This window comes from Schistocerca nitens, chromosome 4 (assembly GCF_023898315.1).
Source record: "Schistocerca nitens isolate TAMUIC-IGC-003100 chromosome 4, iqSchNite1.1, whole genome shotgun sequence".
In the NCBI taxonomy this organism is placed as follows: Eukaryota; Metazoa; Arthropoda; class Insecta; order Orthoptera; family Acrididae; genus Schistocerca; species Schistocerca nitens.
In genome coordinates, this window is record NC_064617.1 from 43,881,196 (window position 1) to 44,025,374 (window position 144,179).

At 44.0% G+C, this 144,179-nt stretch overlaps 1 protein-coding gene across 1 annotated transcript; it reads right to left on the minus strand.

The window, feature by feature from the left end:
- Positions 1 to 4,094: 4,094 nt before the first annotated feature.
- On the minus strand, positions 4,095 to 67,090 carry LOC126251459 (uncharacterized). The gene is made up of 3 exons (XM_049951890.1): positions 66,852 to 67,090; positions 4,547 to 5,020; positions 4,095 to 4,503 (listed from the first exon to the last, which is right to left on the minus strand). The coding sequence occupies exons 1-3, from the start codon at positions 67,088 to 67,090 to the stop codon at positions 4,095 to 4,097; spliced, it is 1,122 nt and encodes a 373-aa protein (XP_049807847.1).
- Between the last annotated feature and the right edge of the window lie 77,089 nt (positions 67,091 to 144,179).

The following is a 144,179-nucleotide window of genomic DNA, read 5'->3' on the forward strand; positions in this document are numbered from 1 at the left end:
TAAGGGTTTTTTATAGAGGTATGTACCATCCTCGCGATCCAGGCAATCAAGCCACCATCCCCGATCCCTGCGACAGACAACGTTCCACCGTTGTACCACACGGTGGTCGCTGAAGCATGCCCAGAGCTTACGGTGTCAGAGGACTGGCGGCGCACACCAGTCCACAGCTCGGGGACCCCGGGTTCGCCGAGCCCGTACCCAGCAAATAAATGCTGAGTCCCCCGAGGGGGACTGGCTGGTAGGCTGGCTCGCTCGCAGTAAAACACTGGCGACATATGCCACGCGTAGAGGCAGTGTAGGCAGCGGAGTTGCTGTTCCTGCGCTGACCTGTGGTGTTGTCAGTGGGGCCTGTTTTGACGAGCTGTCCTCAGTGAGCGTCCCTGGCTGTAGAGTCGCTCTTTGTATCTTCGTCGGGACTGCGGGAGGGAAATACTCCGGCAGTAGGTCGGGCCAGCGTGTTGTCGGCCTGTGGTGGACCTGTTGGCCCAATCCACGAATTAGAAGTCTGCCAGAGTGTTATGCGTTGTTGTAGAACACCCTGACGATTTGCCGGAAGCGATCCCGCAGGAAAGGGATGCCTGCTTCCTCGTGGAGCAACCTCGTGGGGTAGCGAGGTGGCTTGTGGAGCACCAGTCGCAGCGCCCTATTCTGGAGGCGTCGTAGCGTCGCAATGTGCGTCGCTACTGCGTTACCCCACACCAGGGTCGCATATTCCGGAACCGGCCGTACCGAGGCCAGGTGCATGGAGAGGCCGTGGAGTGGAGGTAGTGCAGACGAGGAGTTGAGCAGCGCGTACAGCGCACGTAGTCTCCGCACAGCTTTGCCTCTGATGTCGCGGACGTGGGGCAGCCACGTCGGGTTCCTGTCCAGTGTGACACCGAGGTTTTTCCGTTCCGCAACCGTGGGATGGGACCCCCCACGATCGTGACCGGCCGCAGTCTTCCTGCTGAAAACGACAGCCTGGCTCTTCGCAACGTTGTACTTCAGGAGCCACTTCGTGGACCAGACACCCAGGACGTCACATCCGAGCTGGAGGAGGCGGCGCATCTCGCCCGCGTTAGTGCTGCGGGTGAACATCGCAGTGTCGTCAGCATAAAGCGCTAACTCCACGCGTGCCATCCACGGTGCGTCGGCGGTGTACAGGGAATACAGCAGGGGGCCGAGAACCGACCCCTGCGGCACTCCCGCTCGAATCTGCCGCTCGGTGGAGGTGCCTCCATCTGCGCGGACGTGCAATGTGCGGCCCGATAGATACGAGCGCAGTAGGACCACGTACGACGTTGGTACCCTGTGTACAAAACGTTTGTACACGAGGCCGTCGTGCCACGCGCAGTCGAAGGCCTCGGAGACGTCGAGAAGCACCGCCCCTAGGTACTCCCGCGTCTCCAGCGCTCGAATCGCCTGCTCGACGAGGCGCAACAGCTGCTGGCTGTTCGAGCGGCCGCTCCGGAACCCGAACTGTTCCTCGGGGATGAGCTGCTGCTCCGTCACGTGGCGTGGCAGCCGCTCCACCTACAACCTCTCAAAGACTTTTGAGAAGGAAGGGAGCAGGCTGATCGGCCGGTAGTTCCTGCCTGACGTGGGTCCTTGCCTTGGGGAAGGGAAAGTCCCAGAGCGGAGGATGCTCTTGAAGATGTACGCTAGAGCCTGGTGTACCTCTGGCGGTAGCAACCTCAACATGCAGTCGGTGACACCATCCGTGCCAGCCGCCTTCTTGGGGTTGAGGCGACGGAGCTGCAGATCGACTTCTGCAGCTGTTATTTCCTCTATCGTGTCGTCCTCCTCACTCTCAGTGAGGAAAACCGGGAGGCGGTCTTCCACTGGGCGGACGAGGTCGGCATCGAACACGCCATCGGCGGGCTGCAAATTTTCCGCGAAGTGTCCGCGAGCATGTTGGCTTTCGCATCCGGCTCGCACACAACGTTCGCACCCACGTGGAGGGGCGGGACTCGCTGGTGACGGCGAAGGAAGCGCCTGGCCGTCCGCCAAGCACTGCCATCTGTCGTCGTTAGGGTGGCCACATGGCCCGCCCATTCACGATTCCGGTGATCATCTGTGGCGGCCCGAATCTCGCGCTGCGCCCTGTTGAGGCGACGCTTCGTCTCGGTCAGCCGCGTCAGCTGCCACTCTCGAAAGAGGCGATTCTTGTGCTTGATCGCCTCCAAGATGTGCGGCGGGAGTTGGCGCGACATTTCTCACGGCCGTCCCGGCCGCCTGGGAGTGGCGGCCTCTGGTGCACCGAGAGCGCGCAGAGTGAAGAAGGCCAACCCTGCGTCGGCTCCCTGTACATCCGGGTCGGGCGCGTCTTCGAGGCGATCCAAGATCTCGACATCTGGCCCCATCTATGCCGCGGAAGTTGCGGCGGTCGGTCGGCATAGAGGCACCGATCATGTCCATGTCGAAGACCACCGGAAGGTGGTTGGACGACATGGCGCATCTAACAGTGGCAGACGTGATGTGCCCGACACCTTTCAGTACGGCGACGTGGAGCACGTCAGGCTGGCCGCGATGGGAGAGGACGGTGAGGTCGTAGGGCCCCAGTACTATCGCGTCATGCCGTTGTATGGCGCAAAGGAGGTGGTGGCCGCTAACGTTGGTGATCGGGAGTTCCATTGCGTGTGGTTGGCGTTCAAGTCGCCCACAATGAAGATCTTCCCGCGCAACGCCAGCAGGGTGTCGAAGTGAGCCTCCTGAAGCAGTCCCCTCGGCGACCTGTAGGCCGCAGCGCAGGTGATGACCCCGCCGTAGTGGTGACAGCCACCCTAGTGGCTCCCACCGCGGTGAGGGGCGGCAGCTGGACTTCGTGATGTTTGAGGGACGCCTTGACTTAGATGGCCGTCCGGCCACCGTGGGTCAGCCTGTCGGTGTGGTAGCACCGATAGTTGGCCGTCTTGACATGAATTCCTGGCTTCAGGAATGTCTCGAACACGAGGCAAAAGTCAGTTGCCTCGTCGCGCAAGAACGTCCTGAATTCCCCTTGCTGGGGGACCGAGCTGTTCGCGTTGAAGGCGCAGACGGTGAGGCCACGGATGTCGCGGTTATCCGTGGCGGCGAGAAGCAGCAACGCCGGCCTGGAGGGCCGTCGTGACCGCGGTGACGAGCTCCGGGAGTTGCTCGAGCAGCTGGCTCAACGACCGCAAAAGCGATCGGAGCCGAGTCGGCGGTGGGGGCGCTGGGGCGGCCTCCGCTACGGGCCGGCTCGTTGCGACCGCTCCGTAGAAGACGACTGCCGTGGAACATCGGCAGCTAGTTGCAGTGGCGGCGCAGCACGAGTTGCCGGGGGCTGCCTCGGCAGAGTGACGGCGGCAGTCCGTCGCGCAGTGGCAGGGTTGCCCCGGCTCGCGCGCCGGCTACGCCTGCGTGTGGCGGCATCCCGCGCGTCAGGCGTGGGTGCCGCGGTTGCCAACAGCCCGGGCGAAGCCGCAGAAGGCGCAGTCGGCTGCTGCCGCTCGCCAGCGACCTGCTCCGTTCTTGAGTGGAGGAGGCAGTCGGTCCGCCCTCGGTGGCGGCAGCAAAGCTGGTGGACGGGTGCACTTTACGAGAAGGAGCAGCCACGCCCAGTTGCTGGGTTCGGCCCCGTTTGAAGGCCGAACAGCGTCTGTAACTGGCAACGCGCGGCCCGCCGCAGCACGTCGGGTTTTGTTCTCGGTTGAGCCCGCAGGATTTGCTCTCGTGCTGTCCCGCGCACTTAACGCAGTGGGGCAGCATGGAGCAGTAGCGGGAGACGTGGTCCAGCCTCTGGCACGAGAAGCACTGGGTCCTCTTGCCTTTGGCCCGAATCGGTTCCACCGCGACCTTGACATTGCGACCCGCTGCAGCTGGAAAATCTTCCGGCTTTCCAGGTTGTCAACGAGGACAACCTGGTACAGCGGTATGTCTCGGTGAGTTGAGTTCGAGGGGACTTCATCAGGTCGGTGGACCGGATGCTAAAGCCGATGTCCTCGAGCTCCTCTCGGAGGTAGTCCGCGCCATAATTGAGGGGAAGGTGGCGGAAAACCACCTTCAGAAGTTTCGCGGCTCGGAAGGGTGCGTGTAACACGGGAGACCATCCTTGCAGGTGGTGTCCATCACCGTGCGGTGCTCTTCATTGGACGTCACTGTGACCTTGAAGAGGACGTAACCACCCTGTCAAATTTTTGCTGGAAATCCTTGTAGACGCCGTCCCATTGGACGACGATAAGCGGAGGGGGCGGCGGCTCGTTCTGGGGCGGCGGCAGAGGCGCGTCGCCGTCCAATGGGACGACGTCTACACTGGCGCCTGTAAATGCGTTGGCGGTCGGCAGCGGCTGCGTTTGCTGCAGCGCATCAGCCCTGGCGGTGCCCCGCCTGGGTGGGGCAACAGAGCCGTCCGCATCAGGCTGCCGGGAGGCAGCAGGCGAGCGAGGGGGTGGCTGCGTCTTCGTTGTCGGTCTCGGCTCGGCGGTGCTCCGGGAGGAGCCCGCGACCGTCTTCACAGCCTCTGTGGTGGAGGCGCGGGAGGCCCTAGACGCCTTCTTCCGCGGCCTCGCGGTGTCAGGGAGGAATTGTCATAATGGAAGTGCGTCACAGCCCGGCGCTTTCTGGGCGAGCGGGCATCGTCAGGGTCGATGCCCCGGAAAAAGCCTCAGCAAGATTTCCGTCCGGCAGTTCGATGGCGTCCACCTCGGTGGTATCTGCAGCAGACTGTGCCCCCGTCCAGACCGCCGGGTTTCTCCTAGCGCAGGACGGGGCATCAACTAGCGCAGCCGCCGGCTCTTCCTGTGTCTCTGGGGCCAGAGGGGCAACCTGGGCCACATCGACCTCTCGAGTGGTCGAGTCCAGCGGCGCAACACCCGCCGAGGCCGCCACCGCCGGGGCAGCAATCTCTTGCAGTGCGGCCGGCGAGGCTCTCGGTGGCACACGCGACTCTTGCTGTCTCTTGTGCGGTAGTGCAGCAGCCTTCAAAATGGTACAGAAGGCGAGTATGGCCGCTTCATTATCTTCTCGGCCAAGGTAGGAGCTCTCGTGAGCGAGCTTGTTCGTAAGAATGAACGCTCGGCCACTATAGTGCCAGTTAGATGTAAAAGAGTCATCCTTAGCATAGTCAGGAGTCGGTAGCCGGTTCGTCACAGGTGGGGGGGCCGGACGGGGCCTCCACCGGGATCAGCTCAGTCGCCTGAGCTGCCCCGACGGACGACGATCCGCCACACCCTTCGCATGGAAACACTCCTCTCTCGTCGACATCTCGAGCAGCACTCGAGTGCGTGCGTAGGCGCGTGCGTCGTGCGTGTGTCGTGTGGCTGCTAGGCGCTGGAGGTCCCGCTTATACAGAGCGATTGGATAGCGCGACCACTCATCACGTGCTTTCGACTTTAAAACTATCTCTGGCTAGTGCCATCTCTCTCGATTACAGGTAATCGATTGTCACTTCGTTGGTGCAAAGTCGACCGCCATATCCTGTCTAGTTTTAATCCTTCTTTTTTACTAACATTATTTTCGTGCTTGTAGATCTCTATAGCTTTTCTATACATGCGGGGATAATAATGTGAGGTCCTAGCTGTCACGTTTGTCTCAACACATTTTATTTCGTGATCACCGTCTTTGAAAACGTGTTCCGCTAAAGCTCATTTGTCAATTTGTCCCAATCTACAGTTCCTTTTGTGTTCTGTTAGGCGGATATTAACACTCCTTTCAGTTGTTCCAACATAAACCACAGCAATATAAGCCACACCAGCACGGAATTTTATACACACCTGCAGTAGCTGGGTTGTGTCGTGAGTCTTTCACAGATCTCAAACATTCACAAATTTTCTTGGTAGGTCGAAAGATTGTCTCCGCTTGAAACTTGGCCAAAACTTTGCAATACGGTCCGTGATGTTATGAATAAATGGCAGAAAAACTTTTCCAGCCAACAGTTGTTGTTGTCATGTATTTTCCGACACTTTTCTTCTACAGTGCGGTGCTCGATCTATCTCGTTGTCAGTGTACCCATTTCTCTGGAAAGCCGTTCGCAAATGGCTTAATTCATCTTGCAATTAACTTGGCTCACAGATGTTATTAGCCCTGTTCAAAAAAGTTTTTATGACTCCTCTCTTGTGCCTAGGATGATAATTCCGTGTAGCTGTGGCATGGTTTATATTGGAACAACTAAAAGGAGTGTTAATACCCGCCTAACGGAACAAAAAAAGGAACTGTAGATTGGGACAAATTGACGAAGTGACAATCGATTACCTGTACTCGAGAGAGATGGCACTACCCAGAGATAGTATTAAAGTCAAAAGCACGTGATGAGTGGTGGCGCTATCTAAGCGCTCTATATAAGCGGGACCTCCAGCGCCTAGCAGCCAGTCGCCGACTCACCTCGAAAGATGTTGCCCGCAGTAGGCAACAAAACGTCAGGAAAGAGAAGAAGTTTTATATATGGACCACGGAAATTTAGCCCGGAAGTTTTAATTAATGAAGTCGCCGGCCGTGAAAGCTTACATGTTATGATTAATTCCCATTTGAGTTTCCGAAATACTTGCGTGTTTTTCGTACCTATCGATAACAAAGCTAGCAGCGTGCCTTCTAATTGCTTCGATGTATTCCTTTAATCTGACCTGGTACGTATCCAAAATACACTAGCAGTATTCAAAAATACGAAGCGCTAGTGTCCTATATGTGGTTTCCTTTACAAATGAATCACACTTTCCCAAAATTCTCCCAATTAACCGAAGTTCACCATTCACCATCCCTATCACACTCATCACATAACCGTTCCATTTCATGACGCTTTGCGACTTTACTCCTATATATTTAAATAATGTGATTGTGTCAAGCAGTACACTACTAATGCTGTATCGGAACACTACATATTAATTTTTCCATTCATCCGCATTAACTCACATTTTTCGTCATTTAGAGCCAGCTGCCTCCCATCACACAAGCTAGAAATTTTGTCTTAGTCATCTTGTATCCTCTTACAATCAATCAACTTCGACAGCTTCTCAGAATCTGTACCAACCTTTACTGTCGTCATTGCGCATTCCATTTTGAATCCAGAGTGCAACAGCCTCTGCATCATTTTCAGAAGTTTGTTGTTATAAATGGTTAGTCTTTTCCGTCCTTAATCCACCTACTACGTTCATACACTCCTGGAAATGGAAAAAAGAACACATTGACACCGGTGTGTCAGACCCACCATACTTGCTCCAGACACTGCGATAGGGCTGTACAAGCAATGATCACACGCACGGCACAGCGGACACACCAGGAACCGCGGTGGTGGCCGTCGAATGGCGCTAGCTGCGCAGCATTTGTGCACCGCCGCCGTCAGTGTCAGCCAGTTTGCCGTGGCATACGGAGCTCCATCGCAGTCTTTAACACTGGTAGCATGCCGCGACAGCGTGGACGTGAACCGTATGTGCAGTTGACGGACTTTGAGCGAGGGCGTATAGTGGGCATGCGTGAGGCCGGGTGGACGTACCGCCGAATTGCTCAACACGTGGGGCGTGAGGTCTCCACAGTACATCGATGTTGTCGCCAGTGGTCGGCGGAAGGTGCACGTGCCCGTCGACCTGGGACCGGACCGCAGCGACGCACGGATGCACGCCAAGACCGTAGGATCCTACGCAGTGCCGTAGGGGACCGCACCGCCACTTCCCAGCAAATTAGGGACACTGTTGCTCCTGGGGTATCGGCGAGGACCATTCGCAACCGTCTCCATGAAGCTGGGCTACGGTCCCGCACACCGTTAGGCCGTCTTCCGCTCACGCCCCAACATCGTGCAGCCCGCCTCCAGTGGTGTCGCGACAGGCGTGAATGGAGGGACGAATGGAGACGTGTCGTCTTCAGCGATGAGAGTCGCTTCTGCCTTGGTGCCAATGATGGTCGTATGCGTGTTTGGCGCCGTGCAGGTGAGCGCCACAATCAGGACTGCATACGAACGAGGCACACAGGGCCAACACCCGGCATCATGGTGTGGGGAGCGATCTCCTACACTGGCCGTACACCACTGGTGATCGTCGAGGGGACACTGAATAGTGCACGGTACATCCAAACCGTCATCGAACCCATCGTTCTACCATTCCTAGACCGGCAAGGGAACTTGCTGTTCCAACAGGACAATGCACGTCCGCATGTATCCCGTGCCACCCAACGTGCTCTAGAAGGTGTAAGTCAACTACCCTGGCCAGCAAGATCTCCGGATCTGTCCCCCATTGAGCATGTTTGGGACTGGATGAAGCGTCGTCTTACGCGGTCTGCACGTCCAGCACGAACGCTGGTCCAACTGAGGCGCCAGGTGGAAATGGCATGGCAAGCCGTTCCACAGGACTACATCCAGCATCTCTACGATCGTCTCCATGGGAGAATAGCAGCCTGCATTGCTGCGAAAGGTGGATATACACTGTACTAGTGCCGACATTGTGCATGCTCTGTTGCCTGTGTCTATGTGCCTGTGGTTCTGTCAGTGTGATCATGTGATGTATCTGACCCCAGGAATGTGTCAATAAAGTTTCTCCTTCCTGGGACAATGAATTCACGGTGTTCTTATTTCAATTTCCAGGAGTGTATGTCTCCAGACCACGATTTACAGTCGGCTTACACTTTGTCCATAGAAACTTCACATCCATCTTACTGGAACTACGTGATGTCAGATCACTGACTAAGTGAGATGCTAACGACTGTTTATCTGCTTTTTGTAGCAGAAATACTCTCCTAGCCTTCTTGACTGATTAAATAACTTTCGTAACTATAGTTGTTATGATGTCATCATGATCCCCGTCTCTTTAGTAATGCCATAGACAAGGTCCGGCCTGTTTTTACCTACAGGATCTGAGAGACCTCCATCGCGTGTGGTCTGCCGAAGTAGGTGCTCAAGACAGTTTGCAGAACTCATATTCAATAGCCTGAGATTTGGTAGTCTCGGCACACCCTGGACACTGAGGGTCACGGAATATTAAATTCCATAACGATTTCCGAAATGGAATGTCCCATGTTTCTAGCTCCAACTACAATTCCGCGTTCAAAGTCTGTTAATTCCTGTCGCGCGGCCATAATCACGGCGGAAGCCTTTCCACATGAATCACGTGACTAAAACTGAGAGCTCCGTCAAAGGACTGCCCTTTTATACCCTGTGTGCTTGATATTATGGCCATCTGTATGTGTGTACATCGCTACGCCATCTTTGTCACGTCAGTGTAAACGAGTCTGAGGTGAGAATATTTTTAAATGACTGTAATATGATTTTTATTATTGAACCCAGGACCTGTAGTTGTACAGAAGTAACTGAAACATCGAGAACCAGATGGATCAGCAGAGCACAGTGTTTTGGTAGAAACACCTGAAAACCAGTCCTCCATTTGTTTCATACAGACGTAACATAATTCCAACAGTACACTTTGTCTTGTATTGAAATGGAGAGCTTTTGTCTTAAAGAGAGAGTTGTAATGGTGGGCTATACTAATAATATACATTGATAGCTTAAAATGTTTGTCAAGTTCTGTGTTTTGCTTGCGCTTAGAAAAGTTATCATATACTTCTTACATTTGTTTTCAGTTTGAATTTAATGTTGGATCATGAAAACATAACGTATTTCCATAAATGCAGCGTTTCGTTCTAAATAAAAAAAAAGCTTATAAATAAATAAGCAATCAATATGTTGCGGCGGCTCCGGTACTAGTTGACTTTTCCGATATTATCGAGGTATCGAGAGAATTTCCGATATTTGTACTGATACCAAATATCGCATCGCTTCTGGTTCCGAACACCTATAACTGTAAATCAGGGCTGGCCCGAATCACAGTGCCGAATCAACAATAATTTGACGTTCACATTACATTAACCCTACTCCGTTGACACTACGGGGAAGGTTCTGGGACCTGCAAATAAGTCATGAAATTTCATTTTGTGTAATTGTAATACAATGAAATTACTAAACATTGCGCAACAGTGCATATTCTAGGCTCACAATGGCGAGTTTATTTATGTAGTGGTCTTTTTAGGCCCACATTGTTATGATGTGTAGTGGCAGAGTTGTTAATCACTTTTGGAAGCTATTTCTGTCGTGACGTATTTATGGAAAGTGTAATGCAGCCTTTGGAATCAGTAACATAACGGCTGCACTCGCTCCACTAGCTACACCAATGCTATACATGAACATTATTTCCTCGAGATGTATATATTTCGGCCGCAACTGTATTGACTGTGGTTATCCTTTAGACGCCTACTAAGTGATTCTGATGGTTTCCCCAGTTTTAGTGAGTGCCTCGAAGCATTTTTTAATTTATTTATTGCTACGTTGTCAGGACCTGCCCTCTTGAATCTCTATTTCAAATCGTTTAACACGCAAGTGGCACAATACTGCAGCGCAACTAATAGCATTGAGTGCTGTAGATCGCAAGTTCAAACACAGCCAATAGCATTGATTTGCTATTAAGTGTTTATAAGTTGAGGAAGGTTCTTGAAATGTCTAATGTTCGTGATGTCTGTGTATTGCGGAATATTCGATGTATATGTAAATACCAGCATTCTGAAGTAGTCGCTGTCTGTATCAACACCAGCGTTCTTCAATGCTATAGCTACATTCTCCGTCCAGGAGTTCACTTCTGTTGTAGCTCCACATTCACGTCGGTAATAAAAATAGCGTCAGTTCTAAGTAGTCTATTTCGCTGATGACCCTGCCTTCGGATTTGGCCATCACTACGGTTTCGACGTGACAATATTACAAAACATTAGTGTTCAAATTGCAGTCTTAAAGTAATTTACAGCGAAGCAATATGTTAATAGAACATTGCTCTAGCATTGTTCCGGATTAATAATATTTGGGGTTTTACTAGTCATTCAAGGTGTTGTCATAACCAGTTTGCAAATACTTACGGACTTGCGGAGAAAAAATGTCCTTAAGACAAGGATCTACGAACGGAATCATAAGAAGCACGTAAATTAATATTTTCTTATAATTCATTATGAACAAAGTTTTACACTGATACAGCTACACTTACATGCAAAAGATAGGTTCTTTACAGTATATATATATATATATATATATATATATATATATATATATATATATATATATAAATCAGTCATTACCTTTCACCACAGACAACGCTGTGGCTGATAGCCTTCGCTGAACGACCGACAGCAGCGGCGTTTCCGTACAGTTGTCAATGCTGACAGACACGCAACACTGCGTGAAATAATCGCAGAAATCAATGTGGGACGCACGACGAGCGTACCCGCTAGGACAATACGGCGAAATTTGGCGTTAATGGGCTATGCCAGCAGACGACCGAGGCGAGTGCCTTTGTTAACAACACGACATCGCCTACAGTGCCTCTCCTGGGCTCGTGAGCGTATCAGTTGCACCCTGGATAACTGGAAAACTGTGGCCTGCTCAGATGAATCCCGATTTCAGTTGGTAAGAGCTCATGGTAGAATTCCAGTGTGGTGCAGACCCTACGAATCCGTGGACCCAAGGTGTCAACAAGACACAGTGTTAGCTGTTGGTGGCTCCATTATAGTGTGGTTTGTGTTTATATGGAATCGACTGGCTACTCGGTTATGTTCGGCTACTTGGAAAACATTAGCAGCCTTTCATGAACTTCATGTTCCCAAACAGCTATGTAATTTTTATGGTTGACTGTACCCCATGTCAACGGTTGACAGTTGTTTTCGATTGGTTTGAAGAATATTCTGGACAATTCAAAAAAAGGATTTGGCCAACCAGATAGCCCGACATGAACTCCATCGAACAGTTATGGTACATAATCGAGAGAGCAGTTCGTGCACAACACCCCGCATCGGCAACACTTTCGCAATTGTAGGCGGCTATAGAGTTAGCATGGCTCTTTCTGCTGGGGACCTCCAACGACTTGTTGAGTCGGTGCTACGTTGAGTTGCTGCACTACGCCGAAGAAAAAGAGCTCCGACGCGATATTAGGAGGTACGCCATGACTTTAAGTCGCTTGCTCGCGTCCATCTGTAAAGGCAGGCTAGTCTCAGGAAATTCTGTGGTGCTTTTTACCCGATTTTTACTAACAGATACGCTGAGTCTTGAGGAAAGTTTTTCTGTGTAGCTTATATACATTTCATACAAACTGTCTGAATTAGGACGAATTGAAATTAAGTTGTGAAAACGATACCATTTTCAACTACCAAACAGGGGCCATAACCAGAGACAGCAACAATGTCTTGTGAATGCAGCAACCAGGACCTAATTCGTAATATCTCATGTGGTGGTGTAGTGAGCGGTAGAACGTGTGGCTGGAAGCCGAAAGGTTGTGTGATCAAATCCCGGAAGAGTTCCCTTTTTCCACTCTGTCTCTTAACCTAGTATCACCTCTCAATGATCTGGCGATAACCCTTTTGAAATATGGCTGCAATTTCAATCTGCCAATGGCTGCTTGCCTCAGATTAGCAATCGCAGTTCGCACACTCAGTTCACAGCAAACTCCTAGAACAATGAGCAGTCAGTCACTCAACCCTGAAGTATCATAATAAATATGGGCAATGACGAAAAGATAACCACTTCATCATCAGGCTGTGATGAGACACAGTTTGAAATAATGAAGTACTTTTAACCAAGAATTGTATTGCGAAGAAAACATGCGAATCCAAAATATGTGATGTTATTTTTTTTTTCTACGAGTAAAATTTTTTCCAAAAAGCATCTTTGCTTCGTTGACTGGCTAAAACCGATACGGGTATTTTTCGGTATTTGTTTGGCCGTGGTCATATTAAGTGCTTCTATTATTTTACTAATAACCGGGTACATCAAGAGCTCAGATGGAAACCCAGTTCTAAGCAAAGAAGGGAAAGCAGAAAGGTGGAGGGAGTATATAGAGGGTCTATACAAGGGCTATGTACTTGAGGACAATTTTATGGAAATGGAAGAGGATGTGGATGAAGATGAAATGGGAGATACGATACGGCGTGATGAGTTTGACAGAGCACTGAAAGACCTGAGTCGAAACAAGGCCGCCGGAGTAGACAACATTCCATTGGAACTACTGACGGCCTTGGGAGAGCCAGTCCTGACAATACTCTACCATCTGGTGAGCAAGATGTATGAAACAGGCGAAATACCCTCAGACTTCAAGAAGAATATAATAATTCCAATCCCAAAGAAAGCAGGTGTTGACAGATGTGAGAATTACCGAACAATCAGTTTAATAAGCCACAGCTGCAAAATACTAACACGAATTCTGTACAGACGAATGGAAAAGCTAGTAGAAGCCGACCACGGGGAAGATCAGTTTGGATTCCATAGAAATACTGGTACACGTGAGGCAATACTGACCTTACGACTTACCTTAGAAGAAAGATTAAGGAAAGGCAAACCTACGTTTCTAGCATTTGGAGACTTAGAGAAAGCTTTTGATAATGTTGACTGGAATACTCTCTTTCAAATTCTAAAGGTGGCAGGGGTAAAATACAGGGAGAAAAGGCTATTTACAATTTGTACAGAAACCAGATGGCAGTTATAAGAGTCGAGGGGCATGAAAGGGAAGCATTAGTGGGGAAAGGAGTGAGACAGGGTTGTAGCCTCTCCCCGATGTTATTCAATCTGTATATTGAGCAAGCAGTAAAGGAAATAAAAGAAAAATTCGGAGTAGGTATTAAAATCCATGGAGAACAAATAAAAACTTTGAGGTTCGCCGATGACATTGTAATTCTGTCAGAGACAGCAAAGGACTTGGAAGAGCAGTTGAACGGAATGGATGTTGTCTTGAAGGGAGGATATAAATTGAACATCAACAAAAGCAAAACGAGGATAATGGAATGTAGTCGAATTAAGTCGGGTGATGTTGAGGGTATTAGATTAGGAAATGACACACTTAAAGTAGTAAAGAAGTTTTGGTATTTTGGGAGCAAAATGACTGATGATGGTCGAAGTAGAGAGGATATAAAATGTAGACTGGCAATGGTAAGGAAAGCGTTTATGAAGAAGAGAAATTTGTTAACATCGAGTATAGATTTAAGTGTCAGGAAGTCGTTTCTGAAAGTATTTGTATGGAGTGTAGCCATGTATGGAAGTGAAACATGGACGGTAAATAGTTTGGACAAGAAGAGAATAGAAGCTTTCGAAATGTGCTGCTACAGAAGAATGCTGAAGATTAGATGGGTAGATCACATAACTAATGAGGAGGTACTGAGTAGGATTGGGGAGAAGAGGAGTTTGTGGCACAACTTGACCAGAAGAAGGGATCGGTTGGTAGGGTATGTTCTGAGGCATCAAGGGATCACCAATTTAGTATTGGAGGGCAGTGTGGAGGTTAAAAATCGTAGGGGGAGACCAAGAGATGAATACACTAAGCAGATTCAGAAGGATGTAGGTTGCAGTAGGTACTGGGAGATGAAGAAGCTTGCACAGGATAGAGTAGCATGGAGAGCTGCATCAAACCAGTCTCTGGACTGAAGACCACAACAACAACAACCGGGTAGAAGTAATCGAAATATCAATTAGCCATTGCAGCAATGCTAAAATCGTCTGTTTTTAAATAAAACTTTTTTTAAGGAACGAGTGTTTTTATTACTAAAATTAGCATTGGTTTGAAATATTGTGTTGTAATAGAAAATGGGAAGAAGAATCACTTCTATGTTAGTAACAATACCGACAGATACGGGCAACAAACGAATAGTATAAGAATTGGTATACCTCTGCTGGGTCAAAAATGTACAGTTGCCATGTGGCGTGGCATATTACTTGGTATGCGTGTACATGCAGGGTGTGAGACTTGCGCTGTCTGGTCTATATGGCAGTTTCTCACATCAGTTGTATTACAGAATGGAACCATTCCTCGTCTGAGGTATTTTACGAAGTCCATTTGCTTTAAAAGATTAAAAATGGGAGAAGCTACAACAAACTTGCGACATCATGTAACGAGAAAACTTGGAACTTAACAGTTCACTAATAGTTTAAAATAAAACCACAAATCAAATCATCTACTGCCTGTGTACACAAAACGCCTTTATCTGCTTTTAACAAATGAAAACGGACAAATTAACACGAAGAATAGAGTTCTCCAACCTCAGTTTTCACCCTATAGCACTGACTGATTGCAATGCCTAAGTAGTGGTACGATCTGCTATTACAACACGACTTTTGAGCAGAGTTACAAATACTTCCAGTCAATAGGAGAACACTGGGGATTTTTTGTTGTAGTCAACCATGTTTCACTGTTCGAGAAAAGCGGCGAACCGTACATGGACTGAGCCTTTTTCTGTTTTCCTATTAGTTCAATATTCTGATTCTTTGTGTTTTGAAATTGAGGGAGAAAAAACTTTTTCAATCTTTGTTCGATTTCCATCCTTATTTACAGAACATAATAGGAACAAAAAACCGAAAATCGGTTATCTCTTAAACCAGTTATTTTGAGCGGTTCTCACAGTGCATTTAAACTGACCTTGAAAAAAAAAACGATATAACCGAAAACCAGTCGTTTCAGCAATAATCGCCATCGTTACTGTCAGCTTTCTGCCTTTCTTGAATCAAACCCATATATGGACACAGTCATCTATGCGGTATAGAGAGTCCACGGGAAAGAGCTGCAGCAATGAGCCTCGACAATGCATCACAGTGCGTGCTAAGCTTCACAAGGGAAGTACTGTTAACACAAAATAAACAACTTCATTTCGCCAGTTCCTCATCTCCTTCCTTCCAAACTTCACAGATGTTCTCCTGCGTAACTTGCAGCGAAAGCCTGGAGGATGTTTACAGAATGAATTTTCACTTTGCAGCGGAGTGTGCGCCGATATGTAACTTCGTGGCAGGTTAAAACTGTTTGCCTGAACGAGGCTCGAACCTGGGATCTTCGCCCTTCACGCTCAAGCGCTCTACCAACTGAGCTACCCAAGTACGAGTCAAGACCAATCGTCTCTGTTGGTAGAGCACTTGCCCGTGGAAGGTAAGGGCCTCAGGTTCCAGTCTCGCTCCAGCACACAGTTTTAACCTGCCAGGAAGTTCCATATCAGTGCAGACTCCACCTCAGGGTGAAAATTCATTCTATAAAAGAGCCAAACTTGTATTGTCATTTTGTGTGTGGTTTATTATTATTATTATTTATCTGCGTAACCTCTGCCAGCCTCTGATACAAATTGAATCATTCACACACACATACACACATGATTCACATACAGTTTTTGCATTCGTTGCAAACATATTTCTTATATCACGTTGTGCTACCATTATTGTCATGAGATATCACTCCAACCGCGAATTCAATATCGAACACGTAACATTCATGCCTCCTGTCAACTTTTATGTCGTGTGCCACTTACATCGCGTAAGTTATATGGAAGTGACGATATTCAGTTAAAACGTTGTTCTCTGAAATTTGTTCATAACTCCACGCAGTAGCCCGCTAGGAAAATATGCTACGCCACGCAAGCTGTCTGACTGTACATACTTAATACTACCCGTGCGTAGTGGGCTGGGTCACTCGTGTGCGAAGGCAAATCGGAATGTCTTTGCCCCTGTTTTCTATTAGCAGAAGTAAGGTGCATACAGGTAATGACAAATATACATCCAAATCATTTCACATAGTCCCCACACCGATTCACACATTTTTCCCATTGCAACACTAAATTTGATGTGCCCCAGAAACAGAATTCGATTATGGAACCACCTTCGGACTGCTGTCTTGGTTCATTGTTACTTGTGAATCGCTGTCCTGCCAGTAACTTCTTCAGTGGTGCTAAAACGTGCAAATCAATAGGGGCGGGGTCTGGACTGTATGGTGGGTGGTCCGGAATGGCTGGAGCTTTTAGGCAGTTCTAATTGCCACCCCTCGGCCTTCGCCTGACGGGAGCTCTCGGATGTGACAGTGTGGAACAATAACTGTCGACATTGACGGTTGCACATTGTGGCGTGAAATCCAGCAGGAGCAGTCCACGGCTATCTCGAAAGGTCGTTAACATCACTTTCCCAACAGATGGCGTTGAACGGAATTTATTTTGTCACAGGCGAACCTGGATGTTTCCACAACATGCTCTGCTGCTTGAATTCCGGTGTCAAATGCAGTATCCACGTTTTATCGCCAGTAATATGGGTGTCCAGGGAACTTTCACCCTCCTTGGAGTACCATTGCAGATGATTCAGTGAAGACATCATTCGTTTGCCTTCCATCATGTCGTCCAACTGCTTAGGCTCCCACTGACATGAAACTCTGCGGTACCATAACGACCGTTGAACGATGTCGTAAGCACTCCCACACAATATGCCAAGCTCTCGGTAAATGGTCGTGATTTGCACGCACCGATCTGCTTTCAACATTGCATCTGCGCGAGATTATAGTCATCAGTCAGCAACAAACGCGGCCTCCACGATCGCTCTTTGAGATGCAAGACCTCATGACCTTTGTCGAACTAACAACACCACCACGTCCTCACAGTTCTCAAAGCGAGGCAGTTTTCCACACATGTGGGCTGCACGTCCCTGTAGATCTCGGAGGCTGTTCGTCCCTTGCTCCATAGAAAACAAATCAAGCTTCGTTGCTCCAACGCCACCGACGTATGAACCACAACCGCCAACTTTAAGAACTCATAGCAGTGCCGTGCGGCGGAGCTACCGAAAGATAAGGCCAGAACAAGCCAAGATGAGTCCAACGCCGGAAATGGATATGTTGAAATCGCATTTATAACCGTAATTTGGCTACAAAAATTAGGGGCTAGGACTTGCTGATTTGCTCTCATATATGTAGTGTCCCCCGTCGCATTTTTCAATCTGTATGTGAAGAATAATTTCGACAACCACTGTAGGGATTTTGATACGGTTCTCACTGATAGACAGACTGTTTTATTTACGAGGAAGGCTTCTATCTAAAATTTATTACCGCTCTGACACAGTGGAAACTTCGTAGGTTGAGAGAAGAGTGAAAATAAAGGGACACGTACTTCGACTTAAACTCAATAGTTTTCGAGAAAATGGCATTCCAGCTTTCCACGCGACTTCATCAGTTCAGTAGCGCATCGTACAGTACTGGCCATTAAAATTGCTACGCCACGAAGATGAGGTGCTACAGACATGAAATTTAACCGACAGGAAGAAGATGCTGTGATATGCAAATGATTAGCTTTTCAGAGCATTCACACAAGGTTGGCTCCGGTGGCGACACCTAAAACGTGCTGACATGAGGGAAGTTTCCAACCGATTTCTCACACACATGCAGCAGTTGACCGGCGTTGCCTGGTGAAACGTTGTTGTGATGCCTCGTGTAAGGAGGGGAAACGCGTACCATCACGTTTCCGACTTTGATAAAGGTCGGATTGTAGCCTATCACGATCGCGGTTTATCGTATCGCGACATTGCTGCTCGCGTTGGTCGAGATCCAATTGTTAGCAGAATATGGAATCGGTGGGTTCAGGAGGGTAATACGGAACGCCGTACTGGATCCCAACGGCCTCGTATCACTAGCAGTCGAGATGACAGGCATCTTGTCCGCATTGCTGTAACGGATCTTGCAGCCACGTCTCGATCCCTGAGTCAACAGATGGGGACGTTTGCAAGACAACAACCATCTGCATGAACAGTTCGACGAAGTTTGCAGCAGTATGGATTATCAGCTCGGACACCATGGTTGCGGTTATCCTTGACGCTACATCACAGACAAAAGCGCCTGCGATGGTGTACTCAACGACGAAGCTGGGTGCACGAATGGCAAAAAGTCATTTTTCGGGTGGATCCAGGTTCTGTTTACAGCATCATGATGGGCGCATGCGTGTTTGGCGACATCGCAGTGAACGCACATTGGAAGCGTGTATTCGTCGTCGCCATACTGGCGTATCACCCGGCATGATGGTATGGGGTGCCATTGGTTACACGCCATGGTCACCTATTGTTCGCATTGACGGCACTTTGAACAGTGGACGTTACATTCAGATGTGTTACCACCCGTGGCTCTACCCTTCATTCTATCCCTACGAAACCCTACATTTCAGCATTATAATGCACGACAGCTTGTTGCAGGTCCTGTACGGGCGTTTATGGGTACAGAAAATGTTCGACTGATGCCTGGCCAGAACATTCTCCAGATCTCTCACCGATTGAAAACGTCTGGTCAATGGTGGCCGAGCAACTGGCTCGCCACAATACGCCAGTCACTGCCCTTGATGAACTGTGGTATCGTGTTGAAGCTACATGGGCAGCTGTACCTGTACACGCCATCCAAGCTCTGTTTGACTCAATGCCCAGGCGTATCAAGGCCGTTGTTACGGCCAGAGGTGGTTGTTCTGGGTACTGATTTCTCAGGATCTATGCACCCAAATTGCGTGAAAATGTAATCACATGTCAGATCTAGTATAATATATTTGTCCAATGAATACCCGTTTATCATCTGCATTTCTTCTTGGTGAAGCAATTTTAATGGCCAGTAGTGTACTTAACTTAAATTATCCTAATTACAAACACACACACCCATGCCCGAGGGAGCACTCGAACCTCGCCGGGATCAGCCGCACAGTCCATGACTGCAGCGCCTTAGACCGTTCATCTAATCCCGCGCGGCTGTAGTTAACTGCCAAAGCATTTGCAACAAAGTGCCAGAGTTCAATGTGCATCTGGAAAGTAATGAAGCCTACAGAATCTGAGGTACAGAAAGATGGTTGGCTCCTGACATTGATAGCTATAACGTTTTGGGAAAAATTTAACTTTGATAAAAAAGATAGGGTAGTGGGATTTGTCGTAATAAACAAGGAACACAGACCCGCCGAGACAGAATTTGAAGCTGAATGAGAGATTCTTTGGGCAAGACTCTTTGGGCAAAATGGTAATTGGACCATTCGATCGACCAGCGGATTGTCGTTCTATTGTAAGCGAAAAGTTTAGAGAAAACCTCATTTGTTTGCACGTAAGTTCCCCAATCATAAATTTATCATTGATGGAGATTTTGGTCATGCAGCAACCCAATGGTAAAATTACAATTTTGGTAGAAACGATCATGACAAATCACCCTTGGAAATGTTATCCAATCCCTTCTTCGAAAACTACTTAGAACATAAAGATTGGAAACGGACTCTTGTACACCAACTTTTGTGTACAGTCACAGCTACCGAAGCAAAAGCTAAAACGCTTAACTCCAGTTCATATATGCGTCTACAAAGGAAGAACACAGAAGAATTACCCCACTTTAATTTTCGTACCATGTAGAATATACACTGAGCCAAAATATAAAGAGATATCTCGAGCCGGCCGAAGTGGCCGTGTGGTTCTAGGCGCTGCAGTGTGGAACCGCGAGACCGCTACGGTCGCAGGTTGGAATCCTGCCTCGGTCATGGATGTGTGTGATGTCCTTATGTTAGTTAGATTTAACTAGTTCTAAGTTCTAGGGGACTAATGACCTCAGAAGTTGAGTCCCATACTGCTCAGAGCCATTTGAACGATTTTGAAGATATCTCGAACAAAATGACAAAATGACCTACTTCATGGCAGCCAGCATGGTTTCCGTATACATCGAACATGGGAGACACACATTAATCACGTCATATAGTCCGAGTTTTGACCAAAGCACTCTGGTAGATGCAGATTTCCTGATTTCCGAAAAGCGTTTGACCCAGTACGACATCTGCACTTCCTATCAAAACCAGTTCTAGAATATTTCTCATGTGTCGAACTTTCACCAAATGGGGCAAAGAGAGAATATTTAAAAATTGCGAAGAACTGCAATAATTGTCACAGGTTAGTTTTACATGTGAGAGAGTCACAGGTTAGTTTTACATGTGAGAGAGTGTTACAGAGGTGCTGAGGGAAGTGAACTGGCCGACTGTTGAAGATACACGTAAGGTATCCAACGAAAGCCTACTTAGAAGGTTTCAAAAACGGCTTTATCTGATTACTCTAGGAATCTACCAATACACCCTACATATCAGTCTCATAGGAATTCTGAGGACAATTAATTACCGTACTCTTAGAGGCATTTAAACCATCATTATTCGCACGTTCCATAGGTGAACGGAATGGGAAGAAACCCTAATAATTGGCACAACGGGACAGACTCCCTGCAATGGACTTAAAAGTGGTTCGTAGATATAGATGAAGTCTTGGATTCGATAACATGTGAGAAATCGTATTTTCTTCCGCAAGACAATTGAAAATGGTAATCAAACAACTGAGGCAGGTTTACGTCTACCTTGTACAGTGTAAGATAAGTGACCCAGCACAGGTAACAGTCATGTGTCAGAGGTAACGCAGCTGAATTATCTGTCACAGGGCTGCAGCGAGTGCTGAGAAGCCTCACACTACCATCGCACCGGTGACAAGCCGAGTGCCACTTCAACGTTCATGGTGCTCCCGTTAGTAAATATTCCTACAGAAATTTCTTTTTTAACACCAAGTTTCGTTTTGGAGCAGCAAGGTCCGTCTGCTCAACCTACTTTCCTCTCCCAAACACCATAAAGAAAGAAAGAGAGAACCTGCTTCTGGGAATATCTGAAGAAGGATTCCTCTTTCCATGGGAAATGGTTGCTGTGAGCATGATATGAAAATAACTTGCGCCTGATGCCTCATAATCACATTTTGCCTGCTGATTCAGCAGACAGACGTTAGATAAAAAACTCATTAAGAGGCTTTCAGTTGATTGTGAACCATACTGCTACTAATAAGAATATATACATTTTGCTTATCTACCATTTATCGTAATACATGGTAACCAGTATTGGAGAACTTGAAGAGTCCGAGGTCTGTAGTACACACAGTAACACTGTCAGCAGGGGCGTAAGGGCGGCGGCATCCGATGTTCAGCAAACTCCGAACGTGACATCACCAAGAGCGATGGTGCTGGTTCATCTGAAGGACTGCAAGATATATCTTTCATGAAGAATTTCGACCATCAATCCCTCTGAAATACACTTCCTCAACGGTGTTAGCCGGCCGGAGTGGCCGAACGGTTCTAGGCGCTTCAGTCTGGAACCGCGCGATCGCTACGGTCACAGGCTAGAATCCTGCCTCGGGCATGGATGTGTGTGATGTCCTTAGGTTAGTTAGGTTTAAGTAGCTCTAAGTTCTACGGGATTGATGACCTCAGAAGTTGAGTCCCATAGTGCTCAGAGCTATTTGAACCTCAACGGTGTTAAAGTGTGCATAGCGTATTGCAGAAGAGACAATAACATTGACACAGTCAATTTTGAAAGTACTCTTAATATTTTTTGTGAAAAATTACATTTTCCAATTACAAAGTTTCACATAATGGAAGAATAAGAGGTGTTAATGTCAAATCTCTAAAAAGATTTATGTGACTACTTGCTATATTCGCCACAACTTCTCAGATATAAAATAACTGGTGGGCTAAAACTCTTAGAGAAGTCAGTGAGCACGTAAGACAATTACTTCAGGGACAGTGCTTTACCGATCCCGAACACTACGTTGTTTTAGAAGTATACGGTAATTACGAATGACAGAAGTGTTTCTGTCCCAGTATAAATAACTGCTTGATAGCTGCATTAAGATACGTTATTCGTGATGTGCACAGTTTGCCCGTAAAATGCTGTTCAGCGGAGTTTCAATTTTATTAAGGCAGTTGCAGCCGTGAAATCATGTTTCAAATATCATCTCAAATTGGAAAAGACTACTGCTTACAACAGACATTCCTGGCAAAGATGTGGAAAACGATATTGAATGTTCATGAGATTGGAATGTTTCCACAGTATAAACTGCAGTAATTATCTGGTAACGTTTTTATATTGTAAAGTTGTTAATTTTCCAATTTATTGTTTATTCCTCAGTAATATATTATAAAATAATGAAGTAATTACGATACAGATTGCATGTGTATGTTCTTGTGTGTGTGTGTGTGTGTGTGTGTGTGTGTGTGTGTGTGTGTGTGTGTGTGCGTGTGTGTGTGTGAGAGAGAGAGAGAGAGAGAGAGAGAGAGAGAGAGAGAGAGAGAGACAGACAAGCAGACAGACAGACAGAGAGAGGAAGAGAAGAAATTATTACTTTGGATAAGAGGCAATACAAGGGTGTACAGTATTTTGGAGATTCGAGGTTTAGATACACAAATACGTCTGTACATAAATGATGCGTAATTTTGATCCTAGAATCACTTTTCCACATTATTCCGGAGGTATTCTAATGTATACAGTCAACACTGCGTTTCACAGAAATAATTAAAACACCATTTTTATCTGTCGTAAATTTCTAGAGATCTGTAATTACAACTGCATATAGCAATAGCGCTTAGTGTTCACCATTTAGCTTTCACCATTTAGCGTTTACTATTTGGTGTTTACCGTTAGTTATTCAGCGTTTACTGTCTACCATATAGCACTTACCATTTAGTGTCTACCATTTAGCTTTTAGTGTTACCTGTTCAGTGTTTAAAGTCAAGCATTTAGTGTTTACGATTAACCTTCAGCATTTACTCTTTAGCGTTTACCACTTATGGTAGTATTTACTGTTTAGTGTTTATGGTACCACATTTACCATTTACCATTATATGTTTTATGTTTACCTCTTAGCATTCACTGGATGTTATGTGAGGCATAAATAACAAAACACATCTATTTCCACCATCTGGGAATGTTTTTACTTCTCTGTGACTGGTCCGAAGAAATAGAGGTAAATTACAAAGTATACAATCGCCCTCTACGTAAGTTATGTAACTTTAATGCCATTTTATATTGGAAATAATGCATATATTTGGCTTTCAAATACATATCGAATATATTTGACTTTCAAGTGTAGGCTGCATGTTTTACTGCATTTCTGACACGTCATTTAAATATTACAAAAAATGGGACTGAGCGTATGGCACCGTTGGCCGAGAGGCCCCATCTGGGGAAGTTCGGCCGCCAAGTGCAGTTCTTACTTCAGTAGAAGCCATACTGGGCGACTTGCACCCCGGTGATGAGGATGGAATGATGATGAGGACAACACAACAGCCAGTCCACGAGCGCTGAAAAATCTCTAGCCCGGCGGGGAATCGAACCACGGCCCGCTTGCACCGGGAAGGGGGGGAGGGGGGGCTGCAAGCACGTTACCATCAAGCGAAGCAGGCGGACATTTAAATATTACTCTCTGACTGGTTGGAAAGATGAGAGAATTTTTCTGTTTCCGTCATCTTGGAATTTCAATATTGTGACTGAGGTAAGGATTATTATACTGTGAACGGTAGGAGATGCAGTGGACTGGAGGGGAGAGGGCAGGGGAGAGTGTTTTTAACTTTCTGTTTACATGATGTCTTGTTTTAATACTTTTCCTCGATTTCTTGGTAAATGGCGGAAAAGGGGGTTGGGCTATGAAGCACAGCTGAGCTAGCTACTTCACGCCGGGTCACACTTCGACAAGGGCCATTGCGTAGCATCAAAACGCAAAACGGTAGCAAGGACAGGGTCAGCAGCTGTGGCTGTAGCTACACGACGAAAATCAATCGGAAACGATTCGAACACATCATCGGTTTCCGAATCAATGAACATGCAAGCAAGTTCGGAAGAATCGAATGCTTTATCCTCAGCAACAGGCAAACGGGACAACGCATCAGCGTTTCCGTGCTGAGCAGTGGACCGATACAAGATATCGTAGCGGTACTACTAGAGGAAAATAGACCAGCGAATGAATTTCTGCGCTGTACGTGGAGGTACAGGCTTGTTCGGATGAAAAAGCGATGTCAAAGGTTTGTGGTCTGTGATGATGGTAAAGTGACGACCATACAAGAAATCATGGAACTTAGTAACACCAAATACGAGAGCCAAAGCTTCTTTCTCGATCTGTGAATAATTTCTTTGGGCAGACGAGAGCAATTTGGACGCAAAGGCAATAGGACGATCATGCGATCCATATTTGTGCGCAAGCACAGCACCGATCCCGAAATCCGATGCATCTACCATCAACAAAAGGGGTTTCCGGGGATCGAATGGCGTAAGGCAAGTATTTGAAAGCAACGCCGATTTCAACTGGCGAAAGGCGCGTTCGCATTCCGTCGACCAGACGAACGGAACATCTTTACGGCGTAAGCGATGAAGCGGAGCTGAAATGGAAGAGGCATGCGGGATAAACCTGGCATAGTAGTAAATTTTTCCCAACACACTCTGTAGCTGCTTCAAATTCTGCGGCGAAGGCAAGTCTTGTGTGGCACGGAGGTGCTCTGGACTGGGATGTATGCCTTGGGGATTAATTACATGTCCCAGATACGGTAAGTCACGAGCAAAAAACACACATTTGTCCTTCCGCAAGCGAAGACCATTTTGTCGCAATACCTGAAATAATGTTCGTAGATTTTCTAAATGTTCGGCTGCTGTCCTTCCGGAGATCACAATATCGTCCAGATAGTTCGCAGCAGTAGGGACCGACGCACAAACAGTTTGTAAATATTGCTGAAACAACACCCGAATGGCAGTCTTTTGAATCGGTACAAACCAAGATGCGTGTTAACCACCAAGACGCGCTGGGATTCTGCGTCCACCGGTATTTGCAAGTACGCATCTTCTAGGTCCAATTTCGAAAAGTAATTACCCGGGCACAGTTTATCAAAAAGATCTTCCGGGCGGGGTAAAGGAAAAGTTGCAATAACTAGTTGTGGATTCACTGTAGCTTTGAAGTCCACACAAAGTCTCAGTTTTCCGGAAGGTTTTGGCAAAATTACTAAGGGTGAGGCCCAGAGAGAAGCCTGCACACGTTCAGTTACACCTTGTGATTCTAAATCGTGTAAAGTTCTTGCGACCTCATCACGCAAGGCGTGGGGAACATTGCGCGCTCTGAAAAATTTCGGTTGCGCGTTTACTTTCAGTTCCAAATGTGCTTCATAGTTCTTAGCGCAACCAAGGCCCGGTGCAAAAATGTCTGCAAATTCCTCACATAGACGAGAAACACTGGCGGAAGGCACAGTCTGATTAACTGATAGGACCTGATTTACGATAGACAAGTTAAACAACTGAAATAAAGCTAAAGCAAACAAGTTCACTGCAGAAGAAGAACGAAGGACGTAAAATGACACAAGTTTTGTTTGTCCCTTGTACGTTGCAAGAAGAGTGCACCGTCTGAACACAGGGATCTGCGGTCCTGAATAACTAGTGAGCTGAACATTTGCGGCACGCAATGGCGGTTTGCCCAGTTGTTTGTACGTGTCGTGATTGATCAATGAAACCGCAGCTCCGGTATCGAGCTGGAATGGGATCACTTTGCCTGCAAAGTCCAAGTCGACAAAAAGTTTATTGCCCTGCTGACAAGAGCGACTTTCACGTGCAATTTGAACTGATACAGGTACAGAAGCACTTGCGACTTTACGGGATTTCCGGCGACGTCGATGCACACTTTTTGTGGGACAAACACAGTCACTGTTTGAGATAGTGGCACTGGGCGGGGTGGAATTAACTACATGAAGGTCCATGGGCGAAGGTTCACGATCCTGAGTATTCGTGGTTCGATTCCAGCGCGAAGCAAAGGGCCTGGAATGGTTGTGAGTGTCCGATCTAAGCTTTTTCTGGCAAACACTTTGAACATGTCCTTTCTTACGACAGTAATAGCAAATAGCTTGGCGTGACGGGCAATTGTCACGCGAATGTCTAGTTGCACACCGCGGGCATGATTTCACTGCATTTGCATGCTTACGCGGCACACGTGTTTGAGAGCTAGGCCACAGCTGCGCGGACGTGCGCGAGGGCTGTTTAGCGGTCCGAGCAGCGCGCCCGGAGGGCCGGTTAATGTGACACACGGCTGGCGAAGTTTCAAATGATTCCTGAGCAAAGTCAAGTGTGTCTTGCCTATCTAATATGTCTATCACTTGTTGAAGGGAGGGATTGACTAGTTTCAAAATCTGTACCCTTATACGAACATCTGAAACGTTCTGTGCAATTGCATCACGCACTATTGTATCTGAATAAGGGAGTCCACATTCACACTCAAAAGCACAATCCCTAGTAAGGCCTTGCAATGTTGCAACCCACTCCCTATTAGTCTGACCGGCCGTACGTTTTGTACGAAAGAACGTATACCGTTTTGCAACTACATTAACTGTTTCTTTGAAATAGGCATCTAAAGCAGACAAAATTTCGTCGTAGGACAGAGTTGCGACGTCGCGTCGGGGAAACAATTTCACTATCACACGGTAGGTAGACACACCGACACAAGAAAGCAGAAACGGCTGCCGCTCATTACCTTGAATTCTGTAGGCGGCGAGATGGAATCCAAATTGTCGTGACCACTCCGTCCATGTTTCCAGGTCTGGCTGAAAATTACGGAATGGTGGTGCAACTGCGTGTTGTGGCTGCGGTAGCGGTGAAGCGGCGGCGGCCGCATCGTTTTGCAGTGCACGTTGACCCTGGACGAGCTGTCCAAGGGCATCCAATAAGGCCTGCGTCTGCTGATTCTGCAAGCGATAAAATTCGGACAGTACATCTGGAGAATGTGGCGAAGCCATGACACAAGTAAATTGGGGCAAAGAAAGTAGAAAGAACAAGATCCTGATTGATCCGTGTCGCCAAATATGTTGTGTCTAGACAAGACAGTCGAGACACAAGGCGAGGAAGCCGAACGGGCACGCGTTAGCTCAAGTAGGCTAGAGAGAGGTCTGAAACAGGATACATAATGAATGCTATAAAGAAAAGTACGTAGCTGCTAAAATACTTAACTTTATTCCTTCATTTGTATACAGCATTCTTGATGATACAAGTGAGACTCTATCTTGAAATGGTTAATGGCGCCTTGCTAGGTCGTAGCCATGGACTTAGCTGAAGGCTATTCTAACTGTCTCTTGGCAAATGAGAGAAAGGCTTCGTCAGTGTAGTCGCTAACAACGTCGTCGTACAACTGGGGCGAGTGCTAGTAAGTCTCTCGAGACCTGCCGTGTGGTGGCGCTCGGTCTGTGATCCTGACAATGGCGACACGCGGGTCCAACATGTACTAATGGACCGCGGCCGATTTAAAGCTACCACCTAGCAAGTGTGGTGTCTGGCGGTGACACCACAGTTAGGATGTAAACGATAAGTTTACTTCAACTCCCAAGCTGCTGCACGCACAGATTTTGAGGTGGTTCTATAATGAAGATAATAAACCTCGCCTTATTGGCGTATTGCTTAAAAACAAAATGTGGGGGTGCAGCAACGTGTAGTCGTCAGTTTTTCTGCAGTCATAATATCCTCTGGCGAAAGGGCGGTCGAGTTCTAATCTTGCGGAAGTATTACAGTATCAAGGGACCCTGCAGGATTTGAGGAAGAATATTGTTAGGCATAAATGTGTCCACATACGAAAAATGACCAACATATACTACCTTCGCGTTCAGGGACAGAGTGAATCCTTGCAGGATTTTGTGGAGATGTTTTTAATGTATCAACAGTGTGGCTCGCTCACCCAACACTTTTATAAGTGGTCGTCCGGGTTGGAGCATATTCGAATTTAGCTGTGTACCTTTTGGCTTATGGATTGCGGCTGCTGTTCTCTCCAGACTTCGGACATAATATTGGGGGATGTAAAATTTAAATCAGATTGCTATTACTTAGATGACTTGGCAATTTATAGTACTACCTTCCATCGACATTTGCAATACCTGGAGGAGGTTTTGAGCCGCTTTCTTGACACTTGTCTTTCTGTAGATTCTTCCTGAACTAATTTTGCTAAGCACTAGATTGCTTCCCCTGATCATTTGGTTTCTACTGGCCGGATCCGAGAAGAGCAGAAAAGGAGCACGTACTTACAGATATTTCCCCACCTAAGACCAAGAAGGGTGTCGTCTGGTTCATTATGACAGCGAACTTCTATCGAAAGTTCATCCCTAAGTTTGCCCAGATAGCGGCCCCCATTGAACAAGCTGCGTAAGAAGAATCAGACATTTGAATGCAGGGTTTCACAGCTGTCTCCTTGATTAACCCTCCAGTGCTAGCCATTTCTGACTTCGCACATCTGTTTTGTCGTGCAGACCGACGGTTAAAAATTGGGTATCGCTGCGGTACTCTTCCAGGAAATCATGGAGAAAGTAGACCTATTGCGTAAGCTTTAAGGTCCCTTTCGCCAGTAGGACTTCAATATTACTTTACGAGTGCGAGGCCCTGGTGGTAGTGTTGCCCCTCGAAAAGTTTGTTCGACGTCGATCTGCGGGAACTTTGTCTTGAAACGGACAACCAAGCCTTAAGTTGGGTACTCGCCGGCCCAGGAACACGGGACGAATTGTCCAGTGGGCCGTGGCCATTTCTGCGGTTCGCTTTACCATCAGTCATATTAGGGGAAGTGACAACGCTATGGCAGAAGCACTGAGTCGAATGTTCGAGCAGGGGTGCAGTCACCACAATAAGGAACAGGGAATAAGGGAACCAGCTTGGGTTGCTCAGGTACTAACCATGGTCCATAAGTTATTTTGTAATTTGGAGCACCATCAAGACCAAGACCCCGCTCTGTCTAAGACTGAACAAAATTTATTAAGCGGCAAATCATTGCCGAATATAACGTGCAAAAGGGAATATTCTGTTATTAGAGCAAGCGGGATAAGCAGACCAAGATTTGTGTTACGGAAGACTTGGTTGCCGCAATTTTCCATTGCTTTCATAAGTCTGTGATTGGAGGGCATTTAGCAATCTGTTGGATCCTTGCCAGGGTTAGGGAATTTCTTAGTTGACCTACTTTGTAACAAGATATATAGCATTTGGTGGGTCAGTGCCATGAATGTAAAATTGCTAAACCCAGTTCCAATACTTGTAGGGGATTTTTACAATCTTCAAGTGATCACCTTCTCATGAATACGCTCTTTATTGATTATGTCGGCTCCTTCCACGTAATAGTTACAGCAACCGGTACATTCTGGTCATGTGTTGATGCCTGCTCAGATGAGTCTGGTTGGTATCAAGAAGTAGAGTGGCAACTGTTGGGTGAACTGTTCTTCACTTGTCACCGATATTCTTCATAGTTGTCACTCCCTGTACCATTGCCGTGCAATGCTCCTGTCTTATTTTCTACAACTGGTTACAGATTCTGCTTCGACAACGCACAATCTCATTCGACGACTATACCATACTGACCGAAACCATGATTTGTTGAAGGAGTGAACTACAATCTGCAGGCAGCCATTATTATTTTCCATTCTCATTCACTCCACAAGTGGGTTCCTTATGTACCATGGTTTAATTTGGCGGTTATTTACATTTACCATGAAGTCCTTAAAACCACCCCACTTCCTTGATTTTTGCTCATGGTCTCAACTCCCCTTGGCCAACCTGTGGTCAGTTAATGACCAGCTCCTTGAGAAACGAACACGTGACCTAATTTAAGAGAACTGGAAACAAGTGTGACGAAATATTAGTATCACATGTTACAGGCAGGTGCGCCGTTACAGTCAGGGACAAAGCGAGTTTAAGGTGCCTGTTGGTGATAAGGTTTCATCCAAAATCTTTCTGCCAGGGGTTGGCCCCAATTCCTCATAAATTGGCACCGTGCTTTGTAGCACCTTGTGAGTTTATCCAGATTATTTACCCAGTCACCCTATCGGTACGTAACATTGCTACTGGGAAGTTTTCTAGAGTACATATCTCCAAGGTCAAGGGATGGACCTAAATTCTCTGTTCCTCGTTTGACATAAATTAGCGGACGGGAGTTGTGGAGATTTTGATGGGGAATAATGAGCTGTGGCGCTTGATTCGATATATCACTAGTGAGCTGGCTCCCGATCCTTGCATGGAAAATTGTGTGGCTGGTGGTATGAAGCAAGTCCCACAGATGACGCGAGTGGTATATCGGCATCGAGTGAGTCCACAGAATGAGGAAGGGGAGCTGCGCTATGGAGCGCAGCAGCAGTTGCGAACTTAGAGATGGTGCCGCGAGTGGCGTGTGTGGAGTCAAGGAGAGGGACTGTGCCCTGGTCGGTGAGGCTGCCTGCCTGTGTGGTGTTTGCACGCCGGCCTCACTACTGGGAAGAGCGAAGATCTTCAGCTGCTGATTTTCATCCAGCACCTTTCGGTGACCCATGTGACCAATTCCAGTTTCTGAATGTGGTAAGACACTTCGCCTGATAATGGCATGTTTACACGTAAACGACAACGTCGTGCTCTGCTTGAAAGTTCTAGTGAAACTTATGGACAAGAGTTCCAGCATTTTTTGAGGCGTAATTAGGCTCCACTTAAGACAGCTAATGTTCTGAAGGAGTGTAATATGTGATAGTCAAAATGCTATATAGTTGTGACTGTTAGACAGATCGCTTTGCTCTTATTAGCCCAATATTTTACCTTGAGTTAGGTGGCTATTATTAATGTTCCAGCAATAATATTCATTGCCTGGCTTTTGGTGGAGTCCCCAGTTTGTTGTAGCTTCAATTCAAAGCAATTGCTAATGTGAACAGGCAGTTTTTGTATAGAGTAATGTAGGAACTTTACTCTCACTTCCCTTAGGTGGAATTGGTTTGTTCCCCCTTTGTAATTTTTCATCCTTGTATGCAACAATATGTTCATTTAGAGTTTTAGTGTGCCGTAGTTGAGTCCATCTGGGGGCCTTGTGATCTGGGTAGTTGACAGGCGGCAGTTTAGGGCAGATCTCCGCTGCTATGGCCGGTCACGGGTCTGGTGCTGCTCCCTTAGTGACAGTGAGGTGCTGGTGTTAGAAAAGGCCGAGCCATCTCATGTCGGCCTGATGGCAGTTGGAGGTAAGAAGTGTGAAACAGTAAAAAGTTTACTGTATGTACCTTACTCTCTTATACACATATGGCTTTATTCAGACGACCGCCAACGTTTAAATTCGGACCTTATTTCGCACTGATGTGTTGGTGTTTAATGAATCATTTGTTGAGCGCCTTGCCGCGTTTCGTCTTCAATATCTTAGACTTCGTGAACACAGTGGCGCATGTTTCTTAATTACAATTGTTAATGGGAAGGTTATTAACATAGTCTAGTAAGAGCCAGGCGCGTATTTTTCAAAAATTGCAAATATTGTTCAAATTGTTTTTAAAAGATAAATTGTTATAGTAAACAGGTGGTTTAGTGAGCGCTAGGCTGATATTTTCTTAAGTCTAAAATTCATTTATAATCTTACGAACATCAGCATTTTGGAGTACTGTGAAGAATATTAACTACAAACGGTTTACTGTGTACTAAATACTTCATTTGTGTATTTCATGCAGGAAGAAATTTGCTGCATTGGTCCACACATACACTGGTTAAACTTGTACAAATGAATTATCGTCCAAACTGTGAATGATATTGCCGTTGCTGCGCTAACCATCCCACTCCATAGCCTTGTATTCTGAACTGGCCCTATGACCGCCCCCCCCCCCCCCTCCTCGTCACCACACACAGGGCACACCACTCTTTGGTCAGTTCGTGATTGGCTACCATGGGGCCTCAGCCTTTGCAGAAACTTTTGCCTTCTGTGTTGCATGTCCATGCTCCTGCTATCCTTTTTCCGCATCTTTGGAGAACCTGTCTGCGATATTTTTTGGAACGTGTTCTGAATTTTCAGTAGCCTGACATCGGAACAGGCCCCACAATTTTTTTTCTTTCTTTCCACTTCGTACTCAATCTCCTATTACTCATCAGCTTCAACGCCTGAGTTTCCTCTTTATTTGTTTCTCCTCCCTCCCTGGGTGCTCCTGAAAGCTAGTCCATGCTTCTGCCACGTGACAGGTGACTGGGTAACGCGTAATTCCCAGCCCTGGGTAGACATTTAGGGTCCGCATGTACTCCCTGGTACAGGACAGTCCCAGAGAGAGGTGACTGACTGCCTGAGCTATTACGAGGGTCACTCTATTTTTTTATAAATCCATCTTTTATTCTACATGTGTGAGAGTTTTACAGTGTGTAGATACATCCTTCAGGAACAATATTTTCATTTCTCCACATAATTTCCACCCCTCTCACCTGCCTTACGGCATCTTGGAACCAGCGCCTGTATACCGCCACGGTAAAATTCTGGACCAACCTGTTGGAGCCACTCTTTGGCATGTTGCCCAAGGGAGTCATCATCATCAAACCGTGTTGCACGAAGAGCGTCTTTCAGTTTCCCAAAGAGGTGATAGTCACATGGGGCCAGGTCAGGATTGTAAGGCGGGTGTTTCAATGTTGTCCATCCGGCTTTTGTGATCGCTTCCATGGTTTTTTGACTGACATGTGGCCGTGCATTGTCGTGCAACGGCAAAACATCCTGCTTTTGCCAACGTGGTCGAACACGACTCAGTCGAGCTTAAAGTTTCTTCATTGTTGTCACATATGCATAAGAATTTATGGTGGTTCCACTTGGCATGAAGTCCACCTCTAGCAAGAGTCCTTCGGAATCGAAAAACACCGTAGCCATAACTTTTCCAGCAGACGGTGTGGTTTTGAATTTTCTTTTCTTGGGTGAATTTGCATGGTGCCACTCCACTGATTGCTCCTTCGTCTCTGGTGAAAAATGATGGAGCCATGTTTCATCACCTGTCACAATTCTTCCAAGAAATTCATCTCCACCATTCTCGTACTGTTCCAAAAGTTCGCTGCATACCGTTTTTCTTGTTTCTTTGAGAGCCACTGTCAACATCCTGGGAATCCACCTGGCACAAACCTTTTTTAATGACAACACTTTCAGTATTCTGCAAACACTTCCTTCCTCTATCCCAACGTAGCGTGACAATTAGTTCACTGTGATGCGTCTGTCAGCAGTCACCATTCCGTTAACTCTCTGCACATTGTCTGGAGTGTGTGCAGTACGAGACGTGCCGCTGCAAGGACAATCCTTAATATTGCCGTGCCCTCTTTCATGACATAACCTGTTTGCCCAATGACTAACTGTACTGCGATCGACAGCAGCATCTCTATACACCTTTTTCAACCTCTTGTGGATGTTTCCCACTCTCTCGATTTCACAGCACAAGAATTCTATGACAGCATGTTGCTTCTGACGAACATCAAGTGTAGCAGCCATCTTGAAGACATGCTGTGACGGCACCACTCACGGGAACAGGTTGAACTAAGTTTGAAAACAAGCAGGAAGGATGTATCTACACACTGTAAGACATTCACACATGCAAAATGAAAACTGTATTCTTAGAAAAATAGTGTGCATTTCTTTTGGAGTGACCCTCGTACCTTCACAAATTTCCAACTGGCCCCTCTGTCAGGAGCTTGGGAGGTGTGACATGAGTTGTGAACGATCACCTAAAGTGGGCATGCCACCCCTCTAAGGGGAGGGGAGGGGGGGGGGAGCAGTTGGAAGCAGGACGCCATTGCATTTGAGACGCTGGCAAGCACGGAGGATTTGCTCACAATGAGCCAGTCACCATCTCAGTCTATATCTACTAAACGCAGCCGGCCGCGGTGGTCTAGCGGTTCTGGCGCTGCAGTCCGGAACCGCGGGACTGCTACGGTCGCAGGTTCGAATCCTGCCTCGGGCATGGGTGTGTGTGATGTCCTTAGGTTAGTTAGGTTTAAGTAGTTCTAAGTTCTAGGGGACTAATGACCTAAGATGTTGAGTCCCATAGTGCTCAGAGCCAACTAAACGCAGATGGAATGAAGATAAACGTTCCCAGACTCTCTCAGCTTCACTTCAGGTCCTTGTGGTGTCACATACCGAAGAAGGTCAGTCCTTTTCTACAGTTAATCCATTTAATATTCAGAGAGGTACTGATGCAGTTAGTGCCCCTGTGAAATCCTGCTCTCGTTTATGTAACGGCAATTTGCTTAGGAAGACTAATTGTGTTACTCAAGCCCAACGACTGGTGGCAGCTTCGCTCCTCCATGACTCACTTGTTCATGTTGAGGCCCATCGAAAGCTGAATTTTTCGCGTGTTGTTATTTGCAATCAGTTGCTCGATGATCTGACCATCGTCAATGAAGTCCATTAGGTAATGTAAAATGTTGATGCAACCTTAGTGGCTAAATGCACTCTTTTTCTCACGTTTAACAGGATAGTGCTCCCATCAATGATCAGAGCAGGCTATGAAGTCATCAAAGTCCAACTGCACATTCCAATTCCGGTGCGGTACTACCAGTGTCAACCTTACAACCACACTCGAAGGTCCTGTCGAAACAGAACAAAATGTGTTACTTGTGTTAGAGATGCTCATGAGGGCGATCGCCCACCTCCTTCTTCCCACTATATCAACTGCAGTGGCAACCATGCAGCATTATCCCGAGGATGTCACATGTGTCTCGATGAGGGGACCGCCTGGGAGATCTGGATAAAGAAAAAGTCCTTATGCTGTCCCTCCCAAGCTGTTGGTTACTAGAAAACCCTGCGTTTTACCATCTGGCACTTACACTACTGTTCTTGCTACACCTCGCTCCACGAAAGACACAGCCACGCTGGCTTGAGACCTCAAATTCTGCACCAGAGTTGTAAAATCGCCCAGTGTAACGGCAGCATCCCCATCTCCCTCTTCTCCAGCTGTGCAACAAGCAACTATACCTTCACCTTTTGGGGCGAATTCACTGCTACACAATCGAGAGTCTAGAAAGGACAGAAGGAACTCTCCCATGAACACTTTTTACATCCCTCTGGCCAACAAACATGCGAGTATTCCTCCGCCAACCGCAAAGGCTCCCAGAAATCTTACAAAGGCAAATGGTCTCTTTTGCCGAATCGACTATCCTCTACAACGGTGTCGATGGTGCGCACCGCCAACCGCTTTTCCGCGCTGAAACCCGCAGGCCAACCCAGTTAGGATGCTGATGTCTTTGTAGATCTCATGGAACAGGATCCTCCAGCCCCTGAACCATGTAGCAGTGATTCTTGGAAGGCTGGCACTCGGTGACTGCCGGGGTGACAACCCTTCATTTGTTTCTTTCCTCCGCTTTCCCTGTCGCGACTCTTCCCCAATGGAATGTTCACAGCATTAGATCCAACAGGAAGGAATAACGGCTGCTCTTGAAATCACGGGGTCCACTTCCTTTCTGCCTCCAGAAAACTAAATTGCGTCCTTGCAACTCCTTTGACCTCTCGAATTCTTTTCCAGTCGGCTTACACCTTCCCCCAAGGACGCCATCTGTCTCATAGGGAAGTCATGCTGCTCATCCAGGATTACATTTATAGTCAAACCATCTCAATGAACACCCAGTTGCATGCTGTTGCAGCCCACATTTTCCTTCCTCATTTAAACTTTTCTCTTTGTAATGTCTACATCCCTCCATCGTCAGGTGTTGAGCCATGCCGGTCTTGCAGCTGTCGATATCCGTTCAGAGATGCTGACTTTTCGGCGCTTGTGTCTCGGCCGCGAGGTGGCGCGGCGGTGACTGGATCGGCGGCCGACCGGGAGAGGTTCTTTGGAGGTGGGGAGAAGGCGGTGCGAGTGCCCGTGGAGGGGAGGTAACGCGGTCGGTGAAGAGGTGTTTTGGAAAGTCATTGTACAGGCGACAGTTGTAACGGTTGTGTCTTGCGATGGTCTACACAGCCAAGCAGTTGGTGGCCGTTAAGCGATTACATTTTATTGGAAGACTGTACTGGCGACCTACTTCTCTGACGATTATTTCGCTGGTGTGATAAGGTGACATCATTCTATTTATGTCTTTCACTGGCCACGCACTTTTCACCTTCCGTATTGCAAGTGCTCAGTTATGAAATTCTGTTAGTAATCCATGTTGTGGTCGGACACTACGCAATTTGTTGGACAATTATAATCGAACTGTTGTTGCTTGGTGTCTAGTGACGTCGGCATTCTGCCTTACCACCCGGGCCGTGGGGCTTATTGTGTATAATGTTTTAAAACTGAGTGTTTAGTTTGTTCCAGACACTATTGTAGATCTTGAACTGTAGGATGTACCAAAGTACGCTAACTCCGTGAGATACTTGTGCGGAGGTTTGAATGTCGGCACCAACCAAGGGCTCGATTTACGTAAGGATAGAATATCATTTGGTGTTTATTTGGAAGCATCACGTGTAGAAGTGAGCTCAATCGGTGACTTAAAATATCTCATCCGGAGTCCTCCTTAATTATTACTTGTAAGCTATATTTAGCAGTCGCAATTTGTTTTAATTCTTGCGATACTGCTACCATGCCTTTTTATTTAAAGTTGTTTTAAGTGACTGATTTTGGTGTTATTAACATAGCACTGTTTCAGACATTTGGTTGTAGCATGTAGTTGCTGCATCAGCACACGCGATTGCTTGGACTATAATTGTTGACAATGTGTTCTACATCTGTGAGTAGGTGGTTGGTCTGAGCCACCCCTCCCAGGTGCACACAATGAGATCCGTCTGAGTTAACCGTTTGGGGGGGGGGGGGGGGGGGTCACGCGGAAAGTGAAGTCGGACGCACACGCTGTGCTTCGTGCCCTTCGTCGGTCCGATAAATCAGGCCCGAGCTTCACAACCAGGTGTGGTCCGCGTTAGCCGCTCCGACGGACGTTCATATCCGCACTTGGTCGATGCCGTGAGCTGGGAACTATTTGTAAGAGAGGTGTCTGGTGTATATTATTTCCTGTCTAGTTGGGAGCCCGTATGTAAGGTTACTGTTTGTTTTAAACGAATATATTTCTGGAAGGATTCAAAAATGTCTGTAAATGCATTTACGATAGCCCTTTGGGAGTGCAGTATTTTCTATTTTCTATAAAAAGGGTATTACATTTCTCATTTGAAAAGTTGTTATACATTCATTGGTAACTAAAGCCAAGTGATAGGCTTCATGTATAAATGATCTCTCACTGGGAGTTTATTATTATAAATGTTATTTCTTCACTATTTTTAATACAAAACATAGTTACCCTTTCTTTTATAAACGAATATATCTGGGAAAGCTTTTAAATCTGTCTCTAAGTGAACTTACGGTAGCCCTTTAGGCTTTCAGTGTATCCTATTTTTTGTAAAAGGATATTATCTTTCTGATTTGAAAATTTGTTACACTTTCTTTGGTATTTAAAGCCAACTGAGGAGCTTCATGTACAAATGTTCTCCCACTTGAAGTTTATGACAACTGTTATTTGTGTAGATTGACTTCCATAAATACTGTGAACAATAAAAGGTGAATGCTCCCCTGCCCTAAGGTCCACTCCTTCCACTTAGTCCTTTGGGTGTTTTACGATACGCCGAGGTAATACCGGTATAAGGTGTCACCGGGGAAGACTTCCTCCAGCTTTTTGGTCAGCTGCCTCACCCCTTGTGCCTGTCGTCTCGAGTGGTCTGTTCTCTCTGACATGTACTCGAGCGATCATTTCCCGTGTGTTATCCATTTACTTCTCCTACCCCACCAATGTGTAAACCCAACTGGCAGCTTTCTAAGCCTAAATAGGGGCTTTACTCCTCCCTGCCGATCTTCGCCGAGCAATATTTTCCCAATTCTGATGAACAGGTACAATACCTTACAAACGTTATCCTGACCGCCACAGAATTCTCTATTCCTCGCACTTTATCTTTACCTCTCCGTGTCCCGGTCCCTTGGTGGACTGAGGAGTGTCACGACGCCATTTGCGCGCGAAGACTTGCTCTCTGCTCTTCTAACCCTCATCCTACAATGGAGAAATGCATCCATTATAAGCAGTTGCGTGCGCAGTGTCATTCTATTCTTAGGGACAGCAAATAAGATAGTCGTATTTCATTTACTAGATGTTTTGGCAGTTCCACTTCCTCTTCAGTCGTGTGGGCCAACCTCCGGCGGCTCTCTGGGACCAAGGCCCATTCCCCAATTTCCGGCCTGACCGTAACGGATCTCACTGTGGACCGCATCCCTATCTGTAACACCCTACGCCGCCATACCCTTTTACTCTCAGAATCGTGAACACTACCATGCTGCCTTTACTACGAAGAAGATAAACCACCGCAGTCTTCTGCCTCGGGGCTGGACGATGTTCTCATTCAGATGTTGCAGCACCTTTCTCTTGTGGACAAGCACTTTCTCCTTCATGCATAAAGTCGCATTTGAGCAGATTGCACGTTTCCCAGACACTGTCTTACCAATATCTAATTCCTGTAAGGACAAACACCTTCCTCCTACTTACCGCCCCATTTCTCTCACCTGGTGTGTTAGCAAGGTGACGGAACGTATGTTTCATGCCCAGCTGGTATGGTTTCTCGTATCTCGCAATTTATTAACCACTGCCCAGTGTGGATTCCGAGCGAGTCATTCTGCATTCGACAATCTCGTCACCCTGACAGTCTATTTAATTTACGGTTTTCTGCTGAAACACCAGACTGTGGCTGTGTTTTTTGATGTGGAGAAAGCCTACGAGACCTGCTGGACGACTGGTATCCTCTGTACTCTATACACTTGGGGTTTCCGACGTTGCCTGTCCTGTATCCGTCAGGAATTTTCAAAAGACGGAATTTTCAAGGTCCGGGTGGATTCTGCCTTGTTGGACACCTCCATGCAGGAAAACTGGGTGCTTCAGGGCTCTGTCCTGAGCGTCGTCCCCTTTGCTGTAGCCATTAAAGCTGTTATGAACTGTCTCCCACTAGACATCTCTTTCTCCCTTTCCGTCGACCATTTTGCTGTCTGTTGCATTTCTCCACGAACCTGTCGCCTTGAGCGTCGTCTTTAACGATGTCTTTACTCGTGGAGTATCGACTACGGTTTTCGCTTTTCTACTGACAAAACAGTTCGTATGAATTTCTGGCGGCGAAATGGGTTTCTTCCACCGTCTTTTCATCTTGGGCCCATTGCTCTTACGTTCGATGAAATTACGAAATTCCTGTGACTCATTCGTGATAGAAAACGTTCTTGGTCCTCTAATGTATCTGATCCGGCCGCCCGCTGCACCCGATCTGCAGTGTCCTACATGTCGTAAGCGGTACTTCCTAGGGAGCGTATGGGACCACAAATCTCCATTTGTATCGATCCATGGTCCGTTCGGAACTAGACTATAGGTGTTTCGTCTATGCATCTGCACGTCTTTCCATTTTACACCGTCTGATTACACTCCACAATCGTGGAATCCGTTTGGCCTTTTACACTACCTTGGTTGAGAGTCTCTATGCTGAAGCTGCTAAACTACCTCTCTCCTACCGCCGTGACTTCTCCTCTGCAGATACGCATGCCGTTTGTATGCCGTGCGTGGCCACCCATCCTGTGCCTCCTCCTTCGATGACTCCTTTGACTGCAGTATGCAGCACGTCCCTCCTCTCTGCTACCTCCCGGAGTTCGCTCTCGGCTATTGCTCCAGCAGCTCAACAAGACGCTACTTGCCACTTTCCCGATTGGTGTGAACCCTTCACCACATTGCCTACGTACGGCAGCCCGTGTTCACCTTGGACTTAATTCACTTCGTAAGGAAACTACTCCAGATTCGATCTATCGCTGTAAGTTTCTCAACACTAGCACAGAACTCACAGATAGTACATTTGTATACACTGATGGCTCTCGTGCCGGCCATGGTGTCGGGCGTGCCTCCATCAGTGGCACCGACGACTTTCGGTATCGGCTTCCGAAACACTACTCACTATTTACAGCAGGACTCTTCGCCCTGTATCAGGCCACGCAGTACATCAGGCGACACAGACTTTTCAGGTGTGTCATCTGCTCTGACTCTCTTTACCCTTCAGAGCTTCTAACTGCCGTCCAACGTCCACCCTTCAGTGCAACCGGTCCAAGAAATCTTCCACTTGCTCCCTCTTGAGGGAACCATCGTGACGTTTATGTGGGTTCCTGATACGTCGGTCTGGCGGGAAATGAGGCCGCTGACGCTGCTGCCAAGCCTGCAGTCCCCCTACCCCGCGCGGCTAGCTCTTCCATTCCTTCCCATGATCTCCGTGTTGTCATCTGTCAGCAGTTGGTGTCACTTTGGCACCACTACAAGTCTTCCCTTCATGGCAACAAGCTCCGGGGAATAAAAATATCCTAACGGGCTTGGCCGAGGTCCTCTCGGCCCTCTCGTCGCGAAGAGATTTTAGCCAGATTCCGTATTGAAGACTGTCGTTTTAGCCATCGCGATTGGTTAAGTGGTGATCGCCCACCGCTTTGTGCTCGTTGTCATCAGCCATTGACAGTTCGCCATTTCATGACCGAATGCCCCCTTTTTAACCACTTTCGTTCTAATGTATGTATGCCGCCTGAATTACCGGCCGTTCAACCGAGCGACGCGCGAGCTGCCACATGCGTATTACTTTCTATCCGTCGCAGCAGCATGGCGAAGCACATTTAATCTTTAGTTCGGAACCTCCACTGTCTCTACTGAGCATTTTATGGACCTTTCTCCTTCTTCTTAACGTTCTTTCCTCCAATAGATTGAGCTTAACGTGTAGTCATTTTTAAGTCCTTTTTCGTATATGTGTACTAAGGTTCTGACATGGTCGCGTATGACCTTAGTTGCTTTTTCGCCGTAAAATAAAGCAAAAGAAACCTATGACCGTCCTTTCATTTAGCAATTGTGAAGCATTGCCGGGTTCACTAGGGCATTATATATGTAATCATTTCTGTACGTCATTCTCGTATTCACAGTGCCAGATCAGCACACGGAGACCAAAATTGGAACAAATTTTTTTCAACCAACATTGAATAACTGTTAAATTTGTGGTTGTTTGATTTAATCCTTACACAACTTCTGATGTTACTGACTCTATTGCTCATTAAGTACTGACACATTAATTGATAAACATGCGTATGCACTTCTGTTCTCCGCTCTTAGTCGAGTCTGTTGAGTAAACTGTAAGAGGAATGTTACATTCACATTTGGCGAAGTGCAATTACGCCGCTTATTGCTAAGCTATTGTATTTCTGTTCTTTTGTGGTAACATACGTATATCAGCAGATAAATTACTATCTATCAGGGCTGAAATATTAACACGTTGGGTTAATTTCATGAAACCAGGTTTCTAGATGGTACTGAAGTGATAAGTGTGTACTGGGATATTTTTATCGTTTCTATTTGTGTTTAATTGGGAGAGGCAAATGTTCGTGTGCTTCCCTGCAAAAGGAACTTGTAGTTCTGTTGAGTGGTCAACTGTGAGTTGCTACGTCACTAGTTCCCGTAGAGAAATCCTTCGTCAGGTTCGTGGCATTTAAGATGCTTTTGAATGTTATTAGGAGTGTGATATTTCGACCTTGTGGAATCAGAACTAACTTAGTTATACATTAAAAAAGCATTTCTGAACAATAATTTTTGGAACTGCACACTGCATTTAATGTTGGTGTTTGCTGTGGGGTACCTATATTGAAGTTCTGCGTGAAAAATCTTTTCTTCTGCTAATTATATGAACTATTGAAATGGAAAGGAAGTCCCATGCTTCTTTACAGAGCGTAGGGGACGATGGGGGAGACCCGCACCGCTTTACTAGGCAAGGTCCTAGTGGTGGTGGTTTGCCATTGCCTTCCTCCGACCGTGATGGGGATGAATGATGATGATGAAGACGACACAACAACACGCAGTCATCTCGAGGCAGGAAAAATCCCTGACCGCGCCGGGAATAGAACCCGGGACCCCGTGCTCGGGAAACGAGGACACTACCGCGAGACCACGAGCTGCGGACGATATGAACTCTTACTGTGTATTAAATGTTTATAATTGTACGGAATATTAGTCTAAAACTTTGGACGATTATTGACTGTAGATATGTTTATCCTGGTTGGTGGCCTTAAGTATCTGTAATGAAACTTGTTCTGCGTTTCTGTGGGCTGTTGTAATACGCAGTTTAATTAGAATGGAATACTATGAGTGATTCTGATTGCCAATTTCATCGTTTTACTTTGCAGTAATGACAAGTCGTAGTTAGAATAGTGGACCAATCCCCATCCTTGAAACCTCTCGCCTTCCCACCACCCTCCCCTCACGATTATGTTAACTGTAATTTTGACAGAGTGGAGTGTATAATCATTTTCATATTTCTTAAGAATACTAAATACTTTGCAATCCATGGATTTGATGACTTTACTGGATTAATTTGCTTGGATAAAGTGTATACTGCACCTTGTAAATGTTGCCGCATGAGCAACTTAAAGCCACAAATCTGAATTGTTTGAGATTTCTAATACTAATTGTCTACTGCGTGTGTTTAATGCTAACGCCTTTCTGAATTATTACGCTGCGCTTTAGTGGGCACTTGCAGTGAAACTGATACTATGTTGTTGTGAGACGTTGGGTTGGATTCAGCTCAATGTACCTTATGCTACTTCAGTCCCCAAGTTACCCCTCATTAGAACTTAGATTCCAAAATTTTGCACTCCGTATGTAAGGTTACTGTTATTTTAATCGAATATATTAGGGGGAAGATTTTAAAACTATCTGTAAGTGAATTTACGATAGCCCTTAGAGCGTTCAGTGTTTTCTATTTTCTATAAAAAGGGTATTAAATTTCTCATTTGAAAAGTTGTTATACATTCATTGTTAACTAAAGCCAACTGATACGCTTCACGTATAAATGATCTCTCACTGGGAGTTTATTATAAATGTTATTTCTTCAATATTTTGTTAGTACAAAATATAGTTCCCCTTTCTTTTAAAAACGAATATATTTGGGCAAGGTTTTAAGTCTGTCTGTAAGTGAACTTATGGTAGCCCTTTAGGCGTTCAGTCTTCTATTTTTTATAAAAGGTTATTATCTTTCTGATTTGAAAAGTTGTTACACTTTCTTTGGTTTTTAAAGCCAACTGAGGGGCTTCATGTACAAATGTTCTCCCACTTCAAGTTGATGACAATTGTTATTTCTGTAGATTGACTTCCATATATAGGGTGAACAATAAAAGGTGAATGCTCCCCTGCCCTAAGGTCCAGTTCTTCCACTTAGTCGTTTGGGTGTTTTATGATACGCCGAGGTAATACCGGTATCAGGTGTCACCGGGGAAGACTTCCTCCAGCTTTTTGGTCAGCTGCCTCACCCCTTGTGCCTGTCGTCTCGAGTGGTCTGTTCTCTTTGACATGTACTCGAGCGATCATTTCCCGTGTGTTATCCATTTACTCCTCCTACCCCACCAATGTGTAAACCCAACTGGCAGCTTTCTAAGGCTAAATAGGGGCTTTACTCCTCCCTGCCGATCTTCGCCGAGCAATATTTTCCCAATTCTCGTGAACAGGTACAATACCTTACAAACGTTTGACTGTTAAACGTTAACCAAATGTATAGAGTGAGTCAGAATTATGTGAAGAATCTTAAAAATGGTTCAAATGGCTCTAAGCACTGTGGGTCTTCATATCTGAGGTCATCAGTCCCCTAGAACGTAGAACTACTTAAACCTAACTAACCTAAGGACATCACACACATCCATGCCCGAGGCAGGATTCGAACCTGCGACCGTAGCAGCAGCGCGGTTCCGAAATGAAGTGCCTATAACTACTCGGCCACAGCGGCCGGAGAAGAATCCAAACTTTGTCTCGTTTTTTACTCCAGATTGTTAGAACCCATAGCTGATAGACTCAAATTTGAGCAGAGAGGAATGTTTGCAAGCTTACTGGAAGTTGTGCTGCCGGCGACAAAAGTGTGGCGAAGGATTGCAGAACTATTTCGAAGTAGACGCTCACCAACTCTTTTACCAGAAGGTTGTAGCAACTGGATTAGCAGCAGACAATTATCACTAAACTGTAATGTTGAACGTTGAATGAGTGCATTAATCGTGTTGATAAGGTTTGGACCCCGTTCTCGGAAGAAGTATTCACATAGTTATGACTCACCCTGTATATGCTGAATACCGCCGACATATGCTTAGGTGATAACATGTAAATTATTAACATAGGTTTTTGGCCTATGCTAAAAAGTATACATAACTTGTTTGTTATATGAAAATTAGCTGTTATGGGACAGTACCCCTGAGGTAAATGTATTCTTCAGCGCCAGTGCCACAGTTAATGGGTGTGTGTCCCAATTCGAGTCTGGAAATGAATAAATAAGAATACAATATATTGAACAATTTATGATAGTCTCATTCTCTTACCAGTTCCTGACAAGTTTGTTCTTCTACCCTCGTAATATCTGCACATTCCATTTATCTTTCGTACTCCAACACTTAACAAACTTTTTCCAGTTCAGTTTTAATAATCTGCGCCTTACAGGACAAAAAGGATTCCAGAGGGCAACCAATCATATTAACATTAATACAGCACACTCGTCCCGTCAGGAGCGAAGACTTCAACCACTTCTCCTGCACAGAACTGAAATACCACGTATCTTCTAGTTCTTCCTCTTCACTTTTTCCATTTACTAGTTCCCTACGGGATCGACATTGTTACGTGGGTTGAAGCAATGTTGTTAACTGTTGGTGACTGGATACCCTTCCTGACGCCACCACTCCCTGTGGACAGAGAATGCTCACCAGATCTGTCTGCATCTAGTGTACAGCTCATGTTCAAGTGTGAGAAGTTTCTCCTAAATGTTTATGTAACAGGTAACTGGCGCGGGACAGAAGCTGCTGGCCAGTATTTATCTCGGTGGATGTGGGGAACCGCATAAAAGCCACCTCTAGGCTGGCTGGCTTATGAGCGAGGAGGATTCGATCTGAGACTGGGTCACGTTCCCGACAATCTCAAGCAGTGCATTAACGCGCTCGGATATCCTGGTTTGTACGTTTCTCCTGGTTACTACACACTAGATATCTATTATTGTCAGCATAAGTATCTCACATACTTTTTCAGGCAACATTTATCCCAACACTTTTCTACATCATCATTCCATGCCCATAGCTTCCCACACTGTTTGTAGCACACAAAACAATTTTGCAGTTAGCTCTATTCCCACATTCAATCAAAGTAGCTTCCTTGTATTTTATGGTACCTTATCACATAAACTGACCCTTAATGACTATGCATGGAATTTAATTCGTTTTTTTCTTTATGAAAGATAAATCCTAAAACTATACATCATTGACAATAGTTTCCTCTAATAGCAACAATGGTTCCCAGTTTCCACCATGCATTTCCAAAGATCAATTTTAACATGATGTGCAGGACCCTTCACCTCTGTGGGGCTAAACTCCCTGCTCCCCAAACTTTCCATCGTTCCACTCCTTCCTAAGAACATAACATTGCTGATATATGTGTTTGCACATTACAATCCTCAAACCACACAACGTATAACCTGTAAGGTCGACTCGCCACTGACATATGAACCTTCTGTCTATTGCGCCAGTCAAGAAGCACCCCACTTCTACAGAGGTTCCTTGTAGCATCAAATATTACTGGGAACGCCATTCAGTGGGTTTTAAGTTGCCATTCTCATTTAACAGTTGATTATTTGCACTTCGTCTTCTACCATTGCATGTCTTACTCCTTCAATCTCACTTTCAGTGTTCCACTTTCCCACATTTTATACATTTTGTACTCAGCGATAGAAATTCACATCAGTAGAAGATTCGTTTCTCCTATCGAGGACCTTTATCGCTATAGGTATTTCTTGCAATATATTGGGTACGTTAACAGGTTTAAGTCAGAACCTTCGGAAGTACTTCACTCACCTTCCTTGACACACTACGTGGTAGTCTGCACAAGAACACCACTGTTTCTTTATGTTCTGCTTGTTTTAGAATGATTCCATTTGCCTCAACATTACCTCAACATGGATCCTCCATATTTTATCTACAAGTTTCGACAGACTCATTCTGCTTCTGTGATAAAACATTGAATGTCTCTGGTAGAATCTAGCGCTGTCCTGTTTCTTATACCATTGCACCCACTTTTCTTGAGTTCCTCAAACCTAACTTCTTAAGCCACCGTGGTAACGCAACTTGATGATCTCTAACAACTGCGCATCATCCCACAAACCCGTATTTTCAACCGCTGATAGACTACTTACAAATGCCATTACATCCTCCCCTGTCGGGAGCAGTCCAAAAGACGAGATTATATCCTCCTTTACTGTACTCAACTCTCTATGTACTTCTTTATTCTCTTCTCTCAAATGAGCTAGGTACTGCTACGAGAACTGATCTGCTTCCTCAGTGGTAACTGTCTGTGTTCTTCATTCAACCACTGCGTGGTTCTTATACAACAAACATAACAAAAAACGATCGGAGATAACAGTAAATACCAACATGAAGAGTTAATATATAGGCAATTTTCAAGCACTACTTCAAATGCTTGTGGCGGACCATAAGCCATTCAGACTGATTTCGCAGCCATTGTGACCATGCCTGTGGCATGTACAACACATCACCGGGGCTGATAGTGTACAGGAAGCACTGTAGCCTAACAGTTTACATGGTGCACACCACACAGGACACATACCGTGATGTTCCTCCCCAGTATTCTCCCAAAACTAAGGCACCCTAATGTGTGACTCTGGCATACTATACGCTACCCTTAAATTCCAATGCCAACTAAAGTTTAACCATCACAGTTGCCAGCAACCCGATAAGGCGAAAGAACAGTCTCTGGACTGGCGCTACAGTGGTGATGACGACGTATGTTGCGACTGTAGACATATTCCAAATAATTCTGTCATCATTTGTGGCGGTGGCTCCAGCACTTCTCACAAGAGTTGTAGTGGAACATGAGGATGGGGCTTGGATCAAGTACCCCACTACCAGTTATAGTGATTATTAGCGTTGTTTACCCAGATGGAGGATTTGAAGCCAATTGGATGTGAACTGGTAACTGTTTCCATACGTTAAAGCCTGCTAAGAGTCTTAGTAATGACTGTTTCTCAATAAAAGTATCAGAGAAACATACAAGCCACAATAATACAGTGAGGCGGCGAAGGAAGTATGGTCGTTTCTTATTAGATATTAGGAACTCGTTGTATCATACCTATACTGGTTGAGTTGCTTTGGGGGAAGAGAGAAACCAGTGGGGTCATCGATCTCATCGGATTAGGGGAGGAACCATCATGATGGCACTTGCCTGAAGCGATTTAAGGAAATTACAGAAAACGTAAAACAGGAATGAACCGTCGTCCTCCCGAATGCAAGTCCAGTGTGCTAACCACTGCACTAACTCGGTCGGTTGGCCATATTCCAAGTACTACTAATATGCTGCTGGGCATTAAAAACAGAGGAACAGGAAGCATAAGTCATTTAATTCTGTTTGTAGTGCGAAAGAACGAATACAGTATGGCAGAAGAATATTTGATTAAATTTGTTCATTATCTGAAGACACACAAGGTGCAGAGTGGCAGTAGGATGGGGCTTGTATTCTGGTACCCTGCTACCGATTATGGTGATGGTGAGTATTTTTTAACTGGACAGCAGAATTAGAGGCAAAGGATGCCAGTTGGTAAGTCAGGGAAGTGTGACAGAAACATTCATTTATTTATTCCATTAGTTGTAGCGGATGTGTTGTTGCTCTCAGCAACGAGTGTCAGACGTCAGCCCCAGAGTGTTAGTAAAGTGCTGAACTCGGCAAGCAGCCTTCGCAAACAGGCCAGTTTACAGTGTCGTTAGACCTAGGTGAGGAGTCGTGGCGTCAGTACTTCGGCAGGTGGAGAAGTGCAAAGTGAGGCTCCTGGCCCAGGGTCACTCTCCTAAGGAGGCGAGGAGACGCAGCCGCGATACAGTGAGTGCGCTGAGATACCCCAGCGTGGGCAGCAACACAGCGGCCTGCAGAACAAGCGACCCAGCAAAAGAGAGCAGCCGAGTGTGCACGCAGTAGGGACGCAGTGACTCATCAGCTGGTCAGTCTGCGGTGAGAACGATGATCTCTCGGCTGGGCGTTGTGATGTCGGCAGCAGTCGGCCAGTGGGTGGTCCCCTGGCTGAAGATGCCAGGTCGACGCTGTGCAGCATCGGACCTAGACCCGGCCTGTAGCAGCCAGTGGCGGCCACGTCCAGTAGCGGCAGCCAGATGAACCATATCAGGCTGGTGAGGGGCATGGAGGATTTCTCGAAATCTGCCGGCAGTGGCTAATGCTGCCTGGCTAAAATGGGCAGCATTGATGGGGGTTTTACCTACGAATGGTCTTCTGAGGCAGCATATCTTGTCACTTGGGACAGAGAATAGCTAGGTGTCGCCCCGTGACATTTGGTAACGCGGGTCAGCATTGCTACAGTCTGTCTCCTTTACTGCAGCAGTGTTCGGCCCTGATGGAGGCGGTGAGTCGTCGATGTGTGGTAAATTTGTAAATCACACGGCCTGGATAGTGATTTTTTGCTGTGAGACCAGGCCATCCAAATCTTGTTGACAAAGAACGCCTAGGCGGCCTCCTTTCTCCTGCTATACATTCCTGCCTTCCTGGAAGCAGGCCCATTTCTTGATTCAGGGTAAGTGATGTTACAGTATTATGCTGTAGTGCCACGCAAATCCTCTCGCGCTTTGGTCCCGTGCGACCATCGAGGTCTCGCGTGGTGTTGAGTAAAGGCGTACCAATTTAGTATTTACGTGGCAATCGTGGAATACCAACAATACGTGCAGCAACACTGCGTAGCTGCAGACCCGATAGGTCATGATACTGCTGCAGATGTGTTAGTAGACAGTCCTCCTTGTTATACGACGTACAGCAACAAGCATTCAAATGTGATATTTGAATAAGAAACCCGTTGCGTTATCTTTCCTTGTACACAGAATGCAGCTGGCGTTAGTCCTATTTACATTGTATGTTTGCACTGTAATGAAAATCAACTTCATTTACAAGCAGCAATTCAAAGTGTCAGAGGCGAACATTTGTTCTAACGTATTCAATTAAAAGGTACATGGGTGGTAATTATCGCTGAATATTACTTCGTACGAAAGGAACTGATCTGTTTCCAGAGAGCACGCAGGCCCTTTGCAGTTAAAGGTTCTGTGTTCTTACTCCACTCTCCTGCCGGCCGGGGTGGCCGAGCGGTTCTAGGCGCTACAGTCAGGAACCGCGCGATCGCTACGGTCGCAGGTTCGAATCCTGCCTCGGACATGGATGTGTGTGATGTCCTTAGGTTAGTTAGGTTTAAGTAGTTCTGAGTTCTAGGGGACTGATAACCTCAGAAGTTAAGTCCCATAGTGCTCAGAGCCAGTTGAACTCCACTCTCCTCGGCAGCTGTGATCGCAGAAATAAAGCGTAAAAGCTGGCGGCAGATAGATATCTATGTTTCGATTGGCCAACGACGCTGGTCGTTTGGGCTATCACTCAGCTGTACATTGGTAATGAATGAGAATGATTTATACAAGAAGTGGAAATCGTCAGAAACTGACATGGCGGAGAACGGAGGTAATATTTTTAAGGCGACTGTCACTTTATCAGCCTTCGCAAGATCTATGGAATTATTTCGGAGAGGTCAACGCCTTTCCATGCGTTTTCTCTGCTACACAAGTCCTTTGATCGCTTACTTTACTCCATACGTCATCTTTTCTCAAAGACGTTACTTTCAGTCAGGTATTTAACATTTTTAAATTCTCCACCCATAAACCTTGCTGTAACGTCCGTACTTACATTATGTAAAGGCATTTGGCTGAAGAGCGATATATCGTAGCGCTCAAAGACCACCTCTAGCACATATGGGGCAGGAACGGCGAAATAACAATAAACAAAAAATCAGAAGTTGGGTCGAAAATTCTGAAGTGCATACGAGATGTATGCTGCTCTGCGATGATTCGTCAGCCGTTAGAAAAGCGAGCCTCTACGACAACGGTGCGTTGCTCCTTTAGCGAATGCATTGTTCCTACTGGTAAACAAACTTTCCGAACAACTGCATCGAATGACACCACTTCCATCCTCTACCAACCATTGCTCGCTTTACCCCCACCTCACCCCACCCTGAATAAAAGCAGTAACCTTAGTTGTCACATCCTTTGTGGACGAAGAGACAGGACTGGAAAAAATCTACCTCCCTCACGATAGCGCACCTGGACAAGGAAGTGCTTTGTCAGTGGTAAAACAAACATTTTAACTATGAATTGTTGGAACTTCCATCCTGCCGTTTTAACGATTTATGAATTTTACCCGTTCCTACGTATAAAAAAATCTGTGAATGAAATTGTTTTAGAATGAAATGCGATATTATGCACAGACAGAATCACAATTCGAAGATGAAAGGTAGCCGCGGAAAGGTATTGGACAATGTAAAATGTCTTAAAAAGAGACGTAAATACAGTAGTAGATGTGCTGCACATGTACAGACTAATAAACGTTCACCATTTCAGAAAAACTGTATGATTTATTCAGGACATAGAGCATCACAAATTGAGCATATCAGTAACCCGTTGGTCCACCTGTGGTCCTTACGCAAGCATTTATTCTACTTGGCACTGACTGACAGAGTAGTTGGATGTCATCCTGGTGGATATTGTGCCAGATTCTGTAGAAGTGGCGCACTGGGTAAGAAGAATCACCAGATGGCTAGAGTGTCCTGCCCAGATCGCTCCAGACGTTCTCAATTGGGGAGCGACCCTGAGGCCTTGTTGGCCAAGACAGGATTTGACAAGCACGAAGGCAAGCAGTAGAAACTCTCACCGTATTCAGCGGGCGTTATCTTGCGGAAATGTAAGGCCAGGATGGCTTGCCATGAAGGGCAACAAAACGGGGTGTAGAGTATCGTCGACCAACCGCTATGCTGCAAGGGTGCCGTGAATTAGAAACAAAGTAGTCCCGTTGGTATTCCACTGCAGTCATGGGCGTCTCCAGACCCCTCTTCTGCCTGAAATGGCATTGATTGGTGAAGAATTGTCTTCAGTGAAGAGTCTCGATGACCAGCGAAGACCTGTCTGAAGACGATCCAGGCAGTTGTGGGATACAAAACTGACTGTCCAAATGGATGAGACAATTGCTCACACCTGTCACACAGAATCGTAAAGAAGAAGGGACAATCCACTACACGGTCTTTTAAGACATGTTTCGAAAGGAAGTAGAATTGTCATCATTCATGTTGGCGGGCGAGACGGTTTTGTACTGAATGTGTACATGAAGTTAAAATCAGGCCAGACAACAAGGGCTTATCACAGCGACATAGATTCCGCAACTTATGAAAAGTGGTCCAGGGAGAAACTGATACCTAATCTACTTCCTCATACTGTCCTTGTTAGGTATAACGCCCTTTATCGCAGTAAGCATCTGCCTCGTGCTACAACATCGAACTCCACGAGTAGTGAAATGACGTCTTGGTTAACAGAAAAGGAAATTTCTTTAAAGAAGAATGTATTGGGGCCCTAGTTGCATTGGACGACGGTTCAATCCCGTCTCCGGCCATCCTGATTTAGGTTTTCCGTGATTTCCCTAAATCGCTTCAGGCAAATGCCGGGATGGTTCCTTTGAAAGGGCACGGCCGATTTCCTTCCCCATCCTTCCCTAACCCGAGCTTGCGCTCCGTCTCTAATGACCTCGTTGTCGACGGGACGTTAAACACTAATCTCCTCCTCCTCCTCCCTAGTTGCATTTATTGATAAAATGAACAAACCAGGGTACATCACATATAAAACAGACAATATTTTAACCGAACATGGTCATATTGATGTACGAATTCATATCACCCCTAGTTGTATCCTACAGTGCAGATATGGGCAAGAGTCAAGGACGGTATTTCTGAACGTAATATGGCATTCAGAATGGAGACGTTATTAAGACTTATAGATGAACAAATTGCTCCAATAGCAGAAGGAGACTGGAGGAGACGCTGTGAGCACTCAAATAAAATAGGAGAGCAGTATATCTCACGTGAAGGCTTGCTGGACCGAGCGCTGCTGACGATCGGAAATATGGAAAGTGGAACAGATTCTAACAGTGATAATCATAGTGATGCAAGCAGTACTGATTCCGCAATTGAAGATGAAACTGAATCTGCTGACACTGCCAGTGGAATTGAAACAGACGTGGCTACTGAAAATGAAGAAACGTGGGGTGGAGCGTTTCCTAAATGTGTTCTGTGTGTGGAAATATTGACAGTGAAATATCCATAGCATTATGTCAACTGACGAACTTATTATTTCTAATGTAGAATTGCGTGTGCAATTAGTCTAAGCATCTGTGGACATGTTCTCAACAGTGTAGCTGCTACATATGACCAAATCGTAAGTTCCGCACGGCGATGCTTTTGAAACAAAGCCACTTAACGCCTCCAGTCCTCCCTTGCAATGGAACTCCGGCACAAAGGAATGTCCTCTGTCTGCAGGAAGTGCGCACCGACGTTCATGTGTGGACGCTATGTTGTGTATTCCCCTGTTTATATATTTTGTGGCCAGTAACTAATATGCTCGTCTGGTTGTAACGCAAGACCTGGGTGATTTAATGATGAAAATTCCGTCCGAAACTAATGAATAAATAAATCTTCCCGTGCAGTTTAAAGTGGCCCTCTAAATGTTACTGCAATCAATAATTCTTGAATCGGTGCCTCGTTCATACTCACAGCCTACAACTAGTTGTCTGTGTCCCAAACTTCAGTCTTCTACGCCAGCTGCTGTCATTGTTACGCAGCTCTCGTCCGTTGCTGGGCAACGTTCTTCTGAACTGGTGAACCGACCTGTTCTCGCCGCATTTAGAAGAAGCTTCGCTGCTATACATTGTAGTATTTTTGTCAACTGGTGGACACCGGATGCGTACTGATGAAGGTAAAGGACATACTTCTTCTGTGTTATAAATTATGTAAACTGTGTATCGTTCTTTCTACGCTAAAACGTGCGGATTATGGAAGGCTAATACGTACTTTCTTAGACGTGAAAATAAAAGCTCAGTGCGGTGTATAAACCTGTACAGAAAGCAAAAAATGACAAAATAATTGTTTAGTTACACAAAAGAACGAAGATTCGTTTCTGTGACACATGGTTAACATTCCTGGTCACTTGGTGTGCTTTCCTGTCTTGACAGCTGGAAACAGTTCCCCATCAATTACTGTTTCGTCACTATTGTGTTTCGTTATCAAACGAACTTGACTAAAATTCTGTTAGATTATCTCCGCCTGCCTCTAGTGTGACTTTTTTGTCGTTTGGTGGTTAACGTATCAGCCAGGCGCAAAATGAAATACTCAACGATCCCTCGAATAAAGACATAAGTGAAACAGATCGGTGTCGCGCGGAGTGGCCGCGCGGTTTGAGGCGTCCTGCCATGGGCTGCGCGGCCACTCCTGCCGGAGGTGCGAGCCTTCCCTCGGGCACGCGTGTGTGTGATGTTCTTAGCATAGGTTAGTTTAAGTAGTGTGTAAGATGATCTCACACACATCTGAACATTTGAGACAGATCGGTCAAACACGGCGCATAAGATTGGTCTAGTCTAACTGTATAGTTGTGAGCACTTTTGTGTCTGTTTCTTGTCTGTGCCGTTTCAAACTGATGTCTTATGGCCCTCTTCGTCGTTCATAAACAATTGCATTAGGTCTGCAGCTTTACTTTCGCCGTTTGCAGTAGATGGCAGTGGCGACAATCATTAGTGCAGGTGATAAGTCGTAACTGTCATAAAGTAATCTTAAGCATTTGTAAACATAAGTCCGCCAGAATATTTGTCAATTTATGATTGCATTATAAAATTATTCTCCATTGAATATGTCAAATTACGAGCTCACTTCTCGTCGTTTGCAGAAAGATGGAATTTTCTGAATTAACATAAAGGAATCTGCGGTTGAGATTCATTAAATACTGGGCAAGATATATGTTGAGGTATCTGTTAGTGAGAGAACTTGCACAGAATGATTTCAGCGCTTTAAGATGGTTCAAATGGCTCTGAGCACTATGGGACTCAACGTCTGAGGTCATTAGTCCCCGAGAACTTAGAACTACTTAAACCTAACTAACCTAAGGACATCACAAACATCCATGCCCCAGGCAGGATTCGAACCTGCGACCGTAGCGGTCTTGCGGTTCCAGACTGCAACGCCTTTAACCGCACGGCCACTAGGCCGGCGCGCTTTAAGAATGTTTGACGTCGATCCCGACATGGCGGTGGAAGAGATAATATTTTCGAGGTGACTGAAACCGACGGAAACAGTCACAGGGGACAATTATCGAAAGCACTTGACGCCTTTGAGCCGAACACTGGAAGACAAATGGCTACAATACAGCGACAGAAACGAAACCGTGATTTTTCAGCATAACTTTTCTCGACCTTCTGTCGCAAAACCCGTCGAAACGTACCTGGAAAGGTTGAAGTGGAAAGTCCTGCCCCATTCACCTTCGTCGCCGGACATTGCCCTCTCTGACTAGCATGTTTCTCGATCAGTGGCACAAGGCCTGGCTGACGAGCACTTCTGGCCTTATGAACAAGTGCAAAATTAGATCAATTCATGGATCTCCTCAAAAGACGCCCAGTTCTTCCGCCAAGGGTCTCGTATGTACCTGGAAGATGGGAGAAAGTAGTGATCCGCGGTGGCCAATACTTTGAATAGTAGAGTTTTTGTAAGTTTTTCACAATAAAGTCTCCACCTTCGAGAAAAAACAGCGCAAGCAAAGCTGTAGATCTAAGAAGTAACATTCAGATATCTACTCCTACATCTAACACCCTTTCTCTTTCTTAAAGTCTTAATGTGCAAAATTATTATTATCATTACTGTTATTGTTATTATTATTATTGCCGTGTGTTCAGTTAGTGGCCTACAAGAGGCGGATTTCATATTTTAATGTCATTAAGTGCTCAGTAGTAAAGGCGCAAACGATTTGGAAATGTGACGAGGTTTGAAATATTAAATATCTCCTTGAGATAAATTTTTGGTTACAGCCACATAATTTCTTGAACAACACATAGTTGACAGAGCTTGAAAGCTGTAAATATCTACTAACAGCAGTATACAGACTAGGGAGCGCTGAACTGTGTACATCGGCACCTCGTGCCAAACAATTCGTTTGTCATGGTGCATACAGTTCAGAGACACACTAGTAAAAGGCTTGGCTGTGTGCTGCTGTCCGTCCCAAACCGATTGTCATGGCAACAGCTCTGAAGCCCGACCAGTTACGGACAGTTGATGGAATTATATGGCTGTATCGCAAAATATGTATGTTTAACGCGTCCAACATTATACTGAAAATTGCTACCAGGAGGACACGTCGTGGTGTACAAAGCAAAAATAAAATGGATATAAACAAACAACCAGTGGACGAAATAAATAGCTTTTAAGAAGATTACCACTGGCATGTAACCTGCTGCAGCTAAAAGCTAGTAAATAAGCTTCTAGCATAACTGCATTTTGGACTTTATTTTGATGTAACATAATGTCTATTGCCTTATAGTTTTTCAGCGAGTGTAGAGTACTATCTATCTCGTATCGATCAATATCCAGTTGCTTGGTATATCTTTAGTACTATATTATTTTCCGAAACTATGATGCGACATTGCAGTCCATTTCATTTTATGTTTCAGTCGTGGTGAGCTGCAGTCCTACACGTTACCATTCTCTCATTTTTGTACGTATCTAAGTATTTTGTTTGTTATTGCAAGCCAGCCGCGGTGGTCTTGCGGTTCTAGGCGCTTCAGTCTGGAACCGTGTGACCGCTACGGTCGCAGGTTCGAATCCTGCCTCGGGCATGGATGTGTGTGATGCCCTTAGGTTAGTTAGGTTTAAGTAGTTCTAAGTTCTAGGGGACTGATGACCTAAGATGTTAAGTCCCATAGTGCTCAGAGCCATTTGAACCATTTGTTATTGCAACTGTGAAAGTCAACTGATGCTCTTGTGTACCGTTTGCTTTTCTCGCTGGTGTGGTATTGATTCCATCCCACTGATGTCCTAAGGAATGTCTTGTTGCGCCACCATCTGTTGCTACGTATGGACCTCTGGTGGAATGCAGTTGGTATTTAATTGAGGACACATCTGCTCACTATCTTGGTTCCTATTCAGATGCATAGAGCTATCCATCGACAAAAATATCACTATGGAATCTGCTACGCTACCATGTGTAATGCAGCGAAATGTCTGAAACGTTTTGCGCATATTGTGACAGTTTTCTCCACAAATTTGAAGTAATAAATTCTAATAAAAGGAAAAAATAAATTAAGTGCTAATCTGCAATTTGTCGTCTACAATTGACATATGTAGGAGAGAGGTGCCTTTATTGTACGAGGTCCCAATGCATACCACTACTACAGAATACTACCTCTAGCACTGTCCGACATCTTGCGATGTCGCAGTGAAATACGTGCTTCTTGGTGCCATATTATCGGCTATGTGTGGAGGAACATGTCGTCTGAAGGCAGTGTTCATTTTGTTGAGATTTTCATCGACCGTAACCATTCTCTTGTGCGCGTGCCGAAGAGAATTAACGTTAAAGATAATGGGAACATAATGTTTTATTTTTGGTTAACGTACATGAAACAGCTTTAATTTACAGACATTCATGACTCTGTATTCGTTGTGGTTCGTTTTTAGGAAATTGACAGAAGGAAAATAGCGACGTTGCTTATAATCTACCGCTAGAAGCTTCCTATATTCCACTGGTAGAATTTATGGAACTTTTTCGTATAATGAGCTTTAAAAATGTGTTCAGCATTATTAATGCAACATAATGTTTAGAAATGACGTGGTGAATCTTATCATGCGTTCCTTATGCTAAGTTATTAATCGAACAATCATTGTGTATTATTGTATTACGGAAACAGATAGGCGTTATGGCAAGTGAGGCATAGAAGAATTGCATTTAGTTGTAACAGTATATTTAACTGGCAATCACGGATTGAATGTATGTAAACGAATATAAAATGTTCCTAAGCTAACTATGGAGAGGCATGCTGAAAATGAAAAGAAAAATGCTAACGGGGATACTGTAATGTTTGCCAGCGAAACTGAAAATGAATTGCAATGATACGTTCTTACATTTCAAGAGATAATGTTCGATTCACGCTTTTCGAACGTAAGAAAACTTGCGTTAGGCTTTGCACAAAGAGTTGGTTTGCCCCAGAATTTCTGTGCAGAAGAAGCAATAGCAGACAAAAAGTGGGCTGAAGGTGTCCATCCAAGCAAAGGAGAATAAGCATGGAGCTACAGCTCGACCTGTGAAAAGGAAGTATTTTCGAGACTCTGTGCGGAAACTCCCTCACAAAATCATTCCTAAAATACAGGAATGGTGCAGTGAGTTTTTTTAGAAAGAGCGAATGGAAGAAGTGACCAGACGCATGAAGTAAAAAAATGTTGACTCCTGTGAAGTGGACAGGGATGGAGAAAGGAGGGAAGAAGTTGTGTCTGATGGCAGCAAATGGTGTTGTAAGAATTACAACATGGAACATTTCCTTAAACTTGGACTAATAGGTATCTTTCAGGTCAGGTATATATTTTATAAGGATGTTACAGTTTATGCACACACTTACACATATTACGAAACCACATTCTTAAGTTGTATCATTTGCAGATGTTTAGATAATTATATGTAGTGTGTTTAGTTTTCCAAGATTTTTAGTTCCTTAAATCAGATACCGAGAACAACGTCCCACAGTTGAGTATGGAATTGTTTAAATATCTTTATAACTGGCTGTTTAGACTATAGTAAACAAAATCTCAAAAGTGATTAAATTTAGGCAACTCTTCCCTAGTCGTGTAGGTTATTCTATGCAATAGTAAGGAGAAGATTGTCTTAATAGTTACGAAATAATTTCTCTCTCTCCTTTTATTTAATTTCATTGTTTTCGCCATGAACGATACTATTTGTTACAATTACCACGATTGTAATTTCGACCTTCGGTCGTTTTAAAGTGGTTAAATGTGCGGAAAATACAGCAATAAAACTGATAAAATGGATTTAAGCCTACGTTCATTTCATTAACGTTCATTATTGCTGTGTTGTCAGTACCTTTAACCACTATAAAATGACCGAAGGTGGAAATTACAATCGTGGAAATCATAGTAAATAGTACAGTGGATGGTGAATGTCATACCATTAATCAAATTCTATGGCATTGCCATCCCATAAAAAATACAACTGTGAAATTTGTCGTTTATTTCGGTGGTATTGAAGTCAGGAAGAAATGCGAGACCGCAGAGCAGCTTACGATTTCTCAAAGATTGCGTCTGAAAAACTTATTCCTTTTGTGTGAAACATATTAGCAGGTAACATGAAGCGGACCAAAGAAATGTACACCTACATCTGCATCTGCATAGTATTCCGCAACCCACGGTACGGTCAATAGCGGAGGGTACTCTGTACTTCTACTAATCATTTTTTTTTCCTGTTCTACTCGCAAATGGAGCTAGGCAAAATCGATTATCTACACAATGTCGAGCCAAATCATTGTGACCACCTGCTTAACAGCTTTTCTGTCTGTCTCGGAACGAAATACATAACCGATTCTGCGTATCAGGGACCCAGTAGTTTGTTGACAGGTTTGTGTAAGTATATCGCATTACGTGTCTACACACAGGTCATGTTATTCACGTAAATAACAGGTGGCTGATTTATGTACTCGGTGATGGCGCCCGATAGCGACCCATACGGGTTCTATAGGATTTATATCAGGCGAATCTACTCGCGGAGACATCAACGTGAGTTCACTACAATGCTGCTCTAACCACCGCAGCACGGTTCTGGCTCCGAGTCACGGGCAGTCATACTGTTGAAAGGTGGCATCGTCGTCGGGGAAGGCATCAAGCATGAAGGGCTGCAGATGGTTCGCAGCTGGCAGCGTGTCTTCGGTTACTACCACAGGTCCTACGCAAGACCAGCAGAATGTCTCCCATAGCTTAATACTGCTCCCCTCGGCCTGCGTCCGTGGCGCACTGCACATTTCGAGCCGCCCTTCACCACGGTGACGGCGTTTGTGGAGGTGACCACTGACCTAGTGTAGCAAAAATGTGATTCACCCGAAGAGACGACATGTTTCTGTTGATCGGCCATCGAATCCCGATGGCCCCGTGCTCACTGGAAGCGTAATCGACGACCCCTTTGGGTCAACGTGTGAACACGTAGGGGTGGTCTTCAGCGGATATTCATGTTCATCAGTGTACGATGCACGGTGTGCTCCGAAACACCTGTGCGTGCACCAGCACTGTGCTATTTCGGCGGAGATACCACGGATCACCATCTATCCTACTTTACAGCACTATCCACCGAACCCCACATTCTTTGAAGAGTTGCGGACGTCCAACCATTTAGCACCTAGTGGTTTCGCTGTCTTGCCTCTTTTCCGTAGACGCTCACGACGTTCGCAAGTGAGCAGTCAATCAGCTTCGCCTTTTCCGAGATACACGTTCACAGGCTCTTCGTAATAATAAATTGCCGTTTGTCAAAGTCGCTTACTCAGCGGATTTCCCATTTTCAACCCATATCTTGGCTAGGGTGGTCTCCCGTCCGTGTCTGCTCCGTTTGCATACTTTTGTTATCGCGTCACGTGCCCGCAACGACAACAGGCGTCGTCGTACGTAGCGGTGGGCAGTGGTCGTAACGTTCTGGCTGCTCACTGTACGCATCCGTACGAGCCCTACTCTTTCTGACCTGATCTTCATAGTCCTTACGCGAAATGTAAGTGGAAGGCTGTCAGTTTCAAATGCCGGTTCTCTAAGCTTCCCAAAAGGGTCCCTTGAGAAGGAAGTCGCCTTGCCTCCAGGAATTCGCATTTGATTAATTAAAATTTCTGGGCTGAATTGCCGTGGTCCATATATAAAACCTCTTCTCCTTCCTCACGTTTCGTTGCCTACTGCGGTCAACATCTACCGTGGTGAGTCGGCGACTGGCTGCTAGGCTCGCTCGCTCGCTGTAAAACACTGGCGACATATGTCAAGTGTAGAGGCAGTGTAAGCAGCGGAGCTGGTGTTCCTGCGCTGACCTGTGGTGTTGGCAGTGGGGCCTGTCTTGACGAGCTGTCCTCAGTGAGCGTCGCTGGCTATAGAGACGCTCTTTGTATCTTCATCGGGACTGCGGGAGAGGACTACTCCCGCAGTAGGTCGGGCCAGCGTGTTGTCGGCCTGTAGTTGACCTGTTGGCCCAACCCAGGAATTAGACGGCTGTCACAGTGTTCTGCGTTGTTGTAGAATACCCTAGCGACTTGCCGGAAACGATCCCGCAGGAAAGGGGTGCCTCCTTCCTCACGGAGCAGCCTGTTGTGTATTCTCGTATTTGAGAGTAGTAACATTGCTTATTGATAGCCGTAGAGTATAAATTCGCAGAGTCGTTAGATATTGGCAGTAGGATGGATAGGGTGTGTGCGTGCTATGTGCGAGCGCAGGAGGAACTGGCAGTGGTTAGCGAGCACCTGAGCGTGTTGTTGGCGACGGTCAGCCGCCTTCAGGCTGCTGCCTCGAGGTGCAGCGACGGTGGAGGGTCTGGTGCGTCACTTGAGACACCCCAAGTGTTGCTTGCTGCGTCCGCTGACTCAGCCGCCGAGGGACCTTCTAGTGTACCCGGCGCGTTGGGGCCGCCCACACCTCAGGGTCAGTGGCGGACTGCAACGCGTTCGCGTCGCTCGAGGCGGAAGGCCAATGTGGAGGCTGGCCGGCTGTCAGTGCGCAAGTGGCCGCTCCTTCAGCAGGGCCCGAGCAGCCATACGGGGGCAAAGGCTTGCAGGTTATTGGGAGCTCCAACGTTAGGAGGGTGATGGAGCCCCTTAGGGAAATAGCGTACAGGGCTGGAAAGAATTCCAACGTGCACTCGGTTTGTCTGCCGGGGGGCCTCATCTAAGGTGTGGAGGCGGCCTTGCCTGCGGCTATCGAGCATACGGGGTGCAGTCGTCTGCAAGTAGTTGCTCACGTCGGCACCAATGATGCCTGTCGCTTGGGTTATAAGGCGATCCTCAGTTTTTACAGGTGTCTGGCGGATTTGGTGAAGACCGCTGGCCTCGCACGCCGGATGCAAGCACAAGCAGAGCTCTCTATTTGCAGCATCGTTACCAGCGTGGGTCTGGGTCCTTTAGTTTGGAGCCGAGTGGAGGGTCTCAACCAGAGGATTCGTCGACTCTGTGACGGTCGTGGCAGCAGATTTCTAGACTTGCGCTATTGGGTGGGGAATTGTAGGACGCCCCTAGATAGGTCAGAGGTGTACTACACATAGGAACCGGCTACTCGAGTAGCAGTGCACATGGTTTTTTTTTTAGGTTAGGCAGTAGTGCGAGATGTCCTGATGAACACTCACCAGTCGACGTGCAGGCAGGGAAATCAGGACGCGCTCAGTGTAAAGACACTTCAGCTATCTAGATATTAGCAGTAAATTTTCAGAGTGTTCGGAATAAAGTTTCTGAATTTACTGCCCTCCAGGAAGCGTGTGGCGGGCAAACTATTCTCGGGACTGAGACCTGGCTGAACCCTGAGATAGGAAGTTCTGAAATATTTAGTGAGGGTTGGAACGTGTATCGCAAAGACAGATTAGACACAGTGGGAGGTGGTGTCTTCATTGCAGTTGACAAAAATATTGTGTCTACTGAGGTCGAAGTAGAGTGTGATCGTGAAGTTACCTCTGCACATGTTTAACAGGCCTAGGAGAAATAAAGTTAATTGTTGGGTGTTATTACCGGCCACCAGGTTCCACCGTGACAGTTCTAGAGTCATTCAAAGGTAGTCTACACTCTGTATAATGGAAGTACCCGGATCATGCTATATTAGTCGGAGACGACTTCAACCTACCCAGTATAGACTGGGATTTCTATGGATTCATTACAGGTGGTACAGACAAGCCGTCGTGTGAATTACTTTTGAACACATTATCCGAAAACTTTCTTGAACAGCTAAATCGAAAGCCAACGCGTAATGGAAATATTTTAGATCTGGTAGACACGAACAGACCAGACCTCATCGACGGCTAAGAGAGTATTCTTACTAGAAAGAGCAGATAAACAGTTGATAGGATCCCACTTAGTAAATGAATCGGCTTCATTTACTTGCTGTACAATGGACGTGGAAGAATTATGGGCAAATTTTAAACACCTTGTAAATCACGCATTGGACAACTATGTGCCGAAAAAGTCGATTACGGGCGGAAAAGACCCACCGTGGTTTAACAGCGCAATTCGGAGAATGCTCAGGAAGCAAAGACAGTTGCACTCGCGGTACAAGAAAGATCGGGAGAATGAGGACAGGCAAAAGTTAGTAGAGATTCGTGCTGCTGTAAAAAGAGCGATGCGCGAAGCATTCATCCACTACCACCGTCATACCTTAGCAAAATTTCTTGCTGAAAACCCAAGGAAATTCTGGTCTTACGTAAAATCGGTAAGCGAGTCGAAAGCTTCCATCCAGTCACCCACTGATCAGTCTGGCCTGCAACGGAAGACAGCAAAACGAAAGCTGAAATTTTAAATTTAGCGTTTGAGAAATCTTTCACGCAGGAGGATCGTACAAACATTCTGCCGTTTGAGTCTCGTACAGATTCCCGTATGGAGGACCTAGTGATAGACATCCCTGGGGTTGTGAAGCAGCTGAATGGGTTGAAAATAAGTAAATCGCCAGGTCCTGATGGGATTCCAATTCGGTTTTACACAGAGTACTCTACTGCATTGGCTACTTACTTAGCTTGCATTTATCGCGAATCTCGTGCCCAACGCAAAGTCCGGAGCGACTGTAAAAAAGCGCAGGTGACGCCTGTATATAAGAAGGGTAGAAGGACGGATCCTCAAAATTACAGACCAATATCGTTAACATCGGTTTGTTGCACGATTCTCGAACATATTCTCAGTTCGAATATAATGAATTTCCTTCAGATAGAGAAGTTGCTGTCCATGCATCAGCACGGCTTTAGAAAGCATCGCTCCTGGGAAACGCAACTCGCCCTTTTTTCACATGATAACTTGCGAACCATGGATGAAGGGTAACAGACAGATGCCACATTCCTTGACTTCCGGAAAGCGTTTGACTCGGTGCACCACTGCAGACTCCAAACTAAGGTACGAGCATATGGGATTGGTTCCCAAGTACGTGAGTGGCTCGAAGACTTCTTAAGTAATAGAACCCAGAACGTTGTCCTCGATGGTGAATGTTCATCGGAGGTGAGGGTATCATCTGGAGTGCCCCAGGGAAGTGTTGTTTTCTATCTACATAAATGATCTTTTGGATAGGGTGGATAGCAATGTGCGGCTGTTTGCTGATGATGCTGCGGTGTACGGGAAGGTGTCGTCGTTGAGTGACTGCGGGAGGATATAAGATGATTTGGACAGGATTAGTGATTGGTGTAAAGAATGGCAGCTAACTCTAAATATAGATAAATGTAAATTAATGCAGATGAATAGGAAAAAGAATCCCGTAATGTTTGAATACTCTATTAGTAGTGTAGCGTTTGACACAGTCACGTCGATTAAATACACTCCTGGAAATTGAAATAAGAACACCGTGAATTCATTGTCCCAGGAAGGGGAAACTTTATTGACACATTCCTGGGGTCAGATACATCACATGATAACACTGACAGAACCACAGGCACACAGACACAGGCAACAGAGCATGCACAATGTCGGCACTAGTACAGTGTATATCCACCTTTCGCAGCAATGCAGGCTGCTATTCTCCCATGGAGACGATCGTAGAGATGCTGGATGTAGTCCTGTGGAACGGCTTGCCATGCCATTTCCACCTGGCGCCTCAGTTGGACCAGCGTTCGTGCTGGACGTGCAGACCGCGTGAGACGACGCTTCATCCAGTCCCAAACATGCTCAATGGGGGACAGATCCGGAGATCTTGCTGGCCAGGGTAGCTGACTTACACCTTCTAGAGCACGTTGGGTGGCACGGGATACATGCGGACGTGCATTGTCCTGTTGGAACAGCAAGTTCCCTTGCCGGTCTAGGAATGGTAGAACGATGGGTTCGATGACGGTTTGGATGTACCGTGCACTATTCAGTGTCCCCTCGACGATCACCAGTGGTGTACGGCCAGTGTAGGAGATCGCTCCCCACACCATGATGCCGGGTGTTGGCTCTGTGTGCCTCGGTCGTATGCAGTCCTGATTGTGGCGCTCACCTGCACGGCGCCAAACACGCATACGACCATCATTGGCACCAAGGCAGAAGCGACTCTCATCGCTGAAGACGACACGTCTCCATTCGTCCCTCCATTCACGCCTGTCGCGACACCACTGGAGGCGGGCTGCACGATGTTGGGGCGTGAGCGGAAGACGGCCTAACGGTGTGCGGGACCGTAGCCCAGCTTCATGGAGACGGTTGCGAATGGTCCTCGCCGATACCCCAGGAGCAACAGTGTCCCTAATTTGCTGGGAAGTGGCGGTGCGGTCCCCTACGGCACTGCGTAGGATCCTACGGTCTTGGCGTGCATCCGTGCGTCGCTGCGGTCCGGTCCCAGGTCGACGGGCACCTGCACCTTCCGCCGACCACTGGCGACAACATCGATGTACTGTGGAGACCTCACGCCCCACGTGTTGAGCAATTCGGCGGTACGTACACCCGGCCTCCCGCATGCCCACTATACGCCCTCGCTCAAAGTCCGTCAACTGCACATACGGTTCACGTCCACGCTGTCGCGGCATGCTACCAGTGTTAAAGACTGCGATGGAGCTCCGTATGCCACGGCAAACTGGCTGACACTGACGGCGGCGGTGCACAAATGCTGCGCAGCTAGCTCCATTCGACGGCCAACACCGCGGTTCCTGGTGTGTCCGCTGTGCCGTGCGTGTGATCATTGCTTGTACAGCCCTCTCGCAGTGTCCGGAGCAAGTATGGTGGGTCTGACACACCGGTGTCAATGTGTTCTTTTTTCCATTTCCAGGAGTGTATTTGGGCGTAACATTGCGGAGCGATATGAAGTGGGACAAGCATCTAATGGCAGTTGTGGGGAAGGCGGATAGTCGCCTTCGGCTCGTTGGTAGAATTTTGGGAGGATGTGGTTCATCTGTAAAGGAAATCGCTTATAAAACACTAATCGACCTATTCTTGAGTACTGCTCCAGCGTTTGGGATCCCTATCAGGTCGGATTGAGGGAGAACATAGAAGCAATTCAGAGGCGGGCTGCTAGACTCGTTACTGGTAGGTTTGATCATCACGCGAGTTTTACGGAAATGCTTCAGGAACTCGGGTGCGAGTCTCTGAAGGAAAGGAGGCGTTCTTTTCGTGAATCGCTGCTCAGGAAATTTAGAGATCCAGCATTTGAGGCTGACTGCAGTACAATTTTACTGCCGCCAACTTACATTTCGCGGAAAGACCACAAAAATAGGATAAGAGAGATTAGGGCTCGTACAGAGGCATATAGGCCGTCATTTTTCCCTCGTTCTGTTTGGGAGTGGAGCAGGGAGAGAAGATGCTACTTGTGGTACGCGGTACCCTACGCCACGCACCGTATGGTGGATTGCGGAGTATGTATGTAGATGTAGATGTAGATGTAGGCAGTTGGTGACACCATCCGTGCCACCCGCCTTCTTGGGGTTGAGGCGACGGAGCTGCAGATCGACTTCTGCCACCGTGATTTCCTCTATCGTGTCGTCCTCCTCACACGCAGTGAGGAAAAGCGGGAGGCGGTCCTGCACTGGGTGGACGTGGTCGGCATCGAACACGCCATTGGTGGGCTGAATCTTTTGAGGTTGCGCTTCGTCTCGGGCAGCCGCGTCAGCTGCCACTCCCGAAAGAGGCGGGAGATGGCGCGACATTTCCCACGGCCGTCCCGGCCACCTGGAAATGGCCGCCTCTGCTGCGCCGAGAGTGTGGCGGGTCAAGAAAGCCAACGATGCGAGACGATCCAAGATCTCGACATCTGGCCCCATCTATGCCGCGGAAGTTGCGGCGGTCGGTCGGCATAGAGGCACCGATGACGTCCATGTCGAAGACCACCGGAAGGTGCTCGGACGACATGGCGCATCTAACAGTGGCAGACGTGATGTGCCCGACACCTTTCAGTACGGCGACGTCGAGCACGTCAGGTTGGCCGCCATGGGAGAAGACGGTGAGGTCGTAGGGCCCAATACTATCGCGTCATGCCGTTGTGTGGCGCAAAGGAAGCGGTGGCCGCTGGCGTTGGTGATGCGTCAGCTCCATTGCGTGTGCTTGGCGTTCAAGTCGGCCGCAATGAAGATCTTCCCGCGCAACGCCAGCAGGGCGTCGAAGTCAGCCTCCTGGAGCAGTCCCCTCGGCGACGTATAGGCCGCAACGAAGATGATAACCCCCGCCGCAGTGGTGACAGCCACCCCAGTGGCCTCCACCATGGTAAGGGGCGGCAGCTGGACTTCGTCATGTTTGAGGGACACCTCGACGTTGATGGCCGTCCCACCACGGTGGGTCAGACTGTAGGATTCCGGAATGTCTCGCAGACGAGGCAAATGTCAATTGCTTCGTCGCTCAAGAACGCCCTGAATTCCTCTTGCTGGGGGACCGAGCTGTTCGCGTTGAAGGCGCAAACGGTGAGGTCGTGGATGTGGCGGTTATCCGTGGCCGGGAGAAGCAGCAACGTCGGTCCGGAGGGCCGTCATGACTACGGTGACGAGCATCGGGAGTTGCTCGAGCAGCTGGCTCAACGACTGCAAAAACGATCGGACCTCAGCTGCGTCGGGAGCCGAGGGGGCGGCGGAGACCGCTGGGGCGGTCTCCGCTGCGGGGGCGGCTCGTTGCGACCGCTCCGTAGAAGGCGACTGCCGTGGAACATCGGCATCCAGTTCCAGTGGCGGCGCAGCACGAGTTGCCGGCTGCTGCCGCGGTGGAGTGTCGGCGGCAGTCCGTTGCGCAGCGGCAGGGGTGGCCAGCCCCGCGCTCCGGCGACGCCTGCGAGTGGCGGCATCCCGCGCGTCAGTCGTGGTTGCCGCGGTTGCCACCGACCCAGGCGGAGCCGTGGACGGCGCAGTCGGCTGCCGCCGGTCGCCAGCGGCCTGCTCCGGTCGCTGGTTGGAGGAGGCAGACGGTCCCCCCACGGTGGTGCCAGCAAAGCTGCTGGACGGGTGCACTTTACGAGAACGAGCAGCCACGCCCCGGTGCTGGTTTCGGCCCCGTTTGAAGGCCGAACAGTCTCTGTAACGGTAACGTGCGGTCCGCCGCAGTTGCAGCACGTCGATTTTTCTTCTCGGGAGAGTCCACAGGATTTGCTCTCGTGCCGTCCCGCGCACTTAACGCAGTGGGGCAGCACGGAGCAGTAGCGGGAGACGTGGTCCAGCCTCTGGCACGAGAAGCACTGGGCCCTGTTGCCTTTGGCCCAAGCGATTCCACAGCGACCTCGACAAGGCCGACACGCTGCACCTGGAAAAACTTCCGGTTTTCCAGGTTGTCAACGAGCATAGCCTGGTAGAGCGGCATGTCTCGGTGAGTTCTAGGAGACTTCATCAGGCCTGCACCTGATGCTAAAGCCGTGGTCCTCGAGATCCTCTCGGAGGTAGTCCGCTCCAAACGTGAGAGGAAGGTGGCGGAAAACCACCTTCAGAAGTTTGAGTGGCTCGGAAGGGTGCGTGTAGCGCGGGAGGCCATCCTTCCATGGGGTGTCCATCTCCGCGCGGTACTCTTCATTGGACGTCACTCTCACCTTGTACAGGTCAAGACCGACAGCCTTGACAGTAGTTGACGTTGCCACCCTCTCAAGTTTCTGCTGGAAATGCTGATAGACGCCGTCCCATTGCACGACGATGGGCGGCGGGGGCGGCGGGTTTTTCTGCGGTGGCGCCAGAGGTGCGTCCCCGTCCTCCGGCGCGTCTACGCTGGCGCCCGCAAATGTGTTGGCGGTCGGCAGCGGCTGCGTTTGCTGCTGCACAGATGCCGTGGCGGTGCGCCACCTGGGTGGGACAACAAAGCCGTCCGCATCAGGCTGCCGGGAGGCAGCAGGCGAACGAGGGAGTCGCTGCGTCCTAATACCCGCCTAACGGATCACAAAAGGAACTGTAGATTGGGACAAATTGGCAAATTAGCTGTAGCGGAACACGTTATCAAAGACGGTGTTCAGGAAATAAAATTTCGTGAGACAAACGTGATAGCTAGGACCTTACATTATTATACCCGCATGAATAGAGAAGCTATAGAGATCTACAAGCACGAAAATAATTTTAATAAAAAAGAAGGATTAAAACTAGACAAGATATGGCGGTCGAATTTGCACCAACGAAGTGACAATCGATTACCTGTAATCGAGAGACATGGCACTAGCCAGAGATAGTTTTAAGTCGAAAGCACGTGGTGAGTGGTGGCGCTATCTAAGCGCTCTATATAAGCGGGACCTCCAGCGCCCAGCAGCCAGTTGCCGACTCACCTCGAAAGATGTTGCCCGCAGTAGGCAACGAAACGTCAGGAAGGAGATGAAGTTTTATATATGGACCACGGCAATTAAGCCCGGAAGTTTTAATTAATGAAGACGCCGGCTGTGAAAGCTTACATGTTATGATTAATTCCCATTTGATTTACCGAAGCATCTCCGTAACACTTGGGTGTTTTTCGTACCTATCGATAACAAATCTAGCAGCGTGCCTCCTAATTGCTTCGATGTATTCCTTTAATCTGACCTGGTACGTATCCAAAACACTCTAGCAGTATTGAAAAATACGAAGCACTAGTGCCCTATATGCGGTTTCCTTTACAAATGAATTACACTTTCCCTAAATTCTCCCAATTAACCGAAGTTCACCATTCACCTTCCCTATCACGCTCCACACATAATCATTCCATTTCATGTCGCTTTGTAACTTTACTCCTGTATATTTAAACAATGTGATTGGGTCAAGCAGTACACTACTAATGCTGTATCCGAACACTGCATGTTCATTTTTCCTTTCATCCGCATTAACTCACATTTTTCCTCATTTAGAGCCAGTTGCCTTCCATCACATTAGCTAGAAATTTTGTCTTAGTCATCCGCATTAACTCACATTTTTCCTCATTTAGAGCCAGCTGCCTTCCATCAAATTAGCTAGAAATTTTGTCTTAGTCATCTTGTATCCTCTTACATTCAATCGACTTCGACAGCTTCTCAGAATCTGTACTAACCTTTACTGTCGTCATTGCGCATTCCATTTTGAACCAAGATAGCAACAGCCTCTGCCTCTCCATCATTTTCAGAAGTTTGTTGTTATAAATGGTTAGTCTTTTCCGTCCTTAATCCACCTACTACGTTCATATGTCTCCAGACCACGATTTACAGTCGGCTTACACTTTGTCCATAGAAACTTCACATCCATCTTACTGGAACTACGTGATGTCAGATCACTGACTAAGTGAGATGCTAACGACTGTTTATCTGCTCTTTGTAGCAGAAATACTCTCCTAGCCTTCTTGACTGATTAAATAACTTTCGTAACTATAGTTGTTATGATGTCATCATGATCCCCGTCTCTATAGTAATGCCATAGACAAGGTCCGGCCTGTTTTTACCTACAGGATCTGAGAGACCTCCATCGCGTGTGGTCTGCCGAAGTAGGTGCTCAAGACAGTTTGCAGAACTCATATTCAATAGCCTGAGATTTGGTAGTCTCGGCACACCCTTGACACTGAGGGTCACGGAATATTAAATTCCATAACGATTTCCGAAATGGAATGTCCCATGTTTCGAGCTCCAACTACAATTCCGCGTTCAAAGTCTGTTAATTCCTCTCGCGCGGCCATAATCACGGCGGAAGCCTTTCCACATGAATCACGTGACTAAAACTGACAGCTCCGTCAAAGGATTGCCCTTTTATACCCTGTGTGCTTCATATTACGGTCATCTGTATGTGTGTACATCGCTACGCCATCTTTGTTACGTCAGTGTAAACGAGTCTGAGGTGAGAATATTTTTAAATGACTGTAATATGATTTTTATTATTGAACCCAGGACCTGTAGTTGTACAGAAGTAACTGAAACATCGAGAACCAGATGGACCAGCAGAGCACAGTGTTTTGGTAGAAACACCTGAAAACCAGTCCTCCATTTGTTTCATACAAACGTAACATAATTCCTACACTGCACTTTGCCTTGTATTGAAATGGAGAGCTTTTGTCTTAAAGAGAGAGAGTCGTAATGGTGCGCTATACTAATAATATAGGATGATAGCTTAAAATGTTTGCCAAGTTCCGTGTTTTGCTTGCGCTTAGAAAAGTTGTCATGTACTTCTTACATTTGTTTTCAGGTTGTAGTTAATGTTGGATCATGAAAACATAACGTATTTCCATACATGCAGCGTTTTGTTCTTAATAAGAAAAGCTTAGAAATAAATAAGCAATCAATACGTTGCGGCGGCTCCGGTACTAGTTGACTTTTTCGATATTATAGAGGTATCGAGAGAATTTCCGATATATGTACTGATACCAAATATCGCATCGATTCTTGTTCCGAACACCTATAACTGTTTTGGAATCAGTAAGATAACGGCTGCACTAGCTGCACCAATGTTATACACGAACATTATCTCTGCATTTATTTCCTCGAGATGTATCTACTTCTGCGTGACTGTATTGACTGTGGCTATCCTTTAGACGCCTACTAACTGATTCTGATCGTTTACCCATTTGTTAGTGAGTGCTTCGATGCAGTTTTTGATTTATTTATTGCTACGTTGTCAGGACCTGCCCTCTTGAATCTCTTTATCAAATCATTTAACACGCAAGTGGAACAATACTGCAGCGCAGCTAATAGCTTTGCGTGCTGTAGATCGCAAGTTCAAACCCAGCCACTAGCATTGATTTGCTATTAAGTATTTATAAGTTTAGGAAGGTTCTTGAAATGTCTAATGTTCGCGATGTCTGTGTATTGTGTAATATTTGATGTATATGTAAATACCAGCATTCTGAAGTAGTCGCTGTTTGTATCAACACCAGCATTCTGAAATATTTGATGTCTGTATAAACAGCTACACTTTCCGCCCAGGAGTTCATTTCTGTTGTTGCTCCACGTTGACGTCAGTAATAGAAATTACTTCACTTCTAAGTGGTCTATTTCGCTGATGACCCTGCCTTCGGATTTGGACTTGACTCTGGTTTCGACGTGACAATATTGCAAAAAATTTGTGTTCAAATTGCAGCCTTAAAGTAATTTGCGGCGAAGCGATTTGTTAATGGAACATCGCTCTGTCATTATTCCGGATTACTAATATTTGGGGTTTTACTAATCACGCAAGATGCTGCCACATCCAGTTTGCAAGTATCGGGACTTACGGACTTGTGGGGAAAAATGTCTTTGAGACAAGGATCTAAGAATCGGAACATAAGAACCACGTAAATTAATATTTTCTTATAAGTTATTATGAACAAAGTTTTACACTGATACAGCCACACTTACATGCAAAAGATAGGTTTTTTATATATATATATATATATATATAAATCAGTCATTACCTTTCACCACAGACAACGCTGTGGCCGATATCCTTCACTGAACGACCGACAGCAGCGGCGTTTCCGTACAGTTGTCAATGCTGACAGACACGCAACACTGCGTGAAATAACCGCATAAATCAATGTGGGACCCACGACGAGCGTACCCGCTAGGACAATACGGCGAAATTTGGCGTTAATGGGCTATGCCAGCAGACGACCGAGGCGAGTGCCTTTGTTAACAACACGACATCGCCTACAGTGCCTCTCCTGGGCTCGTGAGCGTATCAGTTGCACCCTGGATAACTGGAAAACTGTGGCCTGCTCAGATGAATCCCGATTTCAGTTGGTAAGAGCTCATGGTAGAATTCCAGTGTGGTGCAGACCCTACGAATCCGTGGACCCAAGGTGTCAACAAGACACAGTGTTAGCTGTTGGTGGCTCCATTATAGTGTGGTTTGTGTTTATATGGAATCGACTGGCTACTCGGTTATGTTCGGCTACTTGGAAAACATTAGCAGCCTTTCATGAACTTCATGTTCCCAAACAGCTATGTAATTTTTATGGTTGACTGTACCCCATGTCAACGGTTGACAGTTGTTTGCGATTGGTTTGAAGAATATTCTGGACAGTTCAAAAAAAGGATTTGGCCAACCAGATAGCCCGACATGAACTCCGTCGAACACTTATGGTACATAATCGAGAGGTCAGTTCGTGCACAAAACCCCGAATCGGCAACGCTTTCGCAATTGTAGGCGGCTATAGGGATAACATGGCTCTTTCTGCTGGGGACCTCCAACGACTTGTTGAGTCGGTGCTACGTTGAGTTACTGCACTACGCTGCGTCGCGATATTAGGAGGTACGCCATGACTTTAAGTCGCTTGCTCGCGTCCGTCTGTATAGGCAGGCTAGTCTCACGAAATTCTGTGGTGCTTTTTACCCGATTTTTGCTAACAGATTCGCTAAGTCTTGAGGAATGTTTTTGTATGTAGTTTACATACATTTCATACATACTGTCTGAATTAGGACGAATTGAAATTAAGATGTGAAAACGATACCATTGTCAACTACCAAACAGGGGCCATAACCAGAGACAGCAGCAATGTCTCGTGAATGCAGCAAGCAGGACTTAATACGTAATATCTCATGTGGTGGTGTAGTGAGCGGTAGAAAGTATGGCTGGAAGCCGAAAGGTTGTGTAATCAAATCCCGGAAGAGTTCCCGTTTTCCACTCTGTCTGTTAACCTATTATCACCTCTCAATGATCTGGCGATACGCCTTTCTAAATATGGCTACAATTTCAATCTGATAATGGCTGCTTTCCTCAGATTAGCAATCGCAGTTCGCACACTCAATTCACAGCAAATTCCTTGGACAATGGGCAGTCAGTTAGTAAACTGTGAAATATCATAATAAATATGGGCAATGATGAAAAGATAACCACTTCATCATCAGGCTATGATGAGACACCTACAGTTTGAAATACTGAAGTACTTTTAACCAATAAATCTCCTCCTATCATTTGAGAATAATTGCATTGCGAAGAAAACATGCGAATCCTAAATATGTGATGTTATATTTTTTTTCGATGAGTAAAATTTTTTCCAAAAAGCAAATTTGCTTCGTTGACTGGCTAAAACCGATACTGGTATTTTTCGGTATTTGTTTGGCCTTGGTCATATTAGGTGCTTTTATTTTTTTTACTAATAATCGGGGAGAAGTAATCGAAATATCAATTAGCCATTGCAGCAATGCTGAAACCGATTGTCTTTAAATAACACCTTTTTTAAGGAACGAGTGTTTTTATTAGTAAAATTAGCATTGGTTTGAAATATTGTGTTATAATAGAAAATGGGAAAAACAATTAGTTCTATATTAATAACAATATCGACAGAAACGGGCAAGAAACGAATAACATAAGAATCGGTATACCCCTGCTGGGTCAATAATGTACCTGTTACTATGTTGCGTGGCCTGTTACTTGGTATGCGTGTACATGCAGGGTGTGAGGCTTGCGCTGCCTGGTCTATATGGCAGTTTCTCACTGTCATCGTCGGACATCAGTTGTATTACAGAATGGAACCATTCCTCGTCTGAGGTATTTTACGAAGTCCATTTGCTTTAAAAGATTAAAAATGGGAGAAGCTACAACAAACTTGCGACATCATGTAACGAGAAAACTTGGAATTTAACAGTTCACTCATAGTTTAAAATAAAACCACAAACCCAATCATTTACTGCCTGTGTACACAAAACGCCTTTATCTGATTTCAACAATTGAAAACGGACAAATTAACACGAAAAATAGACTTCTTCAACCTCAGTTTTCACTCTATAGCACTGACTGTTTGCAGTGCCCAAGTAGTGGTATAATTCGCTATTACAACACGATTTTTGAGCAGAGTTACAAAAATTTCCAATCAATAGGAGAACACTGGGGATTTTTTGTAGTAGTCAACCACGTTTCACTGTTCGAGAAAAGCGGCGAACCCTACATGGTCTGAGTCTTTTTCTGTTTGCCTATTAGTTCAATATTTTGATTCTTTGTGTTTTGAAACTGAGGGAGAAAAAAAATTTTCAATCTTTGTTCGATTTCCATCCTTATTTACAGAACATAATAGGAACAAAAAACCGAAAATCGGTTATTTCTTAAACCAGTCATTTTGAATGGTTTTCACAGTTCAGTTAAACTGAACTTGAAAAAAACCGATATGACCGAAAACCAGTCGTTTCAGCAATAATCGCCATCGTTACTGTCAGCTTTCTGCCTTTCTTGAATCAAACCCATATGTGGACGCAATTTATGCGGTAGAGAGAGTCCTCGCCAAAGAACTGCAGCAATGAGCTTCAACAATTCATCACAGTGGGTGCTAAGCTTCACAAGGGAAGTACTGTTAACACAAAATAAACAACTTCATTTCGCCAGTTCCTCATCTCCTTCCTTCCAAACTTCGCAGATGTTCTCCTGCGTAACTTGCAGGGCTAGGACTCTTGGAAGAAAGTATACTGCGGAGACATTGCTAAGCCACAGCCTGGAGGATGTTTACAGAATGAATTTTCACTCTGCAGCGGAGTGTGCACCGATATGTAACTTCGTGGCAGGTTAAAACTGTGTGCCTGAACGAGGCTCGAACCTGGGATCTTGGCCCTTCGCGCACAAGCGCTCTACGAACTGAGCTACCCAAGTACGAGTCATGACCAATTGTCTTAGATGGTAGAGCACTTGCCCGTGGAAGGTAAAAGGCCTCAGGTTCCAGTCTCACTCCAGCACACAGTCTTAACCTACCAGGAAGTTTCATATCAGCGCACACTCCACCTCAGGGTGAAAATTCATTCCATAAACGAGCTAAAATTGTATTGTCATGCGTGGTTTATTATTATTATTTATTTGCGTCACCTCTGCCAGCCTCTGATACAAATTGAATCATTCACAAACACATACACACATGATTCGCATACAGTTATTGCATTCGTTGTAAACATATTTGTAACATCACGTTGTGCTCCCATTATTGCCATGAGATATCACTCCAACCGCCAGCTCAATACGGAACACGTAGCATTCATGCCTCCAGTCAACTTTCCTGTCGTGTGCCACTTACATCGCATAAGTTACACGGAAGTGACGATATTCAGTTAGTCAACGTTGTTCTCTGAAATTTGTTCATAACTCCACGCAGTAGCCCGCTAGCAAAATACGCTACGCCACACAAGCTGTCTGACTGTACATACCTAATGCTACTTGTGCGTAGTCGGGCTGGGTCACTCGTGAACGAAGGCAAATCAGAAAGTCTTTGCCCCTATTTTCTATTAGCCAAAGTAAGGTACATACAGGTAATGACAAACATACATCTATATCTACAGACCTTACACTCTTTTTCCACATACTCTCCACACCGACATATTTTCCCATTGCAGCTCTAAATTTGATGTGCCTCTGCAACAGAATTCGTCTGGCCGATTATGGGACCACCTTCAGATTGCAGTATTGGTTCATGGTTACTCGTGAATCGCTCTCTTGCCAGAAACTTCTTCAGTGGTGCTAAAACGTGGAAATCAGTAGGGGCGAGGTCTGGATTGTATGGTGGGTGGTGCGCAATGGCTGGAGCTTTTTGGCAGTTCTGAGTGCCACATGTAGTCTCGCATTTTCGTGCAGCAGAATCACGTTCACCACATCGAAGGATCCCTCGGCCTTCGCCTGACGGCAGCCCTCGGATGTGACAGTGTGGAACAATAACTGTCGACATTGACGGTTGCACGTTGTGGCGTGAAATCCAGCAGGAGCAGTCCACGGCTATGTCAAAAGGCCGTTAACATCGCTTACCCAATAGATGGCGCTGAAAGGAATTTTTTGTCACAGGCGAACCCGGGTGTTTCCACAACATGCCCTGCTGCTTGAATTCCGGTATGAAATGCAGTATCCGCGTTTTATCGCCAGTAATATGGGGGTCCAGGAAACTTTGACCCTCCTTGGAGTACCATCGCAGATGATTCAATGAAGACGTCATTCGCTTGCCTTCCATCATGTCGTCCGACTGCTTAGGCTCCCACTGACATGAAACCTTAAGGGACCATAAGGGCCCTTGAACAATGTCGTAAGCACTCCCATACAATATGCCAAGCTCCCGGTAAATGGCCGTGATGTGCACGCACCGATCTGCTTTCAACATTGCATCCGCGCGAGATTATGGTCATCAGTCTGCGGCGAACGCGGCCTCCACGATCGCCCATTGTGATGCCATGGCCTTTGTCGAACTCACAACACCACCCCGACCTCACAGTTCTCAAAGCGAGGCAGTTTTCCCCACATGTGGGCTGCATTTCCCTGTAGATCTCGATGGGTGTTCGTCCCTTGCTCCATAGAAAACGAGTCAAGCTTCGTTGCTCTAACGCCGCGGACGTGTGAACCACAACCGCCCCCTTTAAGAACTGATAGCAGTGTCGTGCGGTGGAGCTACTGAAACATAAAGCCGGAACGAACCAAGATGGGTCGAACGCTGGGAATGGATATGTTGACTTCGCATTTACAACCGTAACTTGCCTACAAAAAGTAGGGGCTAGGACTCTAGGACTTGCTGATTTGGTGTCACACATGTAGTGTCCCCTGCCGCGTTTTTCAATCTGTATCTGAAGGATAATTTCGAGAACCATTGTAGGGATTTTGATACGGTTCTCATTCATAGACAGACTGATTTATTTACGAGGAAGGCTTGTGTCTAAAATTTATTACGACTATGCAGGACAACTCGTCCGGCTGTAGGTACAAGGGGAACTCGCCGTATGTGGTTCTCTGACACAGTGGAAACTTGGTACGTTGAAAGAGGAGCGAAAATAAAGGGACACGTACTTCGACATAGACTCAATAATTTTCGAGAAAATCACACTCCAGCTTTCGACGCGACTTCATCAGTTCACTCGCGCATCGTATATCCAAGTGAGTACGTAGCGCAATATCTACGTCGAGAGTTTCAAACTTCCACGCCCCGCGTTCAAACGGAGTTATGTGTTTTGTTTTTATTTTGTTGTCACGAAAACATGTCACATCAATATTTTTCGTGAGATCGTAAAATAAAGTCGAACTATTGACAAAACAAAAAGGCATTTTAAATCTTATTACAATAGACTGCATCACCCCAGCTCCCATATAATCATACAAGACTAACAATTTAAATTTAAAGACATAAAAATTCTAGTATTTCGACTTTTTCTTTGTACTTCACATTTACGATTTAACAGAACCAATGCATCAATGCATTCGTAGCAACATTCCAGGCGAACAAAAATCGGAATTCCACGAGCAACGTGCCAAGGCACATGTACCATAGTCACATTATTTTGTGTGAATCTCATTAGGAAAACAACCTCGGGATCTGGCGATAATTTCGTGGTAAACCAGGCGTAACGTAGCACTTTCTTTAAAGCTGGTGTCTGCTGTTGATTATGGATCAATGTGTGTATTTTAATTGCTTCGCTTCCACTTGTGATTTCCCTTTACTGTGCGATGAGAGCAGAGCACTTTCATAATCGGAGAATGTAGTCCTTCAACCGTTAATAAAAGTAAACCTCGCAGGGTTTACGTAACTGTATACACTTTGACGGAATTACTTTCAATGAACATGTCGGTATTCCGAGCAAATCGACAAACAGTCCACCGAATAAGGAGGGATCGTTTTACCCACCCCAAGAGTCAATAACGTAGTGAAGCTGCTACATTTTTACATAAAGTCGAAAAACTTTGTGTAGGAACTGATGATAAGTTTCTTTTGTGAGTTTTCCAGATGTCGTAGCTTTTGCGTACACATTCCGAGGTTCCATTAATTTCTGATGTCATTCAATTAACTGTTTTACTTTTTGATGGACTCTAGGGACCAATTTGTCACTTAGTTCTTGGAGACAACTGAAAACTGTTGGCACCACTTTCACGGAATGTTTTAATCCGTGTCAACTGTGATGATGAAATGTACTTTTAGTAAGATTTCAAATCTTTATTTCCTTTGCAATTGCTTCCACTACATTTGACGAAAAACATAGGGACGTCACATATTCCCACAAAAACAAAAGAAAAAGAAAGCACAAGACTGGATCTGAACACGGGACGCAAAATCTCGACTCTTTGTCCCTACTCAGTGCTCTACCAACGCCGTTGCAGTTGTGTCACGCGAGTAGCCTGACGAAGAGCACCGAAACTTTGACCGTCACATTCTTGGAAGCTGTTGCATGCTGAAATAGCCGAAATAGATGCCCCTTTATTTTTATCTTTCCACCATGCTGTCAAGTTTCTACTGTACCAGAGACCGACCAACATCGGCTTTCCCTCGTCAGTGCTACTCGTGCATAATTGGGGCAGGTCGCTGGTATTACACAGCACTAACTCAGCGACCGCTGCTTCGCTTGCGTCGACTGTATGGCTGGTAGGGGGTCTTTTGCTTTTGTTCTTATTTAATCGAGTTTTTATGTTGTTCACAAACTGCAACACCTTCTAAGCTTTTCACGCTAATGAACGCCACATGAAAATCATCTTTCCCGAATGTACAGTCGTGGACAAAACGAGCGAGACCCCTCGCCTTTTCGTTATGCTGATCCGCACGGTTTTAAAGTCTGCTACACAGCATAACAGGCAAGGCGACGAAGTGCTACCAACATAATATGCACAGGCGTGAAATTGACAAACTATCTGAACTTTTTTAGACTGTTTTCCATAATTTGTAAGACTATATTAATGCTGATTAGTGTGTTAAATACAACACGTAAATGTAAGACAGAACGGAAAGAAGAAAAACTAATTGGTATGAACTGGACAAATGAAAATGAATTTCAACTTATCGAGATGACTTAACTGTTTCAGTAAGACAAAGAACCCCAGATCGTTACGAAGTAGCAAAATATTATCCGCATTCGGCCGCGAAACGGTCTGTGTAAACGTTCAGACCAGTCATACTGGATTACCGTTGCTGACCTACCATGAAAGTGTGCGAATTTAGCAATGCGTGAAGATTCATAACGAAATTCACTTAAACATCATTCAGTGCCACGCTTAAGTCAATTCCATTATTGACAGAAGCGGAAAAAGTAGGCAGTAACATGTATGAAATTCTACAAGAGTGTCATATTGACATCCACAGAGCTTTACTGATATTCTACCTGCCTCCATACAGATTAGAACCGGAAACAAATCAGACCTTTCTTTCACTATGCTAGCAGACAACCTAGGCAAACAGCCCTCTATTATTACCCCAGACATGAACAAGCCGGCAATTTCGCAATGAAAATCTGCAGTTTCTGTTGCATAGAGCTTTCTGGACTCAAAAACATGAATTTTCTTTCTTTATGTCACCACTTATGTGACAATCATTCGGGATGATTATCGAAATAACAAATTACTGTTATTAGAGAGTAAATTTTGTAGGATAATTCTGCACCACCCCAGGAAATAAACGGCTACATAGCTGCAAAACGTATTCTACACTGTTTCGAATTCTCCACTAGACTCGCCACAGCCAGAAAACGTTCATTAGCAGAAGTGTTTCTTAAGCTAGCTAGCAATGAGAATGTTCGTACTTCTAAAACGCGGTGGCATTAATACTGGGATGTGAATTACCACGTGTATAGGCAAATGGATTCTATTTGCATTCCTGTAAACGTGATTTGGATCGAAAACGTAGCTACGACTAATATGCTTATGTATCGACAGCAACTAGAACATTTCGAATAAAGAGTAGCGGGTGTTATTTATGCGGCCCTCATCTTCAGTGTTTTCGTTGTTAGGATTTCGTCACCTAAACCGGTAAAAACGGAACCCTACTAGTCTCACTTTCTTGACCGTCTATCGGTCTACCCAACCCTTAAAACCCGTTTACCTCCAGAACGGGTGGACATAATAAGCGGAAAAGTATCGCACTTCTTGCTGTAACCGGTCCCTTGGTGGTGTAAAAAAGTGAGCTTCTATGTCAGCGCAATCTAAAGATACGACGGTTTATGTAAAGACAATTTACGCGAAAGGTCAAAAAATGGCTTCAAGAACTATGCGACCTAACTGCTTAGGTCATCAGCCCCTAGACCTAGAACTACTTAAACCTAGCTAGCCTAAGAGCATCACAGACATCTATGCCCGAGGTAGGATTCCAGTATGCGACTGAAGCAGCCGTGCGGTAGAGAATAATATATACTGTCTAGTGAGGATAAACTGTATTCGCCAGCAACTCAGATCGTTTGATCACGGAACTTTTACGAAGCTACATTCGAACTTTGTTCGAAGTCGTCTGCAATATCCATTTATAAACACCCTAGGAACGTCGTATGCGATATCCACTTTTGAAGACGCTGGCAGATACTGCAGTACTATAACAAGTAGGTGGGAATTTATTGTTATTGGTCTATGCATGACACTTTATTTCTATATCAATTTAACGCGCCTAGGTGTTCGTATATGGCTGAAATTAATGAACAAAAAGTAAATAAACAGTAAACAACTTCGATGTTCAGATCAAGTGATAGTCACATGTCGTAATTACAACATAATTTCGTTGTTACATCTACATGACTACATCAACAGGATTTCTTTGCAATCCGGACTTACGTGCCTGGCAGAAGGTTCGGATTATTTCTCTACCGTCCTACTCATTAACAGTGTGCGGGAAAAGGGACCACTTAAATCTTTTCTTGCGAGTCTTGAATTACATTATTACTATGGTTTCTTCCTGTGTAAGTTCCCTAGGAAATAATGTTTTGGCATTCAGAACAGATGGTGGTGATTGAAATTTCGTGAAAAGATCTCATGGCAACGAAAAACGCATATGTTTTCATGAATGTTACCCCAACTCGATTATCAAATCTGGGATCCTCTCTCCCCTATTTCGTGACATTACAAAGCGTGCTACCGTTCCTTGGACGTTTTTGCGTGCACGGTCACATCGAAAATTTTTATGCCTACGGCTCTTCCTGATTCTAGTCGTTCGATTTCAGTCTCTGGAATGCCGTCCCTTATAAGAATGGCTGTACCGATATTGACTTCCGTAGAGACACTAACAATTTCAAAAAAGCCTGGGAGCCGAAATTCCATTATCGCAACTTCTTGTAGCAACGCAATCTGTCCCGGACTGGTACAAGAATTCTTTTAGTGCTGCCAATTTCAAGGGTGACTGTATTTTATTAATGTTAATAGTAGTAATGCTATAAGCTTGCATCACAGACATTCCATAAGAAGCTATTTGGGATGACGATCGGTATGATTATAGCAGCAACGTGCATCCCTACAAGGCACGATCTTTACAAGCTGTGTGCCCATTACATGTACTAAATTCCTAGAAAATTTGCACTGCTTTTAAACAAAGAGCTTGAGAAGAAATCCCGACAATGCATTGCTATAAGTCACTGTGGCCATTCTCTTTCTCCTCGTCAGTGTTGGCCCTGATGACTTCATATTTAATATTCTTTTTCTTGATGTCTTTTTTCTCTGGTGTGGCTTTCGCTTGATGACGCGTGACAGCAAGACCCGGTGTCGGTCGCTGCCGCCGGCGGTGGCTGAATGGGGCAACGGCCGTGGCTTGCGAGTCGTCAATATTTGGTTCCGGCGTGGTGTCTGTTGTGCTGTCTTGCTGGCGAGGCGGTGATGCTTGTTTATTTCCTCCTTCGGCGCGGCGTTGCGCTTCGGAGTCAGCAGGTTGTTTACTTGGTACTTCCTCGTACTGTTCGCACTGTATGGGCTGTGCACTTGATGCGGTTATTTCAGTCGTGACCTCAGACTCAGGGTCACATTTCCGTGAAAGGTCACTACCAGCTGCGTCACTATTTGTTCGTGGCGGTATAATTCCTTGTGCGGAAGTGGGAGCCACATTTTCCTGCATTTCATCTCCTTTTTCCACTTCCAACAGATCTTCAGGACTGGGCTTCGGCCTCCTGGCAACGGGTGTTTCACAGGAAGAGTCCTCATCAACATTTTTTTCAGTGTCCTCTAAAGGACGCTTTTTAGTGGGAATCTCGCTGTCACGGGACGGAATTTCAGCAGTTAAAGCAGGTTTTAATGACGGAAAGTCATTAACATTAAGTGCAACATTTTCAGAGGTAGTAACAGGATCCACGACAGCCGCCGGCTCTGTTGTATTACTGGCTGGCAACAAATCGTTGAGTGTTAATTTCCGGCGTTGCGTAAGGTTAATTGTTAGCACAAAAACACGGCGAGGGCAGTCCTGACGGAGGTGACCAGACTCGTTACATACATGACATGTAGGGGTTTGCCCTGAGTACATAACATGCGCCTTGTGCCCGTCAACGAAGATGTAGGAGGGAATGTTTGCCTTCACTTCCATCTCCACGGAGCGAATGCCGTTAAAGCACTGCAGCTTGAAATGCGAAGCCCACCTTTCGTTGACTATTTGCCTGACAACCCCATATTTTGAAAGGACATCTTTAATTTTCGAGTTGTCTACTTCTATGGGAATATTCAAAACCCTAACATTCCTAATTACAGACTCGGAATTCCGGAGTTTTACAGTACTTTTAGTACCATCACGGTGTATAAATTCCATTTCATAACCAAATTTTGCCAGAAAGCGGTCTACACTCGCGGAATCGTTGAACTTTACATAAATGCAGTATTCATCAGAGTCTAGCTGCATGGTGTGAACAAATTCAGAATGAAGGCCAATTACCTCGGTAATCCAGTCGTGTATTTCAAGTGCAGAGGGCTGTACTCGACGGGTGTACTTGTCGAAGGTGAAAATCACGGTGTTTTTTCTCACGGAGTTTGCCATGGTGTTCTGCAGCGAAGAAATCTCGGACAACGCCGAAATCCCAACAGCACTACGTAGAAAGATGACACGACGAGGACAAAATGCTCAATTGATAACGCTTAATTCACGTGCAAAACAACAATAAACGAGCACGAAACTCGAAAACACTGGCGTAAACACTGAACGTTCACGGAGCAAACTTGAGGAGCGTGCGACCGCTGCGACAGCTAAAGCCAGACTGCACTGAGCCACCGCTTCAATTGCGTTCTCGGCTGCAGAAGGTATCTACACTAGAGCAACAGCGCGTTGATAACTTTGACCGTCGTTTTCTCGGAAACGGTCGAGTGTCTGCAGATAAGCCGAAACACATGTTCGCTTATTTTGTCCTCTCCTTCACTGAGCAAAGTTTCGGGACAATCAGCCTATGACATTTGGCGAGTTCCCCTCGCTTGTCGAGTCGCTTCTTACGCCCGGCGAGAATTATGTATGCCTCCGAGTAAACTGCGCCACCTTCTTATAAGGCAACCGTCTACAGATAAAATTCACGAAGTGTTCTTCGGGTTGCCTCAGATATTTCAGAAATGTTTCTTGCGTCAGGCCTGCCGCATATGCAAAACGTAAACATTTCATGTCATGTAATATTTATCAGGATAAGACATGACAAGAGTGGACCAGTCCCATCTGAGAAAAATTAGAGATTCTAAGTTGCTCCACTATGTATCGACACGGGTACGGGCTTGCGATCTCTCTTTTATGCCATCGATTTCCGTGTTACACATACCTAGCCACTGCGTTGCGGCTGCCATCTTGGAGGAGGCAGTCTGTTTCCTGCCAGCGCTGTTTCCGCAGCCAATATTAACCGCGACGAATCATTCAGTCAACGCTAAATGGCCCATCTGGCTGAGGCAGACAAGGGCGCTATAATAGAACTCCATGCAGAGGGATCTTCAAATGCCGGCATAGCAAGAACTATAGTTCTTCTCAAGTCGACGGTAGCCAGGTGGATCAGACGAAAGGAAGAGAGTGGTAACCTGAATGGGAGACCTCATGGCTGTCGCCGCAAAACAACAGCAGCTCAGGATCAGCAGATACGCCGTTTCAGTGAGAACCACCCATTTGTCAACGCACGACAAATCAGCAAATTCATGACGCTTGGAATGAGTTACTTGAATCTCCCAGTTCTGTGGCTCGAGTTGTGGGCTCAATGCCCAACAGACTTCCAGCTGTTGTGGAAGCCAAAGGAGGCTATACGCGATTTTTTTTTACAGACTTATATTTTATATAATTTCAAGGAAACGCAGTAAGTGGAATGGGGACAAACAAATTAATTCACAGCAAGATATGTAATATTTAATTTGATAAGAGAAGAAATACTCACCTTATATATTCAGTCTCTATAAAATACGTGACACTCGTGTGTATGCAAGAAGGGTACAAAACAGTTCAGCACAAAATAAAAATATTGAGGAGAAGCTCGCCGATGAAGACGTAATTGCAGAACAAAGGTTGGGCTAGAAGGAGAGGTAAGGAGGCCCGAAAAAGCAGAGCAACATCAAATACCCAATAGACTTTGAGTCCTTGTCGCAGCAAAGGGCGGTTGGTATATGCGATTCGGAGCAACTGTACAAGAATAGTTTTATTTACTGATTTTTGAGGCTTTATTTTGTGACGGCTAAACAGTGCTGCATCACGAGACCCGCTATTTTTCCACATGTGGCTAAACATCAGAGCTGAAAAAATTTTGAGAGGTACCGAAGTTCTCTGGAAGAGTAAAGTGTTTTAGACAAGAAGATGATTTTTAGTTCATTTCATTTTAACCATTCACACTATGCTTCGACATTCTACTCTTTGATTTCATTTTATTATTATGTATCTTTTCTTCAGTGAAAGTCAACGGTAGTAAGTTTCAAGATATGAAGAATAACTGGAAGTTTTTAATTTGTGGAAAGCGTATTTGACAATTAACATTTTCATCAAATCTGTAGTTATAGGACATATTAAGAAGCAAGTAAAAATGGCACTGTGGAAAGATCAGGTTGGTCTCTAAAGGGTAACGACGGTAAAATAGCAAATACGAAACTATGGGTAACAACTATTGTTGATGGTGAGGAGCCGTAATCGATATGCCACTTTTACGTAATTGTATTTCTGAAGTTTATCGTCAATCCTAGGACTGACACCGATACTCTGTTTTACGTAAAGAATACAACCTTCAAAATTTATTTAGCAGCGCAGAATATTAAATCACAGTTTATAGATCAGGAACCTATTCCAACTGCCTTTAATTTTATTCTCACGGATGACATTGGGACAATAAATAGCAAGAGATATAACAAAACTCTCAGAATCAGTATATAGCATTCAAGTGTCCAGTGGATTCAAAAGTTTGCTATAATAGCGATTAATTGCTTTTACAGACTCCTTCATGCCTACGTTTTCTGTCAGACGGACAATGTTTGTAACTAGGACTAACAAGGCAAACAATTTTTCCACAAATTGTCAAATTGGAAGTCGGAGAGCCAGTTACATAAATTACGATGACAACAAACGTTTTTCAAGTAAACTGATCACAGGAGGCATCCAACGCATTTATTGTGAGTTACATGCACAGTATGTAAACTGGCAACGCCACCAACACACAATACCACTAACAAGGGAACTTCCCCATCGCACCGCCCTCAGATTTAGTAATAAGTTGATACAGTGGATAGGCCTTGAAAAACTGAACACAGATCAATCGAGAAAACAGGAAGGAGTTGTGTGGAACTATGAAAAAAATAAGCAAAATATACAAACTGAGTAGTCCATGCGCAAGATAGGCAACATCAAGGATAGGGTGAGCTCAGGAGCGCCGTGATCCCCTGGTTAGCGTGAACAGCTGTGGAACGAGAGGTCCTTCATTCTAATCTTCCCTCGAGTGAAAAGTTTAATTTTTTACTTTCAGACAATTATTATCTGTCCGTCCGTCCGTCCGATGCGAGGTAACCGCGCCGTAGTATGATGACGCTACACCTAAACAAACATCGAAAGACATGACGTCAGTCGAGTACAGCGCACGGAAGAGAGAGTATTCCTGCTAACGAGGCTCCCTGGCTGGCAGTTAACTGTTCGCTACTTTGGACGAGCGTGTATTAAATACGTGAGATGCATTGCGTGGGCAATATGAATCCAGCAAATATAGCTCGTGACTTCAATAACAATGTCAATGAATATTTTCCGAACTGTAAGGCATCGGAAAGTTCCTTAAGGGATCGAACGATTGTCGAACATTTGTATGATTATTTCCTACATTTGTTGATAAACAGTACGTGTGGTGATGATTGTCTGAAAATAAAAAAATCAGACAACTAACCCGAGGGAATACTTGAACCAACGACCTCTTGTTATGCAGCTCCTCACGCTAACCACGCGACCACTGCGCTCCCGAGCACAAGCTATCCTTGATGTTGCTTATCATGCGCATGGACTACTCAGTTTGTTTAGTTTGATTATTTTTTTCATAGGTCCACACAACTTCTTCCTGTTTTCTCGAATGACCTGTGTTCAGTTTTCAAGGCCTATCCACTGTGTCAACTTATAACTAAATCTGAGGAGGGTGCGATGGGAAAGTTCCCTTGTTAGCTATGAAACAACTGTAGCAAAACGGAGCATCCTCGTTATCCATGTGATGGATAAGACGACTAATTCGCAACATAAATGTCAATGTAAGCATCAGTTTCTGTTGGAACGTGCTTCCCGGACCAAATAACATACATTTCCTACGTCTTCAATGCGAATCATGTAGCAAATGTAATTTAAAGGACATAAAAATATCGAGTGAATTTACTAACATAATTATGAACCACTTGAATTTGCATTCAACAGGCAATGTTCAGAAGTCTGGTGCAGGAGTACTGCGGGCTCTAATTCTAAACAACAAAAATCAACGGAGTGATTATTATTGAACGTCATCAGGTCACTCATCGAGCATTCCTATGCAGTACTGTTACTGGTGACGTGTTATGATGCCTTTATCGTTAACTTCCTAAGAAGAAATGAAAGGCTGAGCCCCACCAAAAGACGTAACCTCGAGGAGAGAGTAGTGTGAACATAATATTTTACATCTGATAAATCCAAAAGTGTGTTTTGGGCTACGAATTCTGCCCCCAGGGTGTGTGCAACACAGTTGGAATTTGTTGCCAACAACTGGGACACCTTTCGGTCACAGTGTAAGAAAATCGAGCAACAAAACTACATCACCTGTGCTACTGCATGATAACGCACTATGTTGATTTGAGAAACAAAACTATCCAGGAGATTGATAGGAAAGTCGTCTCTCAGGCACTTGTATTGATAGGGAAGTCCTCTCTCAAGCACTTGTCCCTCTCGTCATATATTTGTAAAATTGTACCTTTCCCACTCTTGATCGATCAACCGTCAAGGCAATTCATTTCTAGACGAAAATACTGTTTAAACTACTCTGGTTTAACGACATCGTTAGAACCACTAGGTTTCTACAGGCGTAGAATTTGTAAACAACTTTAGCATTGTCATATCGTTTTAGATATCGTGAAAGAAAATTCTACTGCTAATTAATTTCTCTTTGATAATTACTGTTGCGTTTAGTAAACTAATGGCAAATGCAATTAAAATATTCACTGTACTAATACAAATTAAATTCAGCTTACTACAGAAACATCACGACGGCAGTCTATCTTAATAAAGCATTAAGTTTCTGTGAGACGATTGAGCCTCTTTTAACACGAATTAGTAGGATATTACGGACTTTACACTTCGTAAAGATCTGTATTTATTTAATTTCCTGTACCATACGTAAGTAGTATCAAAATGTGACATTTCATAGATAAAATTATGTATTCACAACAACAACAAAAATGTCGGCAGAAAACAAAAGTGGCATTATGAATCTGACAGTACCGTAAGGTTTTCACTCTGACACTAACAGTTACTGAAAGTAGCAAGACGAATTTTGCTCGAGCGTTGTCTTACGATTCCCTTATTAAGTTTTTATCTGCCTGCTTGTAGCTGTGTTACAAAAGAATTAAAAATCTGGCTTTCAGCAAGTCTCGAAAGGCGAACAAAAGCAGCTTGCACGTGGTTACTAAGCATGTTACCTGGGAACTGGTTTTTTCCTAAAGTGGGAAGACATCTGTTTGTGGTTGAATTGGCAAATTTCAGTCAGACGTGTGACATTAGTCTAAGCGTTTCGGTGTGTTGAATTTGTACCAATGATTTTTCTACACTTTTTTTCTGTCCCAAATAGAGTTGAAGTCTCCTATTAGTATTTTCACGTCATCTTGGTGAATTTTGCTCATGTTATTTTCGAGTGTGTTCCAGAATTTTTCAACATTGCCGGTGTTTTTCTTATTTTCGATGTTGGTGCGTTCAAATGGTTCAAATGGCTCTGAGCACTATGGGACTTAACAGCTATGGTCATCAGTCCCCTAGAACTTAGAACTACTTAAACCTCACTAACCTACGGATATCACACACATCCATGCCCGAGGCAGGATTCGAACCTGCGACCGTAGCGGTCGCGCGGTTCCAGACTGTAGCGCCTAGAACCTCTCGGACACTCCGGCCGTCAATGTTGGTGGGGACACGTGCATTGATGAGTGTATATGTTTTACTGGGACTCTGAATGACCATAGTCATAAGTCGCTTGTTGACGGGCCAGCCGCGGTGACCGAGCGGTTCTTGGCTCTTCAGTCCAGAACCGCGCGACTGCTACGGTCGCAGGTTCGAATCCAGCCTTGGGCATGAATTTGTGTGATGTCCTTAGATTAGTTAGGTATAAGTAGTTCTAAGTTCTAGGAGACTGATGACCTCCACTGTTAAGTCCCATAGTGCTCAGAGCCATTGGAACCTTTTGATTGTCGATCGGTGTGATTTCTTTGACAGAGTTAATAGATCGGTGTTCGAGAAATGCAATGCCGAAGATTGGTACGCCTTTCGCTACCTTTTGTTGTATTCTGCTCTTGAAGATGCAATTGTTTCCCTAATGCACGGTTTCATTGTCAGTTAGTCGCGGTCCTTGAAGTGCAAGGATGAGAATTTTTTGTCGGTCCATTTCTTTTGTGAGATTATTTAGTTTTCGTGTTTGGATCAAGGTATCGATGTTTACTTTTAAATGCATGTTTTTTGCTTGTAGGGAAATTTACCAGAGATCTTCGATATTCTCTGTCGTGCTAACCTGGACTCCCCAGAATCCGAAAATCCAACTGCCGCCTGTCGACAGCCGGGTTGTGTACCACCTGGGATAAAGTTGACTTTGCTTGCATAGTTTACGTTTGCTTGTGTTTCATTGGTTGTGCTTGGGTGATACCTGGACCGGACAGGACCAGAGGGTGTTGAAGCCTTTGAAAGCAAATATTTTCAGCCAAGCTCATTGAGCTAACAGACGGTGACCAGAGTAGCGGTGATTTTCACTCAGACGTGTCTGGATTTTGCGTTCAACGGATTGAGTAGCCGTTCAGGATTGTGTTAGTATTTGGTTCACCCCTAGTATTTGATTTCCTCGGTACCACCCATATGGGGGAGGGTTTCCACTATCCGCCACACGCGATTATTATTATTGTTATTGTCATTATGTCTCAGCAAATCCGATATGGTGTATCTTCCCACCACTGAAATAGATGTGTATTGTTCGATTCAGTATTTCCGTCACATAAATGTGGTTTATAATTACGTTACATTGCTACTAGTAGACATATTTCTCACTTTTTCTTACACAGTTGCTACCTGTTACTCCATCATAGGAATTTATGTGCGAAGCATTGTTGCAATACAGACGTTCAAATTAACCGATTTCTGTAATTTCATTTCGATATCAGATCGTTCTAATCGGATTCAGCCAGGTAGTCTTAATGTGGATATCCGACCACGACTGTCATCATATGATAGACTGTGTAAACCACATTCTTTATCGGACTGTTGATTATCTATGACAGGATCTGAATTCTTAAACACTGTGGAAAATAATAATCCGATGTGCTTAATCCCGCGCGGCTACTAAAAGTATACTCGTCCACAAAACCCATGTGGACAATTATCTGATAATCGGTCAAGCTTTGCTTTGTCGCAGCTCTTTAGGATACAAGTCCATTTACTTTCAGGCTCCTCCTTACAATTCTTGCAATGCAAGGTAATTGAAAAAACTCATCCACTCGACGCCAATTGAGGAACTGACTGGTGCATGTGTTGTGCAACACACAGTAGTTGTCACCCTCACTGGAATCAAGGAGTGTGTGCGTGCGTGCGTGCGTGTGTGTGTGTGTGTGTGTGTGTGTGTGTGTGTGTGTGTGTGTGTGTGTGTGAGTAAGTTTTCGTGTTCATGCACAATCTGAATCAATACTATTAACATTAGACAGACAACCGGCAATAAATATTGCATCAAATATGACTGTAAAGTACGTTAATGCGATGGGAAGTTACAAACTGAATTTTCACCCAACCCACGTCCTGCATATTACGTTAAGTAAGATGTATTAACTCCATAGTATCGTTAGCAGAGAGTGCGCTCTTGTTGTCGAGGCCTGCGACAAGCGCAGCGATCAGCAGTGCCCAATGCCGCCGCGATTTGTTTATGTTGGCTGAGCGTGGACACTGCAGCAGACGCTTCGCCATAAACAGAAAGAAATCACCTAGGCTCTGACTGCAGAGAGCGGATATCACTGCCTGCGTGTTCTTATAGTAACCAACGCGAGACTCTACTCACAGGTGCCATGGAGCAATTGCAACGGGTATCATGTCATTAGTCATGAGAATATTAACCAGTGATGAAATGTCCACTCTATTTGAATCCTAAGAAAATAGGATCCTTCTCACAAAGGAATGTGAGGTGATATCAAAATTTATCCAACATACAAAAATTAACTGCAGGGTTTTCATGTATGCAGTAGTAGCACACAAGGAAATATTATGTCTTGGAAGCGTATATTTCATTTCCTCTTCTCATGTTAACGTCCTTGTTTTAGAATGAAGTGAGAAAATTAACACGAAAAACTTAAGTTCCTGAGAAGCATATCAGTCAGTTCCTCTTCTCATATCGTAGCTTTTGTTTTAGTATGAGGTAAAAAAATAAACAGTTTACGGCTCTGAAACATAATATAACACCAGATTCTTATCGTAGGCGCTATCGGAAACGCAAAAAGCAGAGAGCTGTCCATTCTTTTGTCCTAAAGTCTGTTTCCTTTCATGCATTACTCACGCTAGGAGATTCTTAATTAAGGACTTGTTCTTCAGCAGAACAAGCCTTATGTTATTGTGCTAATTACGGTATGGAAAAAATGCATAAAAGACGAGTTCCCCTAGAGCAGTGAGGATATTTGCACATGTCTGTATTCAGCAATGACTGCCAGCTGCCACAACACTTCACAGAATCCTTGCGGCAGGCGACATAACTGTGCGTGCACTTCAGACTTCATTCAGTAAGACGTCAGGAGATGGTTGGAAACGTCAAATTAACGTTGCTTTCCGAGTCGTATTCAATCCAGAATGAGGTGTTATTAAGGTAGTTGAACGTTCTAGCAATTACACTTCTATAATTCCCATATGAGTATTCCGATAGCCAAAAGAACCCGTTAGTGTGAAAACATCTGAAACTGCATTAACATCAAACTGCGAGAACTTGAGACAATACGTGAACTCTTCTCTTCGCTAGGTGACCTATTACTGATATTTAGGATTCTCTCCGTCCTAGGCGTAATGGAAATGGAACTTCAGAGGCGCTTTCCGATATTCTTGACAAACACGAGAAACTTGTAATCACTGCGAGTTACAACTGCGTGATGATAATGGTTCAGATTGTCAGTAGTTGTGGTGGTGTTACGCTGTCAAACTGCTTACAGCAACGTTAATGGTGGCGCTCATAATTTAGGACTGACTACCTACTTATGTAGAGATAGTGTTGTGGCGTCGTCGCTTGACTTTATTTGGCCTCAGCTTGAGTAATCCAACTTAACGAACATAGTACTACATTCGCGGGCTGCTAATGATACAGTATGACTACAGAGATCATCGTGCGGATATTACATTAATTCTGCAATGAATTGCTTAAAAAATATTACCCTCAGCTATGCAGGTGGAATGACTCATTGCGCAGGTACTCTATGTTGCACTTGGTTAAGTGATTAGTTCGCTGCAATCTTGCTTCTACTGTTTGTAAATACTTGTATACTTCAAAAATGGTTCAAATGGCCCTGGGCGCTATGGGACTTAACGTCTGAGGTCATCAGTCCGCTAGAACTTAGAACTACTTAAACCTAACTAACCTAAGGACATCAGACACATCCATCCCCGAGACTGGAGTCGAATCTGAGACCGTAGCTGTCGCTCGGTTCCAGACTGTAGCGCCTAGAACCGCTCGGCCACCCTGGCCGGCATACTTGTATACTGGCCATTCGTTATTTGACTAAATATTAACTACAATCTAATTCGCATGTATATGAAATGGGTTAGCGCCGGCACAAAGGTATGACTAAGGATTGGATGCCGTTGGAGTCCCGTTAGTTTGATGGCAAGACAAATGTTCGCAAATCACCTCTATCGCCTCAAAAAATATCGAAGGACCGACGTCCACACTGTCACAACGCGTTGAAATACAGCAACGACGGCAGATGAAAATTTGTGACCGACTGAACTTCGAACCTAGACCTCCTGCTTACTAGACAGACGTGCTGACCACTGCACTATTTTTTTTTTAATGTTTGAGAAGACTTTCCGCACCAGGTAGGCGGAGGCAAAGAGGGCAGGGGTCAAAAATCCGAGGCCTGGCCACAATGCCTCCCCCATACCTGTCACTGAGCAGCTGCATTATTCACATGTATTCCATGTTTACACTCATATATTCCTTTAAATTGTAGAACGAAATTGAAGTAGTAATTAAGGTAAAATAAATTACAGATTGTCGCCTCCAATGGCGTGCGTTCCTTGTGGAACATAACTTATGACAGTGAACAGGGTGACGGAAAAATACATAACAAACATTCATTCAGAAATATATTCACAATTTAAGTTATTATGCACTGGGTGCATATGAGGTCTGTACGGAGGCCATATATTTTTCAACAAATGAAAAAAATTTCGGAGCCGGAGGGGTTTTGCCAAATTAGAACAGTTCTGATTTTAGAACCAACGTAAAGGAATATTCCAGGAATAAAAAAAAGTGGAGGAATAGTGTTCTGCTTCTAATAAAAAAAACTGTCCACCTCTTCGTAGCCCACATAAAACAATAGATAAAAAAATTTGAAACCGTTCGTTATATTTGTTATTCTTCTTCAGCGTAAAATGTTCTTCTGCAGTATAAAACATGTACTCTTCTAAGTTCTAAGTTTATACCCAGAAGCCACGAATAACTGTTATTCTTTGCGGACGGGTAACTTTTCCAGTCCGGTTGTAAAGCTTCAGTTATCGGTATATGACTTTCTGCGGTTCTGTTGATAGTGGCAATCTATTCCTAGTCCAGTTCCAAATTCTGAGTCTGTTTTCACATAAGAAGGTGTGCGCTACAGTTTCTACAAGCCCACATTTGTCGCAGTATGGAGATGGTCTCAATCTGATTTTTCATAATCGTTCCGCTGTGGGTATGGTTTCGTTTACAACGTCGCACCATGCGGCACTGACTGTAGTTGGTAGAATTTTATTGTTGATATTTTTCCAGACGTTCCTCCAGTTTTTTGTAGGTTAATTTACCGGAATTGGTTTGTGAAGACGATGTCTGGTAATATAATCATAGACGGTTCTAGTGTTGGTGTGTGCTGGTGGAAGTCTTATACAGATCCAATTGCCATAGTACTTTTGGACGTAATCTAGGCTGGCATGCTACATTAACAGGATCGTTCCTATCCCCAGGATCTAACGAGAGGAACTTGAGGACAAAGATACAGCTGTTAGTACGTAACCCTAACAAACTCAAATCAAAGGCAAATGAGGACGTTCAAAGTTGATTTTCAAAAATTCCCCTCCAACTTCAATGCACATTTGACTTCTCTTGATAACACCACGTGTAGCTCTTCTGAGGTCGCCTTTGCGTTCTTTTATGAGCGCTGCACTATTCATAATCCGAACGAACAAATCGGCTCTAGGGTTTACTTTTTGTATGTAGACGTCGCCTTTAACCATCCCCGCAGGCAAAAATCCAAAGAGAGAACGTCCAGGGACCTTGAAGGCCAAGAAAAGTGCCCATATCTAATGATCCATCTTCCAGAAAATGTTAGGTTTGGATAATGTGTCACCTGACGACTAGAATTTGCAGGAGCCCCGTCATGCTGGAGGAACATAGGCATTCCTGTAGCCAAATGAACCTCTTCCAATAACGCTGGAAGTAATTTTCAAGGAAGTGTAGACAACTGGGTCCTGTAAGGACCAACATACGAAGCGGAAATGCATTGAACCCAGCTGTATGTACGAAATAAAAATTGGACACATGTTATTTGGCACTTCTTCGGCAAATTTGTCTATACTACCACCTCCTATAATATTTACTATTTCTCCTGAAACATCCTGTATAATTATTTGGGTCTCGGCGGCTCCGAACCCACGCGGGAATACAGTGTGGGGGCGAGCGAGTGGAATAATGGCTGGGGGGGGGGGGGGGGGGGTTGTTCTCATAAGTTCTTACCACAAATTTACTAAATTTTAAATCCAAAATACTGCATCCCGGTTCTTACAATAGTGCAATAGGTGCGCACTGGTTAGATGTAACTGAAGAGAGACTCCAACTCGGATTGTGATTAAGGGCGAACCCCAACAACATGGCGACGAACAACTGGGAGAGGAAACTTAATGTCATCGGAACATTGTTGAAGGCCCATGAAATGCGAACGTTAGACTGACTGCAGAATATTCAGTTTATAAATATATAGATACATAGCAAAATTTGTCATGTCGCAGCATTCTTACCGATACTGCAGGTCAATGCACATAAAATATTAACTGTAGCCTCTTGGTATGTGTGGAAACAAAATATCTTCAAAGTAGCCTTCCACACGGCGACTTTGCGGAGGAAAGACAGAGGATTTGGAATTAAAGACGTGCTATTAAACTAATACACGCCACTAAGACAGGCATCACGAAACTTCTGTTCCTCTCGTTAGATCCTGGTGATAGTAACGCTCCTGTTAATGTTGCACGCCAACCTAGATTACGTCCGAAAGTACTATGGCGAGTAAAGCTGTATAAAACTTCCACCAGCACAGACCAACACTAGAACCGTCTATGATTATATTACCAGACATTGCCTACATTGACCTACAAAAAACTGGAGGAACGTCTGGAAAAATATCAACAATAAAATTTTTGAAGTATACAAGTATTTACAAACAGTAGAAGCAGTATTGCAGCGAACTAATCACTTAACCAAGTGCAACATAGAGTATCTGCGCAATGAGTCATTCCACCTGCATAGCTAAGGGTAATATTTTTTAAGCACTTCATTGCAGAATTAATGTAATATCCGCACGATGATCTCTGAAGTCATACTGTATCATTAGCAGCCCGCGAATGTAGTACTATGTTCGTTAAGTTGGATTACTCAAGCTGAGGCCAAATAAAGTCAAGCGACGACGCCACAACGCTACATTTTATTTATTTATTTTTTTTTTTGATGTCACTTAACATCTTAGGTCATCAGTCCCCTAGAACTTAGAACTAGTGAAACCTAACTAACCTAATGACATCACACACATCCATGCCCGAGGCAGGATTCGAACCTGCGACCGTAGCAGTCGCGCGGCTCCGAACTACGCGCCTAGAACCGCGAGACCACCGCGGCCGGCCACAACACTATCTCTACATAAGTAGGTAGTCAGCGCTAAATTATGAGCGCCACCATTAACGTTGCTGTAAGCAGTTTGACAGCATAACACCACCACAACTACTGACAACCTGTACCATTATCATCACGCAGTTGTAACTCGCAGTGATTACAAGTTTCTCGTGTTTGTCAAGAATATCTGAAAGCGTCTCTGAAGTTCCATTTCCATTACGCCTAGGACGGAGCGGATCCTAAATATCAGTAATAGGTCACCTAGCGAAGAGAAGAGTTCACGTATTGGCTCAAGTTCTCGCAGTTTGATGTTAATGCAGTTCCAGATGTTTTCACACTAACGGGTTCTTTTGGCTATCGGAATACTCATATGGGAATTATAGAAGTGTAATTACTAGAACGTTCAACTACCTTAATAACACCTCATTCTGGATTGAATACGACTCGGAAAGCAACGTTAATTTGACGTTTCCAACCATCTCCTGACGTCTTACTGAATGAAGTCTGAAGTGCACGCACAGTTATGTTGCCTGCCGCAAGGATTCTGTGAAGTGTTGTGGCAGCTGGCAGTCATTGCTGAATACAGACATGTGCAAATATCCTCACTGCTCTAGGGGAACTCGTCTTTTATGCATTTTTTCCATACCGTAATTAGCACAATAACATAAGGCTTGTTCTGCTGAAGAACAAGTCCTTAATTAAGAATCTCCTAGCGTGAGTAATGCATGAAAGGAAACAGACTTTAGGACAAAAGAATGGACAGCTCTCTGCTTTTTGCGTTTCCGATAGCGCCTACGATAAGAATCTGGTGTTATATTATGTTTCAGAGCCGTAAACTGTTTATTTTTTTACCTCATACTAAAACAAAAGCTACGATATGAGAAGAGGAACTGACTGATATGCTTCTCAGGAACTTAAGTTTTTCGTGTTAATTTTCTCACTTCATTCTAAAACAAGGACGTTAACATGAGAAGAGGAAATGAAATATACGCTTCCAAGACATAATATTTCCTTGTGTGCTACTACTGCATACATGAAAACCCTGCAGTTAATTTTTGTATGTTGGATAAATTTTGATATCACCTCACATTCCTTTGTGAGAAGGATCCTATTTTCTTAGGATTCAAATAGAGTGGACATTTCATCACTGGTTAATATTCTCATGACTAATGACATGATACCCGTTGCAATTGCTCCATGGCACCTGTGAGTAGAGTCTCGCGTTGGTTACTATAAGAACACGCAGGCAGTGATATCCGCTCTCTGCAGTCAGAGCCTAGGTGATTTCTTTCTGTTTATGGCGAAGCGTCTGCTGCAGTGTCCACGCTCAGCCAACATAAACAAATCGCGGCGGCATTGGGCACTGCTGATCGCTGCGCTTGTCGCAGGCCTCGACAACAAGAGCGCACTCTCTGCTAACGATACTATGGAGTTAATACATCTTACTTAACGTAATATGCAGGACGTGGGTTGGGTGAAAATTCAGTTTGTAACTTCCCATCGCATTAACGTACTTTACAGTCATATTTGATGCAATATTTATTGCCGGTTGTCTGTCTAATGTTAATAGTATTGATTCAGATTGTGCATGAACACGAAAACTTACTCACACACACACACACACACACACACACACGCACGCACGCACGCACACACTCCTTGATTCCAGTGAGGGTGACAACTACTGTGTGTTGCACAACACATGCACCAGTCAGTTCCTCAATTGGCGTCGAGTGGATGAGTTTTTTCAATTACCTTGCATTGCAAGAATTGTAAGGAGGAGCCTGAAAGTAAATGGACTTGTATCCTAAAGAGCTGCGACAAAGCAAAGCTTGACCGATTATCAGATAATTGTCCACATGGGTTTTGTGGACGAGTATACTTTTAGTAGCCGCGCGGGATTAAGCACATCGGATTATTATTTTCCACAGTGTTTAAGAATTCAGATCCTGTCATAGATAATCAACAGTCCGATAAAGAATGTGGTTTACACAGTCTATCATATGATGACAGTCGTGGTCGGATATCCACATTAAGACTACCTGGCTGAATCCGATTAGAACGATCTGATATCGAAATGAAATTACAGAAATCGGATAATTTGAACGTCTGTATTGCAACAATGCTTCGCACATAAATTCCTATGATGGAGTAACAGGTAGCAACTGTGTAAGAAAAAGTGAGAAATATGTCTACTAGTAGCAATGTAACGTAATTATAAACCACATTTATGTGACGGAAATACTGAATCGAACAATACACATCTATTTCAGTGGTGGGAAGATACACCATATCGGATTTGCTGAGACATAATGACAATAATAATAATAATAATAATAATAATAATAATAATCGCGTGTGGCGGATAGTGGAAACCCTCCCCCATATGGGTGGTACCGAAGAAATCAAATACTAGGGGTGAACCAAATACTAACACAATCCTGAACGGCTACTCAATCCGTTGAACGCAAAATCCAGACACGTCTGAGTGAAAATCACCGCTACTCTGGTCACCGTCTGTTAGCTCAATGAGCTTGGCTGAAAATATTTGCTTTCAAAGGCTTCAACACCCTCTGGTCCTGTCCGGTCCAGGTATCACCCAAGCACAACCAATGAAACACAAGCAAACGTAAACTATGCAAGCAAAGTCAACTTTATCCCAGGTGGTACACAACCCGGCTGTCGACAGGCGGCAGTTGGATTTTCGGATTCTGGGGAGTCCAGGTTAGCACGACAGAGAATATCGAAGATCTCTGGTAAATTTCCCTACAAGCAAAAAACATGCATTTAAAAGTAAACATCGATACCTTGATCCAAACACGAAAACTAAATAATCTCACAAAAGAAATGGACCGACAAAAAATTCTCATCCTTGCACTTCAAGAACCACGACTAACTGACAATGAAACCGTGCATTAGGGAAACAATTGCATCTTCGAGAGCAGAATACAACAAAAGGTAGCGAAAGGCGTACCAATCTTCGGCATTGCATTTCTCGAACACCGATCTATCAACTCTGTCGAAGAAATCACACCGATCGACAATCAAAAGGTTCCAATGGCTCTGAGCACTATGGGACTTAACAGTGGAGGTCATCAGTCTCCTAGAACTTAGAGCTACTTATACCTAACTAATCTAAGGACATCACACAAATTCATGCCCAAGGCTGGATTCGAACCTGCGACCGTAGCAGTCGCGCGGTTCCGGACTGAAGAGCCAAGAACCGCTCGGTCACCGCGGCTGGCCCGTCAACAAGCGACTTATGACTATGGTCATTCAGAGTCCCAGTAAAACATATACACTCATCAATGCACGTGTCCCCACCAACATCGACGGCCGGAGTGTCCGAGAGGTTCTAGGCGCTACAGTCTGGAACCGCGCGACCGCTACGGTCGCAGGTTCGAATCCTGCCTCGGGCATGGATGTGTGTGATATCCGTAGGTTAGTGAGGTTTAAGTAGTTCTAAGTTCTAGGGGACTGATGACCATAGCTGTTAAGTCCCATAGGGCTCAGAGCCATTTGAACCACTTTAGGAAAAAACCAGTTTCCAAGCAACATGCTTAGTAACCAGGTGCAAGCTGCTTTTGTTCGCCTTTCGAGACTTGCTGAAAGCCAGATTTTTAATTCTTTTGTAGCACAGCTACAAGCAGGCAGATAAAAACTTAATAAGGGACTCGTAAGACAACGCTCGAGCAAAATTCGTCTTGCTACTTTCAGTAACTCTTACAAGGGAACCTCCCCATCGCACCCCCCTCAGATTTAGTTATAAGTTGGCACAGTGGATAGGCCTTGAGAAACTGAACACAGATCAATTGAGAAAACAGGAAGAAGTTGTGTGGAACTGTGAAAAAATAAGCAAAATATACAAACTGAGTAGTTCGTGGGAAGATAGGCGACATCAAGTACAACTGGAAAGGCAGGAGCGCTGTGGTCTCGCGGTAACGTGAGCAGCTGCGGAACGAAAGGTGCTTAGTTCAAATCTTCCATCGAGTGAAAAATTTAATTTTTTATTTTCAATTTATGTGACAAACTCTTATGTTTTCATCACTTTTTGGGAGTGATTATCACATCCACAAGAAAACCTAAATCGGGCAAGGTAGAAGAATATTTTTACCCATTCGCCAAGTGTACAAGTTAGGTGGGTCGACAACATATTCCCGTCATGTGACGCACATGCCGTCACCAGTGTCGTATAGAATATATCAGATGTGTTTTCCTGTGGAGGAATCGGTTGACCTATGACCTTGCGATCAAATGTTTTCGGTTCCCATTGGAGAGGCACGTCCTTTCGTCTTACTAATCGCACGGTTTTGCGATGCGGTCGCAAAACACAGACACTAAACTCATTACAGTGAACAGAGACGTCAATGAACGAACGGACAGATAATAACTATTCAAAAATAAAGAAAGTAAAATTTTCACTCGAGGGAAGACTTGAACCAAGGACCTCTCGTTCCGTAGCTGATCACGCTACTACGGGACCACGGCGCTCCTGAGCTCAGGTACTCCATATGTTGCCTATGTGGCCCATGAACTACTCAGTTTGTATATTTTGCTTATTTTTTCTCAGTTCCACACAACTTCTTCCTGTTTCCTCAATTGATCTGTGTTCAGGTTTTCAAGGCCTATCCACTGTGGCAACTTGTAACTAAATCTGAGGGGGGTGCGATGGGGAGGTTCCCTTGTTAGTGTCAGAACGAAAAACATTCCGGTAATGCCAGATTCATAATGCCACTTTTGTTTTCTGCCGACATTTTTGTTGTTGTTGTGAATACATAACTTTATCTATGAAATGTCACATTTTAATAATGCTTACGAATGGTACAGGAAATTAAATAAATACAGATCTTTTCGAAGTGTAAAGTCTGTAATATCCTACTAATTCGTGTTAAAATAGGCTCAATCGTCTCACAGAAACTTAATGTTTTATTAAGATAGACTGCCGTCGTGATGTTTCTGTAGTAAGCTGAATTTAGTTTGTATTAGCACAGTGAATATTTTAATTGCATTTTCCATTAGTTTACTAAACGCAACAATAATTATCAAAGAGAAATTAATTAGCAGTAGAATTTTCTTTCACGATATCTAAAACGATATGACAATGCTAAAGTTGTTTACAAATTCTACGCCTGTAGAAATCTACTGGTTCTAACGATGTCAATAAACCAGAGTAGTTTTAAAAGTATTTTCGTCTAGAAATGAATTGCCTTGACGGTTGATCGATCGAGAGTGCGAAAGGAAAAAGTTTACAAACATATGACGAGAGGGACAAGTGCTTGAGAGAGGACTTCCCTATCAATACAAGTGCCTGAGAGACGACTTTCCTATCAATCTCCTGGATAGTTTTGTTTCTCAAATCAAAATTGTGCGTTATCATGCAGTAGCACAGGTGATGTAGTTTTGTTGCTCGATTTTCTTACACTGTGACCGAAAGGTGTCTCAGTTGTTGGCAACAAATTCCAGCTGTGTTGCACACACCCTGGGGGCAGAATTCGTAGCCCAGAACACACTTTTGGATTTATCAGATGTAAAATATTATGTTCACACTACTCTTTCCACGAGTTTACGTCTTTTGGTGGGGCTCAGCCTTTCATTTCTTCTAGGAAGTTAACGATAAAGGCATCATAACACGTCACCAGTAACAGTACTGCATAGGAATGCTTGATGAGTGTCCTGATGACGTTCAATAATAGTCACTCCGTTGATTTTTGTTGTTTCGAATTAGAGCACGCAGTACTCCTACACCACACATCTGAACTTTGCCTGTTGAATGCAAATGTCGCATGATGGTAAAATGGTAATCTATCACATATATCAGCAGTCGAGACTTCCTTAATGTGGAAAATCATTCATGCCAGAACGATCTTTGTTGAAACACCAATATCTTTTTCTGGCGTATTTTTCCCAAAAGAACTCGCTCTAAACACAGTTCAAATCTTTCTAGCTGCCCCCTTTGCATTCACCCCCCTGTTATACCAAAAGTAAACGTTGTGTTTCAGATGTTACACCTACTTCCACTTGGGACTCAATTTTACAATGCTTAACTGTATTTCATGATTGTCAAGTATGCAAAATCCAGTGCTTAACTGCAAGTCGATAACTAGAACTTCAAATTCGAAAATGACAGTTGATACACACACTGAAAGCGTGGCGCTGCGTTCACATGGGCGGCCCCGGATTTCAGGCGGCGGGTGGCGTCTGGCGGGTGGCCGGTAGCCGCTGCAGCGCGAGGAAACGCTCTAAAGTAAGCTGTTATGATCGCGTCGCATCCACGAGCTGTCCTGCGGAGTTGTTTCTGGAATACTTGTTATTGCTGGTGGGTAGAATGTTTAGCGAATTATCTTGGATGCTCAATCAGACTCATAACTTTAAACCGAAGTGTGGTAAAAAATAAGTAAAAAAAAAATAATAAAAAAATAAACAGTTGGACTGCGAACAGGCGACCATAAGTTTAGAATGCACGAAGATTACCACTTTTTTTTTTAACAGTAAGGAACTGAAAAGTAGTAAGTGCACTCGTTGTGTCGAGTTGGGGACGCACATAACTAAAAACATGCTAATGGTTGGAGAAAAAGGCATAAAGAAAGAGAACAAAGTGCGGGGCTAAGGAAACCATGAAACAAAACTGAAGGGTGGAATCCATACCCCCATTAACCAGTGCTACATCTTGCACCGCATGGGAAACAAAAACTGCGAAAACCTTTATCACACCGGGGACAAAAAGAGGAAATGGGGCAAATACTGCTACAGAGTGTGAGGGTGCACAACGAAACTCTCCATCTGCTGTATCATCCAGGTATGACTTCTCGTAATGACCAAGGTAGATCCCACGTTGAACCGTGTAGTGTTCTATCATCGTCTTGTAATTTTAGCTTCTCTTACCCGTGATGTTCCAGCTACGTGGAGGGTCGTGGAACGCACTCCACAAATAATTGGAAAAATATTGTCGACACTTTGGGTTACGAAGGATCTTGCAATGTCGTTCCTGCAAATACACTCCTGGGAATGGAAAAAAGAACACATTGACACCGGTGTGTCAGACCCACCATACTTGCTCCGGACACTGCGAGAGGGCTGTACAAGCAATGATCACACGCACGGCACAGCGGACACACCAGGACCCGCGGTGTTGGCCGTCGAATGGCGCCAGCTGCGCAGCATTTGTGCACCGCCGCCGTCAGTGTCAGCCAGTTTGCCGTGGCATACGGAGCTCCATCGCAGTCTTTAACACTGGTAGCATGCCGCGACAGCGTGGACGTGAACCGTATGTGCAGTTGACGGACTTTGAGCGAGGGCGTATAGTGGGCATGCGGGAGGCCGGGTGGACGTACCGCCGAATTGCTCAACACGTGGGGCGTGAGGTCTCCACAGTACATCGATGTTGTCGCCAGTGGTCGACGGAAGGTGCACGTGCCCGTCGACCTGGGACCGGACCGCAGCGACGCACGGATGCACGCCAAGATCGTAGGATCCTACGCAGTGCCGTAGGGGACCGCACCGCCACTTCCCAGCAAATTAGGGACACTGTTGCTCCTGGGGTATCGGCGAGGACCATTCGCAACCGTCTCCATGAAGCTGGGCTACGGTCCCGCACACCGTTAGGCCGTCGTCCGCTCGCGCCCCAACATCGTGCAGCCCGCCTCCAGTGGTGTCGCGACAGGCGTGAATGGAGGGACGAATGGAGACGTGTCGTCTTCAGCGATGAGAGTCGCTTCTGCCTTGGTGCCAATGATGGTCGTATGCGTGTTTGGCGCCGTGCAGGTGAGCGCCACAATCAGGCTGCATACGACCGAGGCACACAGGGCCAACACCCGGCATCATGGTGTGGGGAGCGATCTCCTACACTGGCCGTACACCACTGGTGATCGTCGAGGGGACACTGAATAGTGCACGGTACATCCAAACCGTCATCGAACCCATCGTTCTACCATTCCTAGACCGGCAAGGGAACTTGCTGTTCCAACAGGACAATGCACGTCCGCATGTATCCCGTGCCACCCAACGTGCTCTAGAAGGTGTAAGTCAACTACCCTGGCCAGCAAGATCTCCGGATCTGTCCCCCATTGAGCATGTTTGGGACTGGATGAAGCGTCGTCTCACGCGGTCTGCACGTCCAGCACGAACGCTGGTCCAACTGAGGCGCCAGGTGGAAATGGCATGGCAAGCCGTTCCACAGGACTACATCCAGCATCTCTACGATCGTCTCCATGGGAGAATAGCAGCCTGCATTGCTGCGAAAGGTGGATATACACTGTACTAGTGCCGACATTGTGCATGCTCTGTTGCCTGTGTCTATGTGCCTGTGGTTCTGTCAGTGTGATCATGTGATGTATCTGACCCCAGGAATGTGTCAATAAAGTTTCCCCTTCCTGGGACAATGAATTCACGGTGTTCTTATTTCAATTTTCTAGGAGTGTAGTTCCAAAAGTCTATAGTATCCTTAGTGCCATCTTGAAACAAATAATGCAGTGCATGTCCACGAAGCCACGTCATTGCATTAGTTTTAGTGCGTGGGTAATACGTCTTATCCGGGAATAAGATAGTCTTGAGGTCGATATGATTCGGCGTTACTTCAAATGGTTCAAATGGCTCTGAGCGCTATGGGACTTAACATCTGTGGTCATCAGTCCCGTAGAACTTAGAACTACTTAGCCTAACTAACCTAAGGACATCACACACATCCATGCCCAAAGCAGGCTTCGAACCTGCGACCGTAGCAGTCGCGCGGTTCCGGACTGAGCGCCTTAACCGCGAGACCACCGCGGCCGGCGATTCGGCGTTACTCAAAGGAAGTATGCTGACATTTGCCTCATTAAGTGCCACACTGACACCGACTCACCACAGCTAAGACGGTGTTCATCGTCGTCTTGAACGCCACAGCTCGTGCACGTGGGTGAGTCTACCACGTGGATCGCACTGAGTTCGAGGTAAAAGACACCGATGTAGAAGAGCGAGGAGGGGACGTGGTGTATCGGCACAGGTGGCAGCAGGGAGGGCGGTGCTAGTTCTTCTATTAACAAACTCGCCAGACTGTCCGGATGGCGGTGCCATAGTTTGACTAATGTGCTCACAAATAAGGGGACCGCTCTGTCACTAGACCATGGGCTCACACAATCCGAGAACATCTCGGAAGTAAACAACAATTTCTCCTAACACTTCCGCATCTAACAGTGTTGCCAGATTGTGCAGATGGCCGGACTTAGAGTTGTCAGGGGCGGTTAGTTTTATTGGCCACGTTAAGTGAACGACTCGGACTTAGTCTCTGTGGCGGCCGGCCGGCGGTCATTTTTTACGTCTAAGACTGTTCACTTGAGATATTTCGTTTCCCATGAAATGGTGGCCGGCGATGCTGTGGCGTCTTCGAAGCGCGAGCTTCGTTAGTGCAAGATATCTCAGCACAGCTGAGCGAACGTTTTCTTCCTGCTGCTAGTCTAGTGGACAATGGCAATGCTGTAGAACAATTTTGACAACTATGTGACCATCAATTTATGTTTGTGAGTGGTTCATAATTATGTTAGTAAATTCACTCGATATTTTTATGTCCTTTAAATTACATTTGCTACATGATTCGCATTGAAGACGTAGGAAATGTATGTTATTTGGTCCAGGAAGCATGTTCCAACAGAAACTGATGCTTACATTGACATTTATGTTGCGAATTAGTCGTCTTATCCATCACATGGATATCGAGGATGCTCCGTTTTGCTACAGTTGTTTCATAGCCAACAAGGGAGCCTCCCCATCGCACCCTCCCCAGATTTAATTATAAGTTGGCACAGTGGATAGGCCTTGAAAAACTGAACACAGGTCATTCGAGAAAACAGGAAGAAGTTGTGTGGACCTATGAAAAAAATAATCAAACTAAACAAACTGAGTAGTCCATGCGCATGATAAGCAACATCAAGGATAGCTTGATCTCGGGAGCGCAGTGGTCGCGTGGTTAGCGTGAGGAGCTGCAGAACGAGAGGTCGTTGGTTCAAGTATTCCCTCGGGTGAGTTGTCTGATTTTTTTATTTTCAGACAATCATCACCACACGTACTGTTTATCAACAAATGTAGGAAATAATCATACCAATGTTCGACAATCGTTCGATCCCTTAAGGAACTTTCCGATGCCTTACAGTTCGGAAAATATTCATTGACATTGTTATTGAAGTCACGAGCTATATTTGCTGGATTCATATTGCCCACGCAATGCATCTCACGTATTTAACACACTCTCGTCCAAAGTAGCGAACAGTTAACTGCCAGCCAGGGAGCCTCGTTAGCAGGAATACTCTCTCTTCCGTGCGCTGTACTCGACTGACGTCATGTCTTTCGATGTTTGTTTAGGTGTAGCGTCATCATACTACGGCGCGGTTACCTCGCATCGGACGGACGGACGGACAGATAATAATTGTCTGAAACTAAAAATTAAACTTTTCACTCGAGGGAAGATTAGAATGAAGGACCTCTCGTTCCACAGCTCTTCACGCTAACCACGGGATCACGGCGCTCCTGAGCTCACCCTATCCTTGATGTTGCCTATGTTGCGCATGGACTACTCAGTTTGTATATTTTGCTTATTTTTTTCATAGTTCCACACTTCTTCCTGTTTTCTCGATTGATCTGTGTTCAGTTTTTCAAGGCCTATCCACTGTATCAACTTATTACTAAATCTGAGGGCGGTGCGATGGGGAAGTTCCCTTGTTAGTGGTATTGTGTGTTGGTGGCGTTGCCAGCTTACATACTGTGCACGTAACTCACAATAAATGCGTTGGATGCCTCCTGTGATCAGTTTACTTGAAAAACGTTTGTTGTCATCGTAATTTATGTAACTGGCTCTCCGACTTCCAATTTGACAATTTGTGGAAAAATTGTTTACCTTGTTAGTCCTAGTTACAAACATTGTCTGTCTGACAGAGAACGTAGGCATGAAGGAGTCTGTAAAAAGCAATTAATCGCTATTATAGCAAACTTTTGAATCCACATGATACTTGAATTCTCTATATTGATTCTGAGAGTTTTGTTATTTCTCTTGTTATTTACTGTCTGAATGTCATCCGTGAAAATAAAATTAAAGGCAGTTGGAATAGGTTCCTGATCTATAAACTGTGATTTAATATTCTGCGCTGCTAAATAAATTTTGAAGGTTGTATTCTTTACGTAAAACAGAGTATCGGTGTCAGTCCTAGGAGTGACGATAAACTTCAGAAATACAATTACGTAAAAGTGGCATATCGATTACGGCTCCTCACCATCAACAATAGTTGTTACTCATAGACTAATGACCTGAGCAGTTGAGTCCCATAGTGTTGAGAGCCATTTTGTTACTCATAGTTTCCTATTTGCTATTTTACCGTCGTTACCCTTTAGAGACCAACCTGATCTTTCCACAATGCCATTTTTACTTCCTTCTTAATATGTCCTATAACTACAGATTTGTTGAAAATATTAACTGTTAAATACGCTTTCCACAAATTAAAAACTTCCAGTTATTCTTCATATCTTGAAACTTACTACCGTTGACTTTCACTGAAGAAAAGATACATAATAATAAAATGAAATCAAAGATTAGAATATCGAAGCATAGTGTGAATGGTTAAAATGAAATGAACTAAAAATCATCTTCTTGTCTAAAACACTTTACTCTTCCAGAGAACTTCGGTACCTCTCAAAATTTTTTCAGCTCTGATGTTTAGCCACATGTGGAAAAATAGCGGGTCTCGTGATGCAGCACTGTTTAGCCGTCACAAAATAAAGCCTCAAAAATCAGTAAATAAAGCTATTCTTGTACAGTTGCTCCGAATCGCATATACCAACCGCCCTTTGCTGCGACAAGGACTCAAAGTCTATTGGGTATTTGATGTTGCTCTGCTTTTTCGGGCCTCCTTACCTCTCCTTCTAGCCCAACCTTTGTTCTGCAATTACGTCTTCATCGGCGAGCTTCTCCTCAATATTTTTATTTTGTGCTGAACTGTTTTGTACCCTTCTTGCATACACACGAGTGTCACGTATTTTATAGAGACTGAATGAATATATAAGGTGAGTATTTCTTCTCTTATCAAATTAAATATTACATATCTTGCTGTGAATTAATTTGTTTGTCCCCATTCCACTTACTGCGTTTCCTTGAAATTATATAAAATATAAGTCTGTAAAAAAAAATCGCGTATAGCCTCCTTTGGCTTCCACAACAGGTGGAAGTCTGTTGGGCATTGAGCCCACAACTCGAGCCACAGAACTAGGAGATTCAAGTAACTCATTCCAAGCGTCATGAATTTGCTGATTTGTCGTGCGTTGACAAATGGGTGGTTCTCACTGAAACGGCGTATCTGCTGATCCTGAGCTGCTGTTGTTTTGCGGCGACAGCCATGAGGTCTCCCATTCAGGTTACCACTCTCTTCCTTTCGTCTGATCCACCTGGCTACCGTCGACTTGAGAAGACCCATAGTTGTTGCTATGTCGGCATTTGAAGATCCCTCTGCATGGAGTTCTATTATAGCGCCCTTGTCTGCCTCAGCCAGATGGGCCATTTAGCGTTGACTGAATGATTCGTCGCGGTTAATATTGGCTGCGGAAACAGCGCTGGCAGGAAACGGACTGCCTCCTCCAAGATGGCAGCCGCAACGCAGTGGCCAAGTATGTGTAACACGGAAATCGATGGCATAAAAGAGAGATCGCAAGCCCGTACCCGTGTCGATACATAGTGGAGCAACTAAGAATCTCTAATTTTTCTCAGAAGGGACTGGTCCACTCTTGTCATGTCTTATCCTGATAAATATTACATGAAATGAAATGTTTACGATTGGCGTATGCGGCAGGCCTGACGCAAGAAACATTTCTGAAATATCTGAGGCAACCTGAAGAACACTTCGTGAATTTTATCTGTAGACGGTTGCCTTATAAGAAGGAAAACGTGTTTATCCCCGCTTGCCGTGTTTCCAGGTGGCGCAGTTTACTCGGAGGCATACATAATTCTCGCCGGGCGTAAGAAGCGACTCGACGAGCGAGGGGAACTCGCCAAATGTCATAGGCTGATTGTCCCGAAACCTTGCTCAGTGAAGGAGAGGACAAAATAAGCGAACATGTGTTTCGGCTTATCTGCAGACACTTGACCGTTTCCGAGAAAACGACGGTCAAAGTTATCAACGCGCTGTTGCTCTAGTGTAGATACCTTCTGCAGCCGAGAACGCAATTGAAGCGGTGGCTCAGTGGCTACCGTCGTTCCTTCTTAACATTGATTCCCGTGTTCGAGACCATATTGGGTTGTTTATTATTTTATTTTCCTGGCTCACTATCAGAATTATCTACGAATGTTTTTTTTCTAGTTTATGTTGAAATAATGTTGTCATTACTCGACAATTAACTTTATGTGTAATTAATGAATTAAAAAAATAAGAAACGAATGAGACAAGCTGATCTAAAATCATCTGGTCTGCCTCATGTATCGTTATATCCAAATGGTTTATCAGTGTTAATCTACGTTTAGATCCGATAATGGCACCTTTAGTGTGTTGAAACCGGTTATCCAGTAGACAGTATTTAAGCGATCTTGGCTTCTGAATTATTTCTACAACAGAGTGATCGCCCCACTACGCACTGTGTGTTCCCTTTTTAACTTATTTCTTTACTCAGTAAATTAACTGACGAATAACGACAACAGTGTTTCATCATAAATTGGAATAAACATTCGTAGATAATTCATAGAGTGGTGGGGGGGGGGGGGGAAGGAAAAACCGGGTTTCGAACTCGCAGTGCAAAGTTCCGAAGTCGCTATGGTAGCCTCAGAGCCACCGCTTCAGTTAAATCCTTACCCGCTAAGAGGTATCTACACTATAGCAACAACGCATTGAACACTTTGACCGTCGTTTTCTCAGAAGCGGTAGAGTGTAAGCTTATTTTGTCCCCTCTTTCAATGAGCGTAGATTCAGCAAGATCGGGGTGTGACACTTGGCGTGTCCCCTCGTAAATTGCGTGCGTTGGGATTCAGTAGACAGAATGCGTCCACTTTCCTCGACTACTCATTGACATGTTTGGAAACTTGATAAGGATCTACTTATGGACTTTGCTCCTAATTTACGTTACTGTGTAGTAGACCTACTGCAACTACTTAAACCGGAAATGTTTGTTTGTTTGGATACTCCGCTTCTTAGTTGCTACATTTCGCTAAAATATTTTCCTTTGTTTCAAAACGGCGAGTTAAGATGACCACTGCAACATGGTAAGATCAGTAACAATTTAATACTTTGAAACAGTTATGTGTGGTGTACGAGGAGTGTACTGTGTTGACTGAGGAATACATTAAACACGAAAGCTGCTTCCAATAACAATAATTAACTTTCGGTTACATGACAAAACACAAGTCGAAGCACTGTCAGTTCATCTCAGTACCCAGTAAAACTTAAACTGGAAAGATCGAAAACATACTTTTGTGGGGAAGGCAAACGAATGACTGCGCTTTATTGGCCGCACACTAAGAATACGCAACAGGCCAACTGAAAACACTGCCTACACTACATTTGTCCGTCCACTGCTATAATATCCTTGACAGACGTGATTGACGGTGCACGCAAAAACGTCCAAGGAACGGTAGCACGCTTTGTAATGTCACGAAATAGGGGACAGAGGATCCCAGATTTGATAATCGAGTTGGGGTAACATTCATGAAAACATATGCGTTTTTCGTTGCCATGAGATCTTTTCACGAAATTTCAATCACCACCATCTGTTCTGAATGCCAAAACATTATTTCCTAGGGAACTTACACAGGAAGAAACCATAGTAATAATGTAATTCAAGACTCGCAAGAAAAGATTTAAGTGGTCCCTTTTCCCGCACACTGTTAATGAGTAGGACGGTAGAGAAATAATCCGAACCTTCTGCCAGGCACGTAAGTCCGGATTGCAAAGAAATCCTGTTGATGTAGTCATGTAGATGTAACAACGAAATTATGTTGTAATTACGACATGTGACTATCACTTGATCTGAACATCGAAGTTGTTTACTGTTTATTTACTTTTTGTTCATTAATTTCAGCCATATACGAACACCTGGGCGCGTTAAATTGATATAGAAATAAAGTGTCATGCATAGACCAATAACAATAAATTCCCACCTACTTGTTATAGTACTGCAGTATCTGCCAGCGTCTTCAGAAGTGGATATCGCATACGACGTTCCTAGGGTGTTTATAAATGGATATTGCAGACGACTTCGAACAAAGTTCGAATGTAGCTTCGTAAAAGTTCCGTGATCAAACGATCTGAGTTGCTGGCGAATACAGTTTATCCTCACTAGACAGTATATATTATTCTCTACCGCACGGCTGCTTCAGTCGCATACTGGAATCCTACCTCGGGCATAGATGTCTGTGATGCTCTTAGGCTAGCTAGGTTTAAGTAGTTCTAGGTCTAGGGGCTGATGACCTAAGCAGTTAGGTCGCATAGTTCTTGAAGCCATTTTTTTAACCTTTCGCGTAAATTGTCTTTACATAAATCGTCGTATCTTTAGATTGCGCTGACATAGAAGCTCACTTTTTTAAACCACCAAGGGACCGGTTACAGCAAGAAGTGCGATACTTTTCCGCTTATTATGTCCACCCGTTCTGGAGGTAAACTGGTTTTAAGGGTTGGGTAGACCGATAGACGGTCAAGAAAGTGAGACTAGTAGGGTTCCGTTTTTACCGGTTTAGGTGACGAAATCCTAACAACGAAAACAGCTACGACAGCTACAGAAGATGAGGGCCCCATAAATAACACCCGCTACTCTTTATTCGAAATGTTCTAGTTGCAGTCGATACATCAGCATATTAATCGTAGCTACGCTTTCGATCCAAATCACGTTTACAGGAATGCAAATAGAATCCATTTGCCTATACACGTGGTAATTCACATCCCAGTATTAATGCCACCGCGTTTTAGAAGTACGAACATTCTCATTGCTAGCTAGCTTAAGAAACACTTCTGCTAATGAACGTTTTCTGGCTGTGGCGAGTCTAGTGGGGAATTCGAAACAGTGTAGAATACGTTTTGCAGCTATGTAGCCGTTTATTTCCTGGGGTGGTGCAGAATTATCCTACAAAATTTACTCTCTAATAACAGTAATTTGTTATTTCGATAATCATCCCGAATGATTGTCACATAAGTGGTGACATAAAGAAAGAAAATTCATGTTTTTGAGTCCAGAAAGCTCTATGCAACAGAAACTGCAGATTTTCATTGCGAAATTGCCGGCTTGTTCATGTCTGGGGTAATAATAGAGGGCTGTTTGCCTAGGTTGTCTGCTAGCATAGTGAAAGAAAGGTCTGATTTGTTTTCGGTTCTAATCTGTATGGAGGCAGGTAGAATATCAGTAAAGCTCTGTGGATGTCAATATGACACTCTTGTAGAATTTCATACATGTTACTGCCTACTTTTTCCGCTTCTGTCAATAATGGAATTGACTTAAGCGTGGCACTGAATGATGTTTAAGTGAATTTCGTTATGCATCTTCACGCATTGCTAAATTCGCACACTTTCATGGTAGGTCAGCAATGGTAATCCAGTATGACTGGTCTGAACGTTGACACAGACAGTTTCGCAGCCAAATGCGGATAATATTTTGCTACTTTGTAACGATCTGGGGTTCTTTGTCTTACTGAAACAGTTATGTTATCTGGATAAGCTGAAATTCATTTTTATTCGTCCGTTTCATACAAATTAGCGTTTCTTCTTTCAGTTCTGTCTTATATTTACGTGTTGTATTTAACACACTAATCAGCATTAGTATAGTCTTACAAATTATGGAAAACAGTCTAAAAAAGTTCAGATAGTTTGTCAATTTCACGCCTGTGCATAGTATGTTGGTAGCACTTCGTCGCCTTGCCTGTTATGCTGTGTAGCAGACTTTAAAGCCGTGCGGATCAGCATAACGAAAAGGCGAGGGGTCTCGCTCGTTTTGTCCACGACTGTCCTTCAGCCCAAAAAGCGATTCTGGTAGCTGGAGTCCAAAGTTTTCGTTAATCATGCCTTTTGCGTTTTTGTAGAGATATTTCTATACAGTTTTCATCCCACAACAAGTATTTCTTTATATCTAAACGAGAAGTGAAATATTAACCGTCATAAATTTAGCATTAAGATATTTTAAAGTAAGAAATTTTTTTCTTAAATATTCTCATCCCTATTTCACTCCCTTAGGGGATGAATTACCAAAAACTGTGACTTCACCCCCTTAGGTATTCAGTTTCCTAAAACAAAGAAATACGTATTCTCTTATTTGTAACCGAGAAGTCAAACACCAATGTTCGTAGACATAGCTTTAAAAATACTTTAGTAATTCTTTAATAATGATATATTTTCAAAAAAGTTCACCTTCTATTTCACCACAATAGGATTAAATTCCCAATAATACTGAAAAATTTATTTCTTTATTTCTTACCGAGAAACCGAATACCAATTTTCGTATCTCTAGCCTCAAAATTGCCTTAACAGCGACATTTTTGAAGAAAACCCTTCATCTACTGTTTCCCCTCCTTGTGGTCCCGCATAACGTTGGATATGAACCTGCTGATCCTATCAATTCCATAGCCTCATGACGGTCGAGGGATTCGGAATAGCTCAAACAGAAATTACCTGGAACGATAAGATGCAATTTCGATGAACCATATCGTGATGGTCTCGACGTTCAGCAGCAAAAGAGACATTTCTACTTCTTACACGACGCATAACTCAGTCTTCTCAGAAACAAACAACTTGTGAATTCTTTTTGCGAATGATAAACCCCCTGCGTGCTCGTCAGTTATATTCAGTACTTAGCTGATGTTATTCCCACCTACGTACGTGCGTTTGTGCTGATATGACGACCGTCTCCAAGAAAAAGCATGCAGTGCACTTCAGCCAGTTTGCCGTTTGTTGCTTGCCACCTTCATGGTCGAGATCCTGCAGTTCTTAATAGCGATCAGTGTACATTTGTTTCTTCCGTATTAAATTACAACCTACGTGGTAGACTGTCATTCATCGTTGAATATTATTACGTGCGAAACTAGTAACGTCCTCCCCAAGAGGACGTAGCCGCTTTGCGTTGGCGGTTACGGCTGAGGCTTCTTACCACACCTTCCTCGGCAGTTGCGATCGCAGAAATAATAACTGGCTGGTGACAGCTAGTACACAATATGATTAAAAGTATACTGACACCTGGCTGAAAATGACTTAAAAATTCGTGGCGCCCTCCATCCGTTATGCTGAAATTCAATATGGTGTTGGCTCACCCTTAGCCTTGATGACAGCTTCCACTCTCGCAGGCATACGTTCAGTCTGGTGCTGGATGGTTTCCCGGGGAATGGCAGCCCATTCTTCACGGAGTGCTGCACTCAGAGGAGGTATCGATGTCTGTCGTTGAGGCCTGTCACAAAGTCGGCGTTCCAAAACATCCCGAAAGTGTTTTCTAGGATTCAGGTCAGGACTCTGTGCAGACCAGTCCATTACAGGGATGTTATTGTTGTGTAACCACTCGGCCACAGGCCGTGAAGTATGAACAGGTGCTCGATCGTGTTGAAAGATGCAGTCACCATCCCCGAATTGCGCTTCAAAAGTGGGAAGCAAGAAGGTGCTTAAAACATCAATGTAGGCCTGTGCTGTGATGGTGCCACGCAAAACAACAAGGGGTGCAAGCCCACTTGTAACCTCCCCCTCACTTATCGACCTTAATGACAGTGAAAAATTAAACCGCGTGTACCTAATGGAAATTTGGGAAAAGCAATCGTCACCGAAGTTAATCTGTCGGTAAAGAGGGAGGAAAGGGTTACATCTAAATGAAAGGAAAAATGCAAATGAAACTGGTGGAAATTAATTTTGAAAAGGGGTAAAGTTAATAAAGAAAGTAAATGTGCGGCCGTTACGTCAACAATTTACTAGCGGTAATTAGATATTTGAGATTTGGGGAAAATTACGGTCGCCAGTCCTATGGACAATTACTATAGTAACTGAAAAAAGAAAGGTTATTACACATATAATTAGCACTAGAAGCGTGGCAACTGAAGGTTGACACGTGTAGTGTGAAAACTGAAAGTTTGTCAGAAGTAATAAATTTCGCTACACTCTGACTTAATTTAGCAAAAGAATTAATAAAACCGAAAAATCGAAAGTTAATTTAGTGACTGAAGTTAATAGTGAGCTTTCTTTCTGAAGCACATCGAAATTCAGTAAAATACGGTTAGTCTTGGACTACCTCAACAATCATTTCAAAAGCTACTTGAATCTACGCAATTTAGAAATAAGAGATTTAACTTTGAACTTGAATTAAATGATTCTGAACAGTTAACAATAGTAAAATTTAGTACGTACCAAGCTGAGCTGCAGTCACAGGTAAGCTAAAATATGGTAACAAAACTAGCACTCTTAATTTGTGCTTGTGTAATCTAAGTATTGCAGCCAGCTATGAATACTTTAACTGAACTTTGAAATTAAAGTAGTGAAATGGAATGATTGTATTTTAATGTTGGCGTCTGAATTTGAACGACACTCGGGTTCATTCCGGAAAAGGAAGGGGCCCTGCTTGGTAATGCAATTGGGACAATGAGCAACAAAGGTTCATGCTAAGTAGCTGTAATTTTGTGATGCAACAATTTTAAAAGTTTGAAAAGCTGAGGTCTGCCATACAGTTCTAAAACTTTACGTGCTTCCAGTCTTCCTTGTTGGTTGATTGAAGGTTTGAAGCCGTCGATCGAGGAGGTGGCGACAGTCACTCATTGTCGGCCGTCGCTGTTGCAGAAGCTGGATGTTGGCGCGCCTTCTTCTCGACACGGTCACCAGACGAAACGGGCTCTTGATGTGCGCCAGCTAATGCTTCCCGTCCGCGACACCATGTCAGAAACTATCATCGCAAGTCGAGCGCAATTACATGCTGCCAAACCCCGCAAGCGCGGCAACTCGCGAGAGCTTCACACAACACACCTGCTCCACTCGCTACTCCAGCCAGACTCCCTCTGCCCGCGCTCCACGCGGCAGAGTTAACACTACCAAAGATCCTACACACTTTGATTCTTCACACGACCTATCGATGTAATCGTTCGATAGTAGTTTTCCCTAGGCAAGACCCAGCGTAAAAATACAAATAATATTCACAAAACAAACCGATTATACATCGACATAAATGCATATACATATACAAATAGTAAAACAATTACAATATACAGAGACACAGAAATGTTATATCTTCAGGTAACAAAATTAAGGAAAACAAATTTATAGTACAATAGATGGAAATAGGAGGATATGCATTTCCGGCGTTACACGTGCCCCACATTGTCTGAGGATGTTCGTGTAACCTAAACAGACTCAGGAAATGTCCCAAAAAGAAACAGCGGAAATGCATGTGCTCAAAACAGCAACAAAATTTAGGATTCGTCTAATTAACCGTAAACCAATTTTTAGACCATAATAATTGAGTGAAGACACTCCTAATCTTATTCCACTCTGTCGTCTTGCACAAAATAAAACAGGTTGACAACATATTAAAATTCATAGAAAACATAGAAAACGGTTTAGCTATTCTAAAAATCAAAATTCCTAGCAGTATCCAGAAATGGAATACTATTTACAAAATTAATCAGATTACATGGTCATAGAAAACAGGTATCTCAAAATATGCAAATTAAAAATTAATTACATAGAATACGTATTTTATACAAACTGTTCATAACTAATATTCTCGTCATGAGTGTGCACTTAACGCTAAACAAGAAAATAATATACAGCGGATCGACAAAAACATAAATATTGACAACAGAATTCCTTCACATCAGCTGTCCGGGAAGAAAAACAACTCCGCCTTCCGTACTCGCCAGTTAACAGACGAGGTCGGTCTGTGCGCTTTTGTGCTGTACAGAACCCTTCACGTTTCCACTTCACTATCACGTCGGAAAGAGTGGAGCTAGGGACGTTGTGGAGTGTGGAAATCTCGCTTACAGACATATGACACAATGACACCCAATCACCTGACGACGTTCGAAGTCCGTGAGTTATGCGGAGCGCCCCATTCTGCTCTCTCACGATGTCTAATGACTAATGAGATCGCTGATATTGAGTACCTGGCAGTAGGTGGCAGCACAATGCATCTAATATGAAAAACTTATGTTTTGGGGGGTGTCCGGATACTTTTGATCACATAGTGTATGTTGGCTCCGTGACAAACGACGCAGGTGGTTTGGGCAATCTCTAAATTGTACCTTCGTAAAGGACAAGACAGATAATGTTTAATACATGAAAAATCAAGTGGTCTGAAATTGGCATAGTACCGGAAGGAAGTAATATTTTTTAAGGTGGCCATCATTTTGAAAGACACTGCAAGAACTCTCGAGTCAGTAGAGGTGGGTAAAAGCAAACACTTTTTTTTATTTTCTAAATAATTTCTTGGTTTGTGTACTTCAATATTTCGTGTTTATTATTATTTACTTATTGAGTATTTTTGTGACTTAGCTGTAAAATAGCATATACATTGTATCTGAAGATTCTCATGTAACACGTAGTATGTTAGTATATTCTATAAAAGTGGCAAAAGATGCTGAAGATGTTTTACACATGAGAGATTGATTCTTTAACTGGTCTGGATTTTTGAGATTGGTGTGGGGTGGGCGAGAGGGATGAAGGGGCGTTACTTGGTTCCTTCTATGAAAAAAGGAAAAGTATCTAGAAACTAAGAGTGTCAAGGGGAATAAGCTAAAATGGCTCTGAGCACTATGGGACTCAACTGCTGTGGTCATAAGTCCCCTAGAACTTAGAACTACTTAAACCTAACTAACCTAAGGACAGCACACAACACCCAGCCATCACGAAGCAGAGAAAATCCCTGACCCCGCCGGGAATCGAACCCGGGAACCCGGGCGTGGGAAGCGAGAACGCTACCGCACGACCAAGAGATGCGGGCGGAATAAGCTAAATTACTTGTTGTCGGAGTAGATTACTATGCTTACTGTGGATTGATCCTCTGACGCGCAGTCATTCACATCCAGAACCCAGAGAGCACACTACGTGCTAGTGCGCTGCACTACTCTCCCCCATTGCTACGCCACATATTCTTAAATTTAGAATTCGGCATCAAAGTAAACGTCACTGCTGTAGTGAATAATTTAATATCTCTTGAAGTAGACGTATTTTAAAGTGTTTTATAGTGTCTCGGCAGGTTCAAAACAATTTTTACCTTTTGTGTATTTATCTAAACCTTTTATATTACATAAACATATCAACGATTTGATAGATTTGGCTGAGAATAATAATACTTGCCTGTCAATTTTCTCTCTTAACCTTTCAAATGTGCCACGCTAGTGCGTGAGTGTTATTGGCACTGATTATATCTTCTCGGGTTTCTGTCCGTGTGGCTTCGTCGGAAGTCCCCAACGTTTCGATGAATTTCCTTCTCTTCATCTTTTGGCGAAATGCAGAGATTGCGTGGGTGTCCCATATATAGAGTATAAAGGGTATTCGTGCACATACTTTTACACGTGGTACCTTAATATCCACGTTGGTCAGCGTGTCGGTTGTTTCTCGTCTGCGTAGAACAGTCCTCTCACAAACACGTCATAAACTTTGCGACCTGATGTTTTCTGCATGGTCGTAACTGCACCATTGAGTGCACCATGCTTTTCGGTATACAGTGACTATTCTGCGTCCCACCGAGCGAGGTGGCGCAGTGGTTAGCACACTGGACTCGCATTCAGGAGGACGACGGTTCAATCCCGTCTCCGACCATCCTGATTTAGGTTTTCCGTGATTTCCCTAAATCGTTTCAGGCAAATGCCGGGATGGTTCCTTTGAAAGGGCACGGCCGATTTCCTTCCCAATCCTTCCCTAACCCGAGCTTGCGCTCCGTCTCTAATGACCTCGTTGTCGACGGGACGTTCAACACTAACCACCACCACCACCACCATATTCTGTGTCCAAGTGTCCACACTTCAAAACCTGACCTGCTACGCAGGGGAAAAAGCATTAATGGCTCGCTCTTGCTACCCATGCTTCGAGATACTAACCAACCTACGAACGTATCACATGTAATACAAATAATTTTTAGCCTGCAAATGAGGTAATTACTGATATAATGTCGCTAAATACACCGTCCTCAGTCAGCAACAGAAATATCTGCACGACTATTTATTTGGAAGCAGCTTTAGAACAATCTAATCCTGTTAATGTACTGTGAGAACGTCTCATAATCCTTCAGGATATAGCTTATTAATCAATATCTGTGCAAAACTATAGTATTTTATTAAACACATTGCCACTAACTAGAGTGGCGAACCATTACTTCAAATTAGAGAAGAACTGATTACCTGTCATCCTTGCACTGCCATGTTCCAGATATTTTCCAAGTATCAAGTCATTTTATCCTTCGCCGTGGATTCTGTAACATATTAGACAGCATTAGATATACATTACTCCATAGACCTATATTCAGGATGTCCTAAAGGATATATAATATCTCAGGAAAACAAGAATACACAATACATATTTACAAGGAAAAAAAATGTAATCTCCCCTCCACATTTCCCAATCGATATGGTGGACAAAGTCGAAAATTTTTAAACGTATTTTCGTTTATAAGGTAATGCCTAACTTTTCACAAAGCATGTAAATATATTATAAACAGGGGTGCAAATAATAGTTCTTAGACTGTGGTCTTCATATGTCATCAGATAACCGGTCGCAGTGGCCATGCGGTTCTAGGCGCTTCAGTCTGGAACCGCGCGACCGCTACGGTCGCAGGTTCGAATCCTGCCTTGGGCATGGATGTGTGTGATGTCCTTAGGTTAGTTAGGTTTAATTAGTTCTAAGTTCTAGGGGACGGATGACCTCAGATGTTAAGTCCCATGTTGCTCAGAACCATTTGAACCATCATCAGATAGAAGAGTCAGATTTCAACATTTATTGGTCGCATTACTGTCCTGGTGATAGGTGAAATTGATAAAGCATCCATATCAGTCAACATTACTATGAAAATCTCCAATGGAGTAGGCGAAGTTTGCCAACTATAAATCTTTTTGGCTTCAACATTAAGAAATGTAGGTAAATGAAGTTTGCTAGCTTTTTTATTTTTGTGTCACCTATGAGTGACAATGCCCACATTGCAAATAGTGGTTCAATACGGCTTTCAGCAGTTAATGCGGTATGCTCCACACAGATGAATTAATTTTTCTGAAAATTTAACTCTGTCCAACTACTGTATTCGCCTATCTTCATGGTTTAGGCATATACTAGGATGAAGCATAGTGTTTTATATTTCATATAAAACTAAAATCAGTCCATTCACAACTGCTCAACTTTGTAATTACTGCAGACGAAATAATGTAAGTGGATGTAGTAATTAAATAAATTTGATGTATTTACACTTATTAATAGAAATGAGAGTAAATTTCTTTAGAATTTGGAAATTATGGTATTTTTTTCAAAAGAATGAAACTAAATCACTGGAAGAACTATCTCATTTTTCTAGCAATGGGTATGTGGATTTAAGAAACAAATAAACAATTAGAGATTGTGTGGTTTATAAAGCATTCGCAAACAGAACACAAAATATACATTTCGAGAGCAATCTAAACTTGCTTGATCCAAAGTTCTTCTTGAATTCATCAAAACACAAAATTATGTAAATTATGAAATATTATCTAAAAATAAATCATGAGTTGTAATTAAATTTTAAATTTTTTGTGATTACAGAATGCAGACAAGTGGAAATATTATGCAATTTGGGTTTCAAACACGAAGCTATTGAATCAAAAGAGAGAGAGAGAGAATTAATTACGAAATTTAAGAATGGTAAACAAAATATTTTATCAAATATGTCTAATTTTCGAATATGAGGATCAGGTTGGTCAATAAATAGGTTTATCAGCTTGATATTACGAATTCATAGACATGTTCTATTGAGAGATTCATTTAATATTGACTTACCAGAAACAATGAAAAGAAAAGGAAGCTTCTGTTAATGTAAACAATAATAATGAAAAATGTTTTCTGTGCTCAATAAAATCTGCAACCTATTCTGTAAATAAAAATATGAATAGAGTCCCAGATTATAAAAATGTCAGTGTAGATCTCGACTCTAAACTTGAATATTTTGGTTTTCACACAGTGCTTGATAACATAGCCAAAAACTGAGACTAGAATGAATGTATCTATTCATGTTTATTCATTTGATGAAAAATATCGGGTGTAACCATTAAAAATAACAAAATATAAAACAGAAAATCGTGTAAATTTTCTTTATTTCAAAAACAATGAAAATTCCCACTACTGTTACATAAAAAATTAATCTAGGCTTGTTTCCAGTCAAATTACAAAACATACAGAAATAAAATTTATTTCGGCTATTTAGTTACTCCACTTCAATAGCAAGGGAAAAAAATTGTTTAGTTTACAGTGGAGAATTACCAGGAAAAGTCTATATTTAAGTTTTAAAAATTATCAACATGCACAGAAAGATCCACTGCTTATTTATCCTGATTTTGAAAGTTTACTCTTAAAGACTGCCAATCAAATCCAGAACAGTCATACAGAATGAAATATCGGAACCATGAACCAAATTGTTTCTGTCACTGTATCAAGTACATTAGTGGTCGATACAAAGATCCTGTTGTATGTAGGTGACTATTTTGTCATTAACAATTTACAGTGTGTATGAAAAGATATCACAAAGAATTGAAGAATTTATTCTGAAATTGAAGAAATGAGACCATTAACGAGTGAACAACAGTCAGAACATACATGATCAAATGCGTGTACATTATGTAGATGTCATTACACAAAAAAATAATGAAAAATTTCGTAATCATGATTATTTGACTGGAAAGTATATAAACCCATTATCTAATAACTTTAATCTAAAACTAAAAAATTTGACTTTTGTAGCAATTTATTTACATCACCTCTCAAGATCTGATTCTCATTTGTTTGTAAAAGAACTTGCTTGTAGATTAAATACCAAATAACGAAGATGGATATATTAGTTTTGGAATGGAGACAGAATATTTGAATATGAGTTTTATTTTCATATTTTAATTCATATCTTCTAGCCTTGACGAACTTTCAACAAGTTTGAAAATGAATCAAATGACAAACATTAAAAAAGTTTATCCTGAAAATCTATTCAATCTGGTGATCAAGAAAGGTGTCTATCCTTATTATTATATGTGAGTAGTGGGGAGAAAATTGAAGAAACACAGATTATATCAAGAGCTGAATTTTATAATCAATTGTATCATTGTGAAATTGATGATGAAGATTATAAACATGCAAAATTAGTGTGGGAAAAAGTTAACATATAAAATCTTTTTAAATATCATGATCTGTAACTTAAAACCGAAAATTGGCTTTTGGCACACACATTTAAAAATTTTAGAAAATATCGATAGCAGCACATTATACAGGTGCATCTTGGTTTTACACTGTACTTGTTTTTTTTCTTTTGATGCAATGTTAAAAATGGCTGTACAATTACTTGAATTATTACACAATTATTAAATGATTTTAACTGTTGAAAAAAGTATAAAAAGTGGTATAGCCTGATGTAAAAGATATGTTAAAGAAAGTAATAAATACATAAAAGATTATTATACCAGGAACATATCGAATTGTTTAGCATATTAAAATGCAAATAATTTAAATTGAGTATATGTTTAAAGCAGATCTGTAATGTCCAAAAGAATTGTGTGGAATACTTCCACAGTAGAGGTAGGTGACCATTCAGATTTGGCACAATTCTTTATTAAGCATCATGCGCTTAAATATTTTATCGTCAGACTGAAGCTATGGAATGAACTGTACAAAAAATTAATGACAGAAAATATTCATAAGTGTGTATCTATGTACGTATTCAAGTACACAGATATTCCAAATTGTATCATACTTACATAAATGACAAATTGTAGTACAAGTTCACGAAAGCGAGCACATGAACTGAATACACTATAAATCTCATGCCATGAAGACTATTTTTCAGTCCCATCGTCTATCGAATAGAAGCAGTGCCAAACAGTGTGTGGCGATTGAACTTACAAGAGGTAAACGATGGCCAGTAGGTGGTGCTAGCATTGACATAAGAATACGAATCCAACGGTAAATTTACTGGTTAATGTACACTTCGATTAAATACATGTCAGCACCGTGTGATCAAATTTGACAAAAAAATTGTTACCCTTATGGAAGAGATACTCATACTAACACCATGAAAAGTGCATCGTTAGGTAACATTGCAAAAAACGTTGCAGAGGTAGTCTTTAGTCAGTAATCAAAACAGAAGAAAATTTTAGGCAGTACCTGGTGTGGTACAATGTAAACGTAAAATCAATATGGGCAATAAGTAAGATGTGAGTGTGAAGGAATAAGTTCACAAGCATCACGAAATAAATATAGATAATTATCACAAAATGACATAACAGAATCATTTAGGTGAGCGAAGTTGGTGGTTACAACTTGAAATGAAAGACGTGTTACACAATACATGTTTTTTTTAATATTCTTTAACTTAGTGTTAGATCGTGCAGCTATTATCAGGTTACAACTATCTTACTGAGAAATGGTGCATAAGTATGACCAACTTTAATCACTACATTAGTCGAACAAACTATGAATGACGTTCAATGTCACCATTTAGGTAAGCCTAGATGAATGTCAACAATTTGTGTGTGTGTGTGTGTGTGTGTGTGTGTGTGTGTGTGTGTGGTTTGAGGTTTTCTGGCGCTAAACAGCGTGACAACAATTTGAAATGAAATATTACAATTTTCCTTTATTTTATAAGTATATTAAAACATAAAGGTACAATATCAAACATGTATAATAACTCTCTTTAAGCAGATGCGTGAGGACGTCCAAAACGTCCTAGAATACGAGTATTGCGACCAAAGATGTAAGGTTAGGATCATTCGGTGACAAAAATGGATGCCTAGGCAATCGTAATAGCGCTCATACTATTTCGGACTTATACGGAATGCGTTGCGAACGTGTATAACAGTATGGGACTGTAGAGCTATACATAACAAAATAAGCTCTTTGAATCACTAGCGAAACCCGAACTTCCATCTTTCGTATTTTTTTTTTCTATATTGTTATTTCAATCTCTCAGTCCCATATGGCTAGGGGAGGGCTAGTACGGCACAATCCGCCGCTCTTCAGCCGAATGATGCGTTACTAAAAAGATAAAACATATAAAAGGCAATAAAATGGGAGACATAAGAACATAATAAGGAGAGACAGTGGGGGTTAAAATATAGACGTACACAGAGACGTTCATTGTAGGACATCTAAGAAAGTACACATAAAGATAATAAAAACACAGTTGGCGATTTGTGTAGCACATGAAAATACACTGAAGTCGCACAAACAAGTCAAAAGTTGGCCACAGTATTACAAAACACCAGAACGACGACACTTTAAAACCACAGCACGAGATGAAGTACACATGACAAAGATTAAAAAGTGCCAGGCGGGTTCTGCAGAGGGAGGGGAGGCCTGAGAGGCGGGAAAAGATAGGACAGAAGACGGCAGTGGCGCAAGGGGTCTAGAGAAGGTGGTGGAAAGTGAAGTTGATCGTAGGGCGTACCAAGGGATGGGAAAGGGAGAGAGAAGGCAAGCGAGCAGGGAGTGCAGAGATGCAGAAGAGATGCACTGGAAAGGGAGGGGGCATGAGAGGGAGGAAAAAACCGCTCAGGGGAAGGGAAAAGGAAGAGAATAGGAGTCCTGAGGAAGGGGTGGATTGTGAAGTTAGTGTTCCTAGGAGGAGTAGACATAAGAGCGAAGCTCATCATCAGGGAGGGGTAAGCACTAGAAGGCATGTCGGTAAAGGAGTTTGAGAACGTCGAGATGGGGAGAGGGTGGCACACAACAGTAAAGGCACAGCAATGGGCTGTGGGTAGGTAGGATAGGAGACAATAGGGGGTGGTGACGGTCAAGTCTGCGTACAATGTACATGGTGTGGATGTGTTTGACGAAAAGGAAAGATATGGGATGGGGTTGATGTGATAGATGATTTATATGGGAAATGGGAGACTGATATGAAAAGCGGGGCGGAGTTCATGGCGTTCAGGGATTTGGAAGGCTTTATTGAATACGGGTGGGGAGAATATCCAGGTGACGCTGGTATAACAAAGGATGGGTTGGATCAAGTATTCGTAAGTGTGAAGGATAGTAGAAGGATGCAGGCCACATGTCCAGCAAGTCAAGAGTTTCATAATGTGGAGTCTGTTGTGGTCTTTGTGTTGGAGCATAAGAAGATGGGGAGTCCAGGTGAGGTGACGGTCGAGGGTGAGCCCTGGGTGCATCATGATAGGAGTGAGGTGGACAGGGCAACCATAAACGTATTGTAAATATCGTGGTGCCTGAAAGTGTAGGTGGCATGACCCGCGACTTGGAAGGGTTGGTGTGAAGAGCCACTGGTTGCACCAGGCAGTGAACTGGTTGAGGTGGATTTGAAGGGTACGTTGGCACTGTTGAAGGGGAGGATACAGAGCCAGAAATACGGTGTCATCAGCAAATTGGAGGAGGTTAACAGGCAGGGGAGGTTTGGGTGTATCTGCAAGTATAAAGGAGATAGAGGAGACGGTAAAAGATGGAGCCTTGGGGCATGCTCCTGGAGGGATAGAATGCATGGGTGTTGGTATTGTGGACAGTGACATAAGAGGGGCGCCAGGAGAGGAAGGAAGCAACAAGACACAAAATTGTTGGGAAGAGTGTAACTCTGGAGTTTAAGGAGAAACCCAGGATGCGAGACATGGTCATCGGAGTTCTGGAGGACGAAGGAGACATAGATAGTGGAATAACGGGAGTTATGTTGGAGGGAAAGAAGATTTATAAGATTAAATAGCTGGTCATTGGCTGAGGAGGGGGGTCAGAAGCCACACTGAGTAAGGGGAAGGAGGTGGTACAGGTTAAAGTGGTGATGAATATGACAGGAGAGGATGGACTCAAAGACCTTACTGAACATGTAGACGAGGGAGGAGAGACGATAGGAAGAGGTGTAAGAGGGTGGTTTGACGGACCTAGGGAACAGCAGGATGTGGAAAGTTTTCCAGTGGAGAAAATGACATTGTCAAGGTAGTAAGGACAGCCAGGAAAGAGGGGTGGGATTTCTTGAGGTGGTGGTAGGTGACACTGTTGTAATGGGAATGTTTACGTATGAGGAGGCTAACTGATCCAAATACTGGAAACCATGGGCGAGTGGCAGAATGCAGGTATCAGAGTGCTCATGGATGGTGGGGAAGAGGGAGTAATCAAAGTGCAGATCGTTGGGAAAGGAGAAGAACTTGGAGAGGTGTGGAGCAGAATGATTAGCCTTACTGAGGTTTTCAGGGAAAGGGTGGTCATCATGGAGAAGGGCATAACGTGAGTCCGGATGGCTACCAGTAAGGTGGTGGAAGGCATGGGAGGAGTTGACAGGAATGGCGGAGTTGAGTCATATTCATGCCTGGTACTAGTCCTGCTGTTTCTTTACTGTACTTGGCAGTGTCAGAGGAGCGTATCTCGGCCACACGTGCAGAGGAAGGATTGGTAGAGCCTGTGGGATTCATGGAGGAGAAGGACAGCCTGTGGAGGAAGAGTAGGGCGGTGAGGGTGGATAAGTTTGTGAGAAACTTGAACCTCTACAGTGTCAGTGATGGTCTACTGAAGCAAGGAAGAGGCATGGGTGATGTCAGCAGGACAGTGGTAGGTAAGTGGGTGGGTTTCGACTTGTGAGGCAATGGATTCTTAGTATACCTCCCAGTCGGTTCGGCAGTAGTCATGGACTTGGCAGGGCAGTTGCCAGGGGGCTGGTTTTGGGCAATGTGCTGAGGAGATGGTGAGAACCATGGCGAGGTGATCGGTACCAAAGGGGTCGAGGACATCCATGGTGATATGACCAAGGGTGTTGGGGCAAGTGATGACAACACACAGGATGGAGTTACTTTCGGGATGGGTGATCCGTGAGAGTGGAACAAAATCACCATGGAGGATAGCGAGGAATTGATGCCACCACCAATGGTAGCAGGGTCAAAGCTGTCGATGCTGAGGTATGTTGTGGACTGACAAGAGCAGCCAGTCCACAATGAAGTAGCCGACAGGGCATGCGTCAACTCACGCCGTCTTGCGTTAAGTCTGAAACAGGATACTGGATGAAAGCTATAAAGAAAAGAACGGAGCTTCTCATATACTTAACTTTACTTGCTTCTTGTGTGGTACATCTCTATGGTAAATACAAGTGAGACTCTGTACAGATATGGTTAACTGCGCCTTGCTAGGTCGTAGCCATGGACTTAGCTGAAGGCTATTCGAACTGTCTCTCGGCAAATGAGAGGAAGGCTTCGTACGTCTAGTCGCTAGCTATGTCGTCCGTACAACTGGGGCGAGTTCTAGTCAGTGTCTCGAGACCTGCCTTGTGGTGGCGCTCGGTCTGCGATCATACAGTGGCGACACGCAGGTCCGACATGTACTAAGGGACCGCGGCCGATTTAAGCTACCACCTAGCAAGTGTGGTGTCTGGCAGTGACACCACAAGGTATGTGGTAATAACATAGTTGGTGTGGCCAACGTGGGCCATGAATTCATAGGGAAGAGAAGCTGTGGGTCAGTGTAGATAGTGGCACAGGTGGTGATGGGAGGGGGGAGAAGAAATATGCTGAGGATGAGGTGTTTGGCTGTGTCATTGCGCAGGGGTTGTGGCAGGACAAGGATATAGAGATATGCTTCAGGTGGCCAGTAGTGACCCTACCTCTTCTAGCAGAAGGGGATTGTCAGTGCAGCGACAGAGCAGAGGCAGGTGAAGACAACGTGATGAGTTTGGAGGAATGTTTCTTTAAGGATGAAGGAGTTGACCTGGTGCTGGGACAGGGTATGCATGAAGAGTTATTTGTTGGGAGGGAGGGAGCGAATGTTGATGTATAGGAGATGGTAAGTATGAGGTGTAGGTATTGAAGTGGAAGATGGAACAGATGGCAGGGGAGATCTGCTGGATGGTGGGTGGGTGTTGGTAGGGATGGATATTCTGGAGTATGACGATCAGGAAACAGATGATGTTGTTAGCCATGTGGAATGGGCGGAGGGAGTTGGATTCGATGGGTTGATTGGTGGGGCGAATGGGAACTTAGTTTGGGTTTGGTGGGAAGGGCTTTGGCCTTGCGTATGGAAAAGTAGATCAGGTGGGATTCGTGGCAGTTGTCGCAGGAAGGAAAGGAGGCGAGGTTAGGACATTGTTTGAGGAAGTGGGAGGCTTCACATTAGGGGCAGGTGGGGGTATGGCTGGCTTCACAGCTTTGGGTGAGGTGGCCATCATAGATGAGACGGCATTGGCTGAGATAGCATTGAGGAGGAGAATGGAAGAGATCAATGTGGTGGCGATGGTTGAAAATCAGAGCTCCCTGAGTGAGGAGGAATGTATGGAGGAGACTGACTCTGTGAACACATGCTCCAGAAAGGTAGGGCTGGAGTCATTATAGATACATCACGCTGAGCGGATTTCTAGGGCAGGATGGGCATTCAGTTCTGCCAACAATTTCACCTTCATTACCACAGGGCTGAGCTTTGTGATCACAGCAGTGAGGGTTGTGGACGATGAGGGAGATAGGGCTGACATGAAGAGGAGATAAGTAAAGATGTGAGAAACATGTGGGCTAAAGGTGATATGGGAAAGTTTCTGGAAGAGGTCAGTGTGGAAAAAGAGAGAAGGGGATTGGGTAAGGACAGAGTATCTGTGGGGGACAATCTGAGCAATGGGGGCACTGGGGACATCCTTGCAGATTTCTAATGTGAAGGTGTGGGAATTGAGGAATTCAGGATTGGGCTCAGAAATGATAGATGTATGCAGGGTGGGGGCAGGGGATGCGAGAGGAGGGTTGTTGCCCATGGCAGGGTCACGGGGTAGAGGGGTGGGCAGTGTTATTGTAGAGGAATGGGTGGAGGCAGGGTCAGTACTTGGGAATTTGGGATTTTCTTTCGGCAGGGATCGCCTGGAAGGAGGGTGAAGGACAGAGAGGGGTGGTGGCAGGCAGAATAGAAATAAGGGGAGACGATGGAGGTTAAAATATACACTGACTTGGAGACATTCATTGAGGGACAGGTAAAAAATTTAGCATAAAGTTAAAAAAACACAGTTGGCATTTCGTAGAGCACATAAAATACACTGAAGTCACATGCAAAAGTTAAAAGTTGGTCACTCCAGAACGAAAACACTTAAAAAACCACTGTAAGCGATTGGGCACACATAACGAAGGATGGAATCTGTCGGAAGGGATCTGCCAAGTGGGAGTAGGCCTGAGAAGAGGGACAATGAGGGGAGGTGGAAGGGGGAGATGGGCTAGATGGAGTGGGATGAAAAGAAAAAGGGGGGCCAGGGGTGCACCAAGGGGCAGGAGACAGGCAGGGTGGGAGATAGAGAGGGAAAGAAAGTCAGCAGGGGACACAGAGACACAGAATGGCAGCTCAGTAAAGGGAGGAGAACCGCTCAGGGGAAGGGGTAAGGAGGGGAGAGGAAGCCCTGTGGAGTAGGAAGGGGGAAGGTAGGGTTAGAGTTGGTAGGGGGGGGGATGGTAGAGATCAGGGTGATGCTTATCATCTGGAAGGGATAAGTGGTGGACGTTGCATTGGGAAAGGAGGTGGAGGGTGTGGACATGGAGAGAGCGGGTGGGACAAAACAGTAAAGGCGCGGCAACAGGTTGAGGGTAAAGAGGATAGGAGTCAACAGGGGATATGGGGGATCGAGTCAGCGGATGATATACAAAGTGCGCATGTGTTCAAGGAAAAGGAGAAGGTGTGGGAAGAGAATGAGGTCGCAGGGGATCCGTGTGGGGGACAGGAGGTGGATACAAAAGGCAAGCTTGTTGATACCAGTGCCTACCAATTTTAATTGTATATTACAGCACTGAGGATGGTCACTAAGTGACCGAAAATCGATTTTGTGGATAATAAAACAAAAAAAATATACGACCAATGTTGATTCTCCTTCCAATTATATCCACTTTTTGGTCGTGGTGCACAGAACACTCCATGGAGTCGCCAATCAATTTATTGTATGTATCTCACTTTCTTAAACACACATGGCTCTATTCTGATAGCTTTTAACGTTTAAGTTGAGAGATTACTTCCCACTGACCTGTTGGTATTTAATTAAACATTTAATGAGCGCCATGGCGCGTTTTGATCTTAAATACTTTGTAACCTGAGTTGCTATCAATTAAAGACTTAGTAAGCGCTGTGGAGCATGTTCCTTAATTTCAAGCATTAATTGGGAGATTATTAATTGTTTGCTAAGCGCGAAGCGCAATTTTTTCTAAAATTGCAAATATTATTCAAATTAAAACTGTGTGCCGGACCGAGACTCCAACTCGGGACCTTTGCCTTTCGCGGGGAAGTGCTCTACCAACTGAGCTACCCAAGCACGACTCACGCCCCGTCCTCACAGCTTTACTTCTGCCAGTATCTCGTCACCTACCTTCCAAACTTTACAGAAGTTCTCCTGCGAACCCTGCAGCACTAGCACTCCTGAAAGAAAGGATATAGCGGAGACATGGCTTAGCCACACCCTGGGTGATGTTTCAGGATTGCTAGTTCTGCAGGGTTCGCAGGAGAGCTTCTGTAAAGTTTGGAAGGTAGGAGACGAGATACTGGCTGAAGTAAAGATGTGAGAACGTGGCGTGAGTTGACGATTACCATTGTTATTCATTTTCTTTTTTCCCGTAACTTGAGTTCGAAATAATATTCGGAAGATTGCAGCCTATAGTGTAGACGTCGATCTACTCGCGAAACAATTATTGTAACCCACTAAACATGCGTAATAATATTTTAAAATACGATGATTCTCTACCTACAAGAAGAACCATTTTTGTGAATAACGTATCACAGAATATATCCCGTTTATTCGATGCAATACATAGTTTACCATATAGCGTTTCTCTAACAGTGCATTCTTTTTTCATCTGATGTTTGAACTTCATATTAGTTGGTCTGTGTTATTGAAAGGTAATTTATACATTTTGAAATATACACAACTGTTACATTCAAGCATCTTAATTCGATCCTTACACAGCTTCTCATGTTAGTTATATCTTTGTTGCTATGTAGCTCATTAAATACTGACACAATAAGTGATACACATGTGACCCCTGTTCTCGAACTGTTAGAGGAGTCTTTTGACTGCACGCTAAGAAGGGAATGTTACATTCACATTTGACGAAGTGCAATTACATTGCATATTGATAAAGTACTGTCTTTCTCTTCCTTTACGATACCATATTACTTATGTGTAAAGAAATCACTACCCAATAGGGCTGACATATTAATATGTTAGGTTGATTTCATGAAACGAGGGTTGTGCACAACAGTACTGAAGTGGTAAGTGTGTACTGGTATGTTTTTATACTTTCTACTTGCGTTCAGTTGGGATGGGCAAGTGTTCCTGTGCCTTGCTGCAAAAGGAACTTGTAGTTGTACTGAATGGTCAGATGTGAGTTGCTAGCTCACTACGTCCTGCAGAGACTCTTTGTCAGGTTGGTGGGATTTTATATTTTTTTAATGTTTAGTACGAAAGTTATATTTTGGAACTGTGAATGGCTCAAGGAATTTATCAGCAAATAGCAAAGTTAGTGATATTGGTAGGTGAAGTTTGTCAGATAATGATGTTTCCGTAGGTCGAACTTGCTGAGTGATACTACTGACATAGGAGTATACTTTCTGAACTTGTGAAATCATTACTAACTTAGTTTCGCATTAAGAAAAAGTTTATGGTAAATATTTCTGGAACTGCACGCTTCATTGAAGATCTATATTATGTTCTGAGTGTAAAAACTTGTTTCCAGAAATTTTATGAAATATTTCTGTCTTTGAAATGTACCCAACTGTATGGGCTCCTATCCTAAAAAGTTTCCAAACTAATATACTGGAACTGTGTCTTTGCCACTGAACATTCTTACAGACCTGCAGTTCATCTGTTGCCTATTGGTGATTTTAGTACATGTAACGAAATTTATTACTAGCTTTCTGTTGGCCGTTGCAACACACCAGTTTAATTAGAATTGAGCAGTAGGAGTCAGTTTGACTGTCATTTCATCGTTTTACTTTGCAGTGGTAAAAGTTTCAGCATAGTAGAGTGCAGATCTGGGCCAGTCCCCACCTTTCAACCCTCTAGCCCTTCCGTCTCCCGACCCTCACGATGATATTAACTGTGATACTGAAAAGTTGAGTTCATAATTTTCAGATTTCTTAAGAATGCTAAATGCGTACATTGCGATACATGGATTTAATGACTTCACTAAATTTACTTCTCCAGAGAAATTGTATTCTGACCTTTGTAAGTGATGTCAAATGAGCAAGTAAATGTCAGAAATCCAAAGCGTCTCAGACTACTAATAGTTATTGCATACTGCTTGTGTCTGATATTAACACGTAGCTGATTTATTACTCTGTCTTTTACTGCGCACCTGCGGAGAGACTAATATTGTTTTGTTTTGGGTAGGTGGACGGGATTCAGCTTGGTGTGGTTTATGTTACTTCACTCCCTGAATTATACCTCTTCTAAAGTTTGTTTCGAAATTTTTATGGTATGAAAGTTCCATGTTACAACAACAGACTGCACTAGACTACAAAGAAATGACAAAATTAAACAGATTCATAGCACTTGAGGAGGGAACTCTTAGGCAATTATAACCCTCTGAACTAGTCGAAAAGAAATGCTTTCGCTTTGTGATAGATGGCGCTGTAATAGTCACAACCGTATATGTACGTGGTATCACGTAACATTCCGCCAGTGCGGACGGTATTTGCTTCGTGATACATTACCCGTGTTAAAATGGACCGTTTACCAATTGCGGAAAAGGTTGATGTCGTGTTGATGTATGGCTATTGTGATCAAAATGCCCAACAGGCGTGTGCTACGTATGCTGTTCGGTATCCTGAACGATATCATCGAAGTGTCCAGACCGTTCGCCAGATACGACATTGCCAATGCCTCCTACCTGACGTGTCCGTCGCTCCCGTAAGCTCAACCTTCCGGCCATGGCTGACCAAAATTTTGAATAACTACCTAGATACATGACTAAACTTAATCGTGGCGCAACATTCCTCGTCCCTTACACAAAGATTAGTTCCAAATCTTTAGTAAATGGCTCTCGCTAAACTACCTAAAAACTAATTAGTTACATGTTGGGACAATCCCCCCCAATTCACACTGTAGTGTCCCCCACACTCAACATCTCCCCACCCATTTATTCCAGCCTTAACTAACTGCGACGTAGCCCTATTATGCCCTTACATACTAATTAAGCGCTTAAAACTAATTGCTTCCCCAGCCAAAGCTGGTAAACAATTCTTCACGTAACTGGTGTGTTGACGTGTCTTCAGAGTATGCCTTCTTGCGTATTATCCGGGAATGCAGTACGCCACAAATGTCAGTCGAAACGCTTACTTCTAACACTTCGTGCTTCTGTTGTCCTGGGAAATGGCGTAATACGCTGCCACATTTGTTCCATCGAATTTTCCCATGCTGGGACTCTCTTAATTTTTCTGACGAGTGCATGAGTTGTGAAGTGAGTGTGTTATTTAAATACGTTAAATTTAGAATTGGGAGCTGTTTGAACCTGAATCGCGTTCCCAGCTTCTAAGTCACAACAAAGTTCGAATTTTCTCTGCCTCTCGGTCTCCATTTCCTCTCTTAACGTGTGCACTCGCTCAGTTAAGGCAGCAACTGCTTTAGTGTTAGTGATAGCTCGTATTTCCACCATTTTTGTACTGTATTTCTACCCTAATTCAAGTATTTACAAAAACACACACATTCTCGTTTAACCATCCCAGACACAAGAATCTAACCACAAATTAATTCTTCCAGCGAATCATGTACGACTTGCACTTAGTACAGTTACTACCGAGATGACAAATTCGCCTACGCTCAGAACAGGTAGCTGCTACAACTGTGGTATATGGCTTTTTGTGCCCAGAGAAATTACAAAATGTACACCGTAATGGCACTAAATTACCATGCCCACCATTACCCCTAAACAAAGATAAGTAAATGGGGTTCTGTGGTTTCACAAAAGGAACTCTGAACATGGTGTACCCTAGCTCACACAATCAACTCTTACACCGAAAGCAAACACCAAAAATAACATACATAAAACTTGGTAGTAATGCAAGTTTAATGAGTTTTTTACTTTTGGTTTGAAAGGGCTGCTTTCATATCTATTTTTGGTTGGGTCCACAGTTTAAGTGAAGATGGATTCAACATGTTCCTTTAAATTCCTTTTTCAAATAAAATTGAATCGACTTTCTGGGTATCTTTACATGTAAATGATGTTTTTTGCCAAATAGCCTTAGCGTTCTTTTGATACACTCCTTTTTGGACATGCCCCTGCCATATTCCATTTGTTAGTTCTACTAATTTGTCATTTAAAGTTCCTATATTTTGTCAACCAGTGAAAATATTTCCTATGTTAAGGAAAAATAGCAGCGTAAATTAAACTTACAGCTCAAAAAAACAGGTCTGAGATAAAACATCATTATACACAACATAATGTGATCACAAATTTGCCATTCTCTAGGTCAGTCCCGTAAATTTACTCGACAGAGTGTTTGTAAGTTAACATATTGGGGCTAAAAGCAAATATACATTAGAATAGACATAAGGAATTTTCAAAACAATATTTATACCACATCTGAACCTCACTGGCATCAAATTATCTTCATTGGCTCACAGTTAAAACAAAAAGTTTAGTAAAATTACACAATGCTTGTCAGATCCACCCACCAATAAAAAAAGATACGTGCTAAATATTTTCCATGAATTAGGAAGTTTCATAAATATGATGAAAGATCCAGACATTATTTTGAACGAACAGGTCAAACCAGAAATATTCATTGTAAATTTCACCTATGTTATTCTACATGCGCCATGTTGAAATACTTTCCTTTCTCTAGATAGTGTGTTAACATAGATAGCATTATTTGGGATAGCAATTATATAGTCTGTGTTATAGCAAAGTTAATCATTATCTTTGTATGTAAAGCACACCGCCATTCAGAAATATACATTAACCAATTCTATGTGCTACTTACATCAAGATTATATATGTTACTGTCTAATGTCCCTGACATGTGCTAAGAATTCAGTGTATGTAAGTTGTGTGAAAAAACAGTTGTCATGTTAACTAATAAGAAACACTAGTCACTTGTTAATCTGTCTGGAAAGATGTCTTCTCTAATGCCAGTAGGGCAATTGATGGACATTTGCGCTTGCTACTTTCCTAGCAATGTGTAAACAAAGAAATTCTCTGTTGTTCAGTTTATGTCATTCTACCCCAGTACCAACAACCCTGATGCTACATACCTGTCATAACTCAATACAAAACCTCCTTCTTCTGACTGACTTCTAATAATCACTATGTCCCAATGCATAAAATAGTCCCAGAAACCTATCCATATTTTAAACTTTAATGTAACACACTCATGATATCACATGTGAAGCTTCAAAATGATTCTCTTCCTGCAGAACTGAAATATTACATAAATACCTCCCAGTTCTTATACACTAAAAATTAGTTTCCTCCCTCATAAGTATGGAAAATCTTTTTTCTTCTAACTTTATTCCCAATGCTGTCCGTATCATGATTCGTTATTTAGAGCTACAAGCAGTCCCCAGTATCATCAACCTCATTCACTACATACATGACTGGAATAACTAGAAGAAGAAACGAAGGTGTACAAAATTTGAAGGCAGTCACATCAAAGGTGTGGTCAGGACAAAATCATTCTATTAGTATAACAGACGTTACCAATGAACCACCTAATGGTACTAACAAATCGGAAGTGTTATAGCAACCAATCATAGCCTCCCGATGCTGGTCGCACAGGAAAAGGGAGGCAATTCACAAAACATGATGCTAGTGGTTAGATAGATGCCGGCGAGAAGATTGAAGACGATTAGGTAATGAGTCTATTGAGGGTAAATCTGATAATAAGATAATCCAAGCTGTAATTGAAGTTCATATATATGATATGACTGTTGATATTACTGTTCATACCGGTGTGCCACAATGTACATGATAGATTATAAGCTATAGAAACTATTGAACATGCTAAGAAATATTCCAATATTGCCTATTTAGAAATGTAATGCTACCAGTGCGTTTGGGGGGCAAATTCAATTAATTAACTTCCAGATCATGGTCGATATTAAAGTCTAGAAGTATCAAATACAGTGAAACTTCCTGATCATGAAGAAATTATCAGTACAGTGTATCTGGGGATCGGAATTCTTATATAAAATGAAAGTGATGACAGACCTATATTTAGGTACTATTACCTTAGATAATAGTGGTAACATGATTACATTAAATCTGGTAAGCAATGTGGATCATCTTTTAAAGTATGGCATTGGTATAAATATAAGATATATCATACCTAATAGTGTAGATTGGTGTGATGAAATGCATACTCAGCCCATAAATGCAATGAACACAGAGCTCAGTGATCATATTAATGAAAAAGTAGCTAAGTCTACTTACCTTACAGAATACCAACAGATCTAGTTAAGTCATTTATTAACGAGGTATATCAGGATTTTTTATAGTAAATCATGTTTAATAAAAGGTTATGTTTGTCATCTAGAAATAGATCATAAAACCTTTTGTAGGTCATCATATTCCATAACTTGGTCTAAGAAAGAAGCCGTATCCAAAGAAATTCGTAAGATGTTTGAATGGAATATTGTAGAACCATCAAATTCCTCCTACAACCGTCATTTGTGTAGGAAACCAGACAGTAGCATTAGACTCACGATGGATGTTTGAGATATAAATAACATTTGCCTGCCAGAGCATTACTAGAGAAAATTAGAAGAGTTGTTAGAAAGATTTTATACTATAAAATGTTTAAGTTCCATGGACTTAAGCCATCGTTCAGCAAATAAAGCTTCATGAAGAATTCAGAAAATGTACAGCTTTTATATTTTCTGGAAGAAGCTACCAGTTTCAGGTAATGCCTTTTGTGCTAAACATAAGTGGTGGAGTGTTCATAGCACTCTTGGATACAGTGCTAGGACCTGAGTCACCAAATTCAATTACATTATATGTAGATGATATTCTACTCGCTACAGAACCTTGGGAAGAACAATTCGAAGTCTTAGAAAAGGTATTTAAGAAATTCAATGATTATTGTGTAACACCAAATTTAAAAAAGTCTGTGTTTGGTAAGAATCGAATGAAATGTTTTAAGTCTCATTATATCACCTATGGGAATCAAACCCAATCCAAAAACACTGCATGCATTAAGAAACATACCACATGTGACAAACAAATGGCAATTGAAATCACTTCTAGGTTTGGCCTCGTTTCTTAGAAACGATAATTTATTAAATTTGTTTCGGAAAAATACTCCTGGGTACTGGTCAACAAACTGTGCAGAAGTATATAAACAGATCAAAAACGTTTTGGCTAACCCTTGTATTTTGTACCACCCTAATATACCTGAGGACTTTAGTTTATTCACTGATGCAACTTTAGCTAGGTTAGGCGCATCTTTATTCCAGGTAACAGGGGGTGAAAAAGAAATTAGAGTAATTGAATTTGTGAGTCAAGTTCTATCATCCAGTGAACACAATTATATCGCAACAGAGCTGGAGGTGTTGGCTGTAAAATGGTCACTGGAAAAGTGGAATTATTTCATTTATAGAAAACACTTTAAAGTATATACACACCACCAGTCTGTATGCTTTCTATTGACCTGCAAATTACTATATGCTAGACTTGCAAGATGGGCGTTAGTGCTTCAGAGTTATGATACAGAATTAATACACATTAGCGGAAAAGATAATAAGTAATATACTACATGAAGTTTGCTATTTATTACAACACACTGAAACTAGAAAGGTGAAGGGTTTATATCATCATAAGGACCTGAAAAAGTTCTACGAGTGATGCCTTATATTCAATAATAATATTGTAGATTTTTGTGTGAATATCTTTATGTGGGGGGTTTAATTACTTAAATGTTTATCTGTGGTTATAATTTCAAATATTTTCAAAGAGCAGCATTTTTAGGGTCATATAGTTAGAGCGCTTAGCGATATTCATTTTTTGTGTCCGTCTTGAACTAAGTGTGCTAATGTAATTCGCAACACTTACTTCAAGGGGCCTATTGAAGACACGCTTTAATAGTATAGTAATTGAAATACTCATTTTTGTTTAATTTGAGTTACTTATATGATTTATTTTGTCAATTTTTGTTTGAAATTTATAAGTTTATTAATATAATGAAATAATTTAGATTTTTCAAAGAAGCTAATGGCTTCAGAATAACAAACAGGTGTTACATCGTTTGGTGTTTTGATTTTAGTAGAATAAGTGTATGTTTTAGACTGTAGTGATATCTTCTGTTCTGTTAGCTCTCTCTCAGTTAGAATCTCGGTTACATTTATATTTGTTGTTGAAAAGTGTTATTTGTGAAAGTTTCGTTATGTATGACTTACACACAAAACAGAATCAAAAGTAATCTTTGGTTCAGCTTCGTTGTTTATGGATCTTAATATGTGCTCTCATTGAAGTGCTACGATTTTACATATGAGGCTGTTTGGTTTAAAAATACTAGACGTCACCTACAATAAATTGGATGTCATTCTCAATTCAACAGCAGTTAAACAAGTTTCACGAAAAAGTTAACTTCCGATGGCAGCACAGAGCGATCGTCTGACTGTCATTTATTTGAGCTGCGTTACGTCTGCTATTACTGTTTCAAGAGATTATTATGAAGTTTCTGACACGTACTCCCAGTTTTAAATAAAAATAAACTGAACATGACCATGGAGATCGAAGACATTGTGGGAGTCGCCAGAAGAACATCTGTGAATGCACAATGAAACGCAGCATTATCCTGTGGCGACGACTACACTGACAATCTGCTTTACTCTTTGCTTATTATAAGTATTCTTTGTGTTGAGTAATGTGCTTTGAGTTGATTGGTGTTCGAGCTTTAGTAAATGAAAAAAAAATGTTTGACTCCTACGTTGTATCTCTTCAGCAGATGGAGATAAGCTGTAGTTGACGAAAACATCGTCGCCCGCCAACTCAATAAACTCAAATTTAGTACCTGCGAAAGACTGCAAAAAGAGGAGAAGCCACATTTCTCGTAATTGAATATTGTTATCCATGGAAGCAGTAACCTACTTCACAAAACACTTAGTCCATTTGCCTCAGCAGTTACGGCTGAAAGTTCTTATTGTGCCTTGATCGGCATTCGTGATCACTAGAATAACATCTCGGAGGTGACAGATATGTAAATTGCGATTGTGAGAAACGACGCAGAATGTTTGGCGTGTCTCTCAATTGTAGGTTCGTAATGAAGAAGAAAAACATTGATTAAAACATAAAAAATGAAACGGTCTGAAATTGATGTAGCGTAGGATGGAAGTAACATTTTAAGAAAGTAATATTTTTAAGGTGGCTGTCAGTTCAACAGCCACTGCAGTAACAGTCGAATCAATACCGAAGACTAAAACCCACACAATTTTTTTCTGCTCCATAATTTCTTTGTTTGCCTAATTCAATATTTCGTATTTTCTCAAACACTTTGGTGTCAATATTATACTTTACTATGCTCCGTACTATCGGAATTAATTGTCCATAGATTATGTATCACCACATAGGCTCATATTCATGTCATGAGAGAAACACACTCAAGCAGAGAACTAACAGGGAGTTAGCACTTTGAATACCTGCAGTGAGAACCTGTTATTGGGTCACGTAGCAGGAGCAACGATTGATGTGGCAGTTATTTATCATTATTTATTCGTTGATTATTTGTAGTCAGTTATTTTAGCTCTAAGACACAACGTACATTGCACGTGAAAATTCTCATAATATACACAAAAACCTGATTATGAATAATTAGTATAATTGTTGAGATATTGAAATAACTTAAAATGCTGCCATAATATAGTCATTAAGGCATGTACGACTATTCTTACATTAAATGTTTAGCACAATATGGAAAATATTAACTCATTTGTAAAGTAATGATGAAGATGTTTTATACACGGGAGATTCATTCTTTAACTAATCAGGGGTTGGGGTGGAGATAGGGACAATGGGACGTTAAATCTGTGAAGAAAAGTATTTAGAATCTAAGAGAAACAATACGGATAAGATAAATTACTTATTATGGAAAGAAATTAGTTTGCTAACTATGGACTGTTCCTGTGACAATTATTCAGATGTAGGACCCAGAAAGCATCCTACTTGCTAGTATACTACAGTACTCTCCCTCATTGCTATACCACAGATTCCTAAATTTAGAATTTTGCAACACTAAATACCACTGCAGTAGTGAATAATTTAATATCTCGTTGAAGCATACCTATTTTAAAGTCCAATTTTTTTATTGTTTCGTGGCAGGTTCAAAACAATTTTTACTTTTTTCTGTATTTATCAAAGCTCTTTACATTACAGCTTTACATTACGAGTTTCAAAGATCTGGCTGGGAATAATAATACTTACTCGTCATTTTTCTCTCTTTACCTTCTAAGTGTTTCGTACTAGTGTGTGAACGTTACTGGCACTGATGAGGCTTCGTCGAAATTTCGCGACGTGTTGATGAATGCCAGTCCTGTCACCTCCTGGCGAAATGTGGACATTGCGTGGGTGTCCCACATACAGGGTCTAACGTGTACAAGTGCAGTGATACCTCAAATAGTACACTCATGTATGTGTTGGTTGTTTTTTTCTCTCTGTCGTACAGTCTTCTCACAAAGACGTCACAAACTTTACGACTTGATGTTTTCTGCCAAGTCCTAACAACACCACTAAGTCGACTGCACCTTTCGGGATAGACTAACGATTTTGCGTCCTCGTGTCCACACTTCAACATCTGTGTTTCTTCCCAAGGAAAAATAAGCATTAATGGCTTCCTCTTGGAGAGGCTAACCAAATTACAAACATATCACTTGTGTTGGCTATAATTATAAGTTGCAAATTACCTGCATGCTGACATAATGTCGTTCAGTACACCATCTTCAGGCAGTAATAGCAATATTTGCAATTATAACCGTTATACTCTGTATACACCCGAGATGTGGCCGACTCTCCCCGGGCGTGGCGTATGTAGTGGGTGGGGAGGGGGAGGGGGGAGACGCCGACCGCCGTTCGACCCTCGGCTCATTCAGTCTTGCCCACACTCGCGAAGCGTCAACTGCTGGGTGCGTTCTTGGCGTAAGGCTGCTAGTAAAGGATTCCACGCCAAACTTAGTTGATGGCCCTCGCCTAATAACGAGACTGTTATGAAGCCTAATATCACTAAATTCTTTGATGATGCTCTCCCAAAATTCACTAACTCGGCACAACTTATTTGCTTTCTCATATTCCAACGTATGCCCTTCATTGAGACTGCGTTTAACCAGTGCTGATTATGCCACATGCGTACGCATCTAATGTGTTCCATCCACCGTTGCGCGATGCTGTGCTGCGTTTTCCGAATCTGTTGGCAGCGACACTCTCAAAACATGAGTACAGTCTTGCAGCACAACATCAAAATAGCAATTACGATCGATGTACAAATGAATTCACAAAGAAAAGTAACAAATTGTGTGAACCACTCAGACAAAGGCAACTGTTGCACCGACCGGGAGAATGAAGCACACACTCTAGACAGACGGGATGACTTTTTTCGGAAGACTATCAATCAACCTTGAATCCCCACTCCATAACTCTGCATGATCATTACAGTCAGGCGTTTACCTTCAAGCACTACTCAGGAAACCCTTGGAGCAGGGACTGATTTGTGCTCAGAGTTTTCCCACATCGTTGTTCATTCATTTATTTTCATTCACTCATCATGTTCCATAGATCCCTACCCATTAGAATCTGGTACACACAAATGTGTGGGTGTGGTTTATTTGTGTTGTAGCGTCATACTATTGCCCCATGTCATTGACTCCTGAGCTGGTATCATTTGGAGAAAAGACGTGCAAGTGGACGATGAATGTCGCAACCACAGAAGAAACAACTGAAATGATCCTGATTGACGGAGAATGTAGGAGAAATGTTAAGGGTGCTGTTGCCTTGCATGGTGCGCGTTTTCCAGAGAAAGCTCGCTGTCGTTCGCTCTTTTAACAAGGCTGTGAATGCTGTCATGTCTGATGGCGACTTATGGACTGGCAAAAGTAAATGAAGCAAACGTGTTGAAGGAGAAGCTAATGAAATAGCTGTACTTGCAGCAGTGCAATCCAAACCACCGGTTGCTGGCTAGCTTAGTGATCAGAGCATCCATCTCCTAAGCAGTAGACCTGGGTTCCAGTCGCAGTGTGGTACAAATTTTTAACTTTTCTTATTGATTTTACATCAATGCCCAATTGTAGCCAATGTCTGTAAGTTGTTTGTGTTTACCTGAGCGAGCTATGCAGTTATTCTTCTGAGAGAAAGCAGCTTTAGTACTTTTTCACTGTGGGATACAAAACATACCCCCAGAGGGGAGCCCGAATCTCAGGCGCACACAGAGGTATTTCAGTGGGTACGCCGGAGTTAACATATTGTAATTATTTATTTAATGAAAGACCAATTAATTCTCTTCACGATTTAAAACTGATTGCTTGCTGCTGCGCTTTTTATTTGTTCCAGATGCAATGTGTAACTAATAATTTCTCTTAGGGCATTGTGAACACCAAGAAAGGCACATTTTCCAACTTTTGCGACTGTTTCCATTCTGTTTTACTGCAAAAAGATGAATTGATTCCTAAATATGTTCATTACATTGCCATGAAATGTCATCTACATCTGTACAGTGAGTCTTATTTACAGACGCCAATACTTCTCACGTTGATTTACAACAAACGCTGCTACTTCCCATATGATTCAGAGAAAGTTTCAATCTATGAATCTACATAACTGGTGATTTGTAGAAACAGTAGCTCACGAGGTATGTTTTTACTTTTTTTATAAACCGATATACCTCAGGTGCGAAAACAATTAATGAGTAAACGTATTGGGAAATAACTGTAAGGATTTCAAGCTCAGTAAAAGGTTTCTCAACATATACAGTTGCGTATTTCAGACTGTGGTGTCACCGCCAGACACCACACTTGCTAGGTGGTAGCTTTAAATCGGCCGCGGTCCATTAGTACATGTCGGACCCGCGTGTCGCCACTGTCAGTAATTGCTGACCAAGCGCCACCACACGACAGGTCTAGAGAGACTGACTAGCACTCGCCCCAGTTGTATGGACGACGTCGCTAGCGATGCACACTGACGAAGCCTCGCTCATTTGCAGAGCAGATAGTTAGAATAGCCTTCAGCTAAGTTAATGGCTACGACCTAGCAAGGCGCCATTAGTATATTGCATGAATCTAAAGAGTCTCACTTGTATCGTCAAGAGCGATGTACAACTACAATGGAATAAAGTTAAGTATTCCAGCAGCTACGTACTTTTCTTTATAGCATTCATTACGTATCCTGTTTCAGACCTCTCTCTAGCCTACGGGAGATTAACGCGTGCCTTTCGGCTACTTCCGTGTGGCGTAGTTGTCTTGTTACGCCACAACAGTTGGCGACGAGACAATAGAGTTTGTATTAATTTGCTTGTATCATGGCTTCGCCACAATCTCCAGATGTACTGTCCGAATTTTATCGCTTGCAGAATCAGCAGACGCAGGCGTTATTGGATGCCCTTGGACACCTCGTCCACGGTCAACGTGCAATGCAAACCGATGCGGCGGCCGCCGCTCCACCACTACCGCAGCCACAACATGCAGTTGCACCCCCGTTCCGGCCCTTTGACGCAGCCAAAGAAACCTGGACGGAGTGGTCACGCCAATTTGGATTCCATCTCGCCGCCTACAGAATTCAAGGTAACGAGCGGCAGCCTCATTTATTGCCGTGTGTAGGGGTGCAAACGTACCGTGTGATGGTGAAATTATTTCCCCGACGTGACGTAGCAACTCTGTCCTACGACGAAATCTTGTCTGCTTTAGATGCATATTTCAAAGAAACAGTCAATGTCGTTGCAAAAAGGTATACGTTCTTTCGTACAAAACGTACGGCCGGTCAGACTAATAGGGAGTGGGTTGCAACATTGCAAGGACTTACTAGGGATTGTGCGTTTGAGTGTGAATGTGGACTCCCTTATTCAGATACAATAGTACGTGATGCAATTGCACAGAACGTTTCTGATGTTCGTATAAGGGAACAGATTTTGAAACTAGTAAATCCCTCCCTTCAAACGCCAAGCTGTTTGCTTTTACTGTAATAAGAAAGGACATGTTCAAAGTGTTTGCCAGAAAAAGCTCAGAACAGACAATCACAACCATTCCAGGCCCTTTGCTTCGCGCCGGAATCGAACCTAGAATACTCAGGCTCGTGAACCATCGCCAGTGGACATTCATGTAAACGCGCCTTTCGCCAGTTGAAATCGGCGTTGCTTTCAAATACTTGCCTTACGCCATTCGATCCCCAGAAACCCCTTTTGTTGATGGTAGAGGCATCGGATTTCGGGATCGGTGCTGTGCTTGCGCACAAAAATGGATCGCATGATCGCCCTATTGCCTTTGCGTCCAAATTGCTCTCGTCAGCGCAAAGGAATTATTCACAGATAGAGAAAGAAGCTTTGGCTCTCGTATTTGGTGTTACTATGTTCCATGATTTCTTGTAAGGTCGTCACTTTACCATCATCACAGACCA

Excerpts from the sequence above, each read along its gene's own strand:
- LOC126251459 (XM_049951890.1), bottom strand. The coding sequence starts at position 67,090 with ATGCCGCCACTCGCAGGCGTCGCCGGAGCGCGGGGCTGGCCACCCCTG. Across the intron at positions 5,021-66,851 it reads CGGCTCCCGACGCAGCTGAG|TGGCCGAGCGTTCATTCTTA; the intron begins GTCCGATCGTTT and ends CTGGCACTATAG. Across the intron at positions 4,504-4,546 it reads CGCCCAGAAAGCGCCGGGCT|GCCGCGGAAGAAGGCGTCTA; the intron begins GTGACGCACTTC and ends TGACACCGCGAG.